Source organism: Telmatherina bonti (genome assembly GCF_933228915.1).
Source record: "Telmatherina bonti genome assembly, chromosome: 19".
Taxonomy (NCBI): Eukaryota; Metazoa; Chordata; class Actinopteri; order Atheriniformes; family Telmatherinidae; genus Telmatherina; species Telmatherina bonti.
This window is the reverse complement of record NC_136617.1, coordinates 14,267,520-14,411,698: the sequence shown is the minus strand read 5'-3', so window position 1 is coordinate 14,411,698 and position 144,179 is coordinate 14,267,520. Positions and strand designations below refer to the sequence as shown.

Here is a 144,179-nt window from a genome sequence, read left to right as displayed (position 1 = left end):
CAGCTCCAAGATGCCACCTTTGAGGGAACTGGAACACCTTATGAGAGTCTGTTGCTCCAGGGGTTTTTTTCAGTTTGCATTTTACCTCGATACTACTGCCAATATAATGCAAAATATGACAACAGTGTCATTTATGCTTCTTAATATTAAAGCAGCCTGTTCACAGGCTCTGGAGTAAAATGTTCTACGTTATTCAGTAGTGGTACGGGGAGAATACAAATGCTCTCAACATTTATTTTAGATGTGCACAAATTTTCCATCCAGGCCCTTTTTATAATGTCTTAAATATCAGCAAGTGAAACAATGGATACATGTGTGGGAAAATATTCTGAAGCATCTGTAGCCACTGTGCAGACACCTGCTGCTTTCTGCTCAGTTCTTGTGATAGTATATAAATATAGATGTAGGCTTAGTACAAAAAGCTAGGAAATTTGCATTTTGTCAATTATTTGGGTTTTTGGCAATAAATCTGCCACTGTTGAAAAGCCCTTTTATTTCCCTTTTATATGGTGCTACATTTATAATCACAGAACATGTGGGATGAGCAACAGAGTTGAGTATGTGCAGTGTGCCGAAGAAAGCTTTCCCAAATCTTCTCTACCAATGCTAAACCGTTTTTTCTAATACTAACTTTTGTTCAGGGCTGTTTTATAGATTGGATAACTATATTCTAAAAAAAAAACACAAAAAAAAAAACTCCTTTAACAAACAGGGACCTCACCAGCATGTGAACACAACAACCTTATTCCGCTTCCTCATGTTGGTCACCAACTTGGTCGCACACTGCTGTGGGATGGCTTCCCAGTCTTCTACCAGCATTTGTCAGAAATGAGTCAGTATGATTGTGTTGGTCACATCCAAGCTGATGCCACAAGTGTTCAATCACATTAAGGCCAGGAACACATGCAAACCATTCCATGTTTTCCATTCCCAAAATCTGGAGGTAGTTGGAGATAAACTTCCCCTTTGTGGGACCAAACTATCTTTGAGGATAGAGTTTGGTCCCAGACTGTGGAGATGTGGGAATGCCACTGGTTACATTTCAGTATAGCTCACAAATAAAATTCCTTCCAATGATGACAAGCCTTGTTTTTCCAATGCTGCCCTACATCATCACACCAAAAGGTATTACTGTGATTTTCATATTTCCTCCATCGTGTACTGCCTCCATTTGATAGCTGTTCCTCTTCATTGCATTTCAAGTCAGAAAACCTCCTGCAGTGATGTGCTTATATTAGAAAAAGACTAGAAGTTTTTTGGACAGTCCTCTAAAAATGTCCAGTGTTTATGTGTGAAAAAGACTTTTTAAACTTAGTGTTGACGGTGCCGTGTCCCAGTTCGACTCAAAGCTGAAATAAGTTTCGACTGAAATAACATTTTGCAGAAATTCTATATGGCATTTATTTCTCAAGGAAGCATCAAGAGGAAAGGAATGAAGGAACCTGATTTCATCTGTCTTGATCACGTTTGGAGCCAATAAATGAGTATGCTGAGTATGCCATCCAACTGAGGCCAGATGTTTGAGGGCTTTTTTGTCCAGTATGAAAGGCACCTTGGTGTTACTGACCATAGTTAGTGTTTTGGACTTGTGTACCTTCAGACGGGATGAGTAGATGCAGACAGACACACTGAGCTTAAGTTTCATATCAGCTGAGCCTGGATCGGTTTCATGCAGTGATCCTGTCTGGTATGTCTGTAATTCATCCTGCTGATGGCGATCTGAGAGATGAGACTTATTACTTTGCTGGCAGACACTGAGGCTTGTTGGCGTCCAGTTCAACCTTCGCCAACTCACTTTTAAGATCAGTTAGCTGGAATCACAAAACCAATAAGGGTTTGAATTCCTGAAAAGGACACATCGTGAAGATGGACAATGTTATTGTTGAGCAATTAATCAACTCCCAGCACAAGAAGTTTAACCGCTATTGTCACAGTCAACCTATAACACAACATACTGTGATACAGCACAAGCAAAGACCATGCTGGAAACATAATGTTCCCATGACAACACGGAAGAAGACTGCAAAGTTTTCTTCTATAAAATTTACTTTATTGTACAAAAATCTGTGCATGTTTGCCTTCACCAATTATTTTAAAGCAAAAATCAAGATAAAAAAAAAATACCCATAAGCTCTTCATTACTCATTAATCATTACTCATCAGTCAGCAAGCACTAAAAATTAAGGTTTTCCAGTCATAATTTATGTACTGTTTGTGCAGTCAGTGCACCACTTCCTGTCACAGTACAATACCAGGAAATGTGTAGTTCTGTGTGCCTTGAAACATTATGTTAAAAGCATCTTCTGTTACACATTGGCCTTGGACTTAGAAGAAGGAGACCTCTCTGAACACCATTGTTTCAGTAAAGTTTTCCTTATTCAGGTGTGATAGTTTGAACATGGGCTACTTACTACTCTATGTTGTAATTATTTGAGGAAAACAAAGAAACACAACAAGCCAAGATTAACCTAGCTGCCAGCTTGTGTTTTGCTAAGGTTCGGCAAGTTTATTTGCATCACACCTTTCATGTAAAAGATGTTGCAAAGTGCTTTTCACAAAATATTAAAAGCATTACAGAAGGTGTAAAGATGCATAAAAGACAGTAACAAATAGCAAAAATCTCAATAAAATCATAAATTAAACTCAAATGATAAAAACAAGATCAGTTGAAAGTTACTGTGTAGATTTTATTCATTAGCACATGGCAAAAGAAATGTTTTTAACCTGGTTTAAAGTGTCTACAGTTCAATCTCCACGGGCAATTTGTTCCACTTGTTTGCAGCATAACAGGTAAATGCTGCTTGTCCATGTTTAGTGTGGACTCTGGTCTGGACTAGTTGGCCTGAGTCTTTGGATCTAAGACCTGTGGTGGCGCAGAGGCTTTCTTAACGCTGGTTTTGCAGCTTCTACAAAGTGATTGCAACAAAGCTGCAGGTGCTTCTTAGCTCACTGCGGTAATAGTTGGCTCTAACACATGTCAAATAGCTTTTTAACTTCTAGCTCAGATTATGTGTCAAACCAGCTCACAGACTCACAGTTGTTTAACATACAACCAGATTTGAAAGTGTTTCTTGGAGTCATCCTGTGGGACACCCCCAGACAGACAGAGGGTGGAGACATGGTTGGATGAAAGGATGGATGGATGGACTGATTAATGGATGGAAGCTCTATAAACATGTAAATCTGACCTTACAGTGTTTCAAAGCCCCTCCATTGGCTGAATGAAGCAGTGCTGCTTTAAAAAGCTTCTTCAGCCGTTCAGCCGACTCTCCGTTTACACAGAAAGACGTTTTCAGACAGAAGAGGCTTTGATACACAAATACCACAAAAACCCTGCAAAAAACCCCCCTTACCTACCCACTGCCCCTGTAAACCCCTTGCTACCATTATCACTATATGTGTGTGTGTGTGTCTGAGTGAGGGGAGGTGGGGGTCTCCAGGGACAGAATCCATTTTACCTGCTTTTCCATTACGCTAGCACACTCACATGTATACACACACATATACACTTGTGTTACCTGTGTGTTCCCAAGCTGATGAACCTTTCAACATGCCAGTGAACATAACGTCAATAATAAAATCTGTTAGCTACATTTACCACCATGCTTTACAGGTGTCTTGTACAGCCCATAAAAGAAAGTTCCATATGAAAGCAGAGCATCTTTACAGACTGGCCAGGAGGTTTCTGATAACAGTGATAATGAGGTTTATTAAAGACCAGGCAACCATATCAATAGTCTATTGAAAATAACTTCAGCATTACCATTTGACTGGCAACGTGTCCAGGATCTACCCTGCCTCTCGCTCAGTGATGGCTGGGATTGGCTCCAGCTTGCCGCAAGCCTTAACTGGAACAAGCAGTTAAGATAATGGATGGATGGATGGATGGATGAATTACCATTTGGCAATAATGATGAGACAAAGAAATAAAAGATTTTTTTTATGTCAAAATGACGTTTAAAAAGTTAAACATCAATCATATCAATACCAACATTGATACGAATGTCAGTCATCAGTTGAGCATGTGCTGCATATCCTGAGTCACTGTAAACTGAACGGTATTTCAGACACTTCTAACATAAGGAATGAAAACTGACAGACTCTTCATAAAAATAGAGAAGGAAGTGTCTTTTGGTGAATTCAGTCCACAACTGTGACAATGTATCCACATGGCCACAACCAGCTCCTCTCCCCAAGACGATGCCAAATTTAGTTTTTTAACATAGCACCAGCAATAACCTCATTTATGCATGTCTGGTTATAACAATTGTAAATGTAAGGGCATGAAAACTGTCAGAAATGTCATAATAAAGAGGATATGTGGTTTTTGGTGGATTTGGTTCACTGCAGTGGCAAGGTACCTACATGACCAGAATCAGCATTTGTCACTGAGATAATGCCAAATCAGGATTTTCATGATCAGTTACAACTTTCTTGTTTATACATTAAAGTGTTAAAATATAAATCGTTAATTTCTCAGATTAATCTTTTAGAATTAACACTTTCAATTTGCCAGCCATGTGAAAAAGGATGAGTCTTAGTGTTGACAAAACAATCTCTTCATTTACTTGGCACTGGATCCATACAGAATCTTACAGTATCGCCCACCCCAAAATTAACCTGTGAGAAAATGAATTTGTTGGACAGACCTAAAGCTGTAAACACCATGGACAAGAAATATTGACTGAATACTCATTTGTATTACTACTGCTGCAGCCTCAAGGGGAACTGTTCTCTGAGGGCCGATCCCTAGCCTGGATAAAGACAGAGGGTTGTGTCAGGAAGGGCATCCGGTGTAAAACATGTGCCAATACACCCGACCGATGATTTGCACTGGCGACCCCTTCAGGTGGACAAACAGAAAGAGAACAACAACAACTTTGAATAGTCTTTTACATTAAAGGTGCCTTCCAAATAAACTTGCCGTGCCTTACGAAAACATGCTCCCCTCAGCCAGGGAGGGAGTTATTCCAAAGGTTTAATTCATTTGACTCGGTGCAACGTGCAAACAAACTTGGATCAGATGAGTGTTGCAACCTCCAATTGAGTCCTCAAGACTTTTAGGTGCCATACACACCAAAGAGCAGATCTGACGCAAAGTGGGATTGGAAGTTTTATCAAAGAAGATTTTGACATATTGACTGAACATGCTCGGAACGATCAATCAACACTCCAACTGGTAGATGACTAAGATTCCTGCTGAGTTACAGCTACAATGCTGTGACTAAATAACTCTCTTGAATATGATATAAATAAAAATGTGCAAACATATTTAACATTACAGGGTATTAATAGCCAAAAAAAAATATATGTGTATATATATATATATATATATATATATATATATATATATATATATATATATGTATATATATATATATATGTATATATATATATATATATATATATATATATATATATATATATATATATATATATATATATATATATGTATAGTCTTAGAACAGGCCTGACAGGGGCAACCATAACTCATTAGACAAGGGATGGCCAGGACAGACTGAGCTTTCCTCAAGGTCATACTTTGTAATAAGAGAGTCAAGTCATTAAGGGGGTGTATCAGTCGATTCAAAGTGAAGCTGGGAGTAGTACTTCAGCATCTTACCCGCAGTAGACAGCAGAGGGCTTTCAGTTTGTAATAAAAGAAATATCCCGATGGGTAAGCTAATGCAACTGCAGAACATTTGTTCAGCAACACGGTTCATGGTTTGTTACAAAACAGGCCGGGTTTTCTCATCACGTATCACATGCAGTCACGCATACATCCATAACATCTGGCTGAAAGATCTTTCCACTGCAGACAAATTTAAGCACAAGCCCCCACCATGTAAAACAGTTCTTTAAGGGCACATTTTAAGAAAAACGAGAGGTTTTTTTTTGTTTTGTTTTTGAGTTTAAGAAATCCTCAGAGGATCACATCTGAGGTGGTCCTGGTGTATAGTGCTTCAGGTCTATAGTGGATCTGGTTCCAGGTAAAGCGTTATTGTTCTGCTCTGATTGTTCTTCAGGTTCTATCAGAAGATCTGAGTCGGTGAAACTCGAACTGCTCCTAATGTCCACACTGAGTGTGTTTGTTAGAGGGGGAATCCCTGAACTATGAGGACGCCAGGAAATTCCACAAATACTGTGGGCGCTTGTATCATGTATTGGTCTGTGTATTGGTCCTCTATCGTTGTGAGGACCATTTAGAGACACGCAGGGATGGACATTTCTGTAACATCTTTAAAATCTTCATTTTCTTCCAGAACAATCCAAAGATATTATGTAATATGTAAACCTTCTATTTGTAAAGTTTTTTTTAGTCCTTTTATCCACATTAAGCTGCTAATTATAAATGTAATTGTGTGTATTGCAACATTTGCTAAATCATAAGACTGACCATTTGGCAAACCACAGCCGCAAGCCGCATATGAGCTCTTTTTAATGTAGGTATGAAGAATAACCTGGAAAAAGTTTTGGATTGTAAGTGGTTTAAATTTCTAATCTTAAGAGTTATATCAAAACCCAAGTTTTTCAGGTTGTCACATTAACTGGTTCCATATGAATTTTAAGTTTGACTCTGATTTAGCTTGAAGCCATAGTCCTCACAGATGCAGAGGAACCTACCTGTGTGAGTCTTCTTCACCTCCTCCTGTTGGGCATTAACACAGAAACCTGAAACTCACATGCTAGCAAATACACTCCAGCAAACACACACTCTGGTCCGTCCTCTGTCCGAGTGACATTTAGGCAGATATATAAACCACCGCCAGATGCTGAGAGTCAGAAGATTCCTGCAGTGCAATACTGAAGTACTGTAACAGTCACCCGCCTGCCTACCTGAGCGCTCACCTGTCTGCCTACCTGTTATACAGATCAGGGACCTGTCTGACCTCACAGCAACATGCTCACCAGGTATGTCCATCCTCTCCTCTGTACATCTTAACACTGTAAAGCAGTGGCATTGTTTTAGCACTGCCACAGAGATGTCCATAAAAACCAAACACACACTGACAGTGAAGAAAAAAGCAGGAAAGAGACGCATCACTGAGTGGATCGGTAAAATGTGTCTTGAGGTAAAATATGTGAAGTTTACAGTCCGGTGTAATGGTTACTGTTTTATTATGGTCACTGTTTGATTTCATAATCTGTTCCTTTGAATCTCCATACTGCTTAAGTGGAGTTAATGGTGTTTGTCATTGGTTTGATTGAAGGTTGTGGTTTGGAGGTCAAACAGAAGCAGGTTTTTTGTGGCAATGCATATTCTAATAAAACTACAATTAAATTGAGATGGCTTGACGTCAGAGGAATTTTATCTTGTCCTGATATTTTTAAAATCTGTTCAATCAAAAAACATGTATTATGGATTTCTCTAAGTAGTAGTACTGTAGTCTTAAAAACTGAAAGTCTAGGTCATAAGTAGAGTTTAAGACTAACTTTATTTGAATCAACTCAGAGATTTTCTTGTCATCATTCATGTTTCCTGTGTCAGACCTTTGGGAGGTTGGGGAGATGGCTCCGATGGCCAAGTGTTTTGATAAAAACAAGTCAAACAGATGATGTGGAAATATGAAAGGTTGATAAATTACAAGCCTCTGTATAATGGTGCCATAACATTGGCAGATCCTCGAACTAAAGGTTGTGTTTGTCTTACAGGAACATTATTCTTTTGTTCTCTCTGTTTGTCCTGTTGGTAGAAGGTGACCTTGACTCCAATGGTGAGATTATATATGTTGTAACTGAGAAACATCTTTATATCTTGTATTTGTGTTTGTTGAAACCATTTTATGTCTGCAGATGCTGGAATACAAGCCATGCCAACAGGTAACCCCCCTGTCTTTCTCACTTCACTAATACATGCACTGTGTATCTGTCTCTAATCCGTCTTTGTCTCAATTGTGCCTGTCAGATAAAGATTCAACATCTGATGAAGCTCCTACAGGTGAGCACAAACCTTCAAGCTTAGATATTGTTTCAAGTGTTTCTTTTAATGAAAATCTGAATAATTTCTTCTTCTGAGGTGAAATAAAAGCTGCCTGACATCAAATTTTGGTTCAATTCAAAAACTGGATATGCCATTTGGGTCGAAATCTGACTGGTTAAACCATTTCTAATTTCTCTTAATAAAATCTGTTCATAAAGACACATATATCTCAGCAAGATGGGCGCAAACAGTTGTGTATCATCTGTGTATTGGAGAATCTTACTTTTAAGTGAAGCGCAGTGCTTCCTGTTTAAACATCTGCTCAATGTCTGCTCTTCTTAAGATGAAAACGCTCTCTTACCAAGAAAGCTCAGCTTAATTAACGAAACATATCATTTATAAACTAAAGAAAACTTTACCAGAGAAAAGAGACATGAGCATCTCTTCATTGAAATGGATGAACTTGCACAGGGAATGGAGATTGAGCTCATTTATTTCATTCTATGACTGAAAATTTTTACTAATCTTTTTACGAACATACTCAAGTATGAAGAAAGCTATCTGGAATTAGTGGCACTAAAACAACATTGAAAGATTACAGGAGAGTTTAATGGTTAGAGATGTTTTCACTCAATTGTTGTTCTTTTGTTGTTGTTCCAGAGAGCATGAATATTGTGTCTCCAGATCAGCCTGGTAAGACTGCAGCTCTAAGACTCATCTGATACATACATAAAACCAGTCTTTAAAATAAGTCAAGAAATAAATCAAATTTGAACAAAACAATCTGTAATGTAAACTATTACAATAATATTTAATGGGGATTTAAGCTCACAGTCATCATCAAGGTGACAAATTAAAATCATAGGTAAAGTTCGAAAGCTTTGAAAATATCTGGGGAAAAAATAAAACATAAGTTGTGAAGCTATCTTTTGAAATGCAGACAAGCATCGTCAAGAAATATTGTCTGCTCTTTCAACATCTGACAAATCGTAACAGTCAAACTTCAACCAATACGAACAATAGCACAACAGGACACATGATGAGCCAGTAAGTGAACAACAACAGTCCACTTTCCTTTCATCACACCTTAAAACAACCTGTAGTAACTAAAACCATGATCATTTTTTAATATTTTGACCACAATCAAATAAATTTGAGTCTTTGATGATGAATCCTATAGTGATTGTTACATCTGTTTTCTTTGTAAAGAAACTTATAAATGAGCGGGATGAGATTCAGTTCTAGACTGGATGTATGTTTGGTATTATATCAAACATAAGGTTTGATATGAAACCAAAGACTTTTACAATATCCCAAAAAGCAATTGGCATGCAAACTTATAACAAGAGTTCTGCATGTCAAGTTAAGGTACAATAGATGTAAAGTACTTTGCATGGCTGAATTAAGGATATATAGGTGGCATACGAAATTTTCCACTCCCCAACACGAACATTTCAGATGGAAATGCCAGAAAATATGAGAAAAGAAGACAAACTGCTAAATAAATATAACTCTATATTGAAACGATTTGTATCTGCATAATGTGAAACCTAAATTTCATCAACTACCCTCAAATGAAAAAAATAGGTTAATGGTACTTTAACGTATCATTTTCTGGAAAATTACTGGGAAGTTAGAGTTAGAAATAATATGATTGCAGAATTTTTGTCACAACTGGAATTAAATGTGATAACTTTTATAAGAGGCCAGATGAAGCACATTGGGATTGTTTGGCATATTGCAACCTATCTAACTTCTATTCATATTGGAATTTTTAGATTTGTGGTGGGAACTATCTTTCTGTTTGTTTCATGATAACAATTAACAAAGTTCAGCATTTAGAAGTCAGCCACAGGAGGTGGTGGAACCAAAAATGAGTTAAAAGAAAAGAATCTCAATCATCATGTGTGTACAAAATCCAAAGAACTGATTTTTAGTCTTGAATGCATGAAGGCCCAACTACAACTGAGAGCAATTATTTTCATAACAAACAGACCAAACCGCTAGATATGTTGTCTTCATGATCACAAAAGCATTGCCTCCAACAATGTTGTGGTTGTGATCAATTCTTTTAAGAATGTACAATGTGTACTTTCACCACCAACACAGACTTCTCCATGTCTGAGCAAAAACCAAGTTCACCACCATTTACCACTGAGCAGTTAGCCGGATAGGTGGAGTTGTCATTGAATTTAAATCAGCCAATCAGTCAGGCCGAGGGTATCCAGCTCCGGTCTCCAGGGTCACAATCCTGCAGCTATTTGATGTGTTAAAGTTTATAGGCTGTTAGATCCATTTTATTTGAGTCAGGTGTGTTGAAGCAGGACTACATCTAAAAACATGCAGGACAGCACCCCTGGAGGACCAACTTTGGGTCGTTCCCCTGCATTTAAGCAGCAAACCCCTCCACTGCCACACTGTCATCCCTTCTCCCTGGGTCATCACCTGGCTGACTGAAAAAGAGCAAACCCAGTAGAAAGGAAATGCATTCACCAAGCAGCACTTATTTTTCAAGCTGTTCCAAATTTTGCAGACTGCCCCCATGTGGCAGTGGAAAGTTAAAGCAGGTAGTCACACATTTTCAGGAGCTGATTAGAATCAATTCGAGATCTGAACATAGCTCTGTTTGACTGACCAATAAACATCAGGTAACTTCCAGCCACAAAGGTAGAGAAAGAAAGGTACACAATATTAATAATAATAAAAGCTTGTTAATATTAAAAGATTAAAAACCTTGCAAATATATGGTGTATAGAAATGAAAACGTTAAATATTTCATTATTAAATGCCCATGCTTACTATTTCTGGCTTGTTTCTTGTTTTTGTTTTACTCCCCATGCATATACTCCTTTACATGTACATTGTTGATGCACTCTTTTGCAGAGCTGATGGCTTGAAATGATGTGTATGTAAAGTGCCCTGTGACAACATTGTTGTGAAGTGGCGCTATACAAATAAAGCTGAATTGAATTGAATGGCTAAATTTCCTTTTGCAAAACAACCATGATTATCTTTCAAATGATCAAGCCTAAGACACTCATTTAGGGAAATGTGGGCATATCCAGCAATCTTCAAAACTAACAAAACTCAGCCCGGCTCAGTTCCTTGTCTCTAAAAATCAACTTTCTTGGTAAGTTTGAAGAATACAAGATCAAAGCTAGGCCCAGATGCTTCAGAAATCTCCATAAAATCAAATTAAAAGCTACAGAAAAGGTTATTACTAAAGTTCTAACAGCAGAGGTTGTATTAGGACAAAAATAAGTTTGTACAGGAGCTTATCTTCTCATGTATTTCTGAGATATAATGACCAACTTGATCAATAATATAGATTCGGTATGATAAATATTTAACAAAGATGGCACCGTGTGAGGCTTAACTGTGGTTTACCTGCAGAATGGGATAGAAGCAAGACATGAAACTACATGTATGTATGTATGTATGTATATAAAAAATTTTTTTACTTTGATTGATTTCAGATGAATCCCAGCATTACCGAGGACCACCATCAGGTAGGAACAAAACTAAAATGATGATGATTTTGATGATAACAGCTCTTCAACATCATCTCAATGTCAAATGACTCTTTTGTTTTTCCTGCTAAATTAAATCCCTGATATGAAATTTGTTAATAAAAATATTGTAAGGTGGTCTAAACGATGAGTGATGCTGGAACTCACGTTTTCATCAGGATCACCTGTTTACCTTTTCATGTGTTGATGTATTTCAGACACCAGCAGTTCCAGTGCAGAGATGCCAGACAGTGAGAATGATTATGAGTTCTTAAAGAGAGAAGGATTCTCACTCATCCATCCATATTTCCATCTATCCATCTATCTTTCTATCTATACACACGTTCAGTCATATTAATGTGTTCATTCATCTGTTCATTCATTCATTCATTATGTTTGTCTGTTTTTTTGTTTTTTTTTTCAGCTCCAGCACCTAACCAGGTGACAGCACCTGGTACGATCCATCTTGTTTTGTTGTTTTTTTTGCTTACTTTTTGTTTATGTTTTAACTTTGATTTAACTTTGATAAGAGTAATGTGTGCATTACTTGATTATTTGTTTAACTAACTGATTCCAGAGGCTGCTGTACCTGCTGCAAACAGTGTGGAGGAAGAAGATGGTGAGATAAAAGTACACTGAATCCTGTTACAAGCTTAGCTTGCTTTCTTGGGTTCGCTGTCCACTTTTAACATATTTGAGGAAAATAGATAAATGAACACATTTTCAACAACTTGCCAACCAGACATTGCTCTTTCAAGTGTAAACTACACACTCTCAAGTGTGAAAATTAACTTTTAATCATGGTGAAACGCTAAAAAAAAAAATCTCTATTTTCTTTATGACTCTCTGAGTATTGGTTTTGCAAAATAAAAGAACCATATAAATGATCAAATAGAAGAATAATTATAAAGGAGACAAGCTCATTGCCCTAATCATCCATTTTGTGTTACATATGTTGGGATTTTGAGTAACAACAAATGACTATCACATTTTTCCTTTTTTTTATGCAGATGTTTGAACATATTAAATCTTTCTGTTAAACTTTTCTTCTTGCAGAAGATGAAAGCAGTGACTCTGATGAAGGCGGAAAGAAAAAGTTCAGTTCCCGCTCAGCCAAACGTCACAGTCCCGCCCACATCCAACAGAGTCCCGCCCACATTATTCAAATCCCCATCCTCCCACCACAGCCAATCATCCCCCAGCCCAAAGCTATGGTGAGGAGCCGAGCATCCAAGAGAAGATCCAGGACCAACCGCCAGATATAAAACACAATGAAAACATATTAACCCCCGACACACAAACATGTAATCTCTTCCACATGGAGACAAGTCTCTCTCACACACACTCATTTACACAAACACATGTAGTCACAATAACTCTTATGTACTGTAAAAAAAACTCGAACATTAAGCATGAAACACGCACGCAGCAATTTCAGTTCCAAATATTCAGTTTTACAAACCCACCAAGCCATCCGATTGATTGTCTGATTGACTGACCGGAGAAAATACAGGTGTCCACAATACAGGGGTCTTATTCAAGCCAGCTAGTTTTACAGCGTGCTACACTCCACCTGAAACAGAACTAAACTGCTCTACTGAAAGATGAGGTTGTGCTATTTTAATCACAGCTGTGAAACAAATTTACATTTTGTAAGTTTGTGCTTGATTTCTAAAGGAAACTGTAACATCAAACTTTATCAGTTGATTTAGATTAGAGACAAAAAATGTTATGTGACACTTTAAAACAAAAAAAATAAGATTTATTTTATTGGTATGTGTAAGGATTTTTGCCTCTTGAACTCCAACAGACCTCAGAGTATTAAATCAGCTCAGTTTATCTGTTTTGTTTTGTTTTGTTTTTACTTTTATTCTTACATAAGATTGTGAAACATTTAAACCACACTATTCTGTTTGCTTCTTGTATCCTATTTTAATAAATTTAAACATAACAGAAAACTTTATTTGACCTCAATTCTTCCTGTCAGGATCAAGTGATCGGACATCAACTTAAAATGAGTGTGAGAATAAAACTGACTTTTAAAAGGCTTCATCATGCAAGTTGTTTCAGCATCATAACTGCAATTTTGGGTTCAATACTGTCCTCCCTGTACGTTTATACTCTCCTGCTACAGGGCAATTCTAGGATGATCAGATGCCTCCTACTGGTGATGAAAGTCTAAATCTAATTAAATATTTGCACAATTTTATCCCTTTTGAATGCTGATATCACATTTCAGTATGGATTCCAATCTGGTCACACAAGTTTTTTTACGTTCTTTTTTCCTTGTATTTTGGTAATACACAAGCTCATTGAACACATACGTGTGTAGATGATATTCCATTTTTTATTTTTTGTTTTTTATTAAGGAGAATAAACTTTTTAATAAGCTGTGACCTTAGCACATACACCTAGCATAAGAGCCTTTTGAGTTTGTGGGCATTAAAAATGTTTTGATTTTGCTGCATTCTGACAACTTCCATTGCGGATTAAATCGTTGAAGGAACCAAATTTGTCCATCGGCACCAGGTACTTGTTGAAGAAACAAAGAGGAGGATAGCAAAGGGAATTCTCACTCAAACTTCGGGAAGTTTATGTATATTCATATGTGATATGGATCTACTCATGGATATTTCCATCCAAATTCTGGTTATTTCTAGCCTGAGAAGATGAATCCTTGTTGCCCATCTCATGCAAACAACTTTGATTTAAAGACAAATTCAGTGCTTAAATCCTGCTAATCTGTCAGAGAATACCTGCCTGGTTTTCTTTAGTGTTGCTTATTGTTTTGATTGGCTTGCAGTCTGGATTGTGGTTAAGAAGGTGACAATATTGGTTGAGCTTTTTTTAAAACTTTTAGCCAAGACATCTGTAGGTTGTTTAAATCGCCTAAAACTCCTTGGTGATTTGAAACCTTAGGTTTGGCGTTCAGCCATTTCCATCTCAGACTTTTTGTGGTTAAAATACCGCAATTTGGATGAGAGGGTGGAGAGTTAAAGTGCTCCGTGAAGGTAGATTGGACAAAAAATATTGCTTTGAGACCTTTTTAGAGAAGACCACCAAGCTTAGTCTTTCAGTGAATCCACTGAAAGACTTACAAAATCCTCAGCATTGCATCGTTAGTAGCAGTTCTTATAAAACAGCAGACTTTTTCTGTCAACAACTCATGAACATCATAAGTGAATGTTTTAATTTAAGGACAGTTTCTCTTGAGCCACTTGCTAAAATGTGTATCTTAATAAAGAACCTGTTTGGAATCTTATTTTTTCATTTTTATTGTTTTTTATTGTTATTTCCCATAACAATAAAAATGAAGTCGGTCAACTGACTTTGTTTATGCTTATAAGATTCCCCATTTTAACAAATACTGAAAGATGAAAAAGAATCCAATACCATAAAGATTATACCTGGAGTCACTGTCAGCCTCACATCACTGATCTCTGAGTTGCATCTGGGATACAAACTGTTATTGTTAAGAGATTATACACTGTACATGATGTTTACACGTGTGATATTTGTTGTTTTGGGTTGTTGTTGTGACCATGAATAAAAAGTTTGGGGGTGTAGCATCTCTCAGAGGGGGATTAACTCTGGATGTGCCTAACTCCTGGATAGAGGAGGCATATTAGACAAAAAGAACAAATTCTCATAAGGTGCCTTTTCACTGGCCAGGACTTGGTTTTAAGGTTAGGTGAAGGGTTAGGGTGAGGAATAGGGGTATCTTTAGGATATGTGGTCCCAATGAGATAGATGACAAAAATGTGTATGTGTATGGGTGTGTGCGTGTGTGTGTGTGGGTGAGAAGGGGTGTTTATGTGTCAGTTGGAACATACTTGTTTGGTTGAAGTTTGTTGCTGCAGAAACGAAACAGCAGCCAACATGAAAACAAAGCAAACCTTCAGAGAAACAGCAGCTCACTTTCTTCACATGCTTGCAGAGAGTTATCAGTGAAGGTAGCAACAGACTGGGAAAGAGCCTGGCACAGTGTCTGAAGTAAGCACCCCTTTGTCTTCTCAATACATAGCTTAATGGATTATTCAGCTTTCTGATTGCAACATGTCTTGTATTTAATCCAGTGACCTCAGGATTTTGTTTTTCTTGCAGAATGCAAGAAAAGAAAAGCTGAACACCCAATGCTGCTTCAGCCAATAGAAAAAGATGGTTGTTGAACCAATCATTTGTTCATCTTTTAAGAACAAACTGAAGAAAAACATCTTCATCTACAAAAACAGCTTAAATATGCAGCTTTGACTTCAGTAGGACAGTATCTACACTACCCAATCCACTCATCTTCCATTTCCTCCCGTATTTCTCCCAATTTTCCTCTGTTAAGCTACTGGAAAAGACAAAAGTGACAATATGCACATAATTGAGCTTCCTTGTTGTCCTGGATAGATAAAGCCAAAGCAGCTCAATACTATCAACCAATGGATGATTAATGTGGGCAGCAGCATTTTGCAGGAGGGTTCCAGCATCTTTCCAATGCAAACTCATGACAATTTGTTAAATACGTATGCTAATCCACAGATAAATGTGCAGTCATTTGACAATAAGGTCTGAACAGCTATATACATCCATTTTCTTCCTCTGCTACAACAGAACTCTTGTGTCCTCAACTGTGTGTCCTCACACAGTTTGTATATTTATATGGTAATCTTTAAGGTTATTTTTGTTGTTTTGTTTTGGTTGCTTTTTTTTCTGTTTCACATTTCTGTTTCACAATTCTGGTAATGCAAGATCAGATCCAATCTGAACCAGTAATTTTTCTTCGAACGGTCACTGTCAACTATCAAATTTTGGAATTCGAACAGCACTCCCAATGTTGTGCTCATACACACTCTATGCATGTAAAAATAGAATCTAGTTTCCATTATTTCTTTCCATACTGTTTCTAAGACTAACACAAATATTTAAGATATTTTATTATCTAATAACATTGTGTTCCTCTTCGCTGGAATGTAGTTAAAAAAAATTCTCTGGGGATGATTAATGCATCACTGGCTTTTTTAACTTTTACTATATATGTTTGGTTGAGTGCATTTTAATCAATATATTTGTTTAAAAGAATGATTCTTCTAAACATATTTATTTTCATCCCTGCAGACATTGTTGGGGAAAATTGTTATGAGTTTGGTTTGTATTAAGTATTAGACATATATGCATTGATTTGCTGTGATCCTGCTGTGTTTTGTGTCTATGCACAAAGCTTTCTTTAAGTCATATGATCCTTGTCTGGAATGTGCAGACAAAGTCTGAGACAGGAAGAGTTTCATGCAGGGCATCTGTTTTTGTCAACTGCTTGGTTGACCAGTTGTCTAAAGGTTAGAGGTTAAAGGTAATAAAGTAATATAGTAAGTGATTGATGCTTAGTGAGTTCAGTTTAGTCTTAAATAAGAGATAATGATTGTTTCATATGGTGTGCTCAGCAACTAGGAGGAGTTAAGCATGGTTTATAATTGGGTGTTACTTCAGCATCTGCAGAGAGAGTTCTCTCTCCAAGCTCCAGCGTGTGCTTGTATTAGTTTATAATAAAATGTTCATTGTAAGAAGACAGTTGACTCTTAGATGTATTACAACTTCTCAAGACCAGAGTATTTCCACCACAACATTAAAAGGTTAATGTCAAATTGTTGTTGCTTGCAGAGATGTCAGACTGAATAAAGCTACTGGGCTTTTTACTTTTCCCTTACGTAGGAAATGGGAATTCCATGTCATCTGTGCATCATGAGTGATCTCCGATACGCTGGCATCTACAGTAACTTCTGGTAGTATTTACCGCATCATTGATCCTGTTGTGGTCATCGCTTGTTTTGGTAACAATTCAGACCAAAAAAGAGATTTTTTGTTGATGTATCATTGGGTGCTCCAGCACCTCGCTTAAAAGAAAAGGAGAAAAAGGACTCAGAGTTACCACTTTTTCACCACATTTCTGCTTGGATGAGAGAAGATCGCCAAATATCAGATCTAACCATAATAGCCTAATAAGGCAATATATCTATGAGCAAGGTGTCTAGACCTGTTTAATATCTAAATATTTACTTTATGTAACTCATCTAAAGTTTAAGGCTGGAACCAAAAAAGGAGTATTTTTAAAAATATGGACACTTTAAATATATTGCTTCTTTTTTTTTCACCATTTTGTTAGTCTCCCTTGCTTTGTATATGTTGCTGTTTCAAAATAAATGATTCACGACACTGAATCTTTGCAAAGCTGATGCTGTTACTGCAGGTGATGGTTTCACCTTTAGTGGTTACAATCCAAGCATTCGTCAGCGTCAGAAACAATATCTGCTATGGCCAATGTGCACTACCTACAGCAAGTTTAGCATCATATACCCAGCAGCATGTTGTTATTTTCAAGGTTAAAGATATGAGGATCCAGCACCATTTGTTCACAAACTGGACATTAGCTTCTACTGATTTCACATAGAAAGGCCTGTTCAAACTTTCCCCAACCCAAGATTCAAACCAGCAATCTTCTTTCTGTGAGGCTGTAGTGCCTAACCACTCCACCACCATGCAGCCCTTTTCTTTTCTGGCATTTCAGCACATCTTCTGTACTAGCATTCTGTGTCCCAACCAAGCGGCAACCTCCGGCAGCAAAAAGTGAAGCCTATGCGGAAGTGCATAAAACTGCAGTTCCCCCTTCATCCGTTAGGGGCTGTCTGCAAAACAGAGCAAATCCCCATAGACTCCTATGTTAAAAAGACCAACTTCACAGCAGAAATAAACATGTTTACAGCCTGGTTCAAAAATCCATTTTCAGTTAATAAGTCAGGTTGACTTTCATGACAACTGTGAGGGGAGTGATTTTTTTTTCTAACTCGCCCGCTTAAAAGTCATTTAATCTCAAAGTTTGGCATATTTAGGGGCGTGTCCTTTTGATTGACAGGTACCGATCTCCGGCTTCAAGTAAGTAGAACGTTGAACAACTGCGGTTTTTAGCCGGTTAACAATGGGACTTAGCTTTAGCCTGCTTACCTCCGTTAGCTGGTTAACTCCTGTTATCTCCGGGTTAGCTTGGTTAGCTTTCAGCTATAGAAAGCTCGGAGTTCACTAGATGTCAATCATCCACCATGACGCTCACAGGCCCCCTCTCAGCTCCACCTCTTTGCCCATATTTGTATTTTCCGGGTGAGACGACACGCATGCCCCTGCCATGTTGGCGATGGTAGGAACCACCCCCCGGGCTTCAATTCAGCTCTTCAGAAAAAAAAGCTCATACTTAAAATAGAAATCATATTTATTGACCTACTTCATTGACTGATATTATATGTTTCACCTGTTTCACCTGTTACCTCACAAACCTTTTTTCTTTTCTAAATGATAGCTAAAACGTAAACTGAGTGTGGCTCTAAGGTTGCTGCTGTACAAATGAGTTGTTGGCTTGAGCTGAGACACAAGCCTTATTAGAGGCTGTTAGCATGCTAATGCACACATGCATTAACACACAAGCCCACGCGCATTACCACACATTAACACACTCACACACATTAACACACTGACAGATTTATGCCAGTCTTTCTTCTCAGTGGGTTTTGTCCTTAGCTGACCAGTGCTGATAAAATTGCTCTGAGAACAGTTGTTTGGTTTCTTCAGGTTTTTTACTTCAAAGCAGACAAGATCATCAAAAAAGAAAAAAAAATGATTCAGTGTCTGACTGTAACACCTGTAAGTATTTACTTTTATCCATGAGTGCATCTGTATAATAATAACACAACAGCTGTTAGAAAAAAAGTCAAGTCAATGAGCTGTTCTCAGTTTTAGTTGGATTACAGAACAAAGCAAAAGTAGAGTGAGAAAAAGGAAAAGTTGCTCTCCTGGCAGGTTGAAAGTTTTTGCCAGCTGCTGGCACATACAAGTACATCCTGTGATGAAAGTATAAACACATTGCACACATCTTATCCTGAACAATTCAAACAACAAGCTCAATAGATCAACACAGTATGACTCAAGACTTGTTATTCATGTTTCTCTTCATGCAGGCTAAAGACAGTCTTTTGTTTCAGCAATATGTCAGCTATGATGTTTTGCAAGCTCAACATAGCACAAAAAATGTGAGAAATCAACAATACAAAACTAATGACAGCTGATCAAACATAGCAAAGAAAGACCCAGGTTGTAAAAACACCCCAGTCTAAAAAATGTTTAGGTGCATTTAGCAGCGTTACCCTTGAGGTCTACAGATTGTGAAATTGCAACTTGTGTGTGGGTATTGTTTGTTAATGCTATTGATTAAAGCTGAACTAAACTCAAAATAGTGACAAAGATAGCTATATATTAATAGGCATTTCTACTTCCAACCTCTCTGACTTTCATAGTAGAAGGTACAGAGGAAGGACCAATATCCATATATATATATATATATATATATATATATATATATATAGAGAGAGAGAGAGAGAGAGAGAGAGAGAGAGAGATAGAGAAAGAGAGAGAGACTGAGATGTGAGTGTGTGTTTTTTTTTTTAACCTTGTCCTGTACAACATCATAACAAGCAAAACAATGGTGTGGCTGTCATGCTGTACCAAAAAATGCTTCTTTACCAAAGGGGAGTTTAACAGATTTAACAGGGGAGTAGAAGAAATGGAGGAGTAAGTAAAAAAAAAAAAAGTATATTAAAAAAAATTATATAAAAAAAACAGCAATAATTGTAAATAGAAACAACTGAGAAAAATATGATCGGCAAGTGTAGAAGAATATACTTTGATGATTAAATCAGCAGCATCATTTAAAGTTTTAAGTCTGATTTAGTACTAATCAGAACTGCAAGAATTTTACATTTGACTGTAATCAGAACATGATTTCCCATAAAATGACAAGCTTGGCAATCAAGAAGGCCGACAGCTAAAACAGTCTGAAATGGAGCGCACCTCCAGACGCAAACAGGACGTGACCTTGGACATGTAAAAGTAATAAGATAAAGATGCGGATGGGAGATCACAATTTTATTTCAATGCCTCATCAGAGAAGAAAAAGAGATTCTCTATCGTCATTACATTATACTAAGTAATCCCTATCGCTTTGTCCTCCTTACAGTACTGGCACACTGATAAGGCCACATGATGAAGATTGACATACATGCACATACTCATTGTGACATCAGAGATTGCTTTGGGTTTTTTTTAATTGCAGCCGTGCACAATGTAGCATCAGAACAGAGTTGAGAGTATGGATACAGACCTTTAAAAAGTAAATATACTAGTTTAATGATTCTTTTGTAAATGATATTCTAATTTCTTGGTTTTGCAGCATAACTCTAAGAAAAGAGCTAATGATTCTGTTTTCATGTGAAACAGCTGAGACACCACTCCAAACTAAAGCCCCTCTTCACAGCAGCCCATTCAGGTCAATCTTCTTTCACTGTAACATGGCATCAAATAACAGTTCTTTCTTGAGACAGACATGCCACTGGGTCCAACTGTTCCTAAACCCATGAAACACTTTGCTAATTAGCTGACTGCGGTGTTTGGACATCTATGTGAAAACATATCTTCATTCTTCCCACTGCTTTTGTTCTTTTTTGTCAGCAAGCTGCACCCCCAACACCAACATTATCAAAGCAAACAGTAAATATTTGTTTAAAATTCTTTTAAAAAGGCATCTCTAAACATATTAAATTGTTGTGTCCTAAATATAGTCTTGATGATGGTAAATACCATTTAGTAGTCATTGTTCAGTAACCACTCTCATCAATTCAATTCAGTACAATTCAGCTTAATTTGTATAGCGTCACTTCACCACAATGTGGTCACAGGGCACTTTACATACACAAATCAACATACACATCATTTCAAGCAAATTCATACATAGCCTACAATAGAAACCAACTTTTTGCATCGAGTCATGACTTCGATCCAATTCCCCATCCTGAGCATGCACGAGGCGACAGTGGGAAGGAAAAAATTCCCTTTTAACAGGAAGAAAACCTCCGGCAGAACCCGGCTCAGGGAGGGCAGCCATCTGCCTCGACTGGTTGGGGTGGATAAACTACCACTCTAAGAGACAACGATAAGGAAGGCTATCTCTCTTTTATTTCAGGAATAATAACAGACTGTGTGACCACAGAGTGTGTGTGTATGTGAGTGTGTATGTATGTATATGTGGGTAGGGTGGGGGTGAGATGTGCTAGTTATGTGCTATCACTGTTAAGGTTGTACAGAAAAATGGTGTAATCATTGTATTATGCGAGGAATGTTGTATTGACTCCAGGAAGAATAGCTGTATTGCAGCTAATACAGATTAAAATAAATACAAATACAAATCCCATTTAGGGATTAATGCACTAAAGTGATTCTCACTGCTGGTCTGAAACTAGTTGTTCTGTTTTGACCAGGAAAGCAGGTTCCAGCCAGCTCAGTGTTTCACTCATTTTCCAGCCATTTACCATTTTACATCACTAGTCATGTCTGTCAAAGCTTAAGGTTATCAAACTTAAAGTTTATCAAAGATTTAATGCTCACCATGGTGTTAGATCTAAGTGGGAAATGTCTGATATCAGCATACTGATATTATTGGCCGATATCGACATTACAATGCAATATGAGAAATGATCAGCGTCGTATTTTACTTAAGATAACTTTTACACAACTTGCACATAATATATATAATATATATGAATCTCCTTGAACTCAAAATATGAGAGATGTCAGTATAATTTTCCAGATAGGCTTTCTTGGCACAACTCGCTCCTAAAATATTGGTATCGGCTGATACTGGTTTTGGAAATTAATAGTTGGACAAAATTGGTATTTTGGATATCGGCCATAAAGCCAATGTCAAACATCTTTAATGCCATCAGCAGTTTTCTATCTAACTTTGCTCTGATTTGCTCATACAGGTCCTGTGCATTAAGTGGGTGGAAATGTCAAATATCATTAAATCGATGTGCTGACTTCTGTAGATACAATTAAAAACAACAATTAAAGCAAGAGTGACACGTTTGAGGTGACTCACCTATAAACGCTCCTGATAAATTATATATCCATATTTTTCTGACAAAGGTGGCAGACAAATTAGCACAGTAAAAGTTTTAAGATCCTTCCAAAAATGTGTTTTTATTAAAAAAAAAAAAAAAAAAAAAAAATTCCTCAGTCTGCTTTTACATGATTCTAAGTTATCAAACCAGTGTGTTTCATTTTTATGTTGCCTTTCACTGAATATATCTGGCTATAGATAACATAATGTTATATCAGCCCTACTTTATATGTGTAATTAGTCTACTTGTACCCCCAGGATACAGCCCTTCTACATCACCACTGACCTGAAGTGGGACCTGAAAATGAGCTGACTAAAGTAAAGGTAAAAAAAAAAAAAAGGAAGATACACTTCCTGTAGAAGCTACAAAATTTCTATCCGCAAGTAATTTGTAAAATTTGTTATTTGAAGCCATATCAGAAGAAAGTCAGCATTGTGTCTGTGTGTGCTTATTATTTCTATTCCACCAGTTTTTAAGATGTGAAGTCATACTCAGCAGTTCAAATAGTTCACTGTAGGAGATCCGGTGATTAAATGTGTCCTGCCCTTTCAGTCGACATTTCTCTGCTGGGTTTTCCTCCTTCACTGAACTTCAACTGCTGCTCTTTGAAAACGTTCAAAACATGATCAGATGGCAACTCAAAGTACATCTGAACACACACGTTTTAATATACACACACACAAGGGGATTTTTCTTTTTTACATCTGAAGTAAAGTTCAGTGTGTCACAAAGATAGTATTTCTATCAATATTTGTAAGACTATCTTTGGACATGACGTCATATCTGTGTGTGTCCATGACATTAACATGGCTCCATGTATGTAATTAAACGAAAAATAGAAATTACAAGAATGAGAAACCTGATGTCAAAACCAAATTTTGAGAATGTGACTATCTCTGTCAGGCTGGAAAACTCTAGATTTGACCATGAACAGACATTTTGAACAGAAATGGTCGATATTTCCAGTCTTGATGGTTATTTCTGGTCCAGGTCCGGCCCATTTAGACCATGTTCTCTGAAACTGATCAGGAATCTCATCGGTCTAGATCACAGCTTGCCCTAACAGATCTGGTTGTGATTGTGATCTTGACTTTTGGGGTGTATTGTTGTTACAAAGAAAAAGTAAAAACCTGAAAAACAAAAATCTAATAAATATGTCTTTCAGTGTATCTTATATTAGATATAGATATTGCATGTATGTTCCCTGAAAGGAATTAGATTTCTCTTCCTGAATTTGAGACTCTCTGGTGACTTAACTTGACAACTTTCCTCTACTCACTAAATCTATTATAAAATATATCAAATTCTATTTCAAGACCCTCTTAATCTCTTATTGCTTTTAATTTTAAGACATTTGATTATTAAATGATTAAAACTTATGAAAATTAATCTGAAAAACTCAACTTGCAATTCATTGTGATTCACTGAAACAAAAGACTCAAAAGGAAACTAACATAAAGAAACTCTACACAATCGCGAGCCTTAGATTATTCTTCATGGTTTTTTTTATTTGTCTTAAACTGCATTTTACATATGTCAAAATAAACATGAAAATCAGTTTAATCTCCACAAGAATGAAAAGGATTAACATTCTCTGGATAAAAGAAACTCCTTCTCATTATCTCTTTGTGTTACTGGTATTTACTGTCAAACCTGTTTGCCAAAAAAGAACATGCTAAACATAGCACGCTCACAGAAAACAAAAATGTGGTGTGTATTTGTCTGCATTTCCTGCATGGAGTCTTGACTGAGGACAGTGTACAGTCAGAGTAGTGGGAGTGGATTTGTGTGCTTTGTGGCAAATGTTTAGCTCATGAAGCCTCTCTGAATTTCCTTCTTTACTCAGTATTGACACACAAGGTGTTGCAGTGGACTGGTCGCAGCTATTTTAGGCACCAAAGGAAACCCATAGAGCAACATGTCAGTGTTTGTCATTCGAAACAACAAAGGTTTATTCGAATTGTGCTCTTGAAATGAGGGTTAAGGTTCTGTTAGACTATATTTTCTTCATTTTTTATTTTATTTCCCATAAAAAGTTGATTCTAAGTATTCTTGGTAAAGTTTACTACTTGGTTAAGATGTGAAAATGATCATAGTTTGTCTCAAAGTACATCTTTCCCACGTAATGAAAAAAGTGCTTCAGAGGTCCTCATGTAATGCAACAGTTCTTTTCCCTCATCTTCACCGAATTGGGTTGGCTGTACTTTGAATATTTCTTGGGTACAGGTACAGAGGTGAAACATGAGGCAAGAATGATGCATCCATGAACTTGAGAAACAAGATAATTGCTACAATTTTAAGTCACTTTTATATTAAAATGGTTGATATAAACTGTGACAAAATCCTAACAAAGTCAAATGTGGTGGACAGGAAGTGATTAAAGTTCCTAATTCAACCATTAATACTATTTAAAACTTGAGTTGAATACCTGTTTACTTTTACTGCCATTTTGTTACAACTTTGCATCTATCTGACAGTCTTAGTGTTATTATAAATGAATATGAAAGCAGGACACTTTGTAAAAACCTTAGAAGATATGATTAGGAAAAGCAGAAGTACATGAAGTATTCAGTTGTAGAGAATCTGTACAGCAGAGCACAGTATGCCACATTTGTATTTAGTCATGTGTTTTCAGGGCATCGACACAAAGATGTCAACAAAATGTCCTTGCAAGATTACTGTGTGCGTCAAACGATAATGTTCCTTCTTTGATTCAGATAAGTTATTTTAATGTCAAAATGACCAGACTGCACAGTAAATAAAACATTCTTCTTCCAATGAAAACTATTTTAGACAAGGTCTCTGAGGGGTCTAAAGAGTCTATGACTACGTCATGTACCAAATAGTTTCATAATCTATGGTTAAATCATGTGTTTAAAGGCAGTGATCTTACATTTAAGAAAATCTGAATCAACAAATTAATGAATTAAATAAAATGACAGCTTTTGAAGCTATTCAAAACACAGAAGCAGCAGTATTCAGAAGAGAGACGTGTCCACAGATTTAAACTGAATCAGTCAATTTGTTTGTTCTTTTATAATTAACTTTGCATATTTTCTGATGTATTTTTGTGATGTTGCAGGTAAGATACATTTTCAACTAAAATTAAATCCAACAAGTACATAAAAGTGACCCCATGGGATCCCATGTATCATTTTAATAATAATATGTGTCTAAACCCTGAACTTACTTTTAGTTCATTTTGGTTTGAATGATATTTTCTTCTAATATGATTCAATTAAATGAGAAAAGAAGGAAGAAGTTCAAGTGATAAGCAACAAGGTGAGAAGGAGGGGGGAGGGATGATTGGGAGGGAGGAGGGATGAGGGGGAGGAGAGAGTCTGAGTATAAAAAGCTTCTGCTGTTCAGCCGTATTCAGAAACTCAACTAACACTGAAGTTTCTTCTCTTTAAATCTTACTTCCTGTTGACCTGCTGAAAAACGACATGCTCCATCGGTGAGTCAATCCTCTCATTGTTCCTCCCATCAAGCCCAGTAAGTTCACTTTATCAAAGAGTTTCCACAGATATCTGATTTCAATCTGCAGTTTTTACAGTAGGAGAAGCAACAAATTTATTGTACGTCACAGCGGACCATTCAAGACCGCCGCTTAACCCAAACTGAACAGGACAATCCCACAAAAGCTTTCAGGCTTTGTTGAAGTTTTCTCTACTTAATGTGATCTGTCCATGTTTCATGTTGGAACATTTTGTGGTGTTGAGTTACTGTCACCTTGTGATTTGCAAAGACTAACTTTCTCGGCTCCATTTGTATAAAGAATCACAATTAATGACCTGATATTCTAGTTCTTATATCTCAGGATATTAAAAGTTTGATATTGATTCTTTTTCTTATTTGACTGTCTTCTGGATGTCATTTTAGTCTTGTTTCAGTTTATTTGTGTCCAGTGTTCAGATTTATTTCTTTACTCTGTAAAAAAGCAGCAGAAGTACTACAGTAATAAAGAAAGAGTTTTCTCACTAAACACTCTTGTATTCCCATCTCTTTGAAGATTTGAGATGGGTTTTCTCTTGCAGCCCATTTCTCTCTATACATTGGAAAAGAAGAGACGCTTTGTATTTCTTTCCTTTTTTTTTCCTGGAAAGGAATCACAAAGGCATAGAGTCATTTAACCCTTTGAGTTGAAGAATGGTTTTGCCCAGTTGCCATTGAACACACCTGAAATTTATCACCTGGCAGTTTTTTCTTTTATATTGTTTGATTTCTGTCATTTACTTTGTCCAACACACTTGTATTCTTGTTGATAAAGGGTAAAGTAACCTGAAATCACTATAGATGTTTTTCCTTCATTTCTTCTCTGGACTTTTTAATGCTGTATGAGGTAAAACTGTTCCCTCGATCAGATCAGATTTTTATTTATACTTTTGTGGCAAAATTTACATGACTGAATCTTGGCTGACACAAGCTGTCCTTGCGTGCGGTTCAACATGACTGCAAAGGAAAACAGTATTCAAATAAGCTGCAGTAAAATCAGACTGATCCATTTGAATTGTAAACCTTTTGCTGTAAGTGTGTATTGATTTGGGGTTTTTTTCTAGGTGTGTTGTGTTGTTACTCTGCGCCCTGGCAGCTGTTTCTCTTGCAGCTCCAGTTCAAAGTAAGCAATGACATCATCACATACACTCCCTATGACTGCTTTAAGACTGACCATTTATTAATCATCTAGACAGGAAAAGTTACTAAATATGTATTATATAATAAATTTTGCAGTTATTATATTATATTTTAATGAGCAATTATTGATTTCAAACCATTTGCCTTCAGACTTTATTCTGGACAGTTGTTTACGATGTGGATATTTGGACTGAGCACACATATATCATTTAAACTTTTTTAAATGTGCCGTTTGCCAGAGGAAATCTAAACATCAATGCAAATGTTGTCATTTCTTGCAAGTTTTACTTGTAGCTTTAACAAAGCAATGCTTTATAACTTAAACAAAGCTGGTTTAAAAATGTGTACATGTGCAGGTTAAAGATGCCATAAAATTATTACAAACACTCTTCACAAAAAGCTAATTGTACCTGATTAACTATTGAGCATACAACCTAGAAATATTATTTATACAGGTGGGAAATATAAACATATTATTGACGATGATATACATGTTTGATTTCTCTCTTTTTCTCTCTCTCCCTTTTTTTCTTTTTTGTCTGACAGATGATCAAACAGATGATGGTAAATATTAGCCTTTTCATGTTATAAACAGCACTTGGATATCTCTGCCAATCAGCTCATTACCTCACATTTCCACACATAATGTGAGGAATCCTTTTTTTAAAAAAAAGATTTTTGAGAGTCATCGGTAAGGAAAACTCTTAAGAGGAAGAGAATCCTTTGAAAAAGTTTACTTCCAGATAACTCTCAAAATTTAATGGAATTTGAGTTTGACCAACTTCTATTTAAAGAATAAAAAAAAATTTTTTTAAAAATCACAAAAATCTGACAAGTAGTTTTTGTGCTGCTAACCAACAGACAAACAGATAAACGTGGACAACAACATAACCTCCTCATTAGAGGTTATAATAAAGCAGCAGCCAATCAGAGTGAAGATTTTTTTCTGACGTCACATTAGGTCTGATGCGTGGTGTAGTTAGCCCCCCCTTCAGGTTGTATTTGTCATTACAAGTACAACTGCTGGTCACATTTATCCCACATGTAGGATGTTTGTTTGTTGCATAACAAAAGAATCAAAATGTTTGTTTGTTTTTGTTCATTTTCCACAGAGAGAAGTGCACCCCTTCTGGCACACCTGGATGGTAACACACACATAATCTCACGCAAACATAACTCAATGCTGAAAGATCGAGGCTTTTGTTAACGATGTTGTTTTTTCTGTTGGTTAAGATGAAAGCACAGATGAACCAGTGACATTCCCACCTGGTATGTTGTTCAAATATACACACAACACAAACACAGCAAAGGTCTTACTACACTGTAAGGCCCTGCTGAGCACATGCTGCATGTACAAATCATAAGCAAGATTACCATTCATGTAACAACTGTGTATATTATTAAGAAAAAGGCTGACTTTTCTTTCTGTGTGTTAATCTGAATGTTTTCAACTCCCTCAGACTCAGAGGAGATTACTGAAACACCAGGTCAGTGTGTGCCTAAAGTACAATTACGTTGACTTTAAATTGCATTGTTCATTTCAAGTATTTATTTTCATATAATTGATTTGTATAGTAAAATTTCAAGACCATATTGTACCTGTTTACGTTGTGTCATGTTTCAGCTGTTTCAGATGAAAGTGATGGAAATGATTCAGAGATAGATGAGACTGCTGGTGAGTTGGAGGCTTGTGCGTCACTTTGTGTTATTGGTTTTGTCTGACGTGTCACAAAACAACCAATATGATAAATCTGTGTATTTGCTGCATAGGATACCTATAGCTGCTTGATCTTTTCATTTAATTATTTATGTTTTTAGAGCCCACAGATGACAGCAGAGACTCTCCTGAGCAAACTGAAGGTACGCTCCACTGTTCATTTAGCAGTCTGTATGTCTATTTATGTGTTTTTTTGTCTGCGTTTTTACCTCCATATGTGTTTCAGCTCCCACAGAATCAGAGGAGACAACTGAGTCACCAGGTCAGTATGGGTTTCAAGTTATTTGCTTATGAAAGCCCATTTATAAATGAAATGATCTCTCACTTTAAACTCTAAGTAAATAATTGACACTTTTATTCTCAGAGGTCAGTTCGGACAGCAGTGACGAAAAAGCTTCTACAGTGGAGGATTCTGAAGGTGAGATAAATGTGTTCTATATAATTGAAAGCCTTGTCTCATTTTATTCTTATTTACAGATGAATGATTGAACTACATATAAAATGATCAGTGATGTAAAAATATAAAAAATACTGCAAATAAAAAAAAAAAAAAAGATTTTTTTTTAACTAAGCACTTTGGTGCTTCCTGCTTTCACCACTGACCTCTTTTACATTTGACTGTAGTTCACTTGGTCCCAGTTCAATCTCTGGATATTATTTTCTGTCTGCATGAGGATTTTAACTTTGAGACACAATCTTTTCTTCTTAAATGTATAAGTGAAAAAAAAAAAGCTATTAGATGTTAAGTGTCCAAACGTTCATCTCTTGCAAAGAAAGCAACATGAGAAACTCAATTCTCAGCTCAGTGAGATGAGAGTCAAACAGATAACCAACAAGTTAAAAAAAAAAACAAGACCTACGGTGGAAAGACCATCCCTGCTTCATTGCCACCATTATTAAGCCCTTCCTAATGGACAACCCATTCCTTTCTAAAAGACACCTTGATTAGTTTCCTCATGATGAGTAAACTATCCGTTTGTCCATATTTTGTCCATAATGTCAAAGTAAACTAACTTAAGGTGAACTCTGGTCCAATACATCAACATTTATGAAATTGTACATGCTCTCTAATCAATACAAATAAAATAAATTCACAAGCATGTACATGAAACTAAACAGTGAGTTTAACATGGTGATGGCAGCATCATTCTGTGTTAAATGTGAAAGGAGTCTGAGACGCCTGTCCTGCTCTGGACTTCAATCACACAAATCTCTTCTGAAGAAACTTGGGAACAACTTTGCACTTCTGCAAGAATGTGGAGGATTTGCTGTATATACTTGTAGATGTCAAAACTTTAAAATATTCTTACGAAAACAGGTTAGTTAGGTTTTAAGATCTATATCAATGATCATAGTTGATAATATATGACATTAGCTAATGTACTAGTCTGATCTAATGGCATATTTATATTTTAACTTAGTTAATGCTGCCAACTAATCACAACTATTACTGTATGTCTGGGTGAATTTAAAAACATCATGAAACAATATTAACAAGATATTATTTGACTCCACAGATGACAGCAAAGTCTCTGCAGAACAAACTGATGGTAATCTATCTTTTTATTAGTCTGTGTGTCTTTACTCTTCTTTGTTTTTGTTTACCTGTGTTTCCTTCTTTCTTACTCACCTGTCCATATGTTTACTTGTGTGTATGATTCAGATCAGGAAGATTCAGAAGAGCCCACTGAGGCAGCAGGTCTGTGCACTTCTATTCAAATCTGCCATTATACTTCTGTGTGTATAGTTCTGTCTTTCATTTACTGAATTTACTGAGTGTCCAATGTAGCTTCATGTTTGTAATCTAAACTTTACAAAAGCAGCTTTATACATTTTTGAGAAAATCATTGAACATGTTTAAAAAATCATGAACTTCCTTATATGTCTACCATTCAGTGACACATCATGAAACAATATTAACATTTTTTTTTTCATTTCATTTACAAATGATGACCAAGACTCTGTTGAAACAACTGAAGGTAAACACTCTTTGTGCTGATTTACCCGCGAGCTGTTATATGGAATGAAATTAAATTAAATGAAAAATCTGCCTATATCATCTCTTATCTGTCTCCCTTTTCACCTTACACTATCTTTACCTCTCTGTGTCTTACAGATCAACCCGAATCAGATGAAACAACTGAAGCAACAGGTCAGTGAAACTATGAAGTCTTTTATTAGTGAATTAATTAAATATCAGGTTTAGACTGTGGTTTGTCTTTAAAACACAGTCTTATTGCTAAATTGCGAAATTATTCTGTGAGTAATGTTTTGTTTTGTATTGTTTAGAAACCATCTCAGAGGTCGCAACAGGAAGAAGCCTCAGTAAAGAAACCTCTGATGGTGAGATTCAGGTTTCGTTCATGTCAGTGTTTAATTGTTTAATGCTTGACTCAGCAGCTTCAATGTGCTCAGATACACACACTCAAACACACACAAAATGGGTACAAGACAATGCAAAACAACCACATATGGGAAATAAAGAAAAATACAAAAATTTAAAGTCACACAGTTGCAAGACACCACTACCATACATGCGTAAATGCATGTATGTTCCATTTGTATGTAGTTCATGTTTGTAGGTGTGTACATCTGAAGATGATCATATATGTGCCATGTTTTCTATCAAAAAATTTAGTTTTTACATCTGTTTGGGTTCATTCCCAAATCAATGTGTAGAAACCCGGTATCTCAGAGGCTGGTGTTTCAGTTATGATATTATCCAATGCCACATCAAATCAACAACTGACATAATAAAACTTAGTAACATGTTTATTTGATTCCACAGATGACAGCAAAGGCTCTGTTGAAGAAACCGAAGGTAACTTGTCTGTTTCTGTGTGGTCCATATGTCTGTATGTACTTTTATCTATATTGATTCAATTCCTGGTAGCTCCGCTCAATGATCAAATGATGTGCAATTTAGTAAAGGTCATTTGGCAGCCCTTTCTGAAAGTCCTTTTATTGACTATTTAAACTTAAACCAACACTAAATTTAATAATTTACCACCACCACCACTCAAAAAAAAAGTTACATTTAAAAATGATGTGGTAATCATCATATAAGTGATAAAGTCCAACAATAGGTGACTCAAAGTTTTTGTTCTGAGATGTGACAAAAGATTGGTGCATGTGTATTTTTATTAATTACAAGGTTATTTTTGCTGTAAAACCTTTGTAACATTTGATCTGTACTCATATTAAGCTGCTCTTTTTCCTAATCTAATGTCTGTAGATGAAGCCGGGGATGCCGTCACAGAAACTGGCACGGGTGAACAGTTTTTGCCTTTTTTTATATGTTTGTAGAATCACATGATTAGAATACTTACACCGTAATATATCTACCTAAATCATGGACTTTTTCTGTTTTATTTCTGCTTCTGCTGTCTTGTTAACTAATTGTTAACAATCTGTTGTACTGTGAAAGACTGAATCTTTGTTGAGAAAATTATCTAACCATGTAATGTCACATCCTTGTACAACATATTTTTCTCTGCAGATGTTCCGACATTAGCTTTTTCCCATAACACCGTCTGGTTTCCTTCTTCCTTCTTCTCTCACACACACATACTCTGACTTCAGTCGTCTCAGGGCGTCTCTCATCAGATACCGTAGAACAAGTAGCAGAGTCAAACTGACTGGAAAAATCGGAGAGCTATAGGAGGAATAAGGAAGTTACATTCCAAAGAAAATAAAAGGAAAAATGTGCTTCTTTTTGTTTCCCTGAACCAGAAGAGACATCTGAGATGAAGATGTTATTTACATTCCAAGTAAAACTTAAGTACTGTGAAATGAGCACCAAACATGACATTAAAATCAACAATGGTTCAGTGCTGAGGTTTGTCTGTAACTCACAGACTGCCCCGTTCTGATTGGTTGCTCACCTCATTAACTTCCTCACACCTCTGAAAGTCTTTCACTTCCTTTCATTTTTAGAACACTTACCAAAATGTTATTACCCAGACATGTTGGACTAACAGTTATAAAACCTTTATCAAATCTATTAAGTTATGATAAAAGGATCATATTGTTTTTAAAAGTGACAATGTTGTAAGAAAACTACATGACTAACCTCCATGTTAGTTACATAACACCTGAAGGTCCTGAAAATGAAACACCTGTGTCCCTCCTCCAACACCTGACTCAAATGAATCAGTCATTATGCAGAACTTCATTGGGTGTCAGATTCATTTAAATGGAAGCCAGGTGTGTTGGAACAGGAATACATCGAAAACCTGCAGGACTGCAGCCCCTGAGGTCCGACTTTGGACACCCCTGACTTAATTCATAAGGCTGGTACTGAAGGACATAAAGATCAGTATTTGTTACAACTACTTAAGTGAATATTACTACAGATACTTATTTTACTATTATCAGGGTAATTGTTTATGTTAAAGCAGCCCTCATAGTAAATTTCCACATGTAGAAAAGACCAAAAAAAGCCTTCAGGATAACATTTGTATGCATTTATCTGCTCATTTGTTTCAGATCCCACAGAGTCAGCTGACACTGATGACAAAGGTGAGTTTGTTTGCTTGAGATATACATAGGTGCACTGAATAACACATCATTTCGAAGTGGACCACAGCTGTATCGGTTTCATTAACGTGTCACTCATCCACGATGCAAATTAACTATAACCACCAATTTGTAAATTCTAATTAACTCTCTGCTTGATTTTTGGACAGATGACGTCCAAGTCCCCACATAAACTTTTTTATATTTAATACATTGATATATTAAAAAGTATTCATACATTTGCTTTGCCTAGTTTTATAGAAAATCTTGCCAAACCAAAGTTACAATCCTTTTGCAATCATCTAATTTCATTTTTACACCGTTGCAAAGACAAAATGTGCTGATTTGTCAGAAAACATGATGACGCATTGTGTTACGTATAATTTTAACCTGACAAGTTAATATTTATAGAACCACTTTACAGTGACAAGCAGAAATAGTTTCTTTTGTTCATAGTCATCCAAGTGCAGTATTTAGAGTGATTACAATGTATTATGATGCCCTACTTTTTTATTTTTGTAGATAAACAAAGGAAAGACATTGATGAAACCAGAAATAGGTTAAACATTCATTCGGTGATTGGAATATTCATTCAGGGCAGGGGCATGATTATAAGGAACAGACAGTGAAAATATGAGGGGGAAAAAAGAACTTTGTTTTACAGAAAAAAGAAAGATAACACTTTTCTGAAATTATCAAAGTATCCTAAATGAAGCTATGACTCAGATTAATACAGCTGATTTACTACATCTGCTATTACTCATTCAATTTCATTTGACAGAAAACTTTTTCTGTTTTTTATTCCACCACTCTCAGATGCAGCAAAGACATCTAAATCGACAATATCTGTCGGTGTGCGTGTAAATTACTGAACTTAAATATAATGTTTCTGAAATGAGGAACAGACAATGACAAATGCAAAATAGCTGATCTAATCGGGAATGAGGAGTGCCTTTTGTCTTTTACTTCCTTGAACTCTGTGACTTGTTAGTCCTGTTTATTCTCAGGATATGTTGGCTGAACACGTGTACAAAGTTACAGCACTTACTTTCAATAAAGTGGAAACATATTCTCTTTTGTGTTTGTAGGAGAGCAGAGTGACGAGTCTGCTGCCACCGACAGTGAGAGTGGTAAATATCCTAAATATATCATCTCTTCAGACTACAAGAAATGGTTGAGAAGAATAGAGAGCTTTAATAATGTGAATGAACAATATCGGCTCTTACACACAAAACATGATTAAATATATGTCAACTTTTCGAACGTGTCGAAGGGCCAGAATATAGTTCAATAGTGGTAAACCAGTAAGAGAACCTTCTAACAGAATGTAAAGAACAGACGTGAAAGAGCAAAACAAAATAAGTTTCATATTTTGGCCTTCAAAGCAACAACTTTGGGGAACAGGGACGTTTTCATAACCATAGCTATATAGATTTGTCACCAGTAAACACAAAAGTGCTGCTCCTGTTGGTTAAACTATTTAACTGAGGCTGATGCACATAAAAAAAAAAAAAAAAAAAAAACATATTCTTCAGCTTGCGCTGTAATGTATATCATGACAAAGACCTCTTCAAAGTCATACATTTTTGTTTTTGTGTGAAAGTTTTAAGTGCAAAACCGTGTTGGGTTTTGATCGGGAGCATGATTTCAGGATCCCCACGATAAACACTGGAGATCAGAGATTTTTGATTCAACACATCTCAACATCAGTCCTGAGGCAACCTATAAGTAGCATCACCGCTATACCATTCCATTGTGCATGTTACAACATCTGGTATGAGCATTGTGGGATCAATTATCGGATTTTCAGCCTCACAAGCAGCTTTACTATGACATGGTGTGATGGACGCTGCATCTGCAGGCATGACCCCATAATTAATCATCTAAACTCAACAGAAACAGTCTGACTTAAGCTGAAATGCAGCGATCAACAAAATATTGGAGCATTTCCACCAAGGTGACAATGTTGCCAAGCACGTTGTAAACATGAAGCTTTTCTTTTTAAGAACATGGGGAAAAAAATTATTGAAGAACTTTTACAGCTATGTCAAAGTTTTGACTAATGTTGTCGAAAACTAGCCATAAATACCTCCTCGTGTTACACTTTGTCAGAGACTAATGAGCGCTTGTCTTTAACCCCACAGAAGCCAAAACAATAAAACTCGATGATGATGATGATGATGATGATGATGATAATGATGATGACGAAGAAGAGGGAGTCACAACTGATGATGAAATGAATACAGATGACGGAGTTGACACAGAGTCGGAGGAAGCTGTAGCCGTATTGACGAGTGCGGAAGATGACACCAAAACAACTGAGTCACAAGAAAAAGAGGACGACAAAGCTGAGTCACAGGAGGATGATGGGAAAAAAGAGGAAGCAGTGACCACAAAGCAAGATGATGATGACAGTTTGCTTCAGGACCAGGATGCTGAGGCCGACTCTGCCAGTGATGACCAGGGAGAATCTGAGGTCACTGAACAAGTGGAAGATGACAAAGAAGAGGTGCTGGAAGATGAAGGGGATGAGGGCGACATTATTGACGATGAGTCCATAAAGGCAGTAACTGAGGACATGAGTCCAGAACTGTTTGACTCCATGGAAGGTAAACTATTGTGATAGCGTTGATTTAGGTTAAATATTTTGTTTTTGGACTAAAAAAACAAACAAACAAAGGGATAAATTTAAAGATGAATACATCTGAGAAGGTTTCATTTAGATGTCAAGATTTAGGAGTAAAAACCTTTAGACATGACACAAATAATGCATTATGTGCAGAGTTCTTGCAGCTTCTGTGACTCCATTGTGACTGCAGTTGTGTGACACTGCAAAATCCCTTTTCCTGTCTTTTTGTTTTGTTTTGTTTGTTTTTTTTAATCATTCATTGGAATAAAAACCTTTTTATATTTTAAAACAAGAAAAATTCTGAAGATCTCAAAGGAAATGTCAAGAAATGACTGTTTTTACTCACAAACTATTTTTGTTGCAGTAACTGATCAAGCAGACTTGGCCGAAGACTCCACCTCTGTTGCCCCAGCTGGTAAACTTCACCTTCTACATCACACTATCCAACAACCCATCATACAAGTGTCACACCTTTAAGACATCATTTTATTGATGAGAATCTAAATCACTTACTGTAGTTTTGTTTCTAACTACTCATGCTTAGAAATTATTCTGATTGAAGATACAGCTCATATGTCGGCTTTTAGATTAACAAAGACTCTTTTTTTTTTTTTTTTTTTTTTTCTTCTAGCCAAGAGTTAGACGCTCAGCCTCTGAACTGTGGAAGCTCGCTGACGCCAGGTATCAAAGGACTTTGAGATTTAAAATCTTCCATAACACATTCAGGTGGTTTCTAGAAACAGTTAATATTCATCTATTTAGAAACAAACATCAGCTCATTCAAGCATTAAAAGCTTTGCAAGCATGTTACACATTAACATAGAAAAGTAATGAGTTACTTCATGTGAACTGGTTGAAGAAAATTAAACAATTAAATGAGAGAAATTAAATTAAATTAATTAATTTAATTAATTAATTTCTCAGTAATTCCAGTGTGATTTATAAAACTGCTGATGAAGTGTTGACTGCCATGTGAAATTCTCATCATTGTCACTGTAACAGTTGTAATATCAGATAAGGATGCAGGATCGTCTGATTTGAATAGAAATCTCAACAAGTGTTTTCATGTTGTTCCCTGACAGAAGCAAGCCTATGGCCTCCACAGTGAATTACAATTGCCATGACAACAACAACAAGCTAAACTACATCTAAACTTCAACCTCCAGCTTCCTGTTTCTTCTCAATTTTTTTTGTCCCTCTTTTGTTTTTACCTCAAGCTGCTTTAGTTTTCACCCGTCTTCCTCCAGTGTCCTGGCTGTGTCTCTCAGATGTGTCCTTTAACTTTTTTTTAATTTGCTTTCTGCCTGCCTGTCTGCAGAAACATTAAATCAGCTGCTGATCTCAGATCTGCTCTGTGTGTCTGATTCCACACACTAACGTGTACATACAGTCCATCGTTTACTTTACAAACATTAATGATTATTTTTAAAATGAGCTGAGTGGTGAACAGAGTTGATGATTGTACACATGGAGCGGCTAATAAAGTTTGAACTGTCAGAAACTCACTGAGTCTTTGTTTTAATATTCAACACGCTGCTGCATGCACGCAACTGAATCGGTAACTCATCTCTATAATTGATTCAGATATATACATTGATTTTAGATACTTCCATAGAATAGGTAACTAATTTCAGTCAGTGTTTGTGCTGCTGTAAAAAGTAATTGATATTTCAGATTAGAATATGTTAAAACAAAGCTATCTTAAACATTAAGCATACATTATTAGCTGATGCTTTGGATAGAAACAATTTAGCCAGATATGTTGTTCTCCTCTGTAGATTATGGACTCTCCCTGCACAATGAAGACCATGTCTCAGTTGTAGTATAAATGCAATGCAGTCTTGTTGAGATTATAATAACATAAGCTCAAAAACAAAATCTATAAGCAGTTATAAAAATGTGCATAAAGTCTTTTAATGTCTGGAAGTTGCATATAAAGTCATTTGACATAATTGTCTACAGTTGGAGTAAAGCACTATATTTCTATTACCTAAACTTAAACTGAACCTCTTTTTGTGGTTATTCAAAACACATTTCTTTACTAATTGTAGGTAATTAAGGTAAGTAGTCATTTACAATAATAATATAAAATTAAACTTGTACAAAAATAAGGAAAAATTTTATTTCGACAGTTTTATATATTCAAAATTTGCTCTTATAAGATATGACCAATGACTTTACGTTCAAAAACAATGATCACGACTCTAAGATAACTTTAACTGTTAAAATATGCGAAGATGCAAAAGAATGTCATTTAATGTCTTTATAACAAAGCTGCCATCACAATATGCTTGAGGATTGCTAACGTTTTTCACCATCATTAGAGTCATATGTTGCACTAATGTTATAGTCACCTTATTCCTACTCTGCAAAAAAAGAAAAATAAATGTAATCAAAATCACAGATTATGATTACTGAGCTGCCAACTCAGGCCTACACCCACTGAGCAAAAGAAGGTTTGTCGGACAAAATTCTTGTTACGTTTTTGAGTCATTCAGCAGCTGCTATTCCGCATTTTGCTGTACCACATTCACATCCGTCACATTAATGTCATAATCCTGCTTAAAGCATAATAATAGAATTACAGCTGTTTCTGACCCAATATGTTTACATTTATATTGCTTCTTGTTTCATCTTTTGTTTCCATTTTTTTAACCTGTGATGGACCTCAATTGATATCCATTTCCAACAGTTTGCTTTTTGTGTCTTAATTTCCTTATTATGTATTATTTCATCTCATTTTGACCACTTGGTTACATGTTTTTTTAGGTATAATATATAATATATATCTTTTTTTACATTCAGTTAAGCTCGAAACCTTTTTTTTTTTTTACTAGCACATCCATCCTTGCTGCACATTTTATTATTTTCATTTATTTATTTACATTAATAGAAACAACTCTAAAGCCTGAGGACATTTTAAGTTAGCCAGGGCAGATCACCTGCAGCTGATTACAAGTGTGTTGGAGTGGGAGGAGTCAGGTTACTTGGTGCCGCAGATTGATGATGTGGAAGACTGATTTCTGAGATGGGGAGGATGAAGTTTCTCTAAGTCAATGAATGAAAATTGGTCTGCAGGTCTATAGAGGTCAAGTGACTCACAAGCACACATACACACCATTGGAGAAGGCGTAGAGGGGGTACTTCCTGCCAGATAAAGGCTGTTTGTTTCAGAAAATTCCCCGATTGGTTAATGGGGTCATGACCAAGGCCAGTAACAGGGGGCAACTCAGTGGAGCCTGAAATATAACTATCTGTGTGTCCGTGTGTCTGTGTGAAATGTAAAATAAAACTTTGTCCCAGTGAGTTTTACACAGAAGAAGCTGATAGGTCGATATCTGTGAGAAGAGATTCACCTTTACCCAAAGCTCACACAACTTATAGGGGCTCTGGGTTTAAATGATTTTCATCAGTAAAACACAAATTTATCATCCACTCAAGGTGATTTGTTAAATGAAATTTATTCTATTTTGTCCCTTTTGTCACTACTCTGGCAGCATATCCTTTCATCTATATTCTGAATAAGAGTTTAAAATATTATCCCAGTAATAGTCATTATAATGACAGATTATTGCTTTGCTATGGGTACAATTACACTTTTTTTGTCAAATGTTTTCCATGAAAAGGTATCTATATTTATCTGCTACTTGCTTCTAAAGTGACACTATGTTCTTGGTGCTCAGTTGTCCCACAGCTCTTAGTTTCAGTCAGACATCAGGATCAAAAGGTCCAGATGAGATCCAGTCATTCAGAACCAAGCTGGACCAGACTACTACACCTTAAAGTGCCCCTAATTCCTCTTCTGGACCTGATCCCAGAGTCCAGTCTGGCTCCAGCTTGGTTCTGGTTTCAGGACATCCCGCTGCAGATTGATGCAAACTCATGTTCTGCCCTGATTCCCACAGACAGGAGGAAACTCGTTTCAAAGTAAACATCAGACGGTCACTGGGTTTTGGAGCATGCCAAACAGAAAACTTTCAGTTTCAATCACTAATCCACATAATATGATGCAGCTGCACAGCATTTTGTCTGTTTTATTATTATTAGTTGCATCTGAAACACACTGGATTATCGAACTGCATATTGGCGACAATTCTAGAAAAAAGAAAAGAAAATTTCTTATACGTACAGGTGTAGCTCTCAATCAATGAGGTGTATCATTTTCTTATTCTATTTTAGTATCAGAAAATTAATATATATATATATATATATATATATATATATATATATATATATATATATATATATATATATATATATATATATATATATATATATAAATATATATATATAAATATATATTTACATCTGATATATATATATATATATATAAATTTTATCAGCGGTGTATCAGTTTCTTTGTCCACCAGGTGGGAGTAGTTTACATTGGGTCTTTTTCTCCTCAGGTTTTATTCCAGTTCAGCTACACAGCAGCAATGGTATTCCTATTTAGATAATGTGGAAAAATAATCGGGCTATATGTTTATTATTCACTGTTTTAGGGTATTTATTATCATTAGTAAAGATACTTGAAACATTTCGAAAAACACGGCACATTGGGGGTGCTATGAATGTGTTGTGGTTTGTCTCCCCGACCGGAGCAATATGAACGGTGGAAAAGTCATTTAAAAGAGGAAAGCAAAGACAGGAAGGGTAGGAAGGAGTCTATGGATGTAGTTCCAAGGAATGTTGGCAGCATTTGCTCTACAGCTCTCTATCACTTTAATAAAGCTTTCTTTCTATACGTCCTCTAAGCCCGAGCACTCACAGTAACAAAGAGCTGTAGCTCTGAAGGTTCACTGGGGTGAAACTTAAGTAAAAAGCTGGAAACAAACTACCCTTTTTCTTCACTGAAACTGAATATGCTTCATATTCATTTGAGAACAAATCCATCTGATTCTCATCTGGTTCATCACTGCTACATAAACTTCATTTGATTGTTAGTCCTTGTGTTTCCGGGGAGTAAAAAACACACTGTTGTCTGGTTTTGTTTAAGTTTGCTGAATATACTTGATATGGTGACAGAATGATGCAATGAGTAATCCTAACCCCTGACTAACCAATGGTCATTGGCATTCACAACTCATATTGAGCACTAGCAGTCCTTCTATATAGCGCTGGGACCTTTGCAAATGCTATTAAACTAGCTAGACTAGCTATTCATATATATATATATATATATGGTCTATATACATATATAAATAAATTAGCAACATGATGGACCTTCTCATGACTTTCATGTGTTTTTCTCCATGTATTTGGCTGAGAAAGTTTCATCTTTCACTTGAACAATACAGGTCTGTTTTTACCAAGAAAGTTAATTACAAAGAAATTTGATCAAGTTAAGAGGAGGGGAGAGCAGAGAGTCGGGGGGAGGGAGATGTAATATGGACATACAGTTTCAATGTCAATATCAATGAATTCACCGGTGTACTATGTAAACTTGATATTATGTAAGCACTACATATTTTGCATACAGAGTAATGTTTCTACCATTTGCACTTGTTTCAGTATGAAGCATGAATACTATTTCTTATAATTGCGGTCTCTAAGTGTTTTTTGGTGTGTGCATGTGCGTTGATTAGCAGGTTAGCTGTGCCCTCCTCTGGCTGACGGTTAACACTGTTCAGCTGTAGTTTATCACAATGCTGATCACATTACTCCCAGTAACTAATCACCCACTTTGAGACTCCATTCTACCAAAAATTAGTTTTTTCACCGAGAAGAAAAGAAAAAAAAAATCAGCTGAGTGAAAACACTGTTTTAAAGCTTAGATGTTAAAATTGTTCCATCTATATTTTTTCCTCTCTTATGGCTTTTTTCATGAACTCCACTTATGGCCTGTGAATCCAAAAATGAGAATTTAATTTTCAAGATACACACGCACACACACACACATATTATTATATATATAGATAGATAGATAGATAGATAGATAGATAGATAGATCTATATATATATGGAAAGTTGGAGATTTTATGGTATTAATTCTTTGTATCGTAACATAGGTGATATTATGTAATAAGAAGGGAGTAAACAATAAAAAAAAATAAAAAAATAAAAAATAAAAAAGCCTGTGGCACTTCATGCAAGGATCTGCATCCAAGTGGACAGTCCACTAGCATCTTCCTACGATACCTCTACTGTTTGATTTTGTGCTTGTGTTGTTCTCACTCAATTGTAAGTCGCTTTGGATAAAAGCATCTGCTAAATGACTGTAGAATAGAATATATATATATATATATATATATATATATATATATATATATATATATATATATATATATATATATATAGTCATATATACATACTGCTCAAAAAAATAAAGGAAACACTAAAGTAACACGTTGTAGATCTGAATGAATGAAATATTTTTATTAAATCCTTTCTTCTTTCCATTGTTGAATGTGCTGACAACAAAATCACACAAAAATTATCAATAAATATTCAATGTATCAACCCATGGAGGTCTGGATCTGGAGTTACTCAAAATTAAAGTGGAAAAACATACTACAGGCTGATCCAACTTTGATATAATGTCCTTTAATCAAGTCAAAATGAGGCTCAGTAGTGTGTGTGGCCTCCGCATGCCTGTATGACTTCCCTACAAGGCTTGGGCATGTTCTTGATGAGGCGGCAGATGTTCTCCTGAGGGATCTCCTCCCAGACCTGGACTAAAGCATCCACCAACTCCTGGACAGTCTGTGGTGCAACTTGGTGTTGGTGGATGGAGCGAGACATGATGTCCCAGATGTGCTCAGTTGGATTCAGGTCTGGGGAACGGGCGGGCCAGTCCATAACATCAATGCCTTCGTGTTGCAGGAACAGCTGACACACTCCAGCCACATGAGGTCTAGCACTGTCTTGCATTAGGAGGAACCCTGGGCAAGCCGCACCAGCATATAGTCCTACAAGGGGTCTGAAGATCTCATCTCGGTACCTAATGGCAGTCAGGCTACCTCTGGCGAGCACATGGAGTTCTGTGCGGCCCTCCAAAGAAATGCCACCCCACACCATTACTGACCCACTGCTGAACCGGTCATGCTGGAGGATGTTGCAGGCAGCAGAACGTTCTCCACGGCATATCCAGACTCTGTCATGTCTGTCACATGTGCTCAGTGTGAACCTGCTTTCATCTGTGAAGAGCATAGGGCGCCAGTGGCAAATTTGCCACTCTTGGTGTTCTCTGGTAAATGCCAAACGTCCTGCATGGTGTTGGACTGTAAGCACAACCCCCACCTGTGGACGTCGGGCCCTCATACCACCCTCATGGAGTCTGTTTCTGATTGTTTGAGCAGACACATTTGTGGAGGTCATTTTGCAGGGCTCTGTCAGTGCTCCTCCTGTTCCTCCTTGCACAAAGAAGGAGGTAGCGGTCCTGCTGCTGGGTTGTTGCCCTCCCACGGCCTCCTCCACATCTCCTGATGTACTGGCCTGTCTCCTGGTAGTGCATCCATTCTCTGGACACTACGCTGACAGACACAGCAAACTTTCTTGCCACAGCTCGTATTGATGTTCCATCCTGGATGAGCTGCACTACCTGAGCCACTTGTGTGAGTTGTAGACTCCGTCTCAGGCTACCACTAGAGTGAAAGCACCACCAGCATTCAAAAGTGACCGAAACATCAGCCAGAAATCATCAGAACTGAGAAGTGTTCTGTGGTCACCACCTGCAGAACCACTCCTTTATTGGGTGTGTCAATTGCCTATCATTTCCACCTGTTGTCTATTACATTTGCACAACAGCATGTGAAATTGATTGTCAATCAGTGTTGCTTCCTAAGTGGACAGTTTGGTTTCACAGAAGTGTGGTTGAAAAAAAAAAAAAAAAAAGAAGAAGTGTGGTTGACTTGGAGTTATATTGTGTTGTTTAAGTGTTCCCTTTATTTTTTTGAGCAATATATTGTATATATATATATATATATATATATATATATATATATATATATATATATATATATATATATATATATATATATGTATATATATATATATATGTGTATATATATATATATATATATATATATATATATATATATATATATATATATATATATGTATATATATATATATATATATAGATAGATAGATATATATATATATAGATATATATATATATATATATATATATATATATATATATATATATATATATATATATATATATACACACACATACATACATACACACATACACACATACACACACATATATGTATATGAATATAAATCTGTCGCCTGAATATTTATTGATGGATAATATGCAGTAGCTTTAACTCGCACGCACAGTGAAGACTGGTACTGATAACCGCGCTGGATCTCAGGGTTACGGTTAGAGAGATGCTGGCTAACGTGTATTTCATTTGAAAAGGATGTGATATAATTGGGGTGAAGAAGTTGGGGGCTTTGGCAAGATGGCAAGATGGCAAACTGGCACACGAGCACAGAGGCATGTAGGCAGTGATCCACGCAAGAACAGGTAAGGCCTGCAGAGTTACAACCACTTAAGTGGAAACAGCAGTCTGACAAAACATGGTTGGAAGGTTGGGATGGTACTGCAGACGGCATGGCAGATAGAAGGCAGGTAAGATAAGTAGACTGGGAGACCTGATGTGACAGAAGAAAAGTGTGCAGAAGAAGCAGGGTGAAAACCTGTGCCACCACAGACAAACAGTTAGACAGACAGGTGCAATGGGAAGACAAAGGAGTATTAAGAGTGTACAGCCAGTGGCTGTTTCAAGTCCAAATGAGAAGAAGCATATTTAATGCTGACTCTGCACAAGTCACCCAGTCTGATGTATTAGCTGTCCCTCAGACAAAACAATCATTTAATCAAAGGATACAAAAAGATAACGGAGAAATACGGAGCTTCAAATGATGGTCAAACAGACAAGGTATTTGAACTCTTTTGGCAAAAATGAGAAGATTTAAATGTTAAACACCAGATGTTACGCTTGTCTTTGTTCATACTGAAATTTCCTCAATTCGGGATCTATAGAGCATCAAATTATCCAGTGCACCAAGATTCCTATGCATGTAGACTATTCACACCATCTTTGTGAGTCTGCACACAGGTGTTCCCTGGAAAAAAAATTGTTTATAAATGGATGATAGAACAGAAAAGTTCTCATGGTCTATTTATGAGTTACAGTATCTGACTTTTGGCTGTTTTGTGGTTTACAACAGAGTTACGTGTATTGTTAAACACAATATCTCTTCAGCAGCCATGACTTTGGGTAGTTTGAAGTATTAGTATTGGACTTTGTTAAGTTAACATTTACTGCAATGACAGTGATACACAAACAAAATATTTTAAATCTTTCAAACCTCCTCTTGACTGACAGGTAAGCATTTACCTCATGTCCAAGCAAATCAATGTAGAACTTGACAGAAATCAAATTGGATTCTTTGCACAGTGATCACTCATGCTAAATATTCCAGGTCTGGTTCAGCTCTTAAAGGTGTTGTTTTTTCTCTCACACACACAGCAAATATCACCAGTCTTTTTTAAAACACTGTGTGGTCACTTTACTTTCCCCAAACTGTAAATCAAGCCACATCTAGATCTATTGGAGACTGATCAGATTGTGAATTGTGATACAATATAATGTAATTTACGCAAATTGCTTGAGCTAGCACAGCTACAGTATGTTGGCAACTGCCCAGAGATTATGTAATTGAACTAGAATCTATCACCAAAAACTCCCCAGAATACGTAAACTTTACTTTACTTTACATCCTGACAGCAATGTATCCTCCATCATCGATTTCATTAAGAGGTCACCTGTTCAGATGAACCCTGCCCCTACCCCAGTGCATGATGGGATAGATCCAGTCTGGTCTGAATACATTCTGCAGAGGGAATATTATCAATGAAGATAAGAAACAGAATAAAGGAAGTGACAGACAGAGTTTCTCTTGTTGTTTGGGAGCATTTGTGAATACTTTAAGTGGAAGCAGATGTAGTGTAACTGCATGTATGTTTGCATTAGTTTTTGTAGTTTTGTAGTGTAAGCATGAGGTGCCCCTCCCCTCTCACTCTGAGTATAAATGGTACTGTTTGAAGGAGGAGCTGGAGCTCTTCAGCTGCATCTCTTTAGTTCAACAGAAAAATTCTCAGACAGCAGCATGCTGCCACCGTGAGTACTGCTAATTATTAATAAGTCTTTATTGCTAAATGTCGAACAATGGTCTTTATATAGCTGTTAATTGATTATATTGACTATATACTGACCAATAAGTGAGACTATGTACTGCTAAAAAACTGTTATAATTGATGACAATAATAAAAAAGCCTAATACTTGTACTATTAGTCAGTGTATTGTTGATTGTCCTACAAATACTACTGTTGTTTAAATTCCTATAAAATACTCGTCTCTGATAAATCTATATGCACTACATGTGCTGCTTCTTCGTAACAGTAAACTGTAGTCATTCTTAATCAATTATTGCTGATATAGAGTTCATTATTGAGGCATAACACATCTATTCCAACATTTTTTTAGAACTGCAATAAAGCATCAACGCTGCTATAAATTGCATATTTAAAATTCATTTTTTGCTGTTATTATCATAAGATTTGGATTCATCTTGATCGGAAATTGATTGGTTATTGACATTTTTTATTGGCAGACCATCTGTCAATAAAAAATGTATTATTATTATTATTATTATTATTATTTTTGCCATAAATCCATGAGCATTTTATTATCACCATCTCGAATTCTAATTTATATTTCCAGCATGTTGACAGTTGTGTTTACAAACGGGAGATAAAAGGCACTTTAAAAAGATCACCTTAATCATTTATTTATATTTTGACAGGAAATGTGATTACTGTTGTCAGGTGTGCTAATGATCACTGAAGAGAATTTATTAGCTGTGACTGGCTTTGACTGTTACTTTTGCTGAAAAAATGAGAAAGTGAACCTTTTTGACTTATAGAATTGATCACTATTGATTCCTGCATTATTGTGCTCACCAACAACAGAAACCTGTTAATTGTGTCTCTGGTCATCTTTCTGGCCACAACCATCTCTGCAGCTCCTGTGGAGGGTAAAATACTTTTTGTTTTGTAGATTTTACTCTGTTTTGCTCTGTCTGTGGAGATAAGAGCTTGTGTTGTGTCTTTCAGAGAAAGAGCAGGAGGAGGTGGAGGTTGAGACCACAGAGGAGGTGGAAGGGGAGTTGTCTGAGGAGGAGGAGGGTAGGCCTCTGTGTGTGAGAAACCTGCTTTCATCTTAAAAACATTCATGAAGTATGACAAACCAAATACTATAAAAAATGTATTTAGATTGGGCTATAAAAAATAATAGCCAAGCAATTAATAAATAAATCAAGAAAAATAATATAAGATTGATCTATTGTCAAAATTTGTGGTTACATTTCTTGATTGGTTGTGTAAATATTCCAAAACTGTTTAATTTTAACATCTGGATAATTACAAAAGCCTTGACTTTTGTTTTTCTTTGAAACCACTTTGACCACCAACTAATCCTGATATAGTCCCAAGTTACTGCTGTTTTTTTTTTGTCTAAAATCACAGTTTTGTGCTGATTTGGACATTTATTTAGACAAGTGAGCCTTACAAAAGGCAAATAGAAATAGTTCGAGAAAGTTTTTAATTTTCATTTTTAAGTGAATCCACAAATAAAATCAATTTGACAGCAGCCACCTCTGGGATGGCAATGATGGCACTATATCACAGCAAGGAGACTCCACCTGCAGAGTTAGGGTTTCTTTGAATGATTAATGAGTCCAGTTCTTACCTTCATAGCACCAACTAAAAAGACTATCCTTTAATGAAAGTGATGTTGTTATGCATCTCATATGTCCTTGCAACAGAAAGATTCACAGTAACATATGTAGCCTTTAATCACATCAGAACTAGAATTAAATCAAAACACTGAGGTTTGTCTGTCAAAGGGGCGAGACGAAGCATTCATGACCAGACAATCTTTTAAATTCCACAGGACTGAAACTGAATTGTGGCCGATTTCCAGGACCAAGACAATAAACTTAACTCATAGACACTTTCTATTTTTCGTTTCATTATTATTGTTTGCTAAACAGGCCACTTACAACAAAAAGAAATTATTCATATTTAATATGGAGAACCTGTCCAAAGAAAGAAAAAAAGGTATAACCATTGCTCTGAGCAATATGACATATTTTTTAAAGTAATTTATTATTATTATCTTATTAGGTTTTATCTTATTATCTGTTGGCTCCATCCCTTTTCAAGTTCAATCACGACATTTAACAGGTTAGCATCAACAAATAATATCCTCTGCTCTTACACACAAGATGCACCTTTACTTTTTATCTCTTTTTTTATCTCTTTTTACCCCAGCAGTTTGAAAGTTCCTAATAAAACAATAATGTAATTTTTTCAATAAAAATCATTAAAAGATGACCAAGCTAGTCAGTGACCACGCTTTAGCTAGCTAGCTGACCCGCTAGCTTTTAATCAATAGGACTCAAATCGAGGTGCAGTGAATACCCCACATTATCACAATTAGTTATTCATTATAATAATAATAATTTATTTTATGAATGCCAGCAGCTAAATTCATTTGCACTTGACTCTTGTATTACTGAGCTGTGGGCTGCCATTGCCCATATCATCACAGTATGTTAATGTTTAATGAGTAACTAGCTGTTCATTGCTAAAACTAGTTAAAATTTCTTATTGAAGTCATTCCAGGTTCAGTAGCAACACATTGCTCCTCATCACAAATCACATCTTTTTTCTCTTTCTTTCTTTCTTTCTTTCTTTCTTTCTTTCTTTCTTTTCTAGTAAAGTCGCTCTTTGTAACTTTCTGTTCTAAAAACATTGAGTTCCTGACTTGCTTGATGGCACAGAGACATTAACTATGTACATTTCTGGAGCTATCATTGGCCAACATAATCCTGAGAAACTGCCCTTCACAGCTTTTGCTTCCTGGATTTTGCAGCTGCGTTTTACTTTAGGCCCTGCATCAAACGCTACCTAGATTTATGATATTAACATACCAACCATTTTGAATGTACACTGTGGCTCATTCAGCTCAAAAACTAAATTTGACATTATCAGAGAAAGAGAGAAAAGGGTGAGACAAGAGTCATTAAAGAACTGACTAATTTTCTGAAGAGCACTCACAGTACAGGTAGGATGCAAGATTGATGCCAAATTAGTTATCAAAAGGGGGTGCCTCACTAGGAAAGTTTGACATTTCAGTAGTACTTCTTTAAAAGCAGTTTATCATGTGTGTTGTGAATGTTTTTTTTTATTAACTTTAGTCAGCCCACTTGGGAAATTAGCCTCTGAATTTAGTTAATCTCTAAATTAATTCATTCATTGATGGTAGTAAGTTTTTATTAATAATTAAGGTAAAAAGTTTTGGCTTCTTGAATCAGTGGTCAAAGTGGCTAAAACTATTAACAAAAAAAACTAATTAATTTAATAAACACTTTAAAAATCAAAATAGATAAATAAATATGTTTGAAAAACAAAGACATTCCTTTGATGCATTTTACTTCTAAATTAATTTTTTAAAATGCTGTAAAACATCTCTAATTAGATAAATAAATGTTTGATGTTTTTTGTTTTGTTTTTTTGTTTGCTGTTTTCTTTTCAGATGATGATGACTCCAAGAGTCAGGATAAGATTAAGGGTGAGAGGCTAAAACACACTGTAACCTTCAACTTTAATATATAAACATCCATAAACCCAAAGAAATCCCAAACTGAATTCAGATATATGAGTATTTACTTTTAAATGAGTGTGAGGTAATAAAATGTTACCCTACCCCTCCATTAAGGTCAGTACTACTATAATTATATGCCTCAAAGTTCCTTATACCTTCAGTGGAATGAAAGTTTGTCTTTTTATATACTTGTTTTAAGTCAAATTAAATATTTATTATTGAAAACAGTTATATTTAATTTAAAAAATCATTAAAAGAAACCAAACTCTTTTTTTAAACTTTCATTTTAAACTTTCAGTAAAAGTCATTTCTGAATAATTTCTTTGTCAGATTGTACTGGAACTGATCCTTGATGCTCATAATAAACTTTAAGCTTCCTGTAGCTGATAGAAACAGAGGCCTTATTCATGCAACACACCTGATATTCTGACTTCCCCCATCCCTTTCTCCCTCCAGCAGGAGCTCTTGGCGTGCAGCAGACCACCACGTCAGCAGTGGCAGCCGGAGGTTCAGGTGAGTCGACCCCCGATCAGGTTTTTCCCTTTGTGAAAAGTTTATTTGTTCCTGTTTGGTCTCAGGTTTAATCCATCTTAAATATATGATATTCTGACCAGGATTAACATTTTTCGATCTGGTCCACACCTTCTAGTTTCTGCCCAGTAAAGCATAAAGATACAGGCTTCCAGTTGCACTGGGATTTCAAAGTAAGAGCCAGAGCACCATCTACTGAGAAGGATCTGCAGGAAAAAAAAATTAATTTGAGGCTACCAAGGGTATTTAATTCAGTCCTATGAGGTCAGCAATCCAGCATGTTTCCATATATTGCTGCTTCAACACACCTAAATCAATATAAATGGAACTAACAGCCTACCAGACACTCAAAGACTCATTCATTTGAGTCAGCTGTGTTGGAGCGGGTATACATGGAAAACCTGCAGACATACCTTACACTGTATGTCTGATGAGACTTCATGTAAAAACACTGACAAGGCTTGTTTGTTGAGCTTTTTTTTAGACATAAAATCACCTTGGTGAAGTACGGTATTACTGGACAGTCTCATTAGGTTTTCAGAGTTTGCTTAGCAAGACAAACGGAAGAAGCATACAGAAGGAAGGTGAACAACACCCCCACAGTATAATCTCAATCTGGATGTAATCCATGAGGGACACTTATGATGACTTGGCCTAATATGAAATTGTCTCAACTGAATCAAAATGTATTGGCTTGAACTATTTATGTCTGTAAAATGCCATAAGATGATCTTGTTGTGAATTGGATTGGTAATATATCAGTCAAGCTGACTTAAGTTGAATCTATTGAACACAGGGTCATTTCTGTCTGTCATTTCTTTACTAATTAGCCTGAATCAATATTGAATCAGTTGGTTCACACTGTGAATAGCTTGGAGAAATGTTGCTTTGGTGTCTGGAACCTTTAGCTTGTATCTTTGTGGAGGACAATTCATGCTGGTACTGTGTTATCAGTCCAAACACAACTGGAAGCTTGACAAACTGTTTAAAGATCAAACAAGAAGTTCTGACTTTCTTAATAGACTTCCCTACTGGACCTTTTAAAGGACAGGTGAGACCTGAGAAAGCTAGACATCCCTCAAGAAAGAGACTTTTGGTTCTCAAGAGACTTTACAGTTCAATGAAATCATATAAAAGTGATATACATTTAGCATTAAAATTGAAAAAATGAAAAATAAAACTATCTTAACAGCTGTTCTTTGAGTCAATAATCCTACACTATTACTAGAGATTAGAAAAGAGGGACACAATTTTGCAATACAATAAAAAAGACATTGAAAGGTGTATATTCTGTCTGTAAATATTTATATGGTTAACCAACTTTTTTTTTTTTTTTTTTATCAGCTTACAGTGGTCAGTCAGCAGGAAGGGGACCTCATGATGGAGGCTCCACAGGTGAGCAGGTTTTCTGAACTAGTTTGTTTATTTATATTTGGTTGGTTTTGGAATGTTTGGTTAATATTTGGTTGTTGGTTTAGGTAGGTTTGGTTGACATATGGTCTGTGTTCTCTTTTGCTGATGCCTGGCTGGTATTAATTAGTGGATGGTTATGTTGGTCACTAAATATGTACTGTAGATTAATGTAGCATATAAGACATTATTGATTTTCTTTGTTTGTTTTGCTTTTTTCTTTAATAAAGAGATTTTCAGACCCATTCATTTGTATTAATATAAAAAAATAAAAAAAAACATTCAATCCATTTCTGGTTTCTTAAAGTCAGAATCTTGCAGAATTCTAATAGTGTGTAGGTCATTTCCTGGATTAAAGTAGCTTTTTTTCCATTCCTCAGGTCATGGAGGACTAAGTGGTTCCTCTGTTGACCCAGCAGGTAACTTTTACTTCTTGAACCTGGAACTTGCTTACTTAGGGCCTTTATTACATAATAAGTTCAACAAACTACATACATTTTAAATTCAGCAATCAGACAATGCAGTCAGACAATAATGGTAAGTCGACATGGGATTTTAAATGCCATCAGCACTGGTATTGATAAGTGTGAGATGAGATAGAAATCTGAGTGTATAGTGTCTAAACCTGTTGGTTTATGAATACTATTGCCACATAATGTTGAAACAAGGATATCTTACTATGAAAACAATGTAAAGCATTCTGTTCAACTAATGGCTTACCTGCAACTTTGGTTTGCTATGTTACCATGGTAACATACACTGGTAACCAGTGAACCACTTCTATAACTCTAGAAACCCAGTGTTAAACCAGAACTTGACACTAACATTGTCACAGTGGCGTGGAGGTGTGGACCCAAATGCAGGACGGGAGGAAGGAATACAAAATCCAGATGCATTTAATGTCCAAAAAACCCAAAAGCCAACTCATGAAGCTAACAAAAGCACAATAAACCAGCAACAGAGAACATAAGGGGTAATAAATACATGGAAGGCGTGGAATGGGTGAAATTAATCTGAAAATCAAACCAGGTGAGCGAATGAACAGGAAACTAGAGGGAACTAAACAAGGAAAACTACTAAACAAAACAGGAAACCGGAACTAAATAGACACAAGAAATCCAAACCATGACAAACCTTAAACATCTGAATCTGATCAGTTCTCTGTGTAAGTAGAAACAGACTTTAGTTACTGAGTTTAAGTAGTATTTTTTGGCTAATTAAATCTCCTATAACATAAAATACATTTTTTGTTTTTAGCAGCTGGAGGTCCAAGCAGCTCATCAGGTAAACATCAAACACCATATTATTAGGCAGTTAGTTTTTTTATATTCAATTTAAGAAGAAAAACAAAGTTTCTTGCTGTCTTAATTTCTTTGTTGTATCTGTATAATTTCACTTTGAAATACAGATTTATGTAACATTTTGACCTATATCATTTTAACGTTTAGTTTCAAAGATCATTATCTTTAAATTTAACAATTCACGAGAGCAACATCTATAAAGTTAACAATATACAAACTTAAAACAAGGTGAACCAAGAAAACTCTTGTCTGATATTTACAACCATTACTCAATTAGTAATCAGTTCACTAATTACATTTTGAGAAAAAGGACTAATCATAGTGTGAAATTGTAATCACTACTGTCCTACTTAGCTTGTATTTCTTTTTTTTTTTTTTTTACACCTGCTTGTTGATTAGTCAAGAACACTGCGGAACATTTGTAAGATTCCTATGAACAAAATCATAGTAAAAGCTCTTGTTTTCATCTCAGGTTCTGCAGGGTCTGCAAGTTCTGCAGGTTCTGCAGGCTCTGGAGGCCCTGCAGGTTCTGGAGGCTCTGCAGGTTCTGGAGGCTCTGGAGGCCATGCAGGTTCTGCAGGCTCTGGAGGCCCTGCAGGTTCTGAAAGCCCTGCAGGTTCTGGAGGCTCTGGAGGCCATGCAGGTTCTGGAGGCTCAGCAGGTTCTGGAGGCTCTGTAGGTTCTGCAGGTTCTGGAGGCCCTGCAGGTTCTGCAGGCTCTGGAGGCTCTGCAAGTTCTGCAGGTTCTGCAGCAACAGAACTGTCTGGTGTCTCTGCTGATCAGGTTTATTCTCCTGGTAAATATCTCTTAATTTATTATAAAAAGCAATAAATGCTTTTATAATAAGCAAATAATATAAAGAAATTCTGTTCATATTTGAGCGAAGGAAGTGTTATTCTCTGGTCAAATGTAGTTTCTTTGATTTTAGGTTCAGATCATCAAGCAGCTCCATCTCACACACAAATGAAAGGTAAAATATCTGAAGCTGTGTTCTTCAGCTCACTGACTCCAAGTGACAACGCTGCAGAATGGTTTGAATCTAGTAAAAGACCTAATAACTGGTCAGACTGATTGAGAGTTTTTTTTGTTTTTATGTGAATGGATCTGATTTATCAGATGTTTTCTACCATAATTCTGAATATTTAACCATGATAAAGTTGAAATGATGACTCCCATGTATAAGAGTTTGGATTCATATTCATAAAAACTGGTAAGCTATGGCCAAACCTTTGACTGGTAGTGCAGATTAACATTGACTATTTGTCCAGCTGTCGTATCTCTACTTCAGCAACTCCATTCTGAATTCACTAAAGGCAAACTTCACTAAAATGACTTGAACTAAGTGAATCAATGAAAACTGACTGATTAATGAACTTAGTCACACAAGTCATATATAAAAACCTGTTTTTGCGTCTGCAGGTTCTGATGGAGTCGACTCAGAATCCAATGGTGAATATTTTTTAAATTACTATTAATGATCAATACAACTGATAATCAGTACTTAGTTAAAACTAGGTAATATGCTTCCAACTGCTTGAGAAAAGACTGGCAAAATAAATAAATAAATAGATGTCTTGAAGATTTGGAAATTTTCAGACGAAAATACATCAGAAAATGTTGATTCACTGCTTTAAGTTCAGTCTAAAATGCTGGTTATTGATTGTTGTTTACTTAGGTAATGGACAGAAACTGCTGAATGGAGGAGGGGGAGGGGCTGGATCTGACGGTTACACAGGTAAACAGTGTGTGTGTGTGTGTGTGTGTGTGTGTGTGTGTGTGTGTGTGTGTGTGTGTGTGTGTGTGTGTGTGTGTGTGTGTGTGTGTGTGTGTTTTTGTGTGTAACTGGGGGGAATTTGGACACTAGGTCCAAATTCACATAAGAGAGTTCAATGTGAATTTGGAAATAGGAATTTCCACGTTCTTAAATGTCCGATGAAGTGAGAATATTGTCCTTAGTACTGCATTGATCATAATAGGTAACCTGTTTACCAACAATCAACAACTACACTCTTTTTCCATGTCCTTTCCCATCTCCATTTCTCTGTGCTGGTTCATTTATAAATTCTTTTATAAATTTATGTGTGTGAAATACACACATATCTATCTATCTATCTATCTATCTATCTATCTATCTATCTATCTATCTATCTATCTATCTATCTATCTATCTATCTATCTATCTATCTATCTATCTTTTCAGGTGTTTTGGAGTCATTCGGAGGTGGAGGATCACATCTTGATTACACCGGTAAGTGGCCATCGTGATGTTCCATACTTTCAGGCTGATTTTGTGTTCGCTGGCTCACCAAAATCTTCATCTTGGTGTTAAGTTCAGAAATATCAGCAACTATTGTGTTCATTTGAAAATACCAGAACACAGAAGAGATGGACAAAGTTCATTCTGGAAGTGTTAATCACTCGTGAAAAAAAAACTCTGCAAATGCGTATATATATTTTTTTTTTAAATGTTTAAATACAATATAATTAATATCTTTTGATGGTTCTTCATGTCTGTGTTTACTATCCTTCTACCTCCTCAGGAATCATTGATCCGGCCAGCCACGATTACCTTCTTGGACTTATAGGTATGTTTTACTGATGACACAATCCGAGTGACTTGTGAACAGAGAGCTCCAGGCATCTACTTCAGTCAGCTGCAAGAATGCTAATGTTTTATCACCTGATTATAGGATTAGTTTATGTAAATTAGGTCAGAATTATTAATCAGCTAACCAATCTGATCACTGACTGGTTTCTTGCACAAGATGGTGAATGTCTGAATCTGCTTAATTCTGCTGCAATCTTACCTTGCAACCTTCATTGATACCTTTTGATAGATCAGTCAGCAGCCTGAACATGACATTTTCATTGTTGTCATCTTTTCAGGTGCTGGTGGATTGATTCATCCTTTCGGTACAGATGGTCATGTCAACTTTCCAGGTTGAGTTTAGATATTTTTCTGAAAACTTGTAAAGTAACAACTGGATCGGTAAAGATGGGATTAAAACCCTTCAACATGACAAACATGTATATTCTAGGAAATTTTACAGGGTAAAAAGAAATCTCTGACACAGTAGTTCTTATTTTGTTTGTCTTTTTTTCTAACAGATCACATGACCTTGCCCACTCACATGGACTCCACAGGTATGGCTTTTCCCCAGCTCCATGAAGAAAACCCCATTGTTAGTAACGGGAAGTTTCATCTTGACAATAACGCCCTATATCCTCTTAAGGACTCTTTTTGTTGAATACTAATAATCCGTTTGAATTTCAGCACTTGGTTTAGGTGTGACAGCAGCTCCATCTGCAGAACAGAGCATTCTGGACTCACCTGCAGGTACTGAAGCTGCTGCCACAGGAGTCAGTGGTTAACCTTCTCTCTGGCAGTGCTAAAATTTCAGATAATTTCATGTCAACGTGACAAGATAAAGTTGTTGCTTTTCTCTCCTTCATTAATCTTCCTCCCCATGGTGCTGAAGATGCTACTCATCATTCTTCCATCAGCATTGACCAATCAGCACCAGACAGATCTTCGATAAGTTTAGGAGCTGACCAATCTCTATCCAGCGTTATATCAGGCTCCTCCTTCTCTGCAGGTTAGGAAAGGAAATCTTATTTATTTTTCTATTTATAGTACAAAGAAAAATATCTTGTATCTCTGACATTTGCCTGCTCATCTCTCTCAAAGGAAAATAAAAAAGTATTTTACTCTTTATCAGGTGCAGCATCCTCATCATCATCATCAAACAGTGCAGTTCATAGTGAACAGACAGGTAGGTTGAGCTGTATCGACACACAGATCTGTCTGCCCAGTAATGCTTCCTGGTTTTCTTATTTGACTTGAACTAGAACAACGTGAGAAAATATATTAATTTCATCAGTTCTGCCATTAATAAAACAGGATGTTGTGAATATTTGCCTTCATGTTTTTTACTGTGTTGATTTGTATTGCAGATGGAGCCGACTCACCTGATATGAATGGTAAGTTTTTTTCTCTTGTTCCTCAGTTACAGGGTACTTGTTTTTTCAGTTCATTGCACACATAAATATTATGATTAATTTCTCCTATAATAACTGCTTCATTAGTATTTATTCACTGTTACTTTTTATGTTTTTCAGGGAATGGTCGGCAGTCTCTGTTGACAGACATGAACGGAGGTAAACATACACCGACTTCCTCTGCAATTGATTAATTTTTCATTCCAACAACAGAACATGTTCAAAACAGTCGTGAGCATGTTTCAGTGCTTAGAAATTTGTGCAGCAATAAAGTAGATGGTGGTTTTTGTCGAGCTTACCAAGACACACTAAAGTACTCATGAAAGGAGTAAATTAAAGAAGCAATTGCCAGCAGTAAGATTATCACCAGCAGAAGTTATTATCACCAGCTGTAGTGTGGTCAACTGGCCACAGGCTCTGAAGATTCAGGATGCTTTGAGCATTTGCAATAATCTGATTGGCCATCAAGATAATATGCTAATTTAAGCAAAAGAAGGAATCAAGAATATAAATACTAAATTAGAACACAATTTATAATAGGACTGCATTCTTGATTACGATTAATTGAGTATATTTTGACAATGAAACTGATCCTTGTAAGTCAAATTATCTTTAAATGGTGTTATTCAGATTTTTTTAACCATGTTTTATTGCCTGGAAATATGTTGGATTAAAACAGAACTTCATGTACAAAAAGCAAAGAAGGTGACGTTATGTTTGACCTAACAGCTTTATGCTATAACAACTTAGGATGTAACCATAATACATACGCAAGGTTTTCTTATGATTCCTCAAATATTGTGGGTGGACTGTGAATGTAGATGATTTATAATTACTTTTCCAGTGTTTATCTTGTAACACTAATTGACCAGTTTTTGCGCTTTGACCCTGTTGGTTGTTTTCATGCAGGAGTCACGGACAGGATGGTTTCCCTCAGTGATCATCATACACTGAGTCTGCAGACTGACCTCACAGGTACAGCTGCTGAATCCTCTGTATTGTGATTATCCAGGTCAATTACACAAATTAAAGCTGCAAAAAATTTGATTTCTGTAGCTTTATCAGGAGCAAACTAATATCCTGAGTAATCTCAAAGAGATATAAACTGATATCACCAGCAAGTTAAGTGCTCTGAAATAAACTGAAGTTCAAAGTAGGAAAAGTCTCAAAATTGTATGCCCCAGTTACATAGAACACTTAAAGTTACATGCACACTTGTCTTTCTGAGCCTCTTCTGAATGCATGGAAATTATATCATATACACATCCTTAGTTTTATGCAGAACACCTTGCAGTAAGTACATCTTTAACCTAGCTACACTGAGGATTTTATATCAAATAAGTTGTAAAATAACTTGAAAAATACATGATAATGATTATAATAATGTCATCAGGTGGAGCAGAGTCAGTGACCAGTCTTCACATGGACTTCACAGGTAAGTTTTACCTCCTAAACAATAAACCAGTGGATTTATAAAAGACATGTTTTGCTCGTTAAAACTGACTGTATTCTGACGGGATCCACCTTCAGGTCTTGCCCATGGCCATGATGTCACAGGTAGGACTTGTTGCTATGACATTCCATCCTAATACAGTTTGTTTTTACTCACTTCCTGTCCCACGATGTGTTACAGAGTCATCACCCTTAATTCTTCACACAGAGTCTGTCGATGGGGTCACACACACTCTGAGTCAAGGTACATCTAACACACGTGTTTAAAATACCTGTAACTTTTATCTTCATCATGTTTGTTTGTTTTTTTTTTATTTGTTTCAGACATTTACTCCCACACAGACCTGGTTGCTGTAACAGCAGACTCCACAGGGACAGACACAGGTAAGGTCTGTCCTATGACATGGCTGGCAGTAAGTTAGGAGACAAATAAGAGATCAAAAGTCAGACTTGTCATTAATCTGTCTGTGTGTTTTAGTCCCAGCAGATCCAACAGGAACTCCATTCAACTCCAGTAAGTTCTGTTTGCTGTGAATGAGAAAGAATTTTGGGTTTATTGTAGATGTCAGTTCTACCACAGCAGAAATGTTAGTGTGTGTTCAGAGATGGGTAATACAAGCTGGCTGTGTTTGTTAATAGGTCATCCACCTGTCACAGATCACACACAGATGGCTGGTAAGTTTTACATTTATTTGCACCATGATTAGGTTTCATCTGTCAAACCAGTAAGAAACCAGTATAAAATAAAATCAAAGCCATTCTGAAACCAACAAAACTTATCTCTATGTGGACAAATAAGTTTAAAATAAGTCTTCAAGTTAGTTTCTGCCCACTATTCTGAAACCAGTCAGTTTTCAATCCAGTCTACAAACTAGCTTTAAAGAGCTTGAAACTTCACTAAAACAGCAGATTACAAATGGCTTCTAAACCAGTATGAAACCAATTCTGAGGGAAAAAATTAAAACCAGTCTACAAGCAATATAACTCGAGAATAAAAACTTTCTGTAAGTGTGAGAACCAGCGTAAAACCAGTCTAGAAATCAGTTTTTAAAAAGTGTTTAAAAGTAATGTAAATCCTGTCAACATAAATAAAATCATGAAAAAAATGTTGAGAATAAGTCTAACATTACAATAAAACGTTGTCCTTTCCCTCTTCCAGATGAACCATTCTGTCCTTTCTCAAGTTCTTTAGGATGAAAGAGTAGCAACATTTTCTAAAGAGCCCCATCCTCATGTCCTCATGTACCAAAATAATTACATACACATAGAGAAAAGTGATTGGAAGCGAGGTATGGATCAGTGTTCGGGAGATGTGACCACACTACATTATACCCAGGAAATATACACATTAGACCACAACACACCCGCAAAGTGAAATGGTGGGAAGCTCCACCACACTTTGAACACACACGTACACAAAAAAACTCCAATGAAAATAGATTTTTATCTCCATATATTAGGTATTAAAGGAATGGCAATTAGACACTTGATTATGTCCACTTTTACAATTTTACTGATCCTATCAGATCAGATGCTGAAGGCGTGTTCTTTCTCTTTTCTTGGTTCTGCTTGTCCTCCGCAGGTTCAGTCACTGAACAATACAACCCATCTGGTCAGGGTCCTGAAGGTGTGTAAAGGTTTACTCTGATTCTCTTTTAATCACCTGGTCCTCTTTCTCTTTTTAAAGCTGCTCTATTATTATCTACAATCTGATTTATTCCCCAATAAGAAATCTTTCTTCAGAAAACTCCACAGTCTCATTGTTTCCCTCGAATATTTATTTTTATTTGTCTCTACCCATTCAGCGCGATTTCTTCACGCTAGTTACCACTCTTTAACTAGATATATCATCTTTGTTTTATGAGAAGTGCTTTTCAAACACTCTTTAAAGGAGCTTAACAGGAAATTTGGGAAAATCATTGTTTGTCTTAAATTTCACTTTAAGCCTTTGTTTGCAGATTTACTCTCATTAGATCTGAATGGTAACAGAATTTATCAGAGTCCTCCTGACAGCTTATATTCAACAGTTCCTTAACTAAATGTCTAAAAAGTGTGAAAAAACAGAAGTTGAGATAAAACTGAACTCAGCCTCTGTTTTTTTTTCTAATAGGAATATTAGAAAAAAGAACATTTGGTGGAGAGGCGGAAAAAAAATTGTATGTATTTATAAGAACTGTAATTTATTTACTGTTATCATTACAACTTCACGCTGAATAACTTAAAATAGCTGCAAAACCTGTCTTGAAAAGAATATATTCCACTAACTAGTTTGTGTCTTGAGAAGCTTTGATAAAAATGAATTTTATTTTGACAGCATGGATCTTGTAGCGGGGCTGCACGGTGGTTAGCACTGTAGCCTCACAGCAAGAAGGTTGCCAGTTTAATCCTCAGCTGGGGCAAGGTTTGGACAGTGGCCTTTCTGTGTGGAGTTTGCATGTTCTCCCTGTGTATGCGTGGGTTTTCTCTGGGTACTCCAGCTTCCTCCCACCACCCGCCACAGGTGTGAGTGGTTGTTTGTCTCTATGTGGCCCTGAGATGGACTGGCGAACTGTCCAGGGTGTACCCTGCCTTTAACCCAAAGACTGCTGGGATAGACTCCAGCTTCCCCACGACCCTTAATAGGAATAAGAGGTTAGGATAATGAATGATTGGATCTTGTAGCTAAAATCGCTTCCTGGTTTAATGAAGTCTAAAATGAAAATTTCTGGATGAACATTATCTTGTCAGTGAGGAAAGACGTAGCATATGTATGGTATTTTCCACACAGTTGTGGAAGGTTTTACAAGCAAATGAATGAAAATTAACAATAATACGTAAAAAAAAAAAAAAAAAAAAATACTGCATATAACATATGGTATTTAAAACTGGTGACAGATATATTTTGCACAGCTGCTTGCTGTGTAGTGCATTAAAGTCACCCCTGACTTTGCAACCTTGTATTTCATTCATATCTCTTTAAGGTCAAGGTTGATTATTTTGTGTGACCAACATTCAATTAAATGTGGAAAACGTCACACCAATTTCACATTTTAGAGGTTTGAGTGATAAAACTTTTGGCCTTAATTTAAAAATGGAGGTATTTGCAATCAAAAAAAGTCAAAGTTTATTAAATGTTAATTATTATATTAACCTCCAGTTAATGTCAAACTCCACCTGTAAGAACGTACATTTGGACTAAACCTCTGCTTTGTTTCACAGGTCCAGAAAATGTGGAAGCAGAGGATATCTGCTGATTTTCATATCATGCCACAAGTGCGTTTCCTGCGTTTTCGATTACAGTGTACCGACCAATCAGCATGGCCCAGGAATCCTGACCCCTCCCACTAGTTATAGACTCCGCCTACAACTAGCAAAATTTCATTGCTGGTTGTTTTTTTTTTGTTTGTTTTTCTTTTGATATTTAAAAATGTTGTTTATAGGCATTTATTTTGTTTTAGAGAATCACTGAGAGGGGAAGTAAATAAAAAGCTTGAGCTGAATTTTGACCATCTGGTGATTCGGTTTTGATGACATCATACAGGTGACATCATTGTCATTGTAAAATGTGGTTATGAATAACAATAAAAAATGTTTGGGTTTTTTTGTCTATTTTGAACATCACACTGGTTGTTGTCATGTGTGCCCCTCAAAATAACTACCTTAATCAGTTTATTAGATCAGCATTATCTATACATTTTTATTTAAATGGATTTGAATGAACGATTCATATACAGTTGTGTTTAAAACATTTTATTGAACCAATGTTTTGCAAACTGGATACTTGAAAACTTTTTGATCTTCATTCCCATCTTTGTATACAACATTCCTCCTCTCCTTGTATGTAGAGAGCTGTCAGGTGAGCTCAGGTGGATTAAATAAATGGCTTTCTCTTGAAGTCAATATATTAATAACAGAAGTTTTAACACTGCAGGCAGCTTCTTCTTTGTACAGCAGCTGACAAACCTGTGGATCATCTGAACAATAAATTAACTTCAGGACATCAGGGGTCTTTTCACGGTCACAAAATTACAGCAATTGCTCTGTGAAAAGTGCTAGTTAGAGCCAGAAGAACAATTTAATTCATGAAACAATATCAAGAAAAAAAAATAAAAATTGGGTACATTACTCTAAATCACAGTCACAACTGCTAAAGCAAAGGAAGCAATCTACCAAGCTGCTTCTTCATAACAGCCTCAAACTTTTTATTCTAAGCTTGTAAGGTTTTAACCTGTTTGACATAATCCGAGCCATTTTTATCTTTCCATATTTTAAAGTGAAAGGTAGTTTTTGCTCCATTTTTACCATTTACAAGCAGCTTTAAAGTTATTTTCTTCTCTATGCTTCAGCTCAAGTCACAAATAATTGTCTCTCCACTAGCCTATGAAACTTTGCGCCAAATGTCCTGAAGTGATTTATGCCACAAACCTGCTCTGGTTCTAAACACACTTATCTGATACCAAAACGACCCAGAGTATCAACCATTACACAGATATAAGTTGTTATCATTTTTCATTTACTAAATGTAAACTTATTGTATAAAGAGATCTTAAATCCTGTTTGTCTGAATAAATATAAACTGATGGAAACACTGAGAAACTACTTTAGATCAGTCTCATCTATGTGATAAAGCATTTAACAATTTAGAGCCAACACTGATCCAACAGGGCTTTTTGACTGTGAGTGCTGCAGCTGATAAGAGACGATGAGTAGCTGCAAACAGGCAGTTCGTCTAAGTGGAGTTTCTCTACCACTGCAATGAGTCCAAAAAGCACAATAAAGTTCCATCTGTGTCACACAGGAAGCATTTGGCTGCTGTGCTGAGCTGAGCACAACAGCTTAAACAAGTTTCTCTCTGGTCTCGTTCACTGTCGCAGTCGAGTGAAGGAGAATGTCAGGAATTGGTCGGCTAAAACAGTTGTGAAGCTGTGATGGGAAATATCCAACAGGGTTTGGCTGAATTGGACTGGCCCATAAAAAAAGCCTCAAAACAGGCTGGATCAATGTGTCCTCTGTAGTTTCCATGGTAACAGAAGTGAAAAGAGGATGATATACACTGTAATAAATTCTTCCAAAAATATTCTGATTCTCTTTGTTATATTTCAATTCTACACATGAAAGCAAATACAACCATAAAATGTGACTTTTAACATGCACTGCCCAGAGAGCACCTGGATCACATGATCCTGACTCCCCTGCACTGTGACATCATTAATATTGACTGATCTCAGATTTGTCCTCGAATGGAGCAGTAGGTGTACATGTGACCCTGGTTCTCTGAGAATCTCAGACTCTTTTTTTCTCTGCTTTTTTTCCTTGTTTTTTTAAAGCATTTGATGTAAGCAATGAAAAACAAACTAAATCTATTCTAAAAAGAAGAAAAAAAAGAGTAGAACAAAACAAGTATAGAAAGGTGTTAATATCGATCAATAATAATGCTTGACTAAAACATGACCTCTGACCTAATGATTGATCAACAACAATCTATTTTGTCATCAACTATTGCTGCTGAGTCAGTGTTCAGTGTCCTGTTGCAAGGGTAGCTAGGGAGTCATCATTTTCCTGGCGATATCAGAGGTCAGAGTCAAGTTGCTTGTGGCTCAGCAGGATGTCGGCTGGATCATCAGTATCAGTGGTGAAGAAAGGCTGTCCCTCCAACTCCAGCAGGGATGGCAGGTCGGTGCTGCTCTCCTCCAGGTTAACTGGTTCAGACGCTGGAACAGGTGTGGCTGTGTACTGCACCAGCTGCTTGCCTGCAGTCACAGAAAGCATTATGTCACCATGACAATAGCGATGTAGTTTAATGTACATAATCCAAATGCAGATGAAGGTGAGTTACCTGCACGGCCTTCATTTTCCTTTGGGACTTCTTCAGACAGCAGCTAAAAGGAAACAGTTTCATCAATCAGACAACAAGAGAAACGTCTTTACCTTCATCTACAAGTCACACCTGTCCTCACACATACCTAAAACAAGGGATGCAACCATATCAGTGTTGTGTATCCGCCCAATACTACGTGCTTGTACTCAGGATTTGTAAAAGTGTTCTGACACTACAGAACCCAATAACAATGTGAAAAAGACACAATTGTCCAAATGACCAGGTTAATGCTAAGACATTCATTTATCAGACTGTCATGGGGGAAGGGGGTCCGTATTCAAGCATAAACAACAGTTATTTTACATGCCATTTTAAAAATCCAAGTTTGGCATGCTGTCGACAAAAAAGCTGACTTTGGGTATGTATCGCCCTTGTCACAGCAGAAACAAAAACCACTCTATATTCTTCACTTATGAAGATTCTGACAGTTTTCAAGCCTTAGATTTAGATAATGGCTGCAGCACGAGCCATTTTATACATCATACACTTAACCATCAGTCAACACTAGGATTTATAAGTGTCCATTTAGGTACTTCTTATCAGCACTTACTCAAATATGAGTACTTACACTTGTACTCGGTTTGAAAAAATGTGGCATTGTTGCATCCCTACCTCAGTCCTGCAACAGGCAGGTTAACTGCTCTTACTTTAATAATGATCAGAAAAGAAAGTGAACTTTCAGTGTTAATAAACTCACAGTGTCCAAACTGTCAAGGTCAAACTCTGCGGAGGGAATGGACGAACTGAAAAACTAAGCACACATGAAGAGTTAACATAAAAATTCACAAAAAAAACAACAACAGCTAATAAATACATATATGAGACAAAGCTGGACTGACTTCCATGAGTGGAGATGTGTCGAAAGTGAAGGTTTGCGAGTTCAAAATAGTCTGTAGATTTTCTAAGCTGTTGTCGATGCTGTCAACATGATCAGAAAGCTCAGACCTGAAACAAAGAAAATAAAGGAGAAAGATTTCTGAGTGAACATCATCAGTCTGGTGTTATTCTACATTTTCTTTTTGTCCATATGGACCCAAACCAACATTGTCTCTCCCTGCAACACAATTTCCCTTCCACTTTGTTTCAGTACTTTTCCCTGCCAACTATACTTACAAGAAGCAGGTATGAAGGGGAAGCAGCAGGATCTTTAGTACAAAATGACCTGAAAGTCCATTAATGTAAGAGCAGATCTGAACATGTTTTAATAAAAAGTTAAGAATAAATTAAGAAAGTAAATAAATAACCTGGCAAGTGTAGTTTTTAGTAATGTGTCATTAAAATAAGAAAATAAAGGAAGCAACTGGGGATTATTTTCTAACTTCTGGACACTGACTTCACACAGCCATACAGTATAAGTCTAATACCAGACCAGTGTTGGTCTGGTCTTGTCACAAGATGACAAAGAAAAACGTAGAATGCCACCAGAAATATAAGCAAACTACTATCTTAAACGTCTTTAATCACAATAGACTATATATAAAAAAGGACGTTGCCATCGTGATGTCATTCAGGTTTGCAAATCAACACTTTTAACATTGAAGTTCAATATTTTTGTTTGTAATAATTTAGAGATGGCTCTACTGGAGAATAAGCAAAGATTATAAGATAAACAAACATTAGTCACAAGGTAGAACGCCCCCGAAGCATACCCAACTTTACCATCTAAATTACTGTGGACCAAAAAATATAAAGAATATAATCAACTGACCATAAATCCAAAAAAAAACTTAATTGAGGTCAAATTAAGACATTATTTTTAAATCTGCTGACCGGTGGAAGAATTGTTTTTTTGTTTTGTTTTTTTTTCCCCCAATTGTTCCCACGACATTCAGTTTCCAAAGGAGTCGCCCCCTACTTGTAACAACAAAGAATGTAGGCTTGAAGTATTGGTTTGATGTTTTAAACCAAGATTATACGTCCATCTTTTACATACAGTCTAAATTAATTATTCAAAGATTCACTTGTCAGGTTGTGTTGATATGAGGCGCCAAACTTCAGGTGAGTGTCCACCTGCAGAGGAAGGGAGGAGGAATCTGGTGGAAGCACAAGGGATTTAATAAAACACGTGACCTTTAACAGGACTTTCACAGGAATTTCTCATAGTAATGTTACAAATGCTGAAACATTTGAATGTTTCATAACAATGCATTTAGTCAAACACACGGAATACAACAGGAAGCGGTGCATTTGGAGTAATATGTGTAAAACTGGATGTGGTGAGGTGAAAAAAAAAAAAAAAAAAAGCAGGAATATATTTGTCAGTTGACAAGGCAGGTACAGAGCAGCTGCTTTAAAGTTGTTGGCAAGTAGTAAGCAGCTAATGGACTGTTTGTGAATATTTGTTGGGGTAATTACTGAGCAGCCGTTGAGAAAGATGCTCTTTCAGATATTAGGTTGTTGAACAGCAGTTGCCAGCAGTAGCTCCACAGGGTGACCCCCAGTAGAGCCTGCTGTCACCCTAACTGTGTGCTTACCTGTCAATACAGGCGATGGTTTGACATTTCTGTTGTGGCGTGGCCAGAATAGGGGCAGAAGCAGAGTTTGGGGTGGCAGTCGGGGTTGGTGATTGGATGATTGGGTCTGATGGGAGTGACTCAGGGTAGGCTGGGCTCATCACAACAATGGCTACAGAAGAGACAGACTGATGTTAAACTAAGAGAAAGTATTTTCTTTTTCCAATGATGCAGCACCAAATCCCATAATTTAGTGTATACCTGGTGGGGTGGAAGTGGTTGTGGCGGCGGTAGTGGTATCAGATGTGACTGGCGCTGGCTGTATCTCGTCCTGAAGGATGGAGTTGATGAAGGTGGTGGGGGAGAAGGGGGTTTCCACATTTGGAGGCTCTTCCTCAAGAACGGGACACACTTCTACCTCCGGACTGGACGGCTCCTCTTTGATACCAACTGACTGGCTTTCTCTGCAGGAATGTGAGGCTTTATTACAAATTTCTGATTCTTCAATCAGGCTAACTAATAAGGACTGATCCAGCTAGTTCTCACCCAGGGTCAGTCCAATCACCGATTTCACCATCTGTGGTGGATGTGGCAACGTCAGTAATGTCAGAGATGATCGGTCCAGAGTTCAGGGGGGAGTCAGCAGGAAACAGACTGGCTGCGGACTGAGGAGACAAGACTGTTGTTAAGCCGGACTCACTGACTACCAATCATTGATCACAATCACCAAACACATCATGGCATGTGTCTTAAACATGTTGAAGTCACCCTTCATTGGTGTAATACGTAAACCACAGTTTTGACCTCTGAGATGTGACCTGGTAGCCACCAGGAGCATTGTGTCTCATAAGGAGGGTGGGGGTCCTGCCTATGTCATGGTAGGGGAAACATTGAAAATAAATAATAAAATCAGACCAATTACCTGTAGATGCTCTAATGACAAGGGCCGGCTGAACTTAGGCATGGAGTGGGTAGAAGTGGAGTCATTGAGCATCAGAGGACTACAAGCAAAGAAAACAATACTGAGAAAATGGAACAAAGCATGATGTTATTTTACAAACTATCTTCCATTGACTTTAAATATATAACTCAGAAAAAGGGACAAGTAGGAGGAAATCTAAGTGAAAAATTGTTACATGAAAATTTAATACATTGAGCCCCAGATCTGCACTTTGTTTTATGTTTAAATTATTCAGATAATTTTCTGAGTAAACCTCTGAATGCCTTTTAAATCTCAGCTTTTTGTACACATGTGTAGTGTTTAGTGTGTAATTGTAGTAGACTTGCATCTTCCGTTTGACTCCCATGATCCTATTGGTCTGGACAAGGGATACCAAAAACTGGATCAACTGCAAAGACAGAGATTTATAATTAGCGCAGGTGGCAGCTAAGGTGTTGCTAACTTGTTTACACTGTGCTTCCTTGTGTCCTAAAATATTCTTAGATACTTCTAACGGATCCCTCTCCTGGCATCACATTCACTTCTGATCAATTTGATATATCAGGCAAGTGAGCCCCCATAACAGATTCATAGCTAACCTGATATGACATCAAACGTGCAGTGATAGCACATTTATTTTTCATAAATCCACTATGTAACACTTGCACACAGCTTACTCTCAGATTACCTCACACCTACTTCTCAAAACACCAGGTATATACTAGTTCTACTGTGGTCTGCTTCAGTCAGTCAGGTTTATCAGTGTGGTTGTGTTTGTACCTTGTTGACGACTTTCTGTTGGTGAGCATGTTTCTGTCTCAAACTGGCCACCTCCCTCCATAGAGCCTCGTTCTCACTGAAACACATACAAACACAGGTTTAATTAAAAGAGACTTAAAGGGGGCCACAGAACTGCATATGAAGGAAAAGATACATTTGATCCACAAAGGCAAAAACAAGAATACAGATCATTTTTCACAGGAAGAGAATTGCACGATATGGTCCTCCTTTTATGCATGAATCTCAACCTGTGTAGACACAAGCATTGGTATTGTAATAAACATATTGCAAATACATATCTAGCTCCTGAAAATATAGTTAGGAAAACTCTGGTCTGAGGGAATGAATAACAACCAAGGTTACAGTGCAGTTATGTGGACAGAGAAGCAGGGCCTTTTGGCTTACTACCTATGATTGCGGGTGGCTACTTCCTTGGTTTGAAGTTAATAAATGAGTCTATAAATAGAGTGACCGCTGACCCTGTCAACAGAGTACACATGTCTGCACTTAAAGGTATAGTTACTCCCTGACAATATTTATGCATGGAGGTATCAAAATGTACTATGGAATTTGCTTCTACATATTCTTAAAAAACTAGCTGCCAAAGTCACTGTTTTTGGATGACATCTAACCAGACCTCTATTTCTTGGACAATTTTTAGAATGAAGTGATTTTTGCTACAGAATAATGATAATTTTTCACACTGAGTCTGCTGCTTCGCTCATATACTGAAAAGAATGCAAAGATCTCCCCACATCACCTCATGTATTACTGCAAATGCATAAAGACCTCCAAGGCAACAAAAAAAATTATTAACCAATTCTGCAGCTGTTAACACCTGCACTAATGAAATAATGTGATTACGTGTTTTCAAAAGTAAAGTTATGAGTCATCAGAATAAATTTATAACAAAAGCAATCTCAGTTAAATCAGCTTTATGTTAAAATTCTGCATTGCCCTATTTTTTTCAATTCTACTTTTCAATGTCAGGCTCAATTTGCTCTCATGTAAATTCTGCATCAGACATGTGCTCAACCCCCAATCTTCTTCAGCAATGAATATCAATTTGTGTGGAAAAAAAAAAGAATATCCTAGTTTTGTTTGTCTGTATGTGCACAGTGCACACCAGAGGGGGCTTGCTTCTGGTTGCTTACTGTTTCATAGTGATGATCCTGGTATCTATTGTTTCTTGTTTTCCCTTCATCAGTTGTACGTCACTCAGAATCTTGTTCACGTCCTCTGTAGAGATCTTCACTTCTTCCTGTCTGACAGACGAGACCTGCAACAGTCGCATGGAAAACAGAACTGTTACTATAGAGACCAAACAAAAACTGACTTTTGAATGGATTTTTTTCAGGTTCAAGAATACTTTATTTGCATTAACGTATATATATGTTATATTGGTTTTATAGGTTATATAGGTCTCTTTGTTATACACTCAATGGTCTGCACATACATTTATATCAGAACTAGTGTTGTCAAAAAAAGTTAATTAAAAATTCATATTCAGTCAGTAATTGATACCAATATTTAGTACCTAGTAAGATATTAGTTAACACACGTATTAACGATTAAATAGCCCTTTTGTGTCTGCCGGTTCATAGCAAACAAGCACTGCAGCAGGTAGTGCCTCCCCTTACAGCAGGTACCTGACAGACCCATTGTTTACACTGGAGACATATTTTCAATATATCAGCAACAAAAAGCTGCTTAGTCCAGTAGAAATATTGACATTTACTCTACAGTGCTGTTTGAGAAGAGTATAGTTCCACAGGCTAGTAGAGCTTTGAAATAATGCATTTATTCCACACTGTTAATTTCTTCTTATATAGTTATGTTTGTGGCATTCTGACTTTGACTTATTAAAACTGTTTTTTTCCCCTCACTGTCAAGTTTGAAATTTTAATATTGTGACAATCCTTTCCTAAACAGGCATTCTTAACATGTAGCTTTACACAAATATATCTTGATGAAATGTGCCAACAGGTCTACACCTTAAAAGACATAAAAATCTAAACCAAAACTAGACTGAAATGATCTAGAATCCACATTGGGTCAGAAGTGCAAGGTGAATCCTATAGCTCTCTAATTTAGTGGCGTCAGGTGTCTGAGCAGGTACGTACATTGGTGACTTTGCGTTTGATGTTCTCCAGCAGGTGTTCTTGTCCTCTGATAAAGAATGGGTGTGCAAACTCTGTGTCATCTCTCTCTGGTTTCACCAAACCACCCTGCTCAATGTGAACAACCTTACGGAAACCATCTGAACAAACATATAGAGAATATCAACATTATTAGTAAGTTTCTGACTTAATAAGTCATTATCACTTGTCCTGAAACTTCTGTACAGTGATAACTTTGACTGATCTCTTGTATTTAAAACTGGCAAGTTTCTTTTAGCGTTCAAAACAGCTGATACTTACACATGTTGAGTTGTCGGATGAAGCTGGCCATGTTGTTGTGTTTGAAGAACTTTGGCAAAACCTCTTTGGAGAACCGCCCTTGATCAAACACATGGAAGCTAGTTCCACTCTGACACACAGAACACACACAAATGAGCTCTAACAAAATCTACAACACTGGTTACTATAAATATCATCTTTTCAATCAAAATAAATTGATCAGTAATCATACAATAATTCCATGAATAATTTCTAAAGGCTGTTTCCACGAAAGAGACACCAGTTTGTGAATAACTTTACCTTCTTTACTCATTACAGTACACTTAATGTATTTGATTTTCCTCAGTAAATGTAAATACAACCTTTTGGAAGACTTTATGAATGAAGCATGACAGCAATAATCATTAGCAACAACCCCAAAAAGTGGAGTGAAAGTGGAACTGCAACTGACTGGAGATCAATTTACACCCAGATGATGTGGCAACCTGTACACACTGCAGACTGACACAAGGCTGATCTGAAGTCGACAGAAGTAATGTGGATCAGGTTTCTCTGGCAGTCAGTCATTTTCAAAAACCCCCCAGGTAAGGTCAGCTCTGTACTGCTGAAAACCTTTTGGCTGAATATAACCAAAACAGTTGAAATGGTTTGATAGTTACTGTCTGAGTCAGAACTTTTGTGTGTGTGTGTGTGTGTGTGTGTGTGTGTGTGTGTGTGTGTGTGTGTGTGTGTAATGAAATTTTTAGTCAAATGGACTAAATTTTTCATACAAGTTATACTGAGCCATCTGCCTAATTGTTTTGTGATAGAATAATCATTTACAAATTATTTTACATTAAGTGTCTCCGAAATGGAAATGAAGACCAAACTGAAAAAAGTTCAAATGTTGTCAAAGTCCCTTTCTGTTTTACATGCTAATAAGCAAACAAATGTTTGTGGGAACACCCTGAATTCCCTCCCTATGGGATGAATAAAGCATTTATCTATCTATCTATATTGGAAATGGCCGCTTCAGACCGAATGAAAGTGCGCTCAGCTGTTACATAGATGACACTACAGTTTAGACAGAGATAAGTGGATCATAAAACATCAGGCATAAGCTGCTCTACAATACAAACTTTGAGATGCCAACATTCCTAAGATACCTCTGGTGCCTTTTGCAGCATTACATTGTGTAAAATGTAAATGAATACTGACTAAAGCATAGCATGTAACTTGTGATGACATTTCTGAGGTAGGCCTATTTCTACTGTCTAATAGATCAGTCAGGTTCTTTGTTTAACTCAGAGGTATTTTAAGTCCCCCTTTATTTGACTAAGTAGCTGTAATTGGTTTGAACAAGTAGGCAACTGTAATTCAAACTAAAGCGTATATGAAAATATGTCATGGTTGAAAAATCTACAGGTAAACATTAATAGTCTTCTGCTCCCGTTTTTTTTTTCATTTATGTATAGCTGCTGACTAATTAATCAGATGTGGCCATTAATAGTAACAACTGAGCCAGCCCGTAACCATCTGTTGTGTTGAAAGTAAATTAGTTCAGCGAGTCATCTTGACTGACAGAAACAAACAGCTGAATCCAAAGATCTGACTGGTTTCAGTTTATCAGACAAAAACATTCTTTCACGTTTGTCAGAAGTAAATAACTCAGAAAACCTCCGATGTTTACAGTGAATTACAACTCATCGATCAGTCATAAGCCTTTATAAGTCTACTACAACTCACAGCTAATTGTATTTAAATCGTATTTATTCTGATGTGTTTTCCCTGATGTTTAAATAAACTCCTGTGTATGTTTAAACTATTCTCTGAAGGACTCCGGATGCTAACTGATAGCCTTTAGCTGTGAGGCTAGCCCAGGAGTGCGGCGAGTACCGGGCTCCAGCAGATAAGCGGATCGGTGTCCGGGTCCTCCACAAGGGTCCACAGTTTCGTTAGGAACGCCGGGACGTTCCCGCTGCTTAACACTCCACCACCTCCGGGATACTCCATCACCACGACGAGAAAAACAAAACCCAACAGGACTTCTGCAGCTAATCTGCACTAGCAATGCTAACAGCTAGCATATCATTAACCCCCACATCGAAAACAAAAATATATATATAAACTGCGACACTAAGCTTGACTGCGCTTAGTAAGTAACTGCAAAAGACTCTTTTGCTCTTGGATTCAGCTAATCTTTCCTGCTTCAGATATGAGTAGTCAAACTTTAGTCTAAACAAACTCCGTAGTGGAAAATTCCAACAAATCCAATAACACACACAACTGCGTAGCTAACAGACTGTCGCATCTTGATAACGTCACAAAACGTAATGTGACCGTTTGGTCAGGTTATGATGTAAACGTCCGTAATCCGGATTAATTTCTAATTTTAACATAAGAGTGTGACTGTTAAAATATACGTGTTTTTATAAATGTAAACACAGACAACTAAAAACTGACTGTTAGTTGTGTGTGTTTACTTTGTAAAAAGTTAAACAAACTCTCACACACACAAACAGACTTATGAATTTTCCCAAGGGAATATTATAATGTGAACTTGTGTTTAAACCATTACCGTCACTCTAAATCAGGGGTGTCCAAAGTGGGGCTCGAAAGCCAAAATCTACACTTTGCTTTTGGCCCAATAAGTCATTGTTTGTATTAATGCCCTACAGAGCTTGATGAAGTGTCACGAACCCCAACGGGACCAGACTCAGAAGGACCCTGGCTGACTCGCACCTTGTCAGTGAGCCTGGTGCAACCCAACATGAAGACCAGTAATGTCCAAAGATCAACTTCATGTTTTCCACTAAGTAACGACAAATATTCTTTCTTGCTCCACTAACTGTAGTTTTATTGTTCTCTTGCTATATTGATTTTTATGTAACATTTTATTTGCCAAGAGAGGAAAAACATACACTGCATTTAGTGTTGAACAATAATTAAAATAAATTTTCCTAGTGTTTCATCCTTAAAGCTACAGTGTTTGGCCCATGGCTCACTGGATCATTTTCACTTTGGCCCTTGGAGGCAAAATGTTTGGGCATCCCTGCTCTAAATGGTCTCAGGAAGTGAGTGGGAATGGTTGTTTGTCTCTCTTTATGGTGTGGCCCTGTGATGGATTGGCGAGCTGTCCATAGTGTACCCTGCCTCCCAACCAATCATTGCTGGGATTGGCTCCAGTTTACCTGCAACCCTTAATTAGACAAGCAGCCATGAAAATGACTGATGACACTGTTTTACAAAATAAAAGCAATAAAAAGGCAAATAAATGGACTTGGATTAACTCTACACAGCAAAATCTATTAATTTAATGTAAGTTGTTGATGGAGTGATGTTTCAAAGTCCCACTTAATGTGAATAAATTTGACAATTCAGCTGTGTTCCTTAGAATTGTAAATCTAGTTCTTGCAACAAAAATAAACAGGTATTGTTTTAAAATGGCTTTACATTGACTTCATATTTCTCTTTGGGTGAATGGTCACTTATGACTAAAATAATCAGCACCCAGATCTCCACCTGCCAACAGCTGCTACCGGCCTTCCCTGTTTGCTGGGATTTGATTTATGTTATGCTCTCTTTTTCACCTTTAACATTGCGGTTATTCATTCATTCATTCATTTTCTGAACTGCTTAATCCAATTCAGGGTCGCGGGTAAGCTGGAGCCTATCCCAGCTGGCCTTGGACGACAGGCAGGGTACACCCTGGACAGCTCGCCAGTCCATCGCAGACATTGGGGTTACTCGTCTATAAATCTTAAAACCAAGGAGGAATCCTAAAGAAAATGTTATTTCATGCAAAATCACATGTAAGAGGAGGTCAAAAACATCAGGTATTCTTTTAATATGACTTTTAACATTAGAAAGACCATGTTTTCTGCAGCCGGGTACTTTGCAAATTCTCAAAGCTCAACTCTGAGATCCATGTTAATTCGCCCTCTAAAGTGACTTGCTCAATCCTGGCTGAGCAGTCATGGAAGTCTTTGCTTATTGGGTTTCTTACTAGGCCTACTCATGAGTTCCAAGACAGCCATTCAGTTTCAAAGTCCCAACTCATTCCACCGCTAGGTCAGCCAGCTCACAAGTCACTGTCTGAGAGGTTCTGGGTCATTTGACTGTTAATTTAGCCAGCTCACAAGTTAAGCACTCAAAAGAACAAACTTGGCAAGCTCTTCTGAGCTGTTTGGCTCAGAGCTAGCCAAATATTACTCAGAGGCAAACTGAAGAGTCGTGTCAACCAGCGCTGGTGTACCATGGCTTGTTTGACTCTTTGCTCAAACTTGCTTCTTGTGTTTCCCCGCCTGGCCTGTTTTAACTTTCCCCCCACACCTTTTCATCCTTTTTCATTAGTTCTTTGTGCATTAAATGTATGGCTTCACACTTTATTCAGTCAAGATTGGTTGCAGGAAAAAAGTCTGTCTAGAGCGTCTGACCTTGTCTTTCAGAGGATGTAAGCAGTGATCTTCGAAATCCTCTTCTTGACATGCCTTCCAGGATAGAAAAACATTTAATAGGTGTGTTGATTAGAGTTTAAAGACTTGAAACTAGAAGCAAGAGGCTGTTAAAAATCTGTATACCGTTGAACAACAAATGCTCAATATTTTCAGTTTTGTTTTGAGGATGAAACTATTAGATATTGAACTGAAATCAGAACTAATTTCAGTGAAGATTAGTCACTTCTTTTAAAACTATGCAACACACTATAGTTATCTTGCTGCATCTTAGTGTTTGCATTATTTTATATGGTGTCATGTTAAGATAATCAGGTACCACAATTTCATTTATGCTGCATTTGTAAATGAATTCCCATCAGATGTTTTTAAACTTGTACAGTCATTGTTTATGTAATTACTTTCACTGCCAGGAGGGGGAGACAACGTGGCGAGTTGCTATGCATGTGGCCAGAAGGTGGCATCAACAGCAAACTCCTCTCCGTGGATGTGACGCCTTCCCTCTGACCTCGCAAGTTTCCCACGTGGTTCAATGGAGGAGCGTAGAGGAAACGTGCAGAATATCGAACAGAGATCAGAGATGAAGAAAGTACGAGAAAAAACACAGAAAAAGAGGAGCAACGAGGAAGACGAAGAGGATCAGGTGAGGCACATGTTAACAACCTGAAACAAGAAGAGGGGGATGACTGGGTGATCTGAATGAACTAGTAAGAAGCTGGACTTAGCTTTTAACATGCTAACAGGGAGAAAGCAGAGACAGTCACGCTGCTTTTTAAAAGCCTTTACAAAGTGACATTTTCTCCAAGTGTTTACACAGAGACGAGCCGAGATCACTCTACTTCCGGTCATCCACAGTGGGCTTACAGAGGCTTCAAATGCTTCAAATGGAGATCACCTTATTGGAATTATGAATGCATACTTGACAACTTCAAATAAACTTAGCAGACATGATGCTAATGTTAGCCAACATTATTTGGCACTATCCTGTTGTCAACACTGTAAAGACTGCTGCACATACGCCATGTATGCATGATGTAATGACACAAGTATTTACAGAAAATTAGTATTTTGCTAACAGCAACATTGTTATCAGTATAGCACTGACTTCTATATTTTTTCACCCTCAATAGAATTTTAAAAAATTATGTTAATACTTGTAAACAACCCTGAGATACTGAAAAGTTTAGGATAGTTAGTTAATATCCTTTCAAAACCAGGACGTTTATATATGTATATATTCAGTGAAGTACATGATTACACAGATATCACTTGATTTGCAGTGTATCAAAAATGGGCTGGAATCCATGGTTCTACTAACATGTCTGTCTTCCTCAGTTTTTCAACAGCAAACCTGCTGAGAAAGATGATGATGACGATGATCTGTCTGACAGCGAGGACAGCGTCTACTCAGGACTGGAGGATTCTGGGAGTGATTCTGAGGATGAAGAAGATGAGAAGGAAGAAGGATCACTTGATGATGAAAACGATGATGATGACAATGACAGTCAAAGTCAGCAGGTAGGATTGAATGTTTGTATCAGCTAGTTGTAACATGTCTTTAGAAATCTGTTCTACTTAATTGTCACCTGTATGATAATGTTCTACTTGCAGACAGCTGTGAAGAAGAGCAAGAATAAAAACGCAGAAGTGATTGAAGAAAAAGAAAAGAAAGAGGATGAGTATGAACATGACACCTCAGATGAAGAGGTGGGTTTCTTCCCTCAGGCTGCTCACTGTTTTCATATGTTCTTTCTCATGTCATCCTTTGACAATGTTCTGTCAGTTTCTCTGATGTTCAGATGTCCTTTCTTGTAATATCTATCAATGTTCTACCAGATTCTGTGATTTGAATGATTATTTTAATGGCGTGACGGGTTGTGTTCATTTGTAGATACCTGTCAGGCTGTACAGAGTTGGAATGCTTCTTCTTATCTTATTGTCTTAAGCCACCCCCACCCCAGCTTCTGTTTTTTTTTTTACACGTTTTTATTTTAATTTATTATTATTATTACTATTAATCTAAAGGACATCAGGAACACAGTGGGGAACATTCCCATGGAGTGGTATAAAGACTTCCCTCACATTGGCTATGACCTAGATGGGAAGAAGATCTATAAGCCAATCAGAAACAAGGATGAGCTTGACGAGTTCTTGGACAAAATGGAGAACCCTGACTATTGGTGAGCGAGCATAATGCTGTCTCCTTTCTGGTTTTTAACGGGGCATGCTGGTGATATTGACGTTGTGTCCGCAGGAGAACGGTTCATGACAAGCAGACGGGAGCTGATGTGGTGCTGTCTGATGAGCAAGTAGATTTGGTGAATCGTCTACAGAAAGGCCAGTTTGGAGACCTCAATTTTAATGAATACCAGGTACACTTAAACACATCTGGAGACCTCAATATATTACCTGGTTGTCAAACCTCAATTAGCAGCTCGATTGAATATGAACACTGTTTGTTGTTCTTCCTCTTCTTCAGCCATCTGTGGACTTCTTCACTAAAGATGTCATGATTCATCCAGTCACCAATAGACCTGCAGACAAACGTAGCTTCATCCCATCACTGATCGAGAAGGAGAAGGTTAAAAAGACACAGAGAAGTCTCTTCATCCGTTTATAGTTTATACCTGTATCTGCCTTTCTGACTTTGCCTCATCTGCTTGCAGGTCTCTAAACTGGTGCACGCTATCAAGATGGGTTGGATCAAACCTCGACGAGTAGAGGACGACAGCAAAGGGCGCTATTATGACCTGTGGGCCAATGAGGACTCTTCTCTTTTGGCTAAACATAGGATGCACTTGCCTGCTCCTAAAATCCCTCTTCCAGGTCACGAGGAATCTTACAACCCTCCACCTGAATACCTATTCACAGACGAGGAGGTGTGTCACCTCGCTTCCTGACCCATTGCAGTCTGAAGAATACGCTGACATCAGAAGTAAAACAAACTCATCACTCGTCTTTCTTTACGCTGCAGCGCTCTCTGTGGGAGCAGCAGGACCCATCTGACAGGAAGCTGCCATTTGTTCCCAAGAAGTTCTCAAACCTCCGTCAGGTTCCAGCGTTTCCTCGCTTTATCCATGAGAGGTTTGAGCGCTGCCTCGACCTTTATTTGTGTCCACGGCAGAGGAAGATGAGGGTAACTACCACTAGTTAGTCGAATATTTAGCAGGTGAAGCTGTACTTTTAACGCAGGGCTGTAACTTATTCTGTCTACTTGTAGGTGAATGTGAACCCAGAGGATCTAATTCCCAAGCTTCCCAAACCAAAAGACCTTCAGCCGTTTCCAACAACACAGTCTCTGGTAAAAGCACACATATGTTTTTAAAAAAAAAAAAAAAAAAAAAACTTCTAGCAGTCAGTTGATTTCACATTGACACACTCTTCATGTTTTCTTTCTACCTGTTTGTGTTCAGGTGTATCAAGGTCACAGTGGTCTTGTTCGTTCCATTAGTGTGTCTCCATCAGGACAGTGGCTTGCATCAGGTAATAACATTATCCAACATTTCTTTTACTTTAGTTAAGTTGATCAAAATGTTGGTGGCAGCAGACTGCGTTTGTTCAAATGGTGGATCTTAAGTCCTCCAGCCTTGACGGAGGTTGATGCCAACAGAGGGTATTTATTCATCAGCTAATATTTTTAATAAATGTGACATAATCCAGACACAATGATGTTGAGGTTTACATATGAATGACTAGTTTCTGAAAAAAATATAGCTGTTTTATTCTACAGCTTTATTTACACTAGAACAGCTGACAGTGCCCACTGAAACATAGGGTCTAACGCAATAAAAGGTGGTTGCACAAAGCAAGCCAATAAGGCTTCAGACTGAGCCAACTATCTGGTATTGTTGTACCCACGAATATTCAGCAGCTGCTCTGACACTCGCCAACTCAAACTTACATAATCATTCAGTTAGGAGGAGACCTGTAAAGGAACTCTTATAGGTCCTGATAGAAGAGTGTTCATACACATCTAAACAAAAATAGAAGAAGTTAACAGACTCAAGTCCTCAGTTTAATGTGCTTTAATTCTTTTATAGTACACGATTGCACTGATTGTATTATAGTAGAAGACTTCTGGATCTCCAGGATCCTAAAAAAATCTCAGAATGGATGGGGAAAGTCAGAGAATCCACTTGTGGGCCTTTATTTTTTAAAATTATTTTTAATTATCATGTTTAGCAATACACAATTAGCACAGAAGTCCAAAAAAAAGGCACCATTGGGGAAGAAAGCTGTTATGACAGAAGTCCCACAATTGTCCTCAGATGGCAATCTTTGAATTTTAAATAATGCCTCATCCAGTATTCAACTCTGGATAAAACTGAAGTGGATCGCAGACACACATAAATTCTAATTAGAAATTAGTGATCAGTGGTCATATTGTAAAGTTTGTTTTATATGTTAATTGTATTAACAGGTAGTGACGACGGCTCTGTCAAATTGTGGGAGGTGTGTTCGTCTCGCTGTATGAAGACTGTCCAAGTGGGTGGAGCTGTAAAGAGTGTTGCGTGGAACCCAAACCAATCTGTCTGCCTGCTGGCTGTTGCTCTGTAAGAACCTGCCTTCAAGTCTACCTGTATACTAATGTTGTTGCAATTTTGACTAAATGCTGATGGATAAGTTGCAAATGCAGCCCATCTGTCTCCCCTTCTCTAACATCCCGTCTTTCTCTGCTTTTCAGGGAGTCTGTAGTCTTGATCCTGTCTCCCTCTCTGGGAGACAAACAGGTCATCTCTGCGTCAGAGAGACTCCTTACCGGTCAGCAGGAGGAGGGGTTATCAGAAGGGTCTGATCCTGTTGTCTGGTCGGACGTTGAGGGGGAGGAGCTAAATCAGGGGATCCGCATCAAAATCACACATCCAAAAGTGAGTTAATCCACCTGACTGATCCCTAATTAAATCAAATAGGTATGATAAATGGATGGACCGGATACTGGATTCTTAGAGTAAAAGTAACTGGTTGTATTTTGTCCCCACAGGCAGTTCACCAGGTGACATGGCATGCTAAAGGAGACTACCTAGCATCAGTGATGCCAGACCATTCAAGCCACTTGCAAGTGTTTATCCACCAAGTGAGACGAAGGCGGAGCCAGAACCCTTTCAGGAAAAACAAAGGTCTAGTTCAGTGCGTGTCCTTCCATCCTATCAGACCCTATTTCTTTGTAGCAACGCAGCGCTCTGTTAGGATCTACAATCTTGTCAAGCAGGAAATGACCAAAAAACTACAAGCCAACTCTAAGTGGATCTCCAGCATAGCCGTGCACCCCGGCGGTAAGTAGAACCAGTGAAAAATCAGACTCCCACAGCAACAGCTGCAGTCAGTGCAACCCTTTTTGAGTTGATTTTGATTCTGCTGAATGATTGAGCCCATCTCATCTGCCTGTCTGCAGGTGATCATGTGATCAGTGGGAGCTACGACTGCAGGCTGAGCTGGTTTGACCTCGATCTCTCAACAAAACCGTACAAGATGCTACGGTACGCAGCTGTTAGTTGCTTATATGTTACTCAGATGTACAATTTTTTCCTGAAATTGTGATCATATTGATGTTATTGAACATTCCCTCACTTTAGACACCATAAGAAGGCCGTGAGGAGTGTAGCCTATCACAGATCTTACCCGCTGTTTGCCTCAGCATCTGATGATGGATCCGTTATCGTCTGTCACGGAACTGTTTACAAGTAATGCTCGCACACAACAACATTGGCTGATAAACAATACTTTAAGGGAAAGAAACTAATTTCTCCATTTTTCCTCTCCAGTGACCTGCTGCAGAACCCACTGATAGTCCCAGTGAAAGTCCTCAGAGGCCACACAATCACTCATGATCTTGGTGTTCTGGATGTGAAGTTTCATCCCACACAACCTTGGATCTTCTCCTCCGGGGCTGATGCCACTATTCGTCTCTTCACCTAAGAAGCTGGCCAGCAACCAGGACATGGCTCTCTGTGGTTGCCTACTGGGGAACCAGCTGATCCCCTCTATATGTGGGAGGAGATGGCTGTGTCAGCCTACCATTATTATCCCAGCAACCTGTCAGGGGTGTTTGTTGGGAATTCAGACTGATGTTTTTCTCCACAGTGAAAATGTCATTTCCCGTAGTATTTTGTTTCACTGTGTGGTTCCAATAAAATGTAACTTTCTTATTATTATTGTGTATTCTGCTGATTTTTAGATTTTAAAAATAAAGTTTTAATCATCACTAGAGCGCAGTGTTAGTATGATAAAATGTTAATGTCTACTATGATGTTAAGGAGCCCCCAGTTCCAGAAAAAGCTCAGTACTTTCGCTGAAATTTCCAACGTGTAATGTTGCTGTTATATTTGCAGGAGTTTTCTCTTTTTTCATCATAATTCTGAAAAAATCTAGGGTTTAGCTTTATGTTTAGTTTAGATTTTTTTAACGTAAGGTTGGAGCTTTTAATCTGACAGTGTGGATGTGATGTCACAGATGTCTTTCCGCTGCGGACCGTTTTCTGTGTAACACCAGGTCATGACGGAAAAAAATAAAATCGTGCCGAGTCCCGAAAATTGTGTTTATACCAGCTGCTACTGGTAAATACAGTTGCGTACCCAGTTTTTATTCTGCATGCATTCAGACACAACGCTTGACAGTTTAGTGGTCTGCTGTTTGCCGAAGCATGAACATTAATTAGTAAAGATTTGATCTTCAAAGCAACAAATGAGTGATCGGCTAATCGATACTATTAAGTACTGCAGTTTTATGCCCTACTCAAGCAGTTGCCTTGAATTTATAAATGATTTCGAAATGTTTTATTCATAAAACTGATTCATTTCAGTGAAACATAATTATTTAAAAAATAAATAAATTGCTGTTTTATAATTTCTCGATTGTCGTCTGATGAGGTTCACAAGAACTCACGTCAGGACTCAGGAGTATTACTAACTTCCATTATTAATAAGCCCATTTGTTGCTTAAATTAGTGAATTTTAAGGAAAAAAAATGGAAAAAGAATGGCAGGGTCATTGTGGCTCTAAAATGTTATATACAAGTTGATAAAGTCTTCTATTCATAAACTAACACGTTAAAGACAATTGAAATGTGTTTATGTGGCAAAAAGTACCAGCTGACAGACTGGCTGGTTGATGAAAATCAAGTTTTTATATTCAAGGGTAGTATAATTCTATTGAGTTCAACTAAATCTGCATTAACAGGTTTTGGTGTAATGTATTGTGGTTAGGACGTTTTTAGCACAAGGAGAAGTATTCATTTCCTATCTGTACCAGTTTGTCTTCTTAACATAACCTGCTGCCCTTTGACACAGTAAAAATTCAAAAGTTGGAGTAGGAACAAGTAATGGGCAATGTCTGTAGATGTAAATAAAAAATAAAAAAAAAGTAGCAGTCAACACTGAAGGATGTCTGATAGTCATGGGGAACCCAGCATATAAATATCTTGGAAGGGTTGAGACTGCATCTATTTGTCATTACATGTGCTAAAGAATTCTTGCTAACACAATGAAAACCTGGTCAGATGCCATAATGGTGCGAGGTCTATGTTTTTTTGTTTTTTTTATAAGTGCCCTTTTATTATCAGATCTGAGCAGAAGAGCTGTATCACGCAGTCACAGTCTTATTGTTGCTTATGATGTGTGTGCTTGCTCTGCAGTGAAGAAAATGTTTGGAAGCTCTGTGAGTATGTCAGAACAGAGAGAACTGCTCCACTGGAACAGCTGTATGTGGTGTTCATCTCTAATGACAAGCGAATGGTGAGAACACAGAAAAACCGGGAGCTGTGGGGAAATAATGTTCGAAATGAGGAATTTATAGAAAATTCATAAACATGTTTTGTCTAAATCACAGCATTTGTTAGGTTAATTGGTTACTCTAAATTGCCCATAGGAGTGAGTGTGAGCGTGAGTCGTTTTTTTCGTCTCTGTGTGCAAGCTGTCCAGGTTGTACCCTGCCTGTCGCCCAAAGCCAGCTGGGATAGGCTCCAGCTTCCCCACGACCCTGAATTGGATTAAGCGGTTCAGAAAATGAATGAATGAATGAATGACAGCATTTTCTGTAAAACATCTGCAGCTTCTTCTGGTAATTTCTATAAATCAGTGCACAAATAATAAAACGCTCTATAATTTCAGAGTTTTGCTTCTTTAAAATATCAAGTTCAGAAAACATTTTCACATTATATTTAAGGCCTGCTAGGTTTTATGAACCATCTGCAGATTCTGAAAAAAATCTTGTCATATGAGACTTGTACACACACAGTAGTACTGTATTCTTTAAAAAAAAAAAAAAAAAAAACACATTCTGTTTTTAATAATACAATCTTTGTTTTCCATCAGGTTCCTCTTTGGAAACAGAAGACTGGCCATGGAGACCAGCCAGTCATCTGGGTCTGTACTCTCACTGCATGTCTGTTACCAGTTGTAATGACATCGTCGTGACACCACTGTTTGTGTCCTTGTGTGCTTTAGGACTACCATGTGGTCCTGATCCAGCTGTGTCTTCAGTCAGACTCTCTGGTTTATGATCTGGACTCTGTGCTGCCTTTTCCCTGCAGCATGCAACTGTACACCCAGGCTTTGCGTTCAGATCACTTCCTCAAACCTGAGTTTCACAGGTAAATCTACTGAACCCTAAAGGCAACATGCCAGAGCATCTCAGATTTGATCGCAATAACGCCTTCCTGTGTCTGTGACAGGAAGTTACGTGTGATTCCTGCAGATAGCTTCCTGTTGAATTTTGCATCTGATCGATCTCACATGAGGAATCCTGATGGTACCTGGAAGATGCCCCCACCGTCCTACCCCCCAATACACACAGCAGGTAACCCCTCCAGGTTATTAGGACAAATGATGGTTTACAACATATGAAGATGTGATGATGTCATCATGCAGTATTTTATGTCCACCCTCAGAGTGTCAGATGAACCTGGACAACTTCATCAGTATGAACCCTGCTGTTGGCTGGGGCACAGTCTTTAGTCTGGACCAGTTCCTGCATAGATTTGTTGTAAATTCTACCTCATCTTCATCATTGTCTTCATCATCACCAGCGGCGATGTCTCGGTAGCTGTAATTTTGTTGCTCCAGACGATCACATGTCTTGTTCAGATTTTGGTGCCACTAAAAGATAAATGAACTCTGATTGGAGGAGGACATTGTGACCACACAGTTACTTTAGGACTTTTATCCATTTCACACCAGCAAGTTGAGCTCAGAGATGAGCAAAAATGTGAATATTGTGTGTTCGGCCTGCTGAGCCTCTCCACACACAATCTGATAAACTTGTTCATGCGTCAATTTCTAATTTGATATTAGAATTATTACTTTAATGGGCACCAGAATCCTAAATGTGTTTATTTTGTATGAAGTATGTTGAGCAATAAAGACATTTCATGGCACCTTTGTGAATCTTGATTTAAATGTTAAAAGACTAAATGTGACCAGTTTGCACATCAACTGTCTGAGATTAAGAATAAATAAATTGTTATTTTAATAATTATCATTGGGATCTTCTTTTTGAGAATAATAAGATATTTCTAATTTGTATTATTTAGATTTTTTTTTTTATCTCTAGTCTGGAACTGAAAATAATCCTGCGTTTGTATCCATTTAACCTCAGAAATCAGTTGTCACTGTTTGAGAAACTGCCTAAACATTAAATGGAACCTGAAATAATGTAGTCAACTTCATTGAGAAAATTTATTCATTCAAACTTCTCTCGATCATACTTATATTGCTTTATTTGGCATATTGTGTTTCAATATTATTCTGCACCTTAAAAAACAAACACAAATCTGGTCAATTGCAAACACATTTTTGGCTTGTTGAGGCTAAAGATGGTCAATTATTATATCCATCAAAGAGGTTCTATGGTTTCTAAGTTTGTGTTTTTTCTTGGAGTTTTTTTTTGGCAGACTTACTCAAAATTTAATGTACAATTTTGTGTGAAAATCTGGCAGAGATGTAGCATGGCCCAGTGTAATTTATGTTAGTCAGGATCCATATCTGACTTTGATTTTTTTATTTTAACCCTGATGACTGACTGCTCTTGGTAGTTGCTTCAATTTCTGGTAATTTTTTGGATCAGTGCAGAAACAAAAAAAGAAGACTGGAGGTTTTGCTTCTTAATATCTTTCAAATGTGAAAGTACTGGGAGCAGCAAATGTCTGGTGAAAGACACAGACTGGGAGATGGGAGGCACATATAAATGACATGAGGAGCCTTTAAAAAAATAAAAACATTTAGATTTTAGAAATTAAACAACTTCATTAGAACTAAAGTGATCATTTCATGTAAAAATTTGAAAATTCAAAAAGCCAATAGTGAGTTGTGTTTTTTTAATTAGTGATTGTTTAACATATTGCTATCTTGCAAAAACTTCAATACTGGTAATTTAAAACAATAACTTTTAGCCCAATCTGACATTTTATGTTCGTTCAGCATGCTAGGAGAACTACCTGGGTATAGCTTCCCCACCTGACGTTATGTGACTTTTAAATCCTTCTCATAACATGTAAACACTCTGGAAAGAGAAATTTCACACCTACAAGTTGTTTACTCATACTGCTTTATGATTTTGAATGTGGTTGTAATGACGTATAAATTAAATTCCAGATAAGATGTGTTGGCATGGCAACACTGAAAGGTTGATCACCTGCAACCAAACTAATCATAGCTCTGTCTTCTCAAAATATGTTTTAAGGTCATGCACTCAAATTAGACTTCATTTTATTTTGCTGCATATTTATTTTCATTCTATTGTTGAATAGAAACTTTCCACCCTCTGCCATGTTTTATGCAGCAGACAACAGAAGGAGTACATGTTTCCTGAATACTTTCTGTGCTCTTTTCACACTTGAATGTTTACAGTTTACACAAGTTAATGTCAGTTTATGTTATTTAGTTTATTTGTAAGTTATTAATTATTTATATTTGAGGTTGCAACTAGGCGGAAAAGTCAGATTTTAGGGCGCCATCCCCTTTGATCTCACCTTTAAAAAGTATGCCTTGTAGAACCTGTAACACCACATAACAGCCTTTGTTTTACTTTCAGTCTGACTGGCCTATAAGGGGAAGATCGAGTGTATTTATTAGTTATATCATCATCATCATATGCCAGTAAAAACGAGAGAGAGGCAGACAAGCTTCACACTGTCCCAGCCTGCTAAAGTAAGTGTTTTGTAAGATTTATTATCTTATTTTATCTGATAACATAAGGAATTAAACTGTGAACTGAGCTGAACTGAGTTTAAAACCAGTAAATGGTAAAAGTGCTATCAGAGCTGTCAAGTTTAACTTCTGCTATTTTTATCATCATAACCTGTAAAAGTTTGAAGTGGTAATCCTAAACAAAATTGAGGTCAATATTACTGATTAAAAATGTTAATAATCTGGTGTGTAATAATATCTTGAAATGTATAAAATTAATTCTCTTTTTCTGAAGTAAAAACTGAAGTAAAAATGTTCTTTCCTCACGTCTAAAACCATGTGGGGTTGAGGTTATACATGGCGGCATCAAAAATGAACGACCGTAGAAGAGTTAAGAAACATCATAATGATATCATAAATTGATCAGTAGATTCAATAAGAACAGCTATCATTTTAATATTTTTTAGTAAATGCACAGCATATTGTATTTTCATCACTTGTGTTTGAATATTTAATCAAAATGATGTCAAACAAATTGAATGTGAGTTCATAAAGCAACACAGGTTCTTCTGTATCTCACAGTTTATCTCATTAGTGTTTAGTTCTCAGCAGGATCTTCTCTCTCTTCTAGACCTTATGAAATTCTTTGCAGAGCAAACATGAGCGGCAACAGAAACACTGAAGAGAATGTAGGAAGAGGCGCAGCAGGAGGAGGAAAAGGGTGGATGTCCTATCGCTGTCTGGCAGCAACAGGAGCAGGTGTCGCTGCTTTCTGTAAGTTTCAGCAGTTCCTTCATCGATGTCAGGGCTCTGGATCAAGGTCCTGTTCAATATTCAGTCTGTTTTTTCAGCTTTACTACAAAAAACTAATAAAAACATTAAATAAGCAATAAAAACAGATGTGAGATTTAGATAGAAACTTATTTAATACAGAAAAGAAAGTGTTACCTTAATAGATGTTTTGTTCAGGAATGGATTTATCAGGTTTACTCAAAGATTTACCAAAGCCTGAGTGGGCTTGGTGCACTATAGTCTAATACAAGGTCTATTTCTATACCATTCAAGCCTGACTGGTCTTTGCAGTTCTCATATTAGTGCAGGGAGAAAAACTGGGTGGAGGTTCTCCTTTCTAATATCTTTCATACATAAAAGTATGTTTCATAGAACCTGTTCAACAGAACCACATCTGCCATGTCTTCAGTCTCACTGATCCAAAATAACTGTGTGCTGATTTACATCATTGTATTGTAGAAACAACAGACATGCTGACTGAAAATATGACTGGGTAAAAGAAATAAAATATTTATCTAATTGATGAACTGGCAAATTGTGAAATTATAGCAAGCAAAAATTTTAGATATGGCGAGAAAGCGCAAAACTTAGTCCTTTAAATAAATCAATGAAATTACATCGACAGGACCACTGACTGCAGAATGGACCCGCCCTCAGATGTTAAAAAACAGTTCAGGCCTACAGCTGTTCTATGTCTTCACGTTTTTTCATTTTGTTTCTGTTGTAGTCTGCCAGACCTATTGGGCCAAGAAGAAGTTTGACGACATGGAACTGAAGATTAGGGGTAACCAGATCAGTGTAAACATCCTAAATGGCACACTTCTTACTTTAGTAAAAAAAAGAAAAACATTGAAAGTCCTTCAGTAGACAAGCCAATCAAATCTAAAATCTTGACTCACAATCATTTAATGGCACTCCTCTCTTGTCAGTGTTGCAGTTTGTTTGCTTACAGCTTCCATATTTTCTCATTTGTCTGTAGATAGAGAAACTGCAGAATAAATACTTCCCACTCGAATCTAAACTGCAGCAGCTGGGACAGAAGATCATGAAGCAAATGCCTCCTATAAATTCTGTAATACCAGGTATAAAAAAAATGTTCAGGGGAGATCATCTGCTAACTGGAGATAAGAGAAAGAATGGAAAGATTGTGTCAGACCAGCAGGAAAACTGAAGGAAGGCAGAAAAAAATCCAAAGGTGTAAAAAGTTTAGGTAAAGTCCAGACTGTTTCAGCCTCTCTTCTCAGTGTTGCATTTTTATTTGCTTACAGCTTCCATATTTTCTCATTTGTCTGTAGATTCTCAGCAAGCCACACACGAAGGGTGGGCAACTTTGATCCTTGAAGGCCACAGTCCTGCAAGTGTTTTGCATTTTCCCTGTGTGTGTGTGTGTGTGTGTGTGTGTGTGTAACCTTCGGTCATAAAATGGTTTCGTCATTGTTTACTGTTCCTGGTTGTAAGGACCCAAACAAACAAACAAAAAATTCTTCTACTGTGAAAGCCGTTTCTGCACTCCTCAATGATATTCTCTAAATTCTCCTGTGAAAGAGGATGTTTCTGGGTTTCTATTGAAATGAACTGTGTTGTTTCCTTGTGTTTACGTGCATCTTTGTTCCCATTACCCCATCATCATCTTTAGGTGTCCTTAGTTTAAAGCTTTTGTTCTTTTTGTTCATCCTCTGTAGAAGAGCTGAGACCCCAAATGTCAAATCCATATTTTCCCTTTTCACCTCCATTCTCTGTCAAAATAAAGACTGATTAAAAGTATTTTTGTGTTTTATGCAGCGTACATCCATAACAATGACTATTGCAGACACATAGGTTGTTTTAAATCTTGTAATTATCCAAAGTGATGTGACCTCCGGCCTGTTTTCCCGACATGTTTTTTCAGCAGATGGGCCCCTTTGTGTGTGTGTGTGTGTGTGTGTGTGTGTGTGTGTGTGTGTGTGTGTGTGTGTGTGTGCGTGCGTGTGTGTGTGTGTGTGTGGGGGGGGGGGGGGGGGGGGGGGGGGGGGGTTTCCAAATTCAAAAGAACAATAAAATAGATGACAGAAGCTCCAGCTGCTGGTCAGAAAGTGAAAATCCTCCACAAGCAGACAACAGATGTTCAGTTGTTGTGGAAATATAGCGTGTTGTGTGCAAAGACATGTTCTTTAATGATCTCGTGCATGAACTCGCAGTTTCATATGAATTGGGGGATAATAATAATAAGTAATAAGAACGTTAAGTACGCTTCCCAAAGAAAGAAAGACAGTTCTACCATTCAACAAATAAGTCTGACCACCTCAAACCCTTTGCTTACTGCTCTGAAATAGTAAACTAACAAAAGCTGTTGCAGATTTTTGTTGTTCAGTTTTTAAACAGACAGCTTAACCCTTTATGGGCAAGTATATATATATATATATATATATACTTGCCCATAAAGGGTTAAGCTGTCTGTTTAAAAACTGAACTGAACTATGTACCAAGACCTCCATATATATATATATATATATATATATATATATATATATATATATATATATATATATATATATATATATATATATATATATATATATATATATATATATATATATATATGGAGGTCTTGGTACATACCAAAAGGACAATTTTAGGTTAAAATGGCAATTTCAAGGTATTTCATTGAGTGCCCTATAACGGGTTCGTAAAAGTAAAAAAAAACAAAAAACAAAAAAACAACAATGTATTCAAGAACAAAGAAACTAATAAATTTTAATTTATTAGTGTGTGTGTGTTGGGGGGGGGTGGGCGTTTGGGGCGGAGCTTAATGCGCTCGCTCTCCTCCTCTCTTTCTTGTTCTGTTGTTGTTCAGCTCGCAATACAGGAGCTAACAGGAGCCACAAAGATGCGGTGAAATCAACCCGCAGAGCTGGGGTCGCTCTGCTAACCATTGCTTTAAATCTCTTAGTTATCTTGCCCTGACTTAGTTAGATTGTCCACTCTCGGTCTCCACGTCTTTGCTGCTGTCGTAGAGGACGGATTGACTGGACGGCCGTGTAGCTCTGTTAGCATGTTGCAGCTAATCGGCCAGTGTTGGTCCCGTTAGGCTCATTAACTGAAACCCGGCTGTAATTTTATGGTGATCGATTTGTGTCAGAGTAACGGGCTGACATTATTTATCAGTATTAGGTAGCATAATTTAATCACAGTATGTGTCGTGTCAAGACAGCGTGGTTAGCTCTTGTGGTGAAGCTTTTCACGAGCAGGTCTATTTTTTGCTAACAGCTCACCAGGCTAAGCTAGCTGTTAGCCGGAGCAAACGGGACTCGGATGTCTTTGTTTCCATCAGCAAAGCGTTTATGATGTGAGAGGTTAGCTGCAGCTGTTAGCACAGTGAGCGGGGAGGTTAGTGAAGTTTATCTGATCACTCTTTGTATGTGTCAGATGCTGAGTTGACAGATAAACCAGGATCTTGGATCAATTTGTTTTGCGTTCAGCTGACATGCAGCGCACAGTCCAGTGACCTTGGAGTCATAATCTACAACAGATTCATCACAATAAGTTGAACAGCTGGTGGACACTATTATGGCCCTCCGGTCAGGCTGCAGACAGAGGATCGTCTACTTACTCATCCTCTCAGGTGAGTCCTCAGACTCCGGATCAGCTGGTAGGAATCTGGTGCACATGTGTCTGGTGGTTGTCTAGATTTATCTTCTATTTTTTTGTCTTTTTTTCCTCCACTTTTTGTTTGTGTTGTTCTGTTACGTGTTTTGTGTCAGAGTTTCTTGGTAATCTTTCAAGTCTTAATTTTTTGCATATAATGTAAAATTTGATCATTTGAGGTGATGTTCAGACCAGGGAGAAATAATCAGTGACATTATTTTCCATTTATTATAAGCAGTTTACTGCAATAAAGTTACAAGAGTTATCACGTAAAATTGTGTTTTAAGTCATTTTATTTATTAGACTACTGCATGTATTAAAAATGCATTAATAAATACCATCGCTACCTCGAAGGCTGCCATTTTATCCTGATTATAACTAATCTGGTGGAAAGATATAATCTTGCTCAGAAATATGAGCATTAACAGAAGTTGTGTGACAGTGAAAGTTGCTCTTGGCATAATCCCATCTCATTGAAGTCAGAGCTTCAGCTCTGATGTCTTTAAATAGAGATAATCGCAGATCAGCCTCCCATTTAGTTTTAGCTTCACACCTGAAATTTCCAGGTTTTAACAACTGTTGGGAAACTAAAATGATTTTTATCCCATTATCTTATAAACAATAATAAATTTGTCCTCTTAAACATTTTAAAAGGCAGACTGCAAACATGTTATCATTATTTGTCACTGTTTATGTTGTTTTACATTGTTTTTTGTGTGTGTGTTTTGTGGGAACATGATTAAAAGTGTGATTATGGGCTAGTTTTAGTACAGAATGTAGTTTTTTTTACATAGTTTACGGAGAGCATTTGGTTGTTAAAGTTACATTTCAGTGTTTTTAACAGTCACAGGCAAATATTAAGTAAAAAATAAAGTAAGGTAACATTAATACTTACTACTGCCTACTTACTACTGCCTTTCTATCTTTGAAAATAGGCTACAAAGAAGTTTAATTCATTCAAACATCATCCTTCAATCTTTTTTTACATAGTATGTATGATCTTTCTGGCTAATAATAGCCTTGCTCCTATCACTCCTGTCACGTATATTCAGCTTACAGTTGAAAAGCCTATCAAAATGGTCCTTTAATGAGTAAAATGACATGGAAACATCTAAGCAGCAGTCTTGATCAGACCTGGAAAAAATTTCCAGGTCTGAAAGCTTAGGAAAACTACTTCCTTTCTCACTCTTCTTTAGTATAAGACACCCCAAGCTATCATTTTCTAAATGAACATAGATAACACCTTCTCATAATACCTTATACCATCAGCATTCAAAGTGATTAATATATTATCAGAATATTATTGACCATAACGTGGAAGTATATCTGCAAAGAGAAATGGAAATGCTGTCTTTGTTAGTCAGATGATATGCTTTAGTTTCAGGTAATATTTTCCAGAGAGCTGTATGTGTTTGTAAAGTCTGTATGGTAGACTGTCATGGTAGCTTTAAAGACCTTTCAAGGTTAATACTAGATTTAAAATATTTGAATTAAACTGGGTTAAAATTTTACCACAATGCAAATGGGATGAAAGCTGCACCAGTAGGCAGACAGTCCTGGAAAATGACCATTATATGAACTGAGAAATTCTGCTTATTCCGGGGTAAAAATAAATCGGATGATTGTAAACTCTTGCCTTTTTTTGTGACAATATTTTCTGCCTTGTGGATGATTAATGTCCTGTTTATTTCCCAGGATGCATGGTTGCCTCTCAGAGGAATGACAACGTCTATGTGTCTGGGTTTTCGAACGGTGAGGTCACAGTCAAACTGATGATAGCATAACTGTCAGCATAAATATCTGAAGCAGAGCTCTTACAGCCTTTCTCTCCCTACATTCAGCCTGCGGCGACGTGGCCGAGCTCCTCCGGGCATCCAGCGGCGTCATCACCAGCCCAGGGTGGCCCTTTCAATATCCAGCCAAACTGAACTGCAGCTGGAACATTAGAGCTCGACCCGGAGACTCCATCACTATCAGGTAAATGAAATGCTGTTTCCATGGTAATTATAAAAAGATCAGATGTTCTCAGGAGGCACATTGGGTAGTAATGTCTTCACACCAGCTGCAGTCTTAACATCACCTGACTGTAGGTAAAAACACTGGTCTTCCAACAGCTTCCAGCTCACGGATCTCAGTTTTAAGTTTGTTTGTGGCCATCTAAACAAGTGTCGTCTCAGCTGCAGTGCGCAGTTTGTATTTACTAGAACTAGAAAAGCGGCTGCAACTTCCAGTAACTAGTTTAAGCTGATCGTCTTGTTGCTCTCTTTTGTGCAATAGTGGCTGCAAGAAACATGTTTGACTTGTGTAAATCATGATTTGCACTGGCACTTAGCTCTTTGGACTTGAAAATTGGGCTCTGTAAATGTCAGCCTAGTGAGTGCTATCAAACAAAACATTTTCTAGTTAGTCCAGAGAAGCTCCCACCTGCAGTTCATGATTCCTGAGAGAAAGCTGAGAAAATCTGGCAAGTTATAACACGCTGTGGAACTTAAAGTGTCCTTGAGTTTTTCCTCTGAGTGGGTGTAAAGGTGTTTTGGTCTTGTCTTTCCTTTTAGAAAAACAAAAAAATGTGCAACAAAAGGGAAATGTTGTAAAATCACACTTTCACACTGAAACCACATGAATTGTAATGAAAATGCCCAAAAGCCAATCATAAATGTAAAGCCAGCTTTTCCTCCTGCAGCTTTCAGGACTTCGACCTCCAGGGTTCACATCGCTGCACCTCAGATTGGATGTCCATCAGCAGCTACAGGAGCTTAGATGGCCTGCGGGTTTGTGGTTCCTCCCTGCCCCCCCCTTACATCTCATCCCAGGACCATGTCTGGATTCACTTCCATTCCGATGACAGTCTGACAGGGAAAGGCTTCAGACTGTCCTACATCACAGGTGAGGTGGCATTTTCAGCTTATAAAGCTGTGCTGTGTTAGCCAATTGACAGATTTCCCATGGCAGCACTAATTTGAACTGACAACCTCTCTGTCCTGACCACCAGCAGGACTGGCAACTCTTCTGCTTGTTACATAATCGGAGTTTACAAAGCAGGCAGGAGTGATGTAATCCTAGATTAGAGGCTGATGTAAATCCTCTGAACGGGGACTTAAGTCCAAAGAACCATGAATAACAAAAAAAAAAAAAAAAAAAGCAAAAATCAGTAAATTTTGTAGCAAATTGTTATCAGGTGGCTGGCGGTAAATAATCAAGAATAAAAAAATCTTGTTGTAGGGAAGCCAGAGGCATCCAGCTGTGATGTGGACCAATTCCACTGCTCCAATGGGAAGTGCATCCCGGACTGGTGGCGCTGTAACTCCATGGATGAGTGTGGTGACAATTCAGACGAAGAGCTGTGTGTGGGTTCGCCATTCTCCTTTCAACCCTGCAGTCTGAACCAGTTCCCGTGCTTGTCCCGTTACACTCGAATTTACACCTGCCTGCCGCACAGTCTGCGCTGCGATGGCAGCATCGACTGCCAGGTAAACACTCCACTCAGTCGCTGAGCAGCCATCAAGCAAAAGCTTTAAGCCATTAAAACCCATGAATTAACTCCTGTGAACTCTGTTCCTTGTTAGTTTAAATGATTAGTTGATATTTCACAGCTGCCCTCATTGGGGTCATGGTTCCTAATTATCCAAAATCTTCACACTCCTTATTCTTATTACTGCTCCTTACAGTTCTGTTGATAACTAGAACAAGTTTGGGATAAGTTAACCGGAGTAGACTACGTCTGATTTATTAACAATAATGTGGACCCTTAATCCAAACTCCCAGATTACAGTGTACCCAAGTGAACATAGTTTTTCCCCTTCCTAACCACACATGCAAAAGAGACATAGTCCGATTAAAGTTCATCTCACTGAAATGGACTAGTCTCCCTCAGTTGTACAACTTTGTCTCCTCTGTGGAGAGTCACTGGTGTTCAGAGATTTCTCCGTGTATTTCCTCTTCACTTTGGTCAGAAGGTCTCCAGCTGGGCTCAGTCTGGATGAAATCCTGCTGGCAGAAACCTCAAAATGAATCCGTTTCTGATGCAGTCTTTCTTTTTTTTTTAATTCTAGGACCTTGGTGATGAAATTGACTGTGATGTTCCCACTTGTGGAGAATGGTTGAGGAACTTCTACGGTTCGTTCAGCTCTCCAAACTATCCAGATTTCTACCCTCCGGGAAGTAACTGCACCTGGCTGATTGACACTGGAGACCACCGGAAGGTAACATCCTTTACAACAGTGGTCAAGTTAACAGAGATGTAAAGAATTTCTCATTTGAGCTGCTATTTGACTTTCAAGCTAACATTGTGATGTCTCTTTTTGTCCACTCTCTTCATCCTCCTCCTGCAGGTCATCCTCAGGTTTACTGATTTCAAACTGGATGGGACAGGCTATGGAGACTACGTGAAGGTCTACGACGGTCTGGAGGAGAACCCTCGCCGGCTCCTCAGGGTACTGACGGCCTTTGACTCCAGAGCACCAGTTGCTGTAGTTTCATCGTCGGGTCAGCTCAGAGTTCACTTCTACGCTGACAAAATAAACACCGCCAGAGGCTTCAACGTCACCTATCAGGTGTGTTGGTGTGATCTGACAGGTTGTATTACTGTCATTTTTAAAAGGGACAGCTTCTAACGACTTTGTCTGTATACTTTTTGGAAGGACGTGTTCTGTGTGACCCATTTCTGTGAATGTGTCTTTGTTCCTAAGGTGGATGGGTTTTGCCTGCCCTGGGAGGTTCCCTGTGGAGGGAACTGGGGTTGTTACACTGAGCAGCAGCGTTGCGATGGGTACTGGCACTGTCCCAACGGTCGGGATGAGGTCAACTGTTCTACATGTCAGGAAGACGAGTTTCCCTGTTCCAGAAATGGGGCCTGTTACCCTCGATCAGAACGCTGTAATTACCAGAACCGCTGCCCCAATGGTTCTGACGAAAAGAACTGCTTCTTCTGCCAGCCCGGAAACTTTCACTGCAAGGTATAAAAAGCCTGACTGTGTGTAAACATGCATCCCGCTGCGAGGATAGCAGCTATTTAGTTTGCTCTTTTTTTTTCTTTTTTTTAAAATTTATTTTATATTGTAGACATTAACAAAAACACTTATAAAACAAACACCATAAACAAAAATAAAATAAATATACATACACAGGTTCAGGACCGATAATAGCATTATGTACTTGTGCAGTAGACAACTCTAAATATGCTACATCTATAAAAGATAACACCCATTGGCGGTAAGACAGAGAATGTGGAGGTTTCCACCTCACAGCAATCATCCTTTTGGCAGCGGTTAAACCAGTTTAAAGAGTAAAAGTTTGCTCTTTTTTTTATGATTCACATGTTTGAAGCGGTTCAGCTTTCCTCAGTAACGAAGCTGAATGATACCAACATGTGAACGCAGCAGCAGAGTAGTTGATCTTTTCCATGTTGGAGCAGTGACACACCAAATGAAAAGTAAAAGATTAAGATGAGGCTGAATGATATTAAGATGAGACTTTCTTTGTACCACACTGGGGAAATTCAAAGTAATAATAATGGTATTACCTCAAGCTGCAGCTTTTAGTCAGAACAAAAAGGAGTAAAAAACTAATTGTAATATCCATCACCTCTACAGAACAATCGATGTGTGTTTGAGTCGTGGGTTTGTGATGCCCAGGATGACTGTGGTGATGGCAGCGATGAGGAAAGTTGTCCCGTCATTGTTCCCACCAGAGTCATTACAGCCGCCGTCATCGGCAGCCTAATCTGTGGCCTCCTATTGGTCATTGCCCTTGGCTGCACCTGCAAACTCTATTCACTGCGCATGTTTGAACGCAGGTGAGAAAATCAGGGTCTTTCACCTTTTACATTTTACATTGAATGGCTTCATTATTATAATTGTCAGTGTGATCTTAGAGATTTAAACACGAGTAATTGTTGCAGGTCCTTTGAGACTCAGCTGTCCAGAGTGGAAGCAGAGCTTCTAAGAAGGGAGGCCCCACCCTCTTATGGCCAGCTGATTGCACAGGGACTGATCCCACCAGTGGAAGATTTTCCTGTGTGCTCTGGGAACCAGGTACAGTCGCCTCATAACTGACTCACAGGAAACCACCTTTATATAAAGATGCTTGCTTAAGTATTTCAAAAGTACATTGTTTTTCATTCTCTACCTCTAAATGTTTCATTAAAAAGGTTATCGTTATTTTTCTACGAAGCACACTTCATTGATAACTGCAGAAAAACTCTCCTTTGATGAGGCAGAGGTTCGTTCTGACGGTTTTGTCTTTTTCTGTTTCCAGGCGTCAGTCCTAGAAAACCTCCGTCTGGCTGTCCGATCTCAGCTTGGCTTCACCTCGCTCAGACTCCCTTCAACTGGTCGTCATAGCAACTTGTGGCGCAGACTTTTCACCTTCTCACGATCCCGCAGGTCAGGTTCTTTGGCTCTGGTGTCTGCTGACCTGGAGGACAGTGGTGGCACTGGGAGCACTGGGAGTTCTGGCTCAGACCTCCTTTCTCCAGACTCAGATGACACAGATACAGAGAGTGAGCGAGGGAGGGAGCGAGGCGTGGGCGCAGTAGGTGGGCCAGTTGCCCCCCTCCCCCATAAAACCCCTCCACCTTCTGCCGTGGAGGCTGTTGTGTCCGTAGCCACGTCTGCAACCTCTGTGACCCCGATGCCGAGCCGAGATCGCGGGCTGGACCGGCCTAGAGAAGTTCCACCTCCCTCTAGCCCCGTTACTGTGGTGACTTCCAGTCTAGAACCTGAATGTCACGACTCTACAGAGCACCAGCCGCCTTCTGTATCCGTACTGCAGCGTTTGGCCCAAAACCTGCAGCGCCTCGCCAGGAATCTAACCAGGACCAACCAGAACCAGCAGAATCAAACCTGGAGCAGTCACAGCCCACTTCGCCAGCTGGAGACAGGAAGAGCTGACGCCGAGACAGCTGAGCAGCAGGGGAGCAGGGAGGAAGAGGAAGATGTGGAGCTCCTCATCCCTGTCTCCGACTCTGACTCATCGTCGTCCTCTTCATTGGTTAGTGATGTACGACAGCCTCTGCTGGAGCCGCACCCTTCCTGCGCCACAGGGCACACCCATCATCATCATCAACGAGGACACGGTGGTCGAGGGGGGCGGGACGGCACTTGTGAACACTGTGGGATGGTCCACACAGCTCAGATCCCTGATGCTTGTCTCGAAGCCACAGGCAAGACGGAGAGCAGCGACGATGAACTGCTGTTGCTGTGTTAACAAGCTAACCCACCAGCTAACATGCTAACTGACAGGCTAACGTGTTCACTTTTACACTGACATTCAGAACACTTTATTATAGGGGAACATAGGAAATCTGACCAGCCAACAGGACTACCGTTCATGCTGACTAACTAACCAGCAGGCTAATACATCTCACACTTCAACCAGTGTTGACTGACCTGCTGAATTAAAGACTATAATATTTTACACTCCACTTACAGCAGGCAAAAAGGCTAAACCTTTGCTTAACATGCCAAAAGATGAGTCTTTTACGTTGTTTGATATTTTCCAAACAGTCTGCTTACAGCTTGCTGTTAGCAAGACAAGCTAACGACCACAAATAAGAGCCTCACTTTCCACCTCCACTAGCTAGCCAACATGCTGCCACCTTACACTGGACACCACTGAGATAAAGTCTAACATGTGTTAGCATTTGTTAGCATGCTAGCTGGATTAAAGGTTATTTCTTATTGATGTCGGAGATAAACGAACCAACCAGTGATTTACAAGAGTGATATTAATGTTGGTACGACCATAAAGACTGTTTGTTGTTCCCCTGGTCCGTCCGTTGCCCACCCGCCAACTTCCTACGCTCATCCCCTTAATAGGCAGATGTCCTGCTTATTGGTACGACCGTAAACGGAGTCCAAATGGAACAGACTGATGGTTCCCTGTAAATGAAACAGTGAATTTTAATACAAAGCCTTCTGACCATGAAATATGTATGGACTCCTGGTCAGGTTTGTCAGTTTAAAAGGTCTCTCCATTTCCAAGACTGCTGGTTGAGTCTGTTTTAAAGGGAATGAGAAGGGTCATGTAACCAGGGGAGAATGTTAAAGGTAGCTTTCAGTGAGCTCATTTTTGGTAGCCAGTAAAGCAGGGGTGGGAAACTCTGGTTCTCTAGAGCTGCAGTCCTGCAAGTGTTACAGTAGTTTCCCTGCTGCAACACACCTGACTCAAATCTGTGGGTAATTTGCAGAATTGGGCAGTTTACTGTCAAGATCTGCACAAGTCTGCTGATTAATCTGATGTGTCAGGTGTGTTGCAGCAGGGAAACTCCTAACACTTGCAGGACTATGACCTTTGAGGACCGTAGTTCCCTACCACTGCAATGAAGCCTTGTTCCATGACAGGTTTAGGTTCAAGTGGTGTACCTATCGGACAGCAGCTGTCCAATGTGGTCATAAGACAAATTACACCAGGATTTCTTGTTACATCACACAGACCATCGTGGATAAAGATTAGCTGAGACAGAAATTTGTCTTAACATGTATTAGATTTCTTTTAAACATCTTATCAGAAGGGAAGTTTATCAATATATTAGAGGAATATTTACTTTGTCACATCTCTGTATTAAACATAGTTACATTTTTTCCCCTTACTAATACAAAGCACAACACTGTCAAGAGTTTTATTTAAAATTAAATTTTCAAAAAAATATTTTAAAACCAAAAAGAGCAGTATTTTAAGAAATGACGATGTGCCACATCTCCTGGTCACATGACCCTGATCATGCTGTTGTAGCAGTTTCTGCTCATGTTGCTTGTTCTGGCTGAGATTCCTGTCCGGTTCCCTTCATGTTCAGCGTCACTGCCTGTTCAGTTCAGACCATTTTTAAAGAACGTCTAGGTCCAGATTACCACTTTTTAGACACAAGTGTCTGTTTAATCGAGAATGACGACTAAATATGCAGAAAAGCATTTAGTTTCTATATTTAAAAGGTTCAGGAAGGGTAAGAACCGGATCCAAAGCCAGACTCGCAGCATCAGATACAGCTAGAATATAAACATTGTAATTCCTATATTGTGACATTTCCTCTCCCTTCCCAGACTGAAGCCATTAAAATGTCTGCGTTTCTGATCTTTGTTACTGTTTTTGGTACTCAGCTGACCTTGTGTGAGTGTGACTGTGTATATTTATTATTATTAATATGACTATGGTTATTATTATTGTGTTAATTTGCTGTTGTGTAGCTGTTTTTCTGACCTGCATGATTCAACTTGTTTGGTGTTTTTCTTTAAGTCTGTAAAAAAAAAAAAAAAACTGGTAAACTGCACTAAAGATTAAAGGTTCACATTAAGTGGGTGGACTTCACTCCGGAAACTTGATTGTTTTTTGTTGCCACATTTTCAGTGTGAAACAAACACTATGGTCCTTATATTTTATACGGAATGCATGCTCACTGCATTCCCGGGTTTAGCACTCTACTGCCCTCTGCTGGTGAGGGGTCTCACCTTGTCTGAGTGCGAGGTTCAGGAGCACATTGAGGTGAGGTGACAAGGCTTTCTTGAAATGAATAAAAATGTTTGTCACTATTTAACGACAAGCTTTCAAACTAGATTAACATCCCTAGAATATGTGGATGGAGGTCGCATCTTTCTGGCATGTTTATATGCCACTAGAGTCAAATGGGCCTAGGAGCACAGCTCCAAAGTTTCCTTTTTATTAGTGAATAGTAATAAAACCAAATCCCAATTAAATCTGCTATAATAAACACACTGAAATATTTCTTTATACAGATGGCTAAAAAAAAATCTAAGAAACTTTTATTTGAGCAACTCGGTTTGTGGCATTTTCAAACATGGGACAGCACGAAAAATCCTGATTTGATAATAGCAGGATTAACTAACATCATTACCGTTCAAATTATTTGAAGAATATGTTTGTGAAGTGAATTTGGCTAGTACTTGTAAGTACAATTTTCTCACAAAAGTATTTTAGGAACAACATGATACTTTCTCGCAGTGACTATTTTAACTAACTTGTCATAAGGCAGCAACTCAAAAAGTTCCAATTGGGCATCAAAACAGGGAATAAAACAAAGTTTAAAAAACTTTGAACATGGTATAGTTGTTGGGGCCAGATGGGCTGGTCTGAGTGTCCCACAATCCACTCATACTGTATTTTTCTTGCACAACCATCCCAAGGTTTGTGTAGAAAATGATCCTGTGAGCAACAGTTATATGGGCAAAAATGTCTTGTTGATGTTAGTGGTCAGAGGAGATCCAGCAGACTGGAGATAATAGAAAGGTAGCAGTAACTCAGGTAATCTCTGGTTACAGCAAAGGTTTGCAGCATACCATCTCTGACTGCACAATACAACACATATCGACAACAGCAGAGGACCACACAAGGTGTCACTCCCGTCAGCTAAAAACAGGAAACCCAGGCTACATTTCATGTCGGTTCACTTAAAATAGACAATAGCAGATTGTAGTTTAGGCATCTAGTGGTGGTGTAATGGTGTGGAGGATACATTTGCACACCTTGTACCCCTTAGTACCAACTGACCTAGTATTTGTATACCACTGCCTACCTGAATATTTTTATGACCACAGCAGGATAATGCACCGTGCACAAACATCAAATCATCTCATCCTGGTTCCTTGAACATAATGAGTTCACTGTACTCTAATCACCTTCACAGTCAACAGGTCTCAGCGGACAAATCTGTGTTTCAGTCATGTCAGCCCTGCCATGCCTGTATAGTGAACCAATGACAGTGGTTCAAATGAATGCCAAGCTAAAATTTCTTGTCACTATGCTGATTCTTGGACAGGACTGGATATCTGAAAACTCATTGTTAACCTAAACAACTAATTATATTTACAGTTTGAGTCAATCAGAATGAGTCAGAAAGCACCAGTCAGCTGAAGTGGCTGTGTTGTTGCTCCATGTTTCAGAGATGAAGTGTCGATGCAACCAGCTCAGGTTTGAGTCCTGTGTAAAATGTGAATGAAAGCATGTAATGATTTGCAAATCAGTTCCAATCTAAAGCCAACTAAAACGATTTCAAAGGCAATTGTTCTGTATTTTAATTTTGAGTCTAGAAACAACCTTTAAATAAACTGGGATGGGCCAAGAAGACTGGAAAAGCTGTGTATTGGTTCAGAAAATAAACACATACACACACACTCACTGTGGGCAATATCCCACAAATAAGAAATAATTAACATGACTAGGTATAAAAAGCGTGAGCCAGAAATGTCAAGTCTTTCAGAAGACGCATCAGCACTGAACTATGTTCATTTAAAAAAAAAAAGGCCTTGTTCAGCAGGAAAACATTCTGTATTACCTTCTAAATGGTAACGTGAAAAATAATGTTAAAGATGACCCAAGTGGCATGTTCCACCTTCACAATCATTACATCTGTAAGAGTTAAGTTTCAATAACTGATTCATTTGATATGTGCCATTTTCAGTGGAATACATGGTTTACATTATTTGCAAATCATTGCATTCTGTTATAATTTACATTATACACACTTTTAGCTTTTCAAAAAAAGGCTGTATGAGACAAACAAGCACAATCCATCCATTTTCAGTAATACTTATTCCAATGCAGGGTTGCTGGAGCTGAAGGTTATCCCAGCAATAAGCAGGCGGGAGGCAGTGTACACCCTGGACAGGTCACCAGTTCATTATAGGGCAACCACCACAATTTTGATCTTTAAATATTTATTCCCTTCCCCCCTTTTTTATAGTGGGATTGTATATATATTTTTTTGCAGTCAGTATCTTATCTGTAATAGACAGTCATCAGAGTTCTCCCAGTTTGGAGAAACTGCAAGGAATTCTGACCAGTGGAGCTCAGATGAAAGCTGCTCAAAATAGAGCTATTTACAAGAATTCAAACTTCAAAAATTTCAAAGCAGTGGGAGCGAACACTAAACACAGGAATTTAAAACTATATAAATTTTTAATAAGACAGTTGTTGTCTCTATTTTCTTCGCCTGCATCCACATTAGCTGCCATTAGTGCCCTACTGCTGATGAGCGAGTCCATCAGGAGTTGTGTCAGACTTGATGGAAAGCTTCAGGCTGGGTATAAGATTTAAAACATGGTAAGAGTTTATTTTTTAAAGGCTTTTCATTTATTTAACTGTTTAATAGACTTGAGTCACAGCAGTAAGATACACTGAGCAGCCACCCTGGATGTTGCCTGGTTGCAAAAATAGCGACAATCTAAACAACTGTTTCAGGTTTTGAGATCTTTTAGATGACAGAATTTTACTCTTTTGGAAGTCCCTTCTGAGTAGATGTTCACAAAGCTTCCACATTATAATTCTTCTCCAAATCTGATTACAACTACTCCGGGTAAGATACTGACTACACATAATTAAGTCACATAAATCCACTTAAAAAAATAGAAAACAAAACACTGGTTTATCTCTTTAAAGTATTAGAACTGCATCAGAGGCATTTCAGAACTGCCTTCGCAAAACACCAGAAACTTGTGCAAATACAGTAGATACGTCAGTAATACTGGCAGCAACAAGCTTTGTTAGTGTTAATTCACAAAATGATAGGTGGTCAAACAGAACAACTGGGACTTTTTGAGAATCTTTTATTTTTTTTGTTTTCAGGCGACATTCTCATGTTCTTTTTCAGCTGATGTTTCAGGTTTTTTTTTGTTTTTTTTAATATGTTCTAATCTTTTCATCGTTCCATGCAAAAACATAAAGAAGCAAACCTCCAGGTTCCTGCGTCTCCATGGAAACTCCTGATTTTTGAGTCTCTATGTCCTGGACATGCCTCTATTAGTCACATGACTCCTGAGGAGCTGCTGTGATTGGCTGGCAGCTTGAGGTCATTTTGGCCTCTACCTGCTTTTCAAAGCATCTGTCGCTGCGCAACCCTGTCCCTCGTTGGGTCAAGGTATGGCGCCTCCCATCTCACGATGACATCATCATGGCACTGTTACGTCATCAACGTGACATCATCATGCAGCATGCAGCAGCACAGGAGGATCATAGGACTTTTTAAAAACCCCACCCAGCAACAATGTGTCCCCTCCTGTTTTGTCCTGGCCCATTACTTGGATGATACAGTCACTCCCGTCTCCTGATGCTACGACTTGCCGCCGCCCTCTGTTTCCTTATTGGTCAGTGGAGCCAAGGCAGGGTCTACCAATGAGGTGGCAGGAAACAGTTTAAACCAGCCTATCACCATGTTGGACAGGTCCAAATCATCCAATAAGATCTGAGCAGCACCCATGAAAGATTTATGGTCCATTCGCCCATAGTCGCCCCAGACAATGATCTGCAGAGACAGAAAAGTTCGACCTGAGTGACATCACACACAAACGATTCAGTGCTACATTCAATGGCAACTGGGATGTTTGAGATTACAATCACCACTTATGAAATAAATCAAACGGGACATTTTATGAGGTCAAACATCATTGTCAGATTGAGCAAACTATTTTAGCGCCCACTTTCTCAATGTATACCATTCCCAAAACTGTAACATGACTGTAAAATATTCATTCTGTTTCAAACATCTTATTAACAACAGCTTGTGTTGTTCATAACACAGCAACAAAGTAAACCTGAGGGAAGCCATGATTGTTCAACGTGACTTTAAGTTTTAGAGTAGTCCAGGGGTGTCCAGCTCCAGTCCTCAGGGGCTATAGTCCTGAAAGTTTTAGTTGTCTCCAACCTACCTGGATCAACTTAAACATTTCTCCTCAACAGCTTGTTGTCAACTTCTGCCCAAGCATGTTGACCCAATAATCAGAATTTCAGTGTGCTACAGCAGCAAACATTCAAGACTGAAGCCCACGAGGATTGACTTTGGACACTCCTGGAGTAGAGTAATTGTAGCAGATGTGACATGAGAGTTCAGCGACTAGTGCCATCATCATTTATCACTTGAAACTGCATCAGCAGGTAAAATAAATCCAACTGGTTCATGCATACTTTGGCTACTCTGTCTTACAGCTAATCAACACCAAAGTTCAGCTAATCAGCACAACTGCGTATCACTAACATGATTGGAATCCATTTTTAAATGTCTGCAATTTCATGTTGACTGACTACATTGGCTGCCAGCCATTGTTACAGCAGAAATCCCCTTACTTCCAGCATTTTGGAGTATTTTGGCTCATCTTTCAGGACCCACACACTATTGAGTTCTAAGACTACGGAAACTTCACAATCATAAGAGACATCTTTTGATGTCTTTGGCAGCCAATTAGTTAAAATAGTTGAGATTTTGCTCAGTTTTTATCTAATTTGATTTTGCATGGGGGGCATTCCCAGTCTGTGTTTGACTGCTGAATCTAATTGTGTCTGTATGAGTATGTTTAGCTTGAGCCTATTTTGTTGGAAATGGAAATGCATGGAATATACCTGTAACACTTTTCCTTCAGGATTTTCTTCAAATTGTAGCTGTTGCTGATAAAGAGGATCGAGGGTTTTTCTCGCCAGACGAGTTCTTCTCTTCAATACACACTTCCCATTATCCATTAAATACACCTTAACATAAGGAGCTGCAAAATAAAATGCCCATATTAGCTATATACACACACAGGATACCTGCACTTATCTACCTCATATCTTTTTAAATAACAAAATGACAGATGGGATTCATACAGGTTTACTACAAAATAGCAGTTGTGGGTATTAAATAGTTGTACAGCTATCCAGATTTATAGTCAAGAGCAAGTAGTTACTACAGAACTATGAGGATATTAAATACCAAGTAATGCATTTTGGATTGAGCATATTATAAAGTTTGACCCTTTAAATTTCAAGGAAGCCAGAGTACCCAGAGAGCTTTATAAGATGTGCTGTACAGTAAAACTCAATGTCTTAATAGTGTTGAGCAATTAATACTTTTGATTTTTAAGTGTTTTCACCTGGAGTGTTCTTGTTGCCTTGTTTACCCACAAGGCCTCGGGCTCGAATCACTTCGACATCCAGGCGCTCCTTCCTGTACACCATCCCGATCTGGATGTCACCTGATCAAACAGAGAGCCAATCAGATCAGCTCATCAGATGTAAATGTTATTGATCTGATGTGTCTTACTGACATAAAAAAAGATGAAACACATAAATGCTGTAACAGTTATCTTTTCTTTTGGTTTTTGTTGTTGTTAAAAATGATGTTTCCAGTTAAATTTCTGTTAGTCAGAGATGAAAATCCCTTCAACTACAGAGGTGTCAGTTTCTACACATGTACAATATAACAATTTGCCAATGTGAATGCTACATCATACAATAAATATTAATATCTAACTGAGGAAGATCAATCTAAGCCTATAAAAAAATTAATTTTGTAATGCTGAAAGGCAAAAAAATACTCGTATGTAAAGCCAAAGAGCTTTATAGTCTCTGAATATCAAATTATTAAGATAAACTTATGATTTAATGGAAATTCTTTGAGGACATAATGCATAAAACAACCATAGTTAAATAAATAATGTATAAATATAAATATAGGGCCTAAGAAAGCGAGTAATAACTTAATATAAAATACCAGTGTATTCTTACCCATGGGAGGTGTAGCTAAAGTCTGCCGTCCAGCCAGCTGGGCAGGGCCTAATCCCTCTAAGAAGCCAGTAAACTGTTTGTCTGATGCCAGCTTCACTCCCGGAAATATGAGACTGGTGGTACGTTTAAAAAAAAAAAAAAGAAAAAAGAAAAAAGAAATAGGCATTTATAGATAGGAAATGTTAAACCTAACATGCTATAAAATAAATGTCTAAGTAAACTGCATCAAAAAAGCAAGAATACAACAAACACAGCATAAAGGAGTAAGAGTAGAGTAATGCATAAAAAAGCAAATTATGATAGAGTGAGGGGCCAGAGCATGATAGAAAGTAGAAACGAGTAGTTAAAGAGCAATGATGGACAAAAAAAAAAATGATGAAGGCAACTTCAGACAACATCAAACTGGAGATATATATGAAGGACACAAAGGTAGAAATTAACGTCAGACTATTAAAAAAATCTGAATGATGATGGTTGAAGGTGATAGAAGAAACAGGAGTGACAGAGTCAAAAGGGGACAGTAAGAAGGAACAGAATCCATGCTCACGCTCCGGGTTTGGGGTCCTCAGCGTCCGGATCTCGACTTGGTTGTCGGGTGAATCGGGATTTAAACTCGATGGCCAAGCCAGTCTCCACACTCCTCTGGACAGGAAGTCTTATCACCTTCTTCTTCTTCTCCTCTTCTGCATGGCACATCAGAAAGAGAGAGTAAGAAGAATAAGTGATTAAGCACAACTGATCAGCTACATTAATTCCACTTTGTGCAAGGTGATGACAGATAGCATTCATGTAAAGTAAGTGAAAAATATTAAAATGGTTGTTAGCCAGTCAAACCCGACGCCTCCTCTGGTTGAGTTGGATTGATAACCTTAGTTATCTATTAGTTCTATTCAGGCAGAAGTCTCCACAACATCCCAGCGTAACGTTTTAGACATAAGCTCATTAAATGTTGAATAAACAGCAAATCATTCAGGTTCTCTTTCTGTAGATACCAGCTGATCACTGTATTTCCAATATACCCCCATTGGCCTCATTGAGTGAAACTTTAATATTGTAAAATGTAAAATCATTGATTTGACATTAAAATAAATCGCAGAAGGGCCTAAAATGTGTGCTTGTCAGACACTTCTACTAACCAAAATATTAACTAATTTAATGGTTTTTCATTATCATTCATTGGTTAAACAAGGACTGACCCTCTGGATTGAGCTGGGAGGCACTCTGACTCTTTTTTCCCAGTCCGACCATTCCCATCATCCTTGCTCCGAAGCTTGAGCGTCTCTTCTTGTCGTCATCATCGTCATCATTTCGCCCCAATGAACAAATCTCCCCTCCAACACTTGAAGACTTGGTAAGAGGAGCTCCAGGAGTGGGTGTTGCCCTGCAGATGGACAAAAGTATAAAATTTTTCCAACACAAAAGTACGACCTCATCAGTCAAAACCCAAATGGGGAGCAGGAAACATGTACACATTTAATTCCACTGAGAGGGAAGGACTTAAGGATTCATTCAGCCACCTTAAGGATCCATTAAGAGCTATCGCAATGTTTGTTATCATCTCTGGAAGTCAACTAAGGCTTCCCAAATCTGGATATGAGCACATTTATGTAAAATGGGCAGCGCTGTGACCCATATCTGCTTTTTGTCTATATAGCAGCAACCATGAGCTACTTGTACATGTGTACATTTTGAAACAACTTTTGTCAGAGCTGAATGGTAATGATTTGGTACTGACCCCAGATTGTCAGTCACTTTTTAAAGACCATTTCAAATTCATTTCATCATCCAATAAAATAAAGATAAAATATGAAAACAGTTTTACAGGCAATTTGGCCATGGCATTATATGTAAGAGTAAGAATGGACAATAAGATGGAGAAGGCTTGCACTTAGAAGAATGCAAACACACAAGTGAATGAATTTGACCACTTCATGACAGTGAAAACAAAAGTCTGAATCAAGATTTACCTAGCTAAACTACTAACTAGTTTATAATCCAGGTTCCTGATGATGTGGGGTGTAAACACATCTGAGGGGAGAAACAAACACCTGAACGTAAAGGACATGTATGGATAAGGAATAGACAAACAACAATACACAGAAGAAGTGCTCAACAGTACTCAGGGCCACTGCTTGAATAACTAATCTAGTTCCAGTTACATGTCGTTGTTTAATCTTACTTTGATGGCTCAGGTTCCTCTTCCTCCACTTGTTCCTCCACTGATTCGCTCTTCTGCAAAGTGGCTGCACCCTCTGCTGCCCCCCCTTTTTCCTGAGCTTCCACTGAACCTGCCTCTACTGACTGACCCTCCACAGATTCCATTTGACTGTTTCAGCCAATAAGACGAGAGAACAGCAGCATGCACACAGAAACATGCAGATTAGAAATAGCAGAACATGATCATGCAAAAGTGGTAAAAATGAATGCAAACAACACTTAATACAAAACATGCCAACACAAACAAAGTGTGTAAAACAACAGCAGATTGTAAAATGTGAATGGTTGGCTGATACATTACTGGAAGTGAGACAGGAGTGTGTAAATAATTTACATACTGGTCGAGCTGTGTGTGCCACTAATATTACCAGCTTTGCATGTGCATTCAGTTATTTGGTAATTATTTTCCATAAAAGCAACACAAATTGATTGAAATAAACGAGGACGGTGTGTGTGTTGGGTTATTTTTTGTGTGCATCAGCTGTATTTCTTATTTCAACCTGGTCTGTGTTTAGTTTCTGGTCCCACATCTGTGACTGGTTCTTTTTTCTCACCTGATCTTACGGACAGTTCGGTTGTCAGAGGCATTGGACATGGCTGAAACATCGCTGATATCACTATCTGATGATTTAAAGGACAGACTGTCCCTCATCTGGAAACAGAGGAAAGGAGAACAGATGTGTGGAAGATCAAGGACTTTATGTGACTGTAATGTACATTTGTGGTGTGTGCTTACCTTTGTAGGATCCTTCAACACACCTGTGTAGAAAAAAGAAATGATTAGTGGTCTGTTGTTTACTATTTTAAGCATAGTCAGAGTTTAAAAATGGTGTAACAGTTTCAATATACAGTCTGTCTCAGGCTACTTATGGATAGTTTTGTCACAGCAAATATGCATTTACATGTAGCAAAAAAAAGTAAAGACAGTTGTGTTTGGTTGATCATTTTTCCTGATTCATAATATGAGTTAGTGTTTAATTAAACATTGTTGGAAAGCATGAATAGTCATAAGGTATAACTTGTATGGATCAAGCATCAGTGGAATAAGCAGCATAATTAAACATGTGAACAATGTCCCCAAAAAATTCATAAATCCCCTGCAGAATCCTCCTGTTTGTATTCACTCTTGTTATAAACTGAAGATACAACACACATTATGATATCATGGGTCACAGAAAGCAGAACAGACATCATAAAAACAACAACTGCAAAGAGTTATTAGTGATGAAAAAAAAAAAACAACAATTTAAAGAAGAAGAAAACAAACTAATGTGTAAAAAAGCTGTATGAAGATATGGATTAGGTTTCAAAGTTTCTAGACCAATGTTCAGTGGGTGATCTTCTGACAGCAGTAAATTCATCTTTAGAGTTGAAATTCAAATAAAAGATACAAAACATGAAAATAAATATTCAAAGAGTGCAGAGAGAAAAATATGTGGCAGAAAAAACAGTGTCTATACCTTCTCTGTTTGCTGATAACACCTCCCCTTCAAATGATTATGATGAATGAAAACAACAGAAAACCCAACAGAAAAAATTATTCACAGATTTTCGAATAACACAATGTATGAATGATGGATGGAAAGCTGAATACATTAATGGTTGGGGTTCTACTAAGTCTGGTCTACGAATGTACAGAAACTGTACTCACTATGCAATGCAGTCAAACACAACAGCGCACAGTCTAGTAAAACAAACAAAAAAAAAGCCCAAACAAGACAATCACATTTTTATCATAATTTTTTTTTATTAGTCAAAAATGAATCAATACCTGCTGTTTTCGGAAATAGAAAAATTAGTTATTCAGCATTTGTTGTCGACGTGAACCAGTCGTGTGTTTTTTTTTATTTAAAAATGCTGTGTGTATTGGAATTTTTCCTCTTCTAATAATCCAAAGCTGAAGAAACAAAAAATGAAAGTCCTGACAAATACAGTCAGCATTTATTATTATCTATTATTTAGAAATAAAAGGACTTATATTGCAATGTTTATCAAATGAACGCTGACCTGAGGTGGTGTCTAACTTGGTCCCACCACTCTTGGAAAAACAAAACCTAAATCTCATAGTTTTATTTTCTATTTAGATATACGTTTGATGATAAAATAAAAAAAGAAAGAAAAAAAGGACCTACTTATAACTCAGCAGTCTTACAATCATTCAGTGAATGATAGACTAAAAGATGGATGGATGTTTGGATTACAGGTTGGAAAGGTTTTTAAAATTTGAGAGTCAAATAAAATCCAAGACCTTTTGCCATCATTTCACTGCAGATTTAAGAGTTAATATCACATGTGCGGGTCACACGATCTAAACACTACATGTCTGAATTTGGAGGTTGCTAACAGCCGGTACCATACCATTTGGTGTTTTCTTCTGTTGGTCCTGCCATGTGACCTCTGCACCAGAGATAAGTAATTGGTCAGAATGCAGTGACACCCTGACTCTGTTCAGGTCATCTGAACAGAGTCAGGGTTGTCAAACCAGTTTGACAAGCAGGTTACACACCTTAGAGTTAATTATCAACCACACCAAAGCTACAACAAACCAACACCTGAGTAAAACTATGAGATCAACCTGAGAATGAACTTGCCTTTCCTAGTCCCACCAGGTGTCGCTGATCGTCTCTCTGGATCTGAACATTGCGGGTGTCATGTGATGATGTCAAGATGATGTAACAAACATAAACATATAAATGAATAAATTGCACTGATGTTGAAAAATGTCTGACTGACATGCACACAAACATGCAAACACGCACAAACATACTGTACCTAAATAAACCATAACCATATACTGGTTCTAATGGTCTACAACTGGGCTACTCAATTCAGTCCCACGAGTGCCAGTTTTAAATGTTTCCCTGCTCCAACACACCTGATTGAAATTAAATGGCTTCAACTAGCTATGAAGTTTTGCACAATACCTTATTAATTTGAAGCAGGTGTGCTGGAGCAGGGAAATACTGAAAACCTGCAGCATTCCTGCTTCGTGAGACTAAAATGAGTAGCCCTGGTCTACACAACTGGCTGGAGAAACATGTCACACCTCTGAAGTACACACCTGGAGTCTGTGGGGGTGGGACTGGTGAAGGTGCTGGTGAGGGGGCTTGTGAAGGGGCAGGAGTAGGTGTTGGGACAGGTGTTGGTGCAGGTACAGGGGTCAAGGTGGGTTGTGCCTGAACAACAGGAGCTGGGGCCTGGACTGGAACAGGGACAGGTGGGGGTGCAGGTGCAGGAGCAGATGAAGGTGCAGGTGTGGATGCAAGTGCGGGTACAGGTGTGGGTGCAGAAATGGGTGGGGGTGCAGGTGCGTGTGTGGGTACAGGTGCAGGTGCGGGTGTAGGGGCAGGTGCAGGTGCAGGTGCAGGTGCGGGGGCAGGTGCAGGTGCAGGTGCAGGTGCGGGGGCAGGTGCGGGTGCGGGGGCAGGTGCAGGTGCAGGTGCGGGGGCAGGTGCGGGTGCGGGGGCAGGTGCAGGTGCTGGTGCGGGTGCAGGAGCAGGAGCGGGTGCAGGAGCAGGAGCAGGAGCGGGTGCACGTATAGGTGTGGGTCCAGGTGCAGGTGCGCGTATAGGGGCAGGAGATGGGTGATGAGCTGAAGGAGGAGGTGGCCCCTGGATTCGTATGACAGGAGGTGGAGGTGGTTGATGATTTACTACAGGAGGGGCCTGATTTTGGAATGGGGCAGGGACATGATGATGTGGTGTGGGGGGGATTACAGTTGTTGATGGTGCTCCTGTGGTTGGCATGGCCAAAACTGATGGACAGCAGAATGTTTTGGAGGAAATGGAAACAAAAAATGATAAGGGACATGGATAAACACAGAAAATGAGAAGATGAATGCCCGCATGATCAGCTTCAGAGACTGACCAATCACATTACTAGTTCTATGCATGACACTAAACTAAAGCAACGGGTTAAAAGGTGGCTGAACTTCAAGTTGGCACAAAACTCAACCTTTTGCCACCACAATTCAGACAAGGTGGAGAATCCCCATGTGAACGTCATTGTGCAGATCCCAATCTGTTACCTTTAACTAGGAGTAATTTACTGCTGCTACAAAACTACAAAACTAACAGGTTTTATTTACAAAGGGCAGCAAATAAGTAGAACTGCTCTAGTTCCAAGCAAGTACACAGCATTCTTGTATTAAAGTCAGTACCTGTCTGTACAGAGTCTGCAGCTTCTCCATCTGAAAAAACACAACTCAATGTTAGGCTGCCATGACCCCCCTACTGTCACACTTACAGTCCAACTTACTCCGACTGTAGACCCCCACTGAATATACCAGTTTCATCCAATAACTAACCTCTCTAAATCTCATTCTGTTAATAAATAATCTAAATCAAATACATCATCTAAAATGGCAGAAGGATATAATATATAAATAATTAATATTCAATCCCTTTCTAAATTTCTGGAAAAACAGTAAAAGTGCAAATGATTTCAGGAAAATGTGACTGCAATGATAGTATGCAGGTGTAAGGACCATAAATACGCTGTAATCTTATTAGATTGATATTATATATGCATTTACAGGTACAGAAGTGTTTGCGTTTTATAAAGAGTTGCTGAATTCATTGTTATTTATTGTTTTCCCTTGAACAAATGCAGTTTTTTGTTCAAATTCAGCTCTTGTTATGCTACATTTGGTGGCAATTAGGAACTGGATTTGTTTTTTTGTTTTTTTTTTAAAAATAAAAAAAAGCAGTTAACTCAGTGAAGAAAAAAAGGATCAAAGAAAAAAGTTTTTTGTTGACCATGATGTTAAAAATATGGATTTTATTACCACTTCTGGGGAACATAGAAATCAACATTAGTAGAAAGACAGAATATAAGACGGGACTCAGTTTGAAATGAACCACTTGGTATGTGAAATCAGAGGGAATATAATGTTGCACGTGAGTCCTGTCATCAGCTGACACCTTAAAGTGAGAGGTATTCAACCTTCCCAGCATACATACTTCTGTCCAGAGGTCCTTTTGGCGGAACAATAGGAAGTTGGCGCCCTCTGCGGCTGCAAATCGGCGTTCCGGTTGGACTTGTGAGGGTGGATCCACCTCGAGCATTTGCCCTGTTGGACAGAAAAAAGAATGAACAAACAAAAAAATAAAACTACTAACCTTAAAGGAAGAATTAAGGTGTCAGGAGTCAAAGTGGTGGAAGTCCTTACAAATGAAAGTTTAAGGTTTCATGTTGTAGGCTTTTGTTTCAGTTTCAAACAAGCCACCAGCACTAATTTTAGTGAGCTTTTACAGAAAGTGCAGTCAATCATGGAAACTTTCCAAGTCCAGAATTTAGTTTGAGAGCCAAGAATCAGTGTTAACACAGACCCTAAAAATGATATTTTACAAAGAAGACAAATAAGACAAGCTCATGCACAATAACCAAAAACATTATGACCAAACATGCTGCAAAAAAAAATATGATCAGATGTGAAATGCATGCAAGAAAACGAAAAATTAAAAGTTAGTGGTATGATGTCACTGTAATGACAGCAAACAGGAAGGGTAAAGATCAAGGGAGCATGGTTAGTGGTGAGTCAGACTTCATGCTTGTCTCTGAAGGATGAAAGCCACACTCAGCAAACGCCACAGAGACGGAGCTGCTTTCTAATCAGTCAGCAGCAGGTTCACCTGATCAGGGCAGGTGAAGGGGGGGCGGAACGACCAGACCTCAGGTGAAAAGAGTCAGCTCGGTCGGTCGAGTGTGAGCGTGTGTAGATGCGTCGGTCAGCCATCGCTCGCTGGTCAGCTGAGCGAGAGCGACTGTAGTAATCCCTCCGGTCCATCCCACGGCTGTACCTGCACGTTACCATAACAATTGTCACCCACTTTCACCTTGACATTCACTTCACCTGTGGGATTGATTAGTTAGATGGTTAAACAAGGAAACCAGGTTGCCATCACCTGTGGAGGTCTGTAAATCAGAAGTATAAGGCACTGCACCAAAGAAAGTTGGACTTTTGGCTCTGCATTTGCTAGAAGGCCTTAACGTGAGAGACAATCCGGCAGTGGAAGGGAGGAAGGAAATTAAGGTTATTTTAAGACCTTTCTCAAAACAAAAGCAGAAACCAGACAGACTCTAGAGATGCATTAAAATAGTCCGGAATGTATGAAGACCTGAAAATAGCTGGTAAAATAGGGATAAAACAATACACAGAAATGAACAACTGGCTGTGCTCTACATTTGTCCTCTATATCTACGTCTGTCTACATCTACAACTATTTGTCTATCTTGTTGCCTGTTTACCTCAGTAGTTCCTCATCATAAGTATCAGGCTCATAGGGGAAGTCAGGGATGAAGTCCTGACTAAAGAACAGAAAAATGTCAAAGCTCCAGTCTAGACATGATAAAGCTGATCATTACTTCATTACCCATAACTCCCAGCGCTCACCTGTAATCCTCACAGTTCCCATTCATCATATGGTTTGTCCAGGTGTGTTGTGGACCATTTAAGTGTCTTACACACAAGAAAACACATTTAGATAGAGTTACTTTAACTACACAGATACTATTTCTGCTACTTTTAATTATGTTGTTCTTACTGCCACAGTAGAAATACCTGTCATAAGAATCAAGAGAGTTGGCAACAGACATTCTCCTTATTGGTCGCCTAAATAAATAGAAAGACAGGGAATCAGATCAGTAGTACAACTGTACTATAGATACTACTACAGCATAAACTGCAATAGACTGTGTTGCAAGGAAAAGTAGTAGTACAGTAAGTACTAAAGCCAAAACCATGAAGGCTGAAAACAGTTTTATGTCTTGCAGTACAACAAACAACACAACCGGGACTAAAATCAGTACTTCTGTCCGGATACAACCATAAGTAGCATCACAAAAGTACTATCAGCACTACGGTATACATATTAATATAACATCACTGCATCCAGTCCAGACCTAAGTCCTGGTTCAGACTTACTAATGTGGCTTTTCACAAACAATACCTAGTGTGCATACTGGTGACCCAGTTCAGATATCTATTTTGCCTTGTGCTGCCATGGTTACCTATCCAAGCTGCTGTACTGACTGGCGTCAGAGAACGCTCGACTCAGTTTTGAGCCTCTCAGCAACCGCACAGCATCCTCACGGTACAACGGGTAAAGAGGGTTACCGCTGGCAACCAAAGGTTGGAGATCACAAGAAATTAGGTGCAAAAAAAAAAAAAAAAGAAAAAGAGAAAAGGACAAGTCATTTGAGATGATAGTCAGCAACTGGGACTCAAGATAATAAGACCCATCTCAGAAGTAAACTCAATCTTTTATCAGCTGATTGACCTTATCTAACATCTCCCCCGGCTGGTTTTTAATATCAACAGATGCTTTCTGATTCTTATCCAATGTCATCTCATCTGCACCAGGCAGCTACGTGTTCATATCATCTCATCTGCTCTGATCTCCACTTATCTCACTCTAACTGGTCTAAATCTCATCATTAACCGCTGCTGCTTACCTTTGAGGAGGCGGCTGACTTGGCGACCGTGACCTCATCCTGACCATGTCAGATCGGGAGAGGTGATTGGAAGACACCACCTGTTCTGGCACTGAGAGGGTGGAGCTGTGGAAGTCCCGCCCATTCTGTCTGTAATCTGCAGACAGAGAAACCAAACTGAGCTGAATCGCTGGTGACTTTTATTTCTATCCATTATTTTCTAAAGATGAGGCAAACTGCTTATCACACCAGTACAAATCAGTGGATTCACTGGTGTCCAGTTCATAATTCAAGACAGTGCATTTGTGACAAACACTGGGAGTACTTTTAAATGCCCAACGTGTACTATGAAAGTTGCATCCAACAGCAGCGCCTACATTTGGATTGTCCCAATTGGGTTCTATATAATCACAACAATATAATATGCTAAAAAGAGAGGATGGCCAATAATGTAGATATAAATACCTAGCTCTACGGGTAAAAGAAATATGATGACTCATTCCATGCACTTGCACATCAATGTCCCCATTTTCCTCAAAACTGTTTACTCAGCAAGTATCTAAATGTGCTCTGCTTCACCTCAGAATTGTTCTTCATCTTATTGTTCTACGTCATGAGCAAACTTAGTCCACTTTTAGCTGAACAAACACGCCACAGCGGAGGCAGTAAGACTGGTATCAGATCTGACTGAGGCTATATTGTGTGTGATTCTCATGTAATCCAAGAGCAAAAATTGATCATCTAAGAACAAAATGCTCACAAATGCAGTGAATAGTTTTGGACAGCAATACTAACTCAGAGTAGAACACAATTTTGAGTGACTGCAGAGTATATTTGCTGGGTTGCATTCACTTTTTAAGTGTGCTATGTTAAAACAAGGGGGAAAAAACGACTCCAAAAGCAAAAACTGCAAGAGAATATAGTAACAAGCCCTAGTTTTTTTTTTAAAGCTGGTTATTTAAACACTGTGGCACATCACCTCTTCTTAAAACACTAAGTAAGTGTGTGCTTCTCCTGAAGTCTATGTATGATGTTTTTATCCTCAGCCCCCTTGATTCCTAATGAAGGGACGAGGGACAAAAGGTGTTCGAGGGGAGATATTACAGCTTTAAAAACTGACCTTGTAAAAAAATGGTATCTTCAAGGCTACTCTGAATCACTGGGATGAGCACTAAACATGTCTGACTGGCCCAGATATTCACCTAATTTCTACCTTTCTGTCTCAGTCATGTCAAAGTTGCCATTTAGGTTTTTTTTAAAAATTGTTCTCTGAGTGTGAAAACTCAAAAAAAAAAAAAAAATTATTTCGGGATTCCACAATAAATGAGGCAAGAAACTGATTTCGCCATGTTAGGATTCCCTGCTTTATGTTACTCATGTTAAATGGTTTGCCTCGAAAAGACTGTTGGGCTCTATACTAGTCTTTTAATTACCTATGAATTAAAATCATTTGTGTTGAAGCAGGGACACATCTAAAACCTGCCAGACAGTGGCCCTCAAGGACCAGAGTTTGACATCAGTGGTCTAAAGGATTAATAAAAACCATCCAAAACCCTGTAGAAATGTATAAAATTAACAGATTTTAAATAAACTGAGCTGATGTGTATTTCCTCATGTTTCTGCAGGTTAAAAGCAGACGTCTTAGTTTTACTGTGCACTCGGTAGAGCCAAGACTTCACAGAGCAAAGACAGGGTAGAGCAACACTCTTCAATGGATTTAACTTGCCTAATCTAGCCTGTGGGAAAGCAGCAGACCCTGGGCTGAGAAAATCTTTTAGCTCTTTGGGAAACCAGACAATGTTTGGGATCTGAGAATTCCTTGATTTTTCACAGCAAAACATTTCCCATTCCTCCTTAATCTAGAACTACAGCTGCTCCACAGTTCACGGCCTCATTTGTTGTATTTGTTGTTACATAATGGACCAAATGTTTTCAGACGGTGACAAGTCTGAATTGCAGGCAGGCAAATTTAACATTAAGACTCCTTTACAATAAAACCAGGCAAACTGCGGTTTGGCATTGTCTTGCTAAAACTAGCAAGACCTTTCCTCACAAATACATCTTGCTAACATTACACAAATGTTTATATTTCCCACGACATCAACACCGGTGCAGTCCAAGCATGTTCATGCTTGCCAATAGGATTAAATTGCTCCAATTGTGTCTACTGTTGTCTTTGTACTATACTAAAAAAGTACAGATGAATGAATTGAAAACCACTTAATCATGTCAAAATTTACATTTTACACATTGTGTCAATTTTATAAAGGGTTTATGTTGCATTTCATTTCAACATCTTTTGACTTGATCTTGTGCTTGAACGTGTGATGGGCCAGTTTACCTGATATCACCCCGATGCCATCTTCACAGTCATAATCTGAAAACTCACTGTCACTGATCCTCTGAGACCCTACAGAAAGAGAAAGAGGTAGACACAGAGAAGGAGGATGTTAAGCCTGTAAGCTGCTCGTCTATAATCCCACAGGAAGGTCGACAAATCTGAACCTGTCAGACTGGGCAGCAAGATGAGAAACCTGTTTGCACACAAACATCTCAAGACAAACTCTTTTGATCTTGTCTAAAAATTCCTGAAGAGCCTGGACCACTTGAGGGACAACTGGCACTATTGGTCATATTCTGATATTTGAGCAAGTTTAGGGGCTAATTTGTAAGTTTCAGAAGGAAATCAAGCAATTTAACAACTCATACTTCTACTAAAGAACAACTAGATTTCCAATTAAGATTAAAACATTGAGTTTAAGTCCTGCAGGTTTTAGATCTGTACCTGCTTCTAAACATCTGACTCAGAACTTGACAATAAGCTGTTGGATCTATTTCCTTTGACATTCTGGAGCAGGTGAAGTATCTAAAACCTCCAGAGGAGAAGCCATCGAGGGCTGGAGTTGGTCTGTACTATTCTCACAAGGATCTCACGAGGACATTCTGATCCTCTTTGAGTACAACTGAGACTTTGTCACTAACCTAAAGACCCCCTTTAAAGCAATTTCAAAAGTCTTTTAGAGAAGTTGTGCAAGTACAGTTGCAGAAATAATATCAGACCATCCTTCTTGCCAAACAAATGTACCTTTAGTTTTACCAGCCATTAAAAATGAACATGGAGAGTTGTCTAACAATTTTTCCACAACTGTATATGTGACATATCACTAACAACATAAAAAAAGGGAACCTTAATCCCATCAAGGGCCTTTTAAGAAAACTGTGACATCCTTCCCTGATTGTATGCTTGACTGCATGCTTTCCATGACTGCATGTTTTCTTGGGTCTCTACTGCTTACTTAAAAGCCGTTTTTTGATAAATAAATGAATCGCACAAACAACTGCAACCAAATTAAGTACCTTAGACCCTTCTTTCAAACATCAAAGATCTCAGGAAATTATCATTGACACTGGAATTTAATAAGTTTATTCAAGAGATATTAATATGTGCTAAAAACAAATACAAAACAACCATAAATAGAAACTCAGTTTCTATGTTTGGTTCTGCTGAGCTTGAAGCCAACCAAAAATCTTTGATTAGTTTACACAATAAGGTTTAGTTAACAATTATTTAAAAAAAAAAAAAACATTTGAAGCTCAACGGCGAAATTTTAAGCGCAAGAGATAAATATTATTTAATATTCCTGTGAAACAATATGCTGCACCAAAAAGTGAATAATTAATAAACACTGCAGAGAGAAATTAGTGCAGGAAATTCTACTTTTTTGCATAAAAAAATCTCATAAAAAACTATGCAAAATCTGTGCATAAGAACAGCTGATAAATGGAGCCCTGGTTTTAAACAAGTCAAGGACCATCTATATATACACAGATATATTTTTTCATTGATTACAACAAATACTCTGCAGCAGAACTACAGATCTCCTGACCTCTAGTCCTAAAACCTTTGATTCAAAACTTCCCAGTATGCTATAGGACAGGGGTGTCCAAAGTCTGTCCTCAAGGGCTGATGTCCTGCGGGTTTTTGATGTATCCCTTTTCCAACACACCTGGCTTCACTTAAACGGATTCAACAGCCAATGAAGTTCTGTACAATCAGTATTTCATTTGAGTCTGATGTTTTGAAGCCGGGATACATGGAAAATCTGCAGGATTATGGACCTCGAGGAACGGATCTGGACAGTCCTGCTAGTGGATGATCTTTTATTTAAGCTTCTAGTCTGGTGGTTTGTAATCTGAAGACATTGCTCTGTCATAATCAGGTCACACACACAAAAAAAAAAAAAAAAATCAAACAACCACAAAATGCATGAAGATGTCAATTCAACAGCAAACTTGTTTGTTGTAACACATGGAGAACAGTCCCATGAATTAGCTATAAAAGCTCAGCAGCCACCTCCAGACACACACACTCACACACGTGTCATTACCTGAGTTATAGTAAGGACCTTTGTCTGGCAAAGCATCACGTGAGTGAAACAAAGTAAACAAAAGCAGAAGAAGAATACATTAAAAAAAAAAACTAAACACACAGAGAGGACAAATAAACAAACAAAAAAACAATTAGACACAAAAAAGTCTTTCAAATGAAGCAGCAACAGAAGTAACAAGAGAAAATAAAATGTGTAGTAAGCTTTACTAAGTGGTGTGTTAAAGAGCAGTATCAGTGATCATTTTGTGCAAGTTATTGTGAATCAGTCTGGAACTCACTCTGAAGCCTCCTGCTGGTCTGTGTGTGCTCAGCCTGCAGTCCTCTCCTCTGCAGGTATGGGGAGGCGTTGGGCAGTGGCAAAGAGGAAACATCATGAAGCTGCAGTTTGTACCAATGAGGCTGATCATCCAGTAGCGCCGACTCCAGCTCTATGAGAACCTGACACAACAAGAAGGCCAAGAGAACACGAATAAGATTATGTACACAGCACATAAGGTTCCCTGTTTACTCATTTCTTTGCTTGTTCTCACCTCTCCCAGGAACTGGCTCTCCTCCTCTCTGACTCTAGCTTGATCCCATACTGTCAGCTCCAACATTCGTTCTCTAAACTCCCGTCGGTGCACTGGAGAGTACATGAAGGTCTGGTTCCATCGAGGTTCCATTGACTTTTTCACTGTCTTGGTCCTACGTTTACTCTTATCACTGCATATACAGGAAGAAACAATCATTAGCTGAAGAGAGACAAACAAATTTGCTCTCCAGACGAAAACAAATGAAGGCGGCGGCGCTCCTGGGACAGCTTTTTTACCTTCTGTCTGGCAGGAAGTAGATCTTGACATAGGGGTTCCGAGGCCGGCCATCATCCCGAACAGGAAGTTCTTTTGCTCCAAGAACAGTAACAATCAGCTGATGGCCAACTTTGTCGTACCAGAGCTTTATCTATAGAAAAACACCACGGAACAGCAGCATTACAACTCGACACAGCTGCAGGAAAATCTCTTAAAAAACAGCAGTGGAAACATGCTGCTAAAAGCACAGCACATAAACACCAGGAAGAAGAACCCTAGTGTGCGCTGATTTTATCAGTAGAGCAGTAGAGGCCCCATAACTGCAAATACAAAGGCAGAAAGAAACAAAACTGAAATCCTGAAGCTGTTTCACATAATTAACTTGATCAGACATGTTGAATGAATAGAACATAAAAAGAAGCATCAACAGTAGAAGAACCCGGATGAGTGACATCACAGAACAAAAACTACAGGAAACTACAGGATGACAGCAAAACAACAACAAAAATTTATATCATATGGACAAAAACAGAAGAAACCCATAGAATTAAAAAAAATACCACATACCCTTATACGGTAAACAGAAATAGTAGATAGAAAAGACACAGAACTATAAAACCTGGGTTGGTCAGACACGAACAAAACTCCTCAAAAATACAAATAAACTTGGAGACCGGAGCTTCTAAAACTCAAGCAAAGTTCCACAGACCATTTAACCCAATAGGAAGACAAATTCAACTGAACCAGAGCTCAACGGTGCATAGACCATACACAATCCTCAGACAGTTGTGGAGCCCAATACAGGTGAACACAGTCAGAACCACTTGAAAAATAAGGTAGATGTTCGTAGCTAAAGCAAACAAACTTTACAAACAGAGGCACGACTTAAGAAAAGAACCACAGCAAGACACGGGACAAGAGCAATGTGCAAAAGAAATGGATATCCAAGGAACCATCTTAGCAAAACCTTATAAGACAGGAGCAGAAACCTTTGCAACAACAGAAGTCCCAGGCAGAACTGAGGAAGCACAATGTGGAACCCTACAAAACAGAAAAACCATCAAGAATGGATTTTTTTTTATCTAAAACAAAGAAAACCAAAAGGATTCTAGTGTGTGCTACCGTTACTCTACAGTCATCTGCAGCCTGACAGACTGATAACTAAAGAACAGAGATAAGCAGAACACAGAAATCTCACTCTGCTCTGCTCTACAGTTTACCTGAATTCTGGGAACCAGAGGACGCCTGTTTACTGTCTGAAATCACACACACCATGCTGTTAACTGGTGGCTGATTGACTGTATGATGTGTGACTGTGCAGTGCATGCTGGGTAAACTTACAGAAACCTGTCCAGACAGAACGCTGGGGCTCATTGGCGACGTGACAGAGATGGCTGGACCAACTTTCTGAGAGTCAAATGAACTAGAGCCTAAAACAGAGAACAAAAAGAGTCCCTTCAAGCTTCTGTGGGAACCTGTATTACACTCTGATCGCTATTTCACCAGAGTTTTTAATGAACGGAGCACTCACTGGAGTCCATGTGGACGTGGGAGCCATCTGCTGTTCTTGAAGCGTCTCTAAAAAAATGCAAAAGCAACAAACTGTCTAACTGCACAAAGATTTTGGAAGATTTCTTTTAAACAAAACTTCTTCTAAGACCAAATCTGAAACATAACATCACAATCTGAAATTCTGACTGAGACCCACCCCATTGGTCGGCACACCACCAACTCCACCTGTGGTTCTGCTTTAGACTCCATGATGATGTTGTAGACTTCGTTAAACGTGGCACCCTGAAGAACTCGACCATTCCACTCCAGAACCTGATCACCTGAGGAAAACGATAAAAATGCCTCACTGCGACAACAATCACTATGCAGTGTATCATTTCAGAAATAAAACTCCAATAAGCGAGGCGTTGTTCCTTTGTGCAGCACACTAACAACAGGCTGATTCATAATGCTTATCAGTACATGTGCAATAATGGGATGCTGCTGTATATTTCCAGTTTTACAACAGCAAACAACTGAAAACATAATACCCTTAAATACACAACTTAGACATCTTTTATCTCTTTCAAGTTCAAACTGCAACAGATTATTACTTATCACTGCTCTTGTTAATTATCCCCAATCACACTTGCATGCGCACTCACACCATCAACATAGTTGCAGGAAGTAATCCAGAAACAACGTTGTGATTCTGAAGCTCTGAAAGACAGTTCTCTTCATAAGACTAAGTTGTTTTGTTTTGTTTTTTTATCTACTGTCGATGTGAACTGAGTTACCGCCAGAGTACGTCGCATCTTTTAAAAAACCGCCAGCTGTGCAGCACACAACTGATTCGGAGAACCATCCTCCTCCGCTAAAGACAGACTGTGCTGGATAACTTCCAGCTGAGACATCCTGATAATTCTACAAGCAGTAACCTTTCAACAGCTTATCCGGATAAACTAAAGAATCTAGGAACAGTCCTAAAGCATTGCAAGCTATTTACTCCTGTTCAAATGTTTGTTTGTTTCTAAATGAAAGTCAGGCTGTCGGTAATAATTTAAGAGTGTGTGTGTGTGTGTGTGTGTGTGTGTGTGTGTGTGTGTGTGTGTGTGTGTGTGTGTGTGTGTGCTTAAAGTCATTCAATCCCTGGTGGGTAAATATGAAAAGTAATTTAAGTGCCTTATGCTATAACTACAGGTGCATATCTCATTATAAGAGTATTAAAACACAGTAAATATCCTATTATGGTACATTTAGATAAAATTTGTAAAAAAAAAAAAAAAAAAATTAAAAAAAATCTGCCATTAATATGTGCGTAATCATGATTAAATATTACCCATTTTGAAAAACTGAAAGCCCTTCAGATGGGCAATCTTTGAGAATAAATCCACCTGACTGATCAATCAGATAAAGCATCTTTTACTTTACATAATTTACTACTTTTATGCTGATATGTTTATTATAACTTTAAGGTTAGTTGCTGATGAATGTCTGCTGTGAAATCCTAGAGGAATCAGAGAACTTAATGCCAAAAAGAAATACATGACTGCATAAATTAATAAAAGCAGGTTGTTTAGTTTTTTCTTGGACAAATACAACTCCTATTCGGTTGCACAGACTTAATCTCTGCATACCTGCACTCCCTAAAACTTTCCTTTGTAAATTTTAATGTTAATTATCTAATTGTCTAATAACAGCAAGTAGTTCTTGATTGATTTAATTTATTTGTTGGTTAATGTCAGAATAAAATCTGCAAATGATCCTTTTTATGTTTGAGAAACATTTGATTACCACCCTCCTAAAAGAAATTTTCATGCATTTTAGAGCTGAAGCATCTATGATAAAATCCCTATATACTTACGATATCACACCAGATCTGGGTACACCATAGTTAACCCTCCACTTTATACAGTCAATAAATCTAAATGTCTTTACCTGGTCTCAAGTGCCCTACAGTGTCAGCCAGACTCCCCCTCTTCACTTTAGTGATGAATGCACACAGACGGCCTGACTCTGTCATCTTCCCCCCGACAACCTGGAGGCATACCAACCATGAGCATGGAAAAAAAAAAACACAGAAAAGAGACAGGCGAAAAAGTAGGGAAAAAAATGAGAGCATCACCTTGAGTCCAAGCAGCGCTCCTGTATCTGCAGGTACTGTCCCATCCTTCATCCTTTTGTTCAGCACAATTCGACCAATCAAGCGCTCTCCATCTTTGGATGGTTGCCATGTGACCGGTTGCTAAAGTGTCAAATTGGTAAAACCATGTGGTTATAAACCAACAAACAAAAACTGTTAATAATGTCTAAACAATAATCCATTAAAAGAAGAAAAAATAATAATTTTATAAGTGTGGGTGGAGAGGTTGTAACAGTAGCCGTTGACGCACCATAGACATGGGTCCAGGCTCACCGTGCCAGGAGCCATGATCCCACCACTGGCTCTCCATGTCTCCTGGCAACCAAACAGGGGTCAAACATTACATTTTAGAAAAAAGTTCTATTTCATGCTGAAATTTAACGCTAATTATTGTTTTTAGCTTTAAAAGCGAGTCAGAGAGTTGTCAGACAGTAATTAATCAAGATTAAAACAAATTTCTCCAAGTTCTCCAAATGCACAATATATCAGGTCCACAACAAAACCTTATGAACTTTCTGCTACATAAAATTGCATGATATGTCACAAGATAAACTGTTAGCAGATAAACGGTTCTTTCATTTCAAGCTGATAAGAACCAGACTGAACAGGAACCCTGTGTTCTCAATGTTAAAGACACTGCTTATAACCGCTCTGGGATCTCTGTTGTGCAGTTATACGTGATTTGCAGTTTGCTCCTGAAGTTGTCCGTTAGATTTCCAACCACACATAGGATGTTGAATTCCCATGAATCCAGATAAATTAGTTTTTGGACATTGAAATTTACTCGGGGTCAAAACCTATAGAGGAAGAGGAAGGGGTCTCTCAAACCCATCATTGCTCTCAGCATGCTGTCAGTAAGCAGCTTTGAACTCCCCTGCTTACTCACAGGTCTGTGTGGAAGCCATTAGAGATGAGGAGGCTTCAGCACAGGAAGAAGAGATGAAGGGGAGGAGGTGAACTTGCAGCTCCTCTGTCCTCCTCCTCTCTGGGTCTGGGATTGCAGTTTGCTTCGTAGCTCTGTCTATGGCCTGCAGAGCAGTTCATACCTGTCTGTAACAGGATTAACTGACTCCAAACACTGAGTTGGTCTTTCTGCCAGTGATCCCACTATTAGTTTGTTTGCATCATAGAATTAACAGAGTTGGCCTGTTGTTTGACGGCCTTAGTTTACAAGTCTAAAAGTGATCAGGCTTCGCAGACTATAAAGATGGATACAGGTGAAATAGAGGCAAAATCGCAGCATCAACCCTGATCCTTTTCACCTGTCTTTCCACCAGAACAGCAATCAAAAAAAAAAATAATGATGAATTGAGAAAAAAATCCAGAAGATCACAAATAAATCCAGCACTTTACCAGACAATCAGCAAAACTCCAGATCAGCAAGTTACCCAGTTCCATAGTTGACCAGCCATCAGTATAAGCGAAGTTTACATGTTGATGGCTGGATGTCCAAAGTTGTGTTGCCTTCTGTACTGTGTTTCTATTCCTGTGTCTTTCCAATGACTCCTGATAATCCACACTCTTCTCTTTTAATCCAATTGACTGCAGAGACTGTGATTCCGTGGCCCAGCAGCACCTGAAGAAGTCCAGCCAAGGTGTATTGCCCTAATCAGGACTGGATTACGAAACAGGCTCTCTGGGATCCTTCAAGACTCTGGAGTTTTCCAGGCATGAACCATTCAGATTTGCAAAATATTTTTGGGCTTCATCGCTCGCTCTAGGCGTCTTCAGAATGGCTGCATCAGAAACTCTAAGCTGCTCTGTCATCCTATGAACTTAAAGGGAGGAGCCAATATCCCCTTGAGCCAATCAGAGCTCATAATCTTTGACCAGGTGATTTTGGCTCTATGACACAGACATAACGGATTAACTCATCAGCATGACGCCTGATTTCTCCAGACCAATTGCAACAACTATAACACTTCTGATAGATATAAAAGCATTAAAAAAAACTTCAAACAAGAAAAGACAGGGTCAAAAACCGCAAGTCCAACAGAACAAGCACAAAGTTTGCACCATATATCTGAAGCTGGAGAATGATGCAAAAGAATAATAAAAAAAAGAAAGATAGTTTTTTAGGATTGAAGCAAAATCCAAAAGAACAAGAGATAAATGCAGGGAGCAGCAACTGGAGAAGCTTTCTTTTTTTCTTAAAAAGTAAATGTGAACCCCATTGCCATAACGGTGAAAAACATTAGGAATCATTGTTCCAGCCTCTAAAAACAAACAGAACCTTACAGCATCCTGCAGGATACTAACGATTACCAGGAGAAGAGAAAGACAGGAGAACTTACTGGAACATTACAAGTAAACCAACAGGTATACAAACAGCTTGTCCTTACAGAATCAAAACATTTGATGCTGCAGTGATGTTAGATTAGAAACAACAGAACCTTAGCAGATGAAAAGTTGCCGGTCCAGTTTCTTTATGGCATACCAAAACAGCAACCCAAGGAACGCAATACAGAAATTTCTCTATAAGTTAGGCAGCACTGAGAACTGCCCTCAGTGGGATCCTCTGGTGCCAGGCAGAGGAATTGCAGGTGAAGCCAGTTGGAGGTGAAGCCAGATTCTGCCATAAGAAGATTATCACACTGAGCTAATTAAAGTCAGAGACAGGGAACACATATTCATTTTCTCTGGCTCAACTCTCTCCTTCCTTTTTCTCCTCTCAACCCAAAGCCTAAAAACTGTTGACTTCTGACTGAAGGTTACTTGTTCTAAAGAGAAGACAAAATACTCAGTTACTCCTCTAGATGGCAAATAAATGCTGATGCCAACATTTCTTTTGGAATCAGCACAAATGTTAACATATTAAACTTCAGCAGTTGCAGCACAATACTTTCAAACATGGATTTTTTTTCCAATCCTTTTGCATATAGATGATGATGCTTTGGGGTATCATCCACTGGGTGACACTGGGTACTAAGAATACTAGGATACTAAGAAACCAAGGAGAAAACAAGCAAGTGAAAACTGACTTTAGGAGTCCTTGATAAGAGTTTCCTCCATCCATTTAACAAGGAGCGCCTATTCGTCCAGTCCTTGAGATTTCCTATCTTCCAACTGTTAGATGCATCAATTCTCCAAATGAATCTCTTATTACAGGCCTCAGCAGAGCTGAATGACATGTGAATGAGGGAATTTAGTAATTTGATTCAGGTATGTTGGGAAAGGAATAAATCTGAAAGTTGTGAGGTATGGAGATCCTGCTTTTAACCAACTGTGCTGTTTCTGTTGCATCTCCATCACCATGTGCACTGACACACATTGGGTCCAGTCAAAAATTCATTTGTTTAGGAAGGTTCTTGACAGAATGAAATTAACTAAACATATCTTAAGCCCATTTTACGGTGGTAAAAAAAAAACAAAAAAAACTCTTGATTACAGTTGGAAAGTATCTGACTCAGCACTCTGAATTCTGCCAACCATAACATCTAATATGGAGGCTCTGGAACTAATCGCATCCATTCACGCACAAAGTGATGGGATTCATAATTATATTTTTAATAACCGCCCACCCTTTCCATCCATTCATCTTCTGCCCCTTATCCAGGGTTGGGTCGTGGGGGCAGCATCCTAAGCAGGGAAGCCCAGACTTCCCTCTCCTCAGCCACATTTGCCAACTCTGCAGGGGGGATCCCAAGGCGTTCCCAGGCCAGCCAAGAGATATAATCCCTCCAGCGTGTCCTGGATCTCCCCCGGGGTCTCCTCCCAGAGGGACGTGCCTGGAACACCTCACCAGGGAGGCGTCCAGGAGGCATCCTGACCAGATGCCCGAGCCACCTCAACTGGTTCCTCTCGATGCGGAGGAGCAGCGGCTCTACTCTGAGCCCCTCCTGGATGACCGAGCTCCTCACCCTATCTCTAAGGGAGAGCCCGGCCACCCTGCGGAGAAAACTCATTTCAGCCGCATGTATACGAGATCTTGTTCTTTCGGTCACGACCCACAGCTCATGACCATAGGTGAGGGTAGGAACGTAGATCGACTGGTAAATCAAGAGCTTCACCTTCTGGCTCAGCTACTTCTTCACGACAGACCGGCGCAGAGTTTGCATTATTGCAGACGCCACACTGATCCATCTGTTGATCTCGCGCTCCATCCTTCCCTCACTCGTTAACAAGAGTCCGAGATATTTAAACTCCTCCACTGGAGGCAGGACCTCACTCCCGACCCGGAGAGGGCAATCCACCCTATTCTGGCTGAGGACCATGGTCTCAGATATAGAGGTGCTGATTTTCATCCCAGCCGCTTCACACACGGCTGCGAATCGCTCAAGTGAGAGCTGGAGATCACGACCAGATGAAGCCAACAGGACCACGTCATCCGCAAAAAGCAGAGACCCAATCCTGAGATCACCAAACCCGATCCCCTCAACACCTCGGCTGCGCCTAGAAATTCTGTCCATAAAAGTTATGAACAGAATCGGTGATAAAGGCCAGCCTTGGCGGAGTCAAACCTTCACTGGAAACAAATCTGACTTACTGCTGGCAATGCGGACCAAGCTCTGACGCCTGTCGTACAGGGACCGGACAGTTCATATAAGGGGGTCCGGTACCCCATACTCCCGGAGTACCTCCAACAGGAGCCCCCGGGGTACACAGTCGAATGCCTTCTCCAGGTCCACAAAGCACATTTAGTTTTAACAATCTGTCTTTAAAACAGCTGGAAGTCTATCTTCTGTCCAGCTGTGTGATGTTGACATCTGTGGTCCTATTCAAAATAATAAACACATCACAGCTTTGTGTGTGATCAAATTCTCTTTGCATCGTGATCATTGTCTGTTCACCGTTCTTACTGTATTATTCAATTACAATTATTCAATTATAGCCATCAGCTGTCAGGACATTACTAGTTAACATGTAACTACTCACTGTCAGGCTCATCACAGCTGGTATATTCAGGTGTAGTCACTAGTTCCTCCTCTGAACTGCTGAAACTACCGATCACATGCATCTTCCCCATCATCCGCCCCCTCTGTCCCATGCCATCATTGGTAGGTTTCCTCTTGAGGGCGGAGCTTGGATCCAAGTGTTGCTGTGGCAATGGGCTATGACGGGGAGACGTGGGGCTCATATGATTGGCTGCTCTGTCTACAGAGAAAGACCTCTGACCTCCGGATCCAGCAAAACCCTGAGGTCGATTCTGACGGATGCCTTTGAGGAAATGAGAGTGTCAAGCTGAGAGCTGGGAGAGCATGAAACAAGACACAAGCAGTTTTTCATTTGCTTTTCTACCTGTGTGTCTGAGATTCAGGTGTTCAGGCTCAGCAGTTGCTAAGGAGACGTCACTGTGGCGCCGCTGGTGGCGGACTCTGCCAACCTGAGCCAGCATCCTCATGGTTTCCTCACTTGGCTGTGGCTTCACTGGGTAACGAGCAAGGTTGGGATCACTACGGTAACGAGCCTGAAACTCCTCTTCCTGCCGCCGCCGCATCTCACGATCAACCATAACCTGGTCCAGGGGGTGGTCCTGATCGAGAAGAGGAGTATTAGCATTGTCATAAGCCAAGTCAAAAATTGTGGTTAGCAATAGTTATTGTTAAAGGGGTCCTATCATGGTATTTGGAGTTTTCTGAGCTTTCTACAGTGTTACAGTGTTGAATCCTCATCAGACATGTGAACGGCACTGTTTTATATCACCTAAACCCATGTTTAAGTTTGAGTTTGAGTTCCAGCACTCTCTCCGTTCGGTTTCCATGGCGACGAAAAATGCGTGGTTTTAGAGAGTTTTTTCTACTTGGAAATCCTTGTGACATCCCGGGGGATAAGGTTCGGTGATTGGTTACCTTATACTGGTTAACAAGGGCATGTACAAATACATCAGGCCGGTGGAAAACGTCGGATAAAGTTATTTCCAACGATGGCTGGTGAGTTTACCAAAGAGAGACATCCTGCTGCATTTGTTGCTGTGGGTTGCTGTTTTCCACTTTGTTTTCAGGGTCTGATTCAGTTTCCAACATGTAGGACTGTATGCTATGTGTTCACATTGTTTTTTGTTTTTTTTTTATTGAGTTCATATTAGCCTAATCCTTCTGTTTATGAGACGTTACAATGATGGTGAAAGCAGGTGCGGTGCGCTCTCCCAATGTAGTGCAGTGGCGGGAGGCGGGGCTTAATGCGAAAGAGTCTCAATCCACTCATTTTGCCCACAGGCTGATCTGACAGCCTACGGAGAGGGTCGGTCTGAAGTAAATAAAGCAATTTGTGACAATAACTCGATCAATCCCAGCCCTTCTGGTCTCAGAAATAAAAATAAATTAGCCTGAAATGCACATAATAGTTCCACTTTAAGTATGGAGTTTGATCAGAGTTAATGATGTTCGAAAGGTTTTCTTGTTTTTTTTTATTGTTGTTTTTGTTAGCTTTTCTGATCAATAGCAAGAAATATTTACATATTCTTAAACATCATTCAGAAGATTTGTTTTTCTCAAATACAAGATTCATATATATTTAATCTAGTGTTGTAATTGAGGTTAATCAATTTCTTAAATAAAATCCAAAATAAAAATGAATGTATACATGTACAAACCTATAAAAAGTATTAATTATAAAACAACTCAACCTTTCCTAAAAGACATACCTGTGAGTGCCAGCGGCCTCGCCCGTCTCTGATTGGCTGTCTCCGAGCCCGCAGGTCCTCCTCTCCATTACCCTGGTAGCTGTGTGGCGAGCGAATGCGTCGTTCCAGACCATGGTCAGAGGGCGAGCGATGCATCCTCCCGCCACCACCATCGTAATATGACCCTGAGGGGCTTCGCCTTCTGTCAAACACATACAATCGACCAATCAGAGGGAAAGAGAAGGAGCCTATTTTTAACCCAAAACAAAATGGGATTCTACAAAAACGAACTCGCTGTTAAAGAACCTGCTGAGACTTTGTGGTCCTCGTGCTGAACAATAATAGTAATAATCACAGAGGTTCTCCATAATCTCAAACATCTGGAGTGAAAAGGGTCCTTCTGCATCTAAAGCTCTGTTGTGTTTTTTTTTAATCGTATTTCTAAGAGTGCACTTGTGTCTTTTTATAATGAAGCTTTTTAAACATGTGGTCTCACCTGGTAATTTAGCATTTACCACTTTACAGACTGAAGGTTTACTGTCCCTTCCATTAAGTATTTTTGTTTGTTTGATTCTTTTTTTCCCCCATCCTACATCTGCGACATTGAAAGCAGATTTATCGTTCAAGATTGTAAAAGTAAAATGCACTAAGACCTCACAGTATGCCTTCTCAAAGGGTTGCTGGATCAGATTAATCAGGTAGAAGGAAGTCTACTCCACTCTACAATGAAGTGAAATGGATAGTATGTCATCTTTCAATTCTAATGTTGCGAAGTCACCCAAAAAATCATCTGGTTCTTACAAAGTCTTAAAATTAAAATTAGCTACAGTCATACAACTCCAAACAGTTTTAAAATATGTACTTATATCTCAAACTTATATGCCCACACTTAGCGTGTCAAACGTTTAATTTCATGATGTACAATCAGAATAAGACTGAGTATGGTTTGTTAGGGAAGTGTTGCCAGGGGAAAGTGAAGAATATGACAACACCGTTTTGGTTTAAAAAATTACATCTGTGTAAACCACAAGATTGCTGAAACAAAGTTTTTAAAGATTAACCCCATCTATAGATTTAGATGCTTAGCATGGAGAGAAAGGATAATAAAGACACAAATTTCTCTCCATAGCTTAGCGGTAAAACACAGCAGCACATCTGGAGAAAACCAAGCACAGTATATCAGCACAAACTACTCATGCCTACTACAAATTGTGGAGATAGAGGGCTGATGATTCAGGCTTATTATATCTATAGAAAATTCCATCCTGAATGAATTCCATAGAAAATGAATGACTTAATGAACAAACAAACAAATCATAAACTCGACTGGATACCAAAGTATTCTAAACTCAATGTAAACAAATCTGTAAGACAGCTAAAGTTTGGGTAAAACTAATTTGTCCAACAGGATAATAATCCCACACAGAGCCACAAAGCTACAACAGCATGGTTTAATATGCAAGAAAGAAAAAGAAGAATCAAGGTGTTGAAGCAGTAAAATCAAAGTCTACACTTCATGCCCAATGCAATACTTTAAAAGAGCTGAGCAGTACATAAAGAATAGCGGCAAACCTGAACGAACTCGAGCAACATCGTGTAGAAGAATGCACCCAAATTCCTCCACAAAGAAGTGAGACACCAGAAATTTTATAAAGAAAATGAGGATATGCAAACTCCACACGGAAATGTCTTGAACCCACACAGAAGATGTTAATATCAATTTATTGTAGCTAAAACATTCAAATTATAAGTATTTAAATTTTCCACAGACTGCCTCTTTATTTTGGCCTAGTTGTTGTTCAATAAATAAAAACAATGGCATACTTGAAAAAGTTTGCAATAAAGAGGCGCTTACTGTTTTTCTGTCAGCTGTCGGAGGTTTGAAGCTTCATGGCGGTTCAACACACGACACATTAACACACATTAACACACACTCAGCAAGTTAATAACTGACAGCTGGAGAACAAAAAACTCCCTGCCCACTCTCCTTCCAGACACTCACACTCCTGCATCCTCTACCTCTCTCTCTCTGACACCACCCACACAGGAAATGACATCACTGCTGTTAGCCTCTGTTAGCCTGTGTGTTTTAGCAGGCTGCATTTAGCAGGAGCAATAATCCCTTGTGAGCTGCAGGATTATTAATCTGTTAATCTGATTACTGTGCGTATTTGTGTGTATGCAGCATGAGATATGTGTATGTATGTGTGATGGGAGGGGGGGGCAATATCTATGTACAGAAGAGGGTGGTGAGGGGGGGGGGGTGGTATTATGGCATGTGTATGGAGAAGGGTAGGTGGTGTAGAAGGGGCAATTTCAGGGAAGATGCTGGAGAGGAGTCTGTATATTATTTATATATATTATTTCTCTCTCTCTCTCTCTCTCTCTCTCTCTCTCTCTCTCTCTCTCTCTCTCTCTCTCTCTCTCTCTCTCTCTCTCTCTCTCTCTCTCTCTCTCTCTCTCTCTCTCTCTCTCTCTCTCTCTATATATATATATATATTTATACACATATATATATATACATATATATATATAAATGTGTGTCTATGTGTGTATGTGTAGGCATGCATGTTGTGTTTTTGTGTGATATATAATTAAGACTAAATCAAATTTTGAAAGGACCAGTATGAAGTTTCTCACAGTGATTCAGGAGAGACAGCCACCAGACATACACAGGGATGACTAACCCAACAACTGATATTTCCTGTCAAAAAGGAAAAACAGTCGAAGAAAATAAGTATTGAAAGACAGATTCATTTCTTGAGAGACTGTTTCATTTGGCCACATTTAGATGTTTTGCACTTTTTCACTTTGTTTTCCATCAAAACTATGCTCTTCACACTGGGCCAAGACCTATTACCTAAGTCTTTATACTGCATAATAATAAAAATATTACTCACTGCTCTGTGGCTCCATTACTGAGGGGCCCCATGGCCCCCAGTGGCCCCTGTGTTGGTGGAGGTGGAGCTCCGTGTGAGCTATGGTCGACAGTCAGCAGTGATGTGTTGGAATAAAACTCCCCTGACCGAGTGAGAATCTCTTGCTGCTTCCTGCACACGTTACACACCCACATCACCTAAAACACAGGCCAACACACACACATCACATCAACTTCCCATCATTGAAAATTCATGAAAATTATAAAAGGAAGACTCTCCATTAAATTTTATGCTTTTTGTCGGGAGTTTGCATGTTTTCTCAGTTAAATAACATGTATTGTAGCACAACTGGTGGTTATACCATGACAGTATAGAGAGCAGGCATGGTAGCTTGGACAGGCAGTCTGATACATCCCCGGCTCCTTGACTCTGAACATTGTAAATTACAAATGGAAAATTAAATAAATATTGCTTTATTATGTGACTTCTGGGTCAATTCTGTTTGGGTTTGGAGGAGAGAAAAGATTCAAGGAGCTTTTGAGATGGTTTTATAAAACATTTGGCTCCATCTGGTGTCCAAACACAATACCTAGTGTAACAACAGGTTAGAGTGCAACACAAGACTAAAATGTGCTGTTCTTATCTTTAATGCAATTTATTTTAAATAAACATGTGCTAGAATTTAAATAAAGGGCTTAATTCTGTTATGAATTTATTTGTTATCAGAGCCAAATTCATTTTTTTACATTTAATAACAATTTATTTAAATGTAAATATGGTAACATAAAAGATAAATCATCAAATCATGATAACTTTCAAAGAATTTAATGGATAAAACTGACAACTTAGTCATGTTAAGTTTAAAACGGTTTTGAGTTTGGCCTCCCAGTTAAATGGTTCTGTCTGTGTTGTGATGTTGATGGATGAATCATCGTCCAGTTCAACCCAGAGATAGTCTACTGGAATAAATTGTTTTTTGACCATGTGACTGTTCAAATTTGAGACTTTAATTAAACCTTTTAAATGACAAACTTCACATTTAAAATACTAGTTTTAAAAATTTTCATCTGTCAGGACCACAAGACGTGCATGTTCAGTTTAGAAAATAATATATTTCTGTTATTCCTCCCTCCATACCCACTTTACCCATTAAAAATACTTTAATGTGTACACATGATTGTAGATTATTTATTTACAATTTTATCCATACAAAACTAACATTTCAAGAACATTGTTATGACTTTTCATTGAGATTGTCCAAACCAAATCTTAATCCTCAACCTTAACCTTGACTCATATTTGATAACCATCACAACACAAGAAGAGTGTTATTTTGTGGGCAATTTTTTCATCTCTTCAAGACTAGGCTTTTTTTGCATCAAGTCTATTGGTTACAACAAAGTGAAGTTTTATACCAGAAGGCTCTCGAATAAAGTAACTAACAGAAAAAAAGCAAACAAACAAATAAAGAAAAAACACAATTACAAACATACACACTGACCTTATTGGCTCTCAACGGGACACGTCCCCCACAGCGGGCACAAAATCGGCTTTGGCAGTAGCAGCAGGCTCGGCCGCAGCCGTCTGCAAACTTGGTCTTGTGACAGACGCCACAAGTGGGAGAGTCTGCCCTCACCGTCTGAGCCACTGGAGGCTCGTCTCCCAGCTTCTTGACCTGGTCTTTATACATTTCAAACTGCTGATGTAATTTCCTGTGGGGAGTGGGGGTAAAGAGGAGAGGTCAGATGGGGGTCTCAAGGTCACATGGTAAATGCTTTGTCCAGCTCTACTGAGGTCTGAACAGCCAAGCGATTCCAATGAGTTTACCAATTTTTTTCAGTTTACACATCAGATTCATTACAGAACCAGAGACAGAAAGGGTCAGTCAAGCCAAATGCCTGACTGAATTCATTTGGGAATATTTATTCCCAGGTGCAACCAGAGCTCTGCACAAACAGCATACCGTGATATCGGAGGCATCCTCCAGGACAGAATGGATAAGGAAGGATGTATGATACAGAAATAAAAGAAACAAACAAGTAAAAATATATTCTGGTCCAACTTTTCACGATCAGGAAGGCACTGCAAAAGAAACGAGTATGTCCCAGAATATGTCACTTTTTCCTGCATTGCATTATGGGTCTAGAATCAAAGGCTGGAGGTTTATCTTCTCTACCGCATCATCACACAGCTAATGCTCGTTTAAATCTCATTCCTTGGTTTTGATCCACCTCTTGTCAACAGAACATCACAAAGCAGAACTGAAACACAACACTGGATCAGTTTTTTTGCTGAGCCCAGCCATTCAGTTGAAACAGACCTCTGATCAGTTCACCTTCTAGTTTTTTACTCACGTCTGCAACTCGTTGTCAGTCGGACTTTTAACCTGCAGAACTTCGGACACATTGGCAGCAACGTTATTGACCAACTGACTGAACCCTGAGAATGGATTCCACCTGTCCAGGTAACACAGAAAGTAAGCTGGCAGGAAGCACATTCACTAGGGGATGAGGGCGTTTGGGGTCACAGAAGGTAGTTAAATAAATGAAAGAGGCGTGGCCAAGGCAGGTGATGTAGATCTGACTGATGTACTTACTGGGCCGAAGGAGGTTTCGTTTCCTCCTGATCCCTGCAGACACAAACATTGTGATGATGTCGACGATGACATTAAAACAAAAGAAACAAACCAAAGGTTATGTCAGAACAGAAACAAATGAAAATCAAAACATGAACTTATAAACATGGAGAAACAATGGCAATAAAAGAAAAGGTGTGCACATTCATCTAATCAAGTTTACTAGTTTTTCTGGACATTTCTTTTTGTCATTGCTACATAGGGGCCTCTGTTTATCTGCTATTATTCTGCAGCAAAACAAAAAGCCTGCGATTTCATTAGGTAGGAAGGTTTTAGAATGAAAAACCCCAACCGGTCGAGGCACACGGCCACTGAGCTGGATTCTGGAGGTTTTTCCTTCCTGCTATAAGGGAGGTTTTTGCCTTTCCACTGTTGCCTTATGCATGCTCAGGGAGGGGGATTGGATCGATGTCAAGATTTAATGGAATCAGTTGGTTTTCCTTAACTAGGCAATTTATTATTAATTGGCTCGAAGTGATGTTTCAGTAAAGTGCCCTGATATGACGTTGGCGCTAAACGAATAAAGTTTAATTGAATTGAATCATTGAATTGAATCAATGTCTCACAAGGATCTCCTAGTGATTAAGGAGAAAAATTCCTGAAATCATTCAGGAGGCTCCACTGATCAATAGGAAGGTACTAGTTGTAGGAGACAGGGCTCAAAAGGCTCAGAGGTTATTGTGACCTGAAGAGTTCCTCAATGACGCTTAAAGAAACTAGTTAGGAAGTTGTGCAGGTCAAGATAAGATGCTATGGCTTTGTCAGTGGCGTCACAAAAGCATTTCGTGGTAAACATAAAGCAGTGGTGTAGTCCATGGTTCAGTCATACCCATTTCTAAACCTCTTGTGATGCTACTTTTATAATTACAAACTTTCCTACACATGTACCTATGTCGCCCAGCAGCTCAGCTAAAGTTACCTATGCTACACTGGTGCAGTTAGCCATCAGCTGTGTTAACTTCAGCCTGAACATAGACATAATACAGATATATGTATATATGTCTATGAGCATGTCTCTCACATTTCTGTGCCAGTTTTGGTTTATTCATTTCATAATTCTTCCTCCCTGAAACCAAAGAGCAGAAATTATGTGACAATGAGCAAATATGCCGATGAATTTTTGAGGTAAATTAAACTTAAAATTAAAGTCTTACTGTCACTTTTTCTGAAACAGCATTTTTCTTTGCTTCTTTTTTTCTGCTTTAAAAAAAAAAGGAAAAATTGAGAGTATACCCACTTTACGAGGGACCACTACACCACTGACATAGAGGTATAGGATTTAAAGGAGAAAAATCTTAGCATTACGATTGGGTTTACTGTTGTCTGTTAGAAGCCCTTTGACATCTGTAAGCAGGTTTTTAAGAATTGTGAGGAATTTCTAGAAAACAGTTAGGAAGTTACACAGGTCAAGAGTAGGTGCTAAGAATTAGGCAAAAAATTCAATAAGGAAGTAAGTGAAACGAGATGCAAGAGGTAGGTAATGAAGTTCTAAACGTTACAAAGACGATTATTGTGGTCTGTTAAAAGCCTCTAGAGATCAGAAATTAGCCTTTGGTGGTCAGCAAGGAGCTCTTAAATGCCAAAAAGAGCTCCTACGGGTTTCCAGATTGAGATGAGCTTCAGTTAGGAGAGCCTACATCTATATCATAGATCACATACATATATCAATGAATATGTTATTGAGGTAAGGAAAAGAAATACTATTGATCAGTGAGGAAGTTCTGGAGACCAAGATTAAATTTTCATTGTTTTTTCGGGAGCTTGTAATGAGGACTTCTTGAAGATTATTGTTAGAGAGATACCTTACTAAGTTGTGAGGGCTATGAAGAAACTGGTGTTGAGTGAGTGAGTGTTGTAGAGAGGTTTTGTCATGACAAGGTTTGAGCCGTCACCGAAGGTGTTCTACAAGCCTTTCCCTTGTTTTTACAGTTGACGAAGATATTCTACAAGACATGTCTGTATTAATCTCTCAAAGAAGAGGTTCTAAAAGTCCCGTCAAGTTTTAAGCAGCCAAAAAGACAGTTCTAGAAGTCATGTTAAGGTTTAAGCACTCAACAAGAAGGGTATAGAAGTGATGACTGAGTTCAAGGACAAGGTTTTATAAGTTGTGACAAGGTGAAGCAGTCAACAAAGAGGTTTTAAAAATTATGTCAGAGTTTAAGCAGTCAACAAGGAGCTAACAAGTGACCAATAAGTAAGTTTAAGTAGTTTTGGGACCTCTTAAAGGTCAGTCAGTGGGTTCTTATGAGTGAAGTTGTCCTTGGCAATCAAAAGGTTGTTTTAGTTTTCAGTAATATGTTTCTAGAGGTCGGTAAAACATATCTAGAGTTCACTGAGAAGGCTACTTTTCATATCACTGAAAACCTTCCTCCACCCCTATAATTCTATTGTCAAATGTTTGTTCGGTCTGCATGTAAGTTTATTTTCAACTAATCTTATAAAAGTGCACAAAAAAGGAGATGATTTTAGTACCATACTTTGCCATTGATAAAAATAAATAAAAAATAAAAATAAAGAAATAAGAAACAATCAGACAGAAAATATGGGAAAGTAACACCAGACAGACATTATGTGATCAACACTACCTCTGGGCCTCTGGGACAGCATCAGTTAGGATGCTTGTCTAACCACGCCTCCTCATATTGGGATGTTACAGCAGGTAATTTTTGTGGGATTGTTGATTTATTTCTATCTATCTATTTCAGTCAATCCCTTGACTGATGAGAAATCTAATCAGTCTTGCAGAGTTCAAAATCTGATTGCAGAAGCAAAAACAAAAGTGTTGAAAGAAACAGATTAGATATTCCACCAGTATTTATATTTAAAATCTAAATTAAGATTATTTTATCATTACTATTTTAATTAGAAGCTAAAAAGTGTAAGTCAGCAGCACAAAGACAATGATGTTTGTCTTTAGTGACACCTGGTGGCCAGATTTGGGCAAAGCAATTGCCTTCATGAGCAAAAAATTTCATCTTCAGTTTTACTGAACATTTTCAAATAAGAAACAGAAATATTTATAGTCTTAAAGCCTTTTCCTCTTACATATTAATCTGGTTCTACAATATTCAAATGCAGTTATTCAAAGTCATTTTAATAAGTTCATTTATTTTGGATTTTAATGGGAGAGCTCCGGCTGTAGATACTTGATCTTGTATTTTCACAGTATCTGATTTGCCCCCACTCTGATTCTGTTAATTTAAAAAAGGATAATTAATCAGTTGTAAAGATTTGTATATTAATCAATTCTATTTAATTGGATTTATCACAAAATAGTTGATATCTTCAAAGATGTCAAAACCGCAAAACACTTTGAATGGCATAAAATCACAACTCCCAGTCCACCAACACACCAACTAGCTGGATAGCTGGACTGCAGTCCTATCAAAACCTACAGAAACAGATTAACTTTCTGCAATAAGCATCCAGCTGGCAAAAACTACCAAACTATTTGTCCACACAATTGAACAAGACCTATAGTCTGCAAGTTGTACATAACTGTTGTGATAAAAAAAAAAAAAAACTACATTTCCCAGAATCCTAACTGCAGCACAAACCTCAGCAAAGGAGATCTGAAAAACCCTTACCAAGCATATTTTAAGGTTCCCCTGATTGAAATCAAATATTACTGATAAACAACTGCTAAACTTTACACCAACACATTTCATACTTTCAGTACTCTTTTGCTTCTAGACTCTGGCAGATGCTGGCTTTATTATTGTTCCACCACAGGAGACAAGACTCAGAGGGACCCTTTCTTCTCTTTTCTTCAAATGGACCCACAGTCGCACCCATTATTTCTCTGCTGCAGCAGCAAAGTCACTGTTCTGAGAAGATTTTGTATTCACACTGCTGCTTCTTCTCATCAGCACATTTTCACCAGCCTTAAGGACAGCTTTTGATTTTTTTTTTTTCTTCTCCTTATGTTCAGTTGATAACACTTAAGCAATCTTATTTAAAAATAAACTTAATAATGGTCAATATTGTCCCTCATGTAATCAAAATGGTGATGAGCACTTCTTCACATACCTCATCTTGACTCATCTTGACTCAGTGACATAACCAGAGGTCGGAGGTCACCTTTCTTTTGATGTCAAATGACATCTTAATTTTATTTCAAAGTATTTTTTTCCAACATGATCTATGATTTCTGAAATTAAAATGTTCTGATAGACCGGAATTTCCAAGCTTGACTTGCCACCAGAAGCAAATCATCGGATGATGCCATAATCAGTGTGAATGATTATTAACTATTACTCCACGTACTTCAGCATGCTCTGCTCCTTCTCCTCCTCCTTCTTCTGTCGCTCCATCACTGAGAGGATGATGCTCCGCTCCTCCTCGGTCAGGTGGCTCAGGTCCGGCAGCTCCGGCCCGGCCCCAGAGGACGGTGCAGGTCCGGCCGCTCCAGACATCCTGACTGGGAGCCGCTGGGAGACAAGGACGCGGTCAGTCAGTCCAGTTCAGCGTGGCTGATGGCCGTCAGTACCAATAATAAATCATCATGATAGTGATGGTGATGATGGAGGCTGCAAAGCAGCACACTGTTCATAATATTTTGTCCAGCTCCAGGTGCGTTCAGCGGATCCTCGTGCAGCTCTGCGACCGCGGTGAAGCCTCGAGGAACGGACACAGTAGCGGTCAGAGGGCTCCATCTGCACCTTCACCCGCCATCAGATCATCTACCTGTTTATCTGTTCATCCACCCATCCATCATCTATGCATCCACCCATCGCTTCTCCTCCTCTCTTCACGACAGGCGCAGCGGCGTCCTCCTGCCTGTTTATTCCGCAGTCATGTCGCCTCCTCTGGTGTTCCGCGGCGGCAGCTCAGTTCGCCTCTCCATCCCGCTGTCGGCTCTCATCCTTCGCTCCTCCAGCGCGGTCCTCACCTTCAGCTTGGCCTGCTAATGTGGCGTTATCCTGCCGCGGTTCTTCGTTTCGCCTCGGTAATAATGGACGCAGCAGTGGCGGAGGAGACGGCGGAGAAAATAAATAAATCCTCCATAGGAAGGGGGCGGGGCCACGACACAACGGCGTTACGTGCGACAAAGATCAGCTGGTCTTCGACGGGGAGGCTTCGGTGGGGATGGTGTGTGGGTAAAGGGTTTTGGACAAGCTAAACATAGACCTGCAGCCAAATATAGAAATACCACCAAACACACTTAACAGTCAGTTAATCAGCTCATAGGTGATTCGATCGCAACCTGTCTGCTATCTTTGGACCGCACGGCTCGTGAGTTCATGGCATTAAACCAGGCTATTGGTGGCACAAAACCACTTTTTTTTTTTTCTTCAATGAAGCAGCCTACTATACGTCCAAAATAGCAAATAGAATAGAATAGAATAGAATAGAATATAAATATATAAACAATGTAGTGAAGAAACATAGTAAAGAAACAACAAAACAATTTAAACATTTTAACATTAACTATTTCATTTTATTATTTTTAATAGAATAGAATAGAATAGAATTAGACAAACAACATAGTGAAGAAACAACAAAGTGTTTTCAGTGAGAGGCTTTTTCAGGTCCACTGTAGACTGAAAGATACAGAAGATCATTCCTGTCAGCAGCCATCAGCCTCCAATAATGAACAATTAACAATTTAACAAAACAATTTCATTTAATTAATTCAATATAATATAATATAATATAATATAATATAATATAATATAATATAATATAATATAATATAATATAATATAATAATGGTTTTCCCATTTTATAATCATAAATCATATTAATTAATTAACCCCGCAGCCCCGCTGGCTTTTATGGTAACTAAAAGAAAACAATATTTTTCTTCGAACAAGTTCCAGCTTTTTTGTAAACACACTTTCATTTGGAATGAAAAGGAATCCAAGATTTCAATGCACACATCTGCACTTACTGTGGAGGCAATGATTTCTACTTCCCCTGTAGGTCAGTGGTCCTTAACTTACTTGACACCAGTGGTGTAGTCCAAGGTATACGCAGGTATACAGAGTATACCCACTTCTTTTTCAGTCAGAATTGCGTATACCCACTTCTAAACCCCCATGTGATGCTGCTTTCACAATTACAAACATCCCTACACATGTACCTATGTCGCCCAGCAGCTCAGAGAAGGTTACCAGTATGCTACACTGGTGCATTTAAACATCAGCTGTGTTAACTTCAGCCTGAACATAGACATTATACAGATTGTGACAAAGTGGGTGAGATTGTCACCTCACACAGATATATATATCTATGTCTGTCTCTCTCAAGTCTGTGTGCCAGTGCTGGTTTAGTTATTCCATAACTCTTCCTCCCTGAAATCAAGGAGCAAAAATTATGTGATGAGCAGAAATGCTGATTTATATAGAGTAGTCCTACATGTCACTGTATCTGAAACTGCGTTTTCTGGGCTACTTTTATTTAGTTTTTTTGTTTGTTTGTTTGTTTTGTTTTGTTTTTTAATAAAGGGTATACCCACTTCTTGAGGGACCACTACACCACTGCTTGACACATTCTTAAAACATTACTGACTAGAAACTGGTTTTCTTTAGACAGTCAGCTTTAAATGTTTAATGAGACCTGTACTAAGCAAAAGTTACCTGATACAGTTTTACAATTGACATATGTTGAAAATGACATATGTTCAGTTCAGGGGGGGTGGTAACTCTACGTAGAAGACATTCATGTATCCAGTTAAATCTTCAAGTACAAATTGGAGGATATTTACTCAATTGCTCACTTTTGTAAAAAAGAAATCAAAGATATTACACATGACTTTCTTTACTTCTGACAGAGTTTTGTGCAAAACTACCACCAGGCAATAAAGTAGTCATGATAAAGCCCTGAAGTGTCTGAAGTGTCCTTTGTGATTTGAACACAAATACATACAACCACTTTCACTCTCCTACTGAACTAGAGGGTCAGTTCAGAGTCATGCATGTTTGTGGGCTGCGTAGAGACCAAAGTACGTCTGGGGAGAAGATTCCAAGTCTTGACAGTATAACCTTTGGCTGGAGATGTTAATGGCAGGTTATTTCCCTGGAAGTTTACTGCTAACACTCAAGAAAATTATAATAAAACACAGCACGACACAGCACCAACGACTGGACTGACAGATTCATATATTTCAGATAATTACTGCATGGCATGTGTTTTTTGCAGCTGCATGCCATTTGATAAACTTTCATTTAATCTTTATACACAGTACATAAAATGTTTCAGATTTACTGGAGTTAACTCACATAATATTAACAGAAAAATTGCAGACACACACTTTTCCCTCACTCTGTATGTCAGACAAGACAAAAGAAAAATAGTGTAACTATCCGTTCAGTTTCAAATGGAGCTCAAGATGATGAGGTGAATGGAATCAAAACCTATTTTAAAAAGTCATATTTATGTATAAATAGTCAGCCCCTTGGTGGTTAGCCACCAATGTCTATATGTTTAAGCACAGTTTTTGCCGCTTCCCGCGGATGGTCCTTCAAG

At 38.2% G+C, this 144,179-nt stretch overlaps 5 protein-coding genes across 6 annotated transcripts; 3 read left to right on the top strand and 2 right to left on the bottom strand.

Annotated features, from left to right (window-relative positions):
• Positions 1 to 62,029: 62,029 nt before the first annotated feature.
• Positions 62,030 to 72,983, bottom strand: hsf1 (heat shock transcription factor 1). 2 transcript variants are annotated; one of them, XM_079258948.1, is made up of 15 exons: positions 72,595 to 72,983; positions 70,741 to 70,849; positions 70,444 to 70,580; positions 69,475 to 69,599; positions 68,321 to 68,396; positions 67,888 to 67,949; positions 67,523 to 67,601; positions 67,147 to 67,265; positions 66,862 to 67,064; positions 66,622 to 66,772; positions 66,109 to 66,180; positions 64,987 to 65,092; positions 64,845 to 64,898; positions 64,106 to 64,148; positions 62,030 to 64,019 (listed from the first exon to the last, which is right to left on the bottom strand). In XM_079258948.1, exons 1-15 carry the CDS (start codon positions 72,709 to 72,711, stop codon positions 63,838 to 63,840), a joined length of 1,635 nt encoding a protein of 544 aa, XP_079115074.1. In that variant the 5' UTR covers positions 72,712 to 72,983; the 3' UTR covers positions 62,030 to 63,837. The 2 variants fall into 2 exon arrangements, with proteins under 2 accessions (XP_079115074.1, XP_079115075.1); XM_079258949.1 differs by lacking the exon at positions 66,109 to 66,180.
• Positions 72,984 to 75,679: 2,696 nt separating this feature from the next.
• On the top strand, positions 75,680 to 81,272 carry bop1 (BOP1 ribosomal biogenesis factor). Its single transcript, XM_079258436.1, has 16 exons — positions 75,680 to 75,795; positions 76,488 to 76,670; positions 76,764 to 76,859; positions 77,178 to 77,332; positions 77,407 to 77,524; positions 77,632 to 77,733; positions 77,819 to 78,031; positions 78,127 to 78,288; positions 78,373 to 78,453; positions 78,566 to 78,635; positions 79,573 to 79,705; positions 79,837 to 80,020; positions 80,134 to 80,425; positions 80,545 to 80,629; positions 80,726 to 80,833; positions 80,915 to 81,272. Exons 1-16 carry the CDS (start codon positions 75,685 to 75,687, stop codon positions 81,066 to 81,068), a joined length of 2,247 nt encoding a protein of 748 aa, XP_079114562.1. The 5' UTR covers positions 75,680 to 75,684; the 3' UTR covers positions 81,069 to 81,272.
• A 370-nt stretch (positions 81,273 to 81,642) lies between these two features.
• On the top strand, positions 81,643 to 84,460 carry ntaq1 (N-terminal glutamine amidase 1). The gene is made up of 6 exons (XM_079258416.1): positions 81,643 to 81,706; positions 82,782 to 82,881; positions 83,461 to 83,511; positions 83,593 to 83,738; positions 83,820 to 83,944; positions 84,036 to 84,460. The coding sequence occupies exons 1-6, from the start codon at positions 81,645 to 81,647 to the stop codon at positions 84,188 to 84,190; spliced, it is 639 nt and encodes a 212-aa protein (XP_079114542.1). The 5' UTR covers positions 81,643 to 81,644; the 3' UTR covers positions 84,191 to 84,460.
• Positions 84,461 to 89,913: 5,453 nt separating this feature from the next.
• On the top strand, positions 89,914 to 99,880 carry lrp12 (low density lipoprotein receptor-related protein 12). Its single transcript, XM_079259219.1, has 11 exons — positions 89,914 to 90,664; positions 92,383 to 92,439; positions 92,529 to 92,664; positions 93,371 to 93,573; positions 93,910 to 94,157; positions 94,740 to 94,889; positions 95,019 to 95,240; positions 95,376 to 95,642; positions 96,279 to 96,481; positions 96,587 to 96,719; positions 96,943 to 99,880. The coding sequence occupies exons 1-11, from the start codon at positions 90,610 to 90,612 to the stop codon at positions 97,891 to 97,893; spliced, it is 2,625 nt and encodes an 874-aa protein (XP_079115345.1). The 5' UTR covers positions 89,914 to 90,609; the 3' UTR covers positions 97,894 to 99,880.
• Positions 99,881 to 103,744: 3,864 nt separating this feature from the next.
• LOC306769915 (regulating synaptic membrane exocytosis protein 2-like) lies at positions 103,745 to 141,124 on the bottom strand (the record flags this gene model as incomplete). Its single annotated transcript, XM_079258682.1, has 37 exons — positions 103,745 to 103,936; positions 105,028 to 105,167; positions 105,537 to 105,638; positions 106,171 to 106,283; positions 106,718 to 106,853; positions 107,367 to 107,551; positions 108,350 to 108,496; positions 108,942 to 109,039; positions 109,124 to 109,146; positions 110,979 to 111,020; positions 111,449 to 112,141; positions 113,349 to 113,458; positions 114,021 to 114,188; positions 114,637 to 114,696; positions 114,782 to 115,000; positions 115,399 to 115,506; positions 115,843 to 115,978; positions 118,163 to 118,231; positions 120,210 to 120,233; positions 120,490 to 120,649; positions 120,742 to 120,913; positions 121,020 to 121,150; positions 122,220 to 122,255; positions 122,341 to 122,429; positions 122,531 to 122,577; positions 122,708 to 122,831; positions 124,429 to 124,528; positions 124,616 to 124,735; positions 124,884 to 124,948; positions 129,509 to 129,790; positions 129,872 to 130,106; positions 131,217 to 131,397; positions 134,096 to 134,271; positions 135,576 to 135,786; positions 136,429 to 136,530; positions 136,671 to 136,703; positions 140,976 to 141,124. The coding sequence occupies 37 exons, from the start codon at positions 141,122 to 141,124 to the stop codon at positions 103,745 to 103,747; spliced, it is 5,178 nt and encodes a 1,725-aa protein (XP_079114808.1).
• Positions 141,125 to 144,179: the final 3,055 nt, after the last annotated feature.

Coding starts and splice junctions, on each gene's coding strand:
- hsf1 (XM_079258948.1), bottom strand. CDS start 72,711: ATGGAGTATCCCGGAGGTGGTGGAGTGTTAAGCAGCGGGAACGTCCCG. Junction 67,950..68,320: donor AACAGAAAGTCGTCAACAAG/GTACAAACACAA, acceptor CTGTCTTTGCAG/TTGATCCAGTTTTTGGTATC. Junction 64,020..64,105: donor GGAAAATGAAGGCCGTGCAG/GTAACTCACCTT, acceptor CTGTGACTGCAG/GCAAGCAGCTGGTGCAGTAC.
- bop1 (XM_079258436.1), top strand. CDS start 75,685: ATGGAGGAGCGTAGAGGAAACGTGCAGAATATCGAACAGAGATCAGAG. Junction 75,796..76,487: donor AGGAAGACGAAGAGGATCAG/GTGAGGCACATG, acceptor TGTCTTCCTCAG/TTTTTCAACAGCAAACCTGC. Junction 80,834..80,914: donor TGTCACGGAACTGTTTACAA/GTAATGCTCGCA, acceptor TTTCCTCTCCAG/TGACCTGCTGCAGAACCCAC.
- ntaq1 (XM_079258416.1), top strand. CDS start 81,645: ATGACGGAAAAAAATAAAATCGTGCCGAGTCCCGAAAATTGTGTTTAT. Junction 81,707..82,781: donor GTTTATACCAGCTGCTACTG/GTAAATACAGTT, acceptor CTTGCTCTGCAG/TGAAGAAAATGTTTGGAAGC. Junction 83,739..83,819: donor CTCAAACCTGAGTTTCACAG/GTAAATCTACTG, acceptor TGTCTGTGACAG/GAAGTTACGTGTGATTCCTG.
- lrp12 (XM_079259219.1), top strand. CDS start 90,610: ATGGCCCTCCGGTCAGGCTGCAGACAGAGGATCGTCTACTTACTCATC. Junction 95,241..95,375: donor GCTTCAACGTCACCTATCAG/GTGTGTTGGTGT, acceptor TTTGTTCCTAAG/GTGGATGGGTTTTGCCTGCC. Junction 95,643..96,278: donor CCGGAAACTTTCACTGCAAG/GTATAAAAAGCC, acceptor TCACCTCTACAG/AACAATCGATGTGTGTTTGA.